The sequence below is a fragment of the Hyperolius riggenbachi genome, chromosome 1, assembly GCF_040937935.1.
Source record: "Hyperolius riggenbachi isolate aHypRig1 chromosome 1, aHypRig1.pri, whole genome shotgun sequence".
Lineage (NCBI taxonomy): Eukaryota > Metazoa > Chordata > Amphibia > Anura > Hyperoliidae > Hyperolius > Hyperolius riggenbachi.
The window spans coordinates 438037861-438182039 of NC_090646.1; the positions used below are offsets into that span (position 1 = coordinate 438037861).

The following is a 144179-nucleotide window of genomic DNA, read 5'->3' on the forward strand; positions in this document are numbered from 1 at the left end:
CAGCAGCCCATACATGGGAACCAGAGGGAGAAGAAAAAAAAAAAAAAAAAACCACTGATCATTAATGTCCCTCCATACACCAGAATGTGGTTAAACAAAGTCCCAATAGAGACTGCTCATCACCTCTTACCTTTGGGTCATCTGTTACATGATTGCCCTATATTTGCTGAACATTTTTCCACTGTACTGTCCTCACTCACCCACAAATTGCTATTTGTGTAATTCTGCAACAGCTTCCACTTTTACACTTTCCCCCTTTTTAAAACACCCATGAGGGAGGTAGGCCCGTCAACAAATACAGGGACAGACTTATCAAGCCAGAGTGCATTGGTACTGCAGTCATGCCTACCCTAAAAGACGATAGCAGCAGCAGCTGGTTATACCTCCTGGGGAGAAGCTCTCCTGCCTAGACAAGACACCGCACTAGAGGGACTCCTTTACAGTGTGTGTGAGGGGGGGGGGGGGCGCAAGCATATCTTAGCATTTATCCCCATAGAATTAATGTGGGGAAAGGGTTTAAATTGGGCCTATGTAAGTTCCCATCAATTGTTATTTGGGAGCAGGGAGAAGCCAAGAGATGACTCTCCCTGCACTAGGCAATCTGTTTGTGGGGGGGGGGGGGGGGGGAAGGCACCAACATCTGACTTGTTAAATTAGGGGTAGAAAACAGTCAATGCCAGGGAGTGTTGAGCTCACGAGTAGTGAGCAATTCGAATCCGTGATTAAAATTAGGCTTGATTGCCTCAGGTGTGGCTGGGTGAGAGGGGGTTACTTACCCATAGGTCTGCAGTCTATACGTTCCAAACGTCTTGCACGCGTCCTACTGGACGTGTTGCAAGACTCACTACACGCACTTCTTCCTTCCAGCTTGAAGGACGCAACACAACACAAAAAAGTCCAATGTCATTGTTGCCGGATGGCAAAGCATGCTTCCTTTACCTTTTGAGGTAAAGTTTAAAATAAACAGTTATTCCATGCAGCCACATTCTACATATACATCTTTTTAATCACTTTCCTCAGCAACATTGCCAAGAGGGAACAAGGTTGTACAAAAATTGATTGCACATGAAGGAATTTATTTTACACTTTTTCCAGGAGAGATACACCAGAAATGTATTAAAAAAATATACAGAAATAACATATCAGGGAGGGTTATATTTCTAAATGGCAGTAACAGTTTACAATGTGTAACAAAAAAAAATGAAGGCATAGCTTTATAAGTGTTAAGTGTTATTCGCATACACATCTGAGATACTGGCACACTATTCCACACAGTCCGCGCTAAAGAAAACTCACAAAAACATTAAACAAAAAAAAAACAAAGAGCCACAAACCATTCATGCCACATTTTCCCTTCAAGAGAAACAAATTTAAGCCTCAGTGGTGAAGGCAAAAATTAATTTCTACAGACTCAACATAAACAGGAATTATTAAAACATTGTTCAAACTGCACACAATGTTGCTGCTGAAACAAAAGTTCTAGCTACTGTGCACAAATTGTCCCACATACGAGCTTGAAGTTAAACAACTCATATAATGCCGAGTGTTGAAAGGAAATTGTCCAGGAATTATATATGCCAATGCATGCATGCTTGTGGCAGAATTCCATATAGGCACTGTGATAAGATGAAAGTCAAGAGATCAAAAGTTAGGGTCACTCAAAAGCACTTAAGAAACAGACACTGCAATTTGAAACAATTCAAAAAAGCAGACTGAAATCAATATTCTCCAAATATTGTGTCTTAAAAAGGTCATGAAAGCCTTTTGGCCCCGAATAATCTACAAAATATATATACACACATGGTGGTACAGTACCAGTGTCATCATACTAAGGGGGCTATGATGCAAAGGTTATTTCTTTCTCAGAGACATAACCTATGGCAGAGAATCACATTTAGATTACATCTAGAAGCCTCACTAGTGACAAGCAATATTTCTGTCACTAGCTAGAACACCTACCGTAGTTAAGTTGTAGTAAATCAGATCCTCTGCTTTTCTATTAGTAATTGCCCTGAAGCAACTCATATTGAAGAAGCACTGGTAAAGGTTTTCCCTTCTTAAAACAGAAGACATTTGCAATTTTCACTTCCAAGTAAAGTAGTAGAACCCATTATAGATCACTTGACAATCAAAATACACCAATCATTCCTTTTTGTACTTTTGGCCCAAGAGGACATCTAGAATTGCTGATTACAGCTATAGCATATACCTCATCTTGGCTGTTAGAACACTGTCAGTTTTGTAGCTAGTGACAAGATGACATGCTTGGGCACTAGCAAAACTGCTGCCTGTCAAAAGGGATGTGGGGAATATGTTCCTTGATACAAGTCAAATCATTAAAGTGAACCTAAACCCTGGCAGCTTTATATAAAAGAAAAAAAAACAAAAAAAAAAATCACTTACCCAGAGCGTCCAAGTCCCCTGCAGTCGTCCTGTGTCCTCCGGTTCCCACTGAGTTAGTTTCGTTTGACCGGTCACATGTATTCTTCTCCACCTTGCCGCCATCAAGCATGTCCTGCACAGGTGTACTACACCTGCACAGGACGTGCTTGACGCCAGCAAGGTCAGCAATACACTTGGCCGAAAACAAAGCCAACCCGCAGTGGGGACCAGAGGACATTCGAGGAGTGGCGAGGGCAAAGGACGGGGGGGGGGGGGGGGGGGGAAGCCCTGGGTGAGTGACTTTTTGACTTCTAGGGTTAAGGTTCACTTTAAAGTAAACCTGAGAGATCAAAATCAAAACATTTTATACTCACCTGTGGCTTCCTCCAGCCTCATGAGCACCAATGCGCCCCTTGCTGTCCTTTAGAGTGCCTCCATTCTGCCGCAATAAGTCCCGGTAATGTGGCTCAGTTGCATCAGTCAGCTCTGCCACGCACGTGCAGAAGAGCCAACTGTCACGACTAAGCCACATTACCGGGACTAATTGCGGTGGAACGAATGCACTCTGGAGGACAGCGAGGGATGCATTGGTGCTCACAATAATGGCTGTGGAGTTGGTACAAAAGTCATCCTACTCAGTTTATGAAACCAACTCCAGGTACCCAAAATGGTTTCAACTTCTTGACTCCGAAGTCTAATACTTAACATGGCTATGGATTTGGTACAAAAATCATCCGACTCCAACTCCTCAGTTTATGAAACCACCAACTCAAACTCCAGGCGCCCAAAATTGCTCAGTCATCGACTGACTCCACAGCCCTGATAACATATTTTCATTTTGAGATCTCAGTTAGACTATAAGCAGGAAACAATATTCCACAGCTCATGCTCAAGTTTTTCCCACTGGGAACTCAAGAAAGACAATACAGTAGACATAAAAAAGGCAAAGGGGGAAAAAAAAAAACCAACAAAAAAAACACACACACACACACACACACACACACACACACACCACCACCTTACATTGACAAGAGCCAATGCAAAGCACATTCAGAGCTGTAGAGCCTTTTTACCACTTTGTGTTTATGATAGCCATTGGCACTTCAGGTATCAATATTTAACATGACATAGGACTTGTAAGTTTGTTTTACTTCCGAACACCAAAATAGCCAAAGTAAGTGAGGAGCACCTTAGCATAAGATGCAGGAAATTTACTTTTACACAAGCACTACAGGATTTTAGGGAGATGGGTTTCTTAAAAACACTGAAAAATACAAAATGGCAGCAATGTAGTTAACATGTTTATTTGGCTACTAAACTGCATAAGCACTTTAAATGACCTACCAGGAATCTTAATACCTCTTGATATGCTAAATCGAGTTTTACCCGACAACGATTCCTCAGAGGAACCATTTTAGGATCTCTCGGGTCAAGCAATTTCTCAAATAGTCTTTCCAATTCTGTCCCAGGATTTTTGCTACTGCTAAGTGTGTCTCAGGATCAGGAAGAGGGAGTGAGAATGTATATATATAAGAGTTTGATCTATAGATCAACATTGGTTTTGTAAGTTTAAAGGCTTGCAGAGAAAAAAAAAAAAAAAGCCAATGCTGTTCCTTGAGGCTAGGTTCACAGTGGGATGTTGCGGAGCTGCATTATAAAGTCTTATAACGCAGCTTAATGCACTGCAATGCTAATACTATAGGACGTTCATAGTGCAACGTTAGTGTTGCATTGTAACATGTAGCACTATGGTAAGGCAAACATTACCAGGTGCAGGAAAGCACACTTTTCATTGCCTGTATGCTTTACTGTACCTACTGTATGCAACGGTAACGAAGCGTTACCACTTTTTTTGCATTGCGATGCTGCATTGTGACTAATATTGCATTACAATGCAACGTCCCACTGTGAATAAGCCCTCAAACTTTTGTCCAAAGAGCGATATGCTTCTTGGGTTCTTAAGGACCGGCATGCATCTAGCAGGACGCAGAATCACTTAGCTGTGCCATTCATGGCTATAGGGAATAGATTGTGTGCTACAGCATGCCGTCTAGAGTCACACCGCAATGCGATTCAGCCGAAATGGCAAGAGTCTCCAACTCTCATATAAGATTTATAGGACCAGAGTGCTGCTGTAACGCTGGTACTGGCACACCGATTAATTTCGCCAGAGACTGAGCAGATGGAAATGTCAAATAAACGTGTATGAAAGCACTTCTACTGAAAATGCTGTAAATTTTTCTCGTTAAAGATAAAGATGACATTAGTAACAATGCAAATCCCATGAACAGGACAAAAAGGGGTGGGGTGGGGTGACGGTAATGGTAACCGTAGAAATCTGCTATAGACAAAAAAAAAAAAAAAAAGTAACAGAGGAATACTACTATGTCAAGCCTTCTTGAATGTTGATATTTTGAACACTCATCCTGCAATGCAACCAAGGCATAACTGCATAGCCTAAACGCATAGTAAGAAAGCAGGACTAAAACAAACCCAAACTACATTCTTTGAAGCATTCACAAAAACCTCATCCAAAGACATGAATACAGGTTTGTAGCAATTATACTATATGGGAAAAGAGGGGGGGGGGGGGGGAAGCAGCTGTATTTTGCTGATAACAGTAGGGACAGAACATGGCATGTAGTTATAAGAGCAGTACAACATTACTGATCTCACAATCTTAGCCGGAGTTGGATTCAATATATCCCACACTCACATTTGTACTGTGGGTGATGCACACTATTAGGTTCAGCTAATCAATATGTGAGATAAGAACTTAAAGTACATGTCAATGTTAAGACCATGATCTTCAATGTCAAAAATAGATGGCCCCAACTGATATACCTACTACACCACATTCCAGAATAGTTATATACTAATGTTTATACTGGTGCTAGATGCCCAAAGATGACTGTAGTCATGTCAGTGCACTTAGAATCTAACAAATGAACCAAAAGAGAAAATAAAAAAAAAATCCCCTGCATATATTTATTGAGTATTCTCATTCACTTATGAGAGATATGGTAAATGTTTGGTAGCCATTGTGAGTTTGGTTAAAGAGTCTGAAGCATAAAAAAAATTGCTCTTTCTACATTGAAGTCCTCTTTAGCATTAATACCAGAGCTGAAAACACTGCATCCCCGCGGCACAACAAAGTTTTAACCCCCCAAAATCCCAGGCCAAAAAATCCACAACTTTCCAGGTTGTGGATTTTGCTGCCCGGGGAGGCAGAGCTTTGTGCTGTAGCTCTGCCTCCAGCTGTGTTAATCTCCATGGATCTCCGCCTCCCCCCCCTCTCAGTAAAAGAAAACAGAGGGGCTGGAGAAGGCAGAGATCCGCAGAGATTGACGTGAGTAGAGGCAGAGCTACTGCCCAAAGCTCTGCCTCTACCCGGAAGGAGCCCAAAATTTTGCCCCAGGGATTTCGGGGTGATTAAGACCTCATTCTGCTGCGGGACTGCAGCATTTCAGCTATGACATTATTGCTGAAGAGAACTGCAAGGTAAAGAGTTTTTTTACGCTTCAGACGGTCTTTAAATAACGTTATTTTTTGTGCATTTTTTTGCAGTTGTAGTAGTGTTCAATGCTACTGGATGTTGGCATCCTTTTTGTGTTATTTTGTCTGTACATACAGGAATGTAGCAAAAATAGTGTTGCCCCATAATTTCTCCAACTAAAGTAAATGTAAGTAGTGTTGTAAGTTTACATTACATACAAAGTTGACTAATGTGATACTCTTAATTTTAAATTACGGTAAATTGTATTATAGGATCAGCTTTTAGGAGTCTCACCCTTTGCAGATTATCTCAATCGGTACTAGGTACTAACACAAAAACTTAACACAAAAAGTTTATATCTGTATAGGAGAGAGATGCCCATCACTAATAAAAGTTCAATATCTTGTAACATAATGTAGAATTGTGGAACCAATATAAACAGTTGTAAGAGTTCAAGAATGTGGTGCAGAAAGTATTCAGTTTGGGGCCAGCTATTTTTTCCATTCATGATCATAGCCTCAAAATGACATGGGCTTTTTAAGTTCTTATTGTACGTCTTTATAAATGACCCAGACTGCGATCATTTCAGAAGTGTAGCACCGAAAGTATTTGTGACTGTTTATAATGGTGCTGCATTTCTTTATAGTGTAGCAGATTCCTAAACTTCATTTAAGATTGGTTACCTCTCAGCTATATTTCTATATTCAGTGATAGAACTGTTTATATTGGAGTATCCATGTCCTACTATCCAGTGGAGCTTTAGATCTGAAACTGATACCCTTGAAAGCTATTCCGATAGCAAAATATTTTAGTACAAATAAGTAACAAGAAATGTAAATCTTCAGTGTGTAGTCCGCCCCAATAAACATGCATCAAAACAGATTAGCGTTGGGGTTTTCAGTACAAACAAGGTAAATAATATGTAATTAAAACATTACTTGTCACAGTCAAATTATACATAATTCATTGAGTTCCATCAATATGTTGGTGCTGAAAGCAATTAAAGGACAACTGAACTGAGGGGTATGCCACAAATATTTCCTTTTAAACAATACCAGTTGCCTGGCAGACCTGCTGGTCTATTTGTCTGTAGTAGTGTCTGAATCACACCAGAAACAAGCATGCCGCTAATCTGAGATCTGGCAAAAATGTCAGAAACACCTGATCTGCTGCATGTGTGTTCGGGGTCTATGGCTAAAAGTATTAGAGGCAGAGGATCAGCAGGACAGCCAGGCAACTGGTATTGCTTAAAAGGAAATAAATATGGCAGCCTCCATATCCCTCCTCCACAGGTGTCCTTTAAAGATCATGTAACAACCCTAACAAAATAATCTCATTTAGTACTCAATTTTAAAATTTGGAAAAAAGGATTACTACAAATGAAAATGTAATATTTGTTTAGAGTTCGACCTGCTGGTTTAATGGAAGAAAGCAGTCTACACAATTACAGCAACATATTCTTCATGGTGGGTGGGGGAGCAGCATGAGACTTGAAAGGATGTGGAATTAATAACCTGAATGATGCCAACACACACACTCAATCCTGCAGTGACTTTGTTAGAAGACCAATCAGAAGAAAAACAAAATGTACAAACAAACAAACAAAAAAAAAAAAAAAAAAAAAAAAAAACAACAACTGAGGTCAACCACTAACATGCACCTGGGTTTGTTTTTAACATACTATCTAAGCATGCAAACTGAATGGTTGTTAATTATATTCTTTATATACACATTTGAAATATTACATGGCAGCCCATTATCACACTGGATACAACGGGGGTAGAAAGTGTAGTGTAGAAAGACAACTGAGTGTTGTGTCCTGTGGAACTTCTGGAGAATATACCTTTATGTAAAATGTACAGAATTTGCTAATTCTGCATGCAGATCTTTATCATGAGCCCTAATGTATCCATAGGAGGTAAATTAAAGCTTCCTCATATTTATATATGGGGAAATATCAGGCACGAACGAGGTGAACCCAAAAAATAACCAAAGTATAAAAAGCACACAAGATAAAAAAAGGGGGTATAAAGCCAGATTTTATCAAGCTACTACACAGTTAAAGAATGACACTACCCCAACAAAAGTACATTAACAAAAGAAAAAAAAAAAAATACACTATAGCCAAATAACTATATGAACTATGTGCCCTGGATTACACTCATGCACATAAGCGTTAAAACCTATGGTTAGGGAGGGGCTCACGGAGCCAGGCTCTGCTTTGAAATACACGCATGACTCTTCAGAGTCAATGAAACTCACTTTAGGGCTCGTTTCCACTATTGCGGTGCGGAATCGCCTGGATTCCACCACTGATGAAATCGCATGCGGATGAGATTCCGCATGCGTTTTTTGCCGCGAATTCGCATAGGTGAGGGTATATGCGATTTTAACCATGTCACTGCCTGTGTGAATTTACATTGGTACCTATGCGAATTCGCATGTGAATTTGCGGCAAAAAACGCATGGGGAAACGCATGCGATTTCCCTATTAAATACATTGTGTGCGATTCGCCTGCATTCCACACGTAGGCGAATTCTGCAGGGTGTTCCGTGCAGATTTTCTCCGCACAATAAAAACGCTCCCTCAGACGCATAAGTGGAAACAGGCCCATTCACTTATATTGTCTATGCGAATCCGCATACGCAAGCGGATTTGCAATAGTGGAAACGAGGCCTCAGAGATCTTCTGGACAGAAGCACTTGCAGATCTGTGCCTTTTAGTCATTATACTAGAAAGCTATTGGTTTATTGTATGCAACAGTAAAAAGTCATACTTGATAAGCCACTCACTGATAAAGACGAGCTTTAAAGCACACCTGAACTACAAAATGTATAAGGTGGCCATACTTGGAGCTTATTTAGTGTTCCCGTATACGGTAGGGCCACTTAGCTTTGCTGGCCTCCCCTTAATGTTAGAGCTATACCCCTGTTCAACGCTGAAGAGTGCATGCTCTATCCACTTGAAGTGCCTTCTTCATGCATGCTCCCTTACTGCTGTGTGCAAAAGCCTCAGTCGGGAGTGTTCTGATTATACGCAATCGCAAAGCATGCCAAGAACGCTCTTGGCCGCTGTGCACAACCAATAGGGAGCGCAATTAAAGACTGCAAGGAGAGAGTGGAAAGAGCATGCTCCCTTGCTGAGACTAGGTTGAGTCAGAGCTTTAGGCTTCTTGCACACCAAGACGTTGTGTTAGGTGCCACGTTAAGGTCGCATAACGTGCACCTAACACAACGTATGGTGCTGCAAGAGCCGACGGTAGAGTGAGCCGCGTTAGGCGGCTCGATTCCTATAATGTCTCCCAGAGTGGCGCTGATTGGCCAGCGGGTCCACGTGATGCGGAGCGAGACACTCCGCATCACGTGGTCCCGCCGGCCAATCAGCTGCCGCCAGTGCAGTGAATATTAAGTAGCCATGTGCGCGGCTACTGTAGCTGGCTCTCCCCGCCTCCTCTCCGCCCCCCCCACTGCGCATGTGCAAACAGTCTAACGCGGCTATAGCCGCTCCAACGCCGTAGCATGCTGCACTTTGCACCGAACGTGGGCTGTTTGCACCGAACAAGTGGGCTGTTCACACAGCCCACGTTGCGTTACATGTAATATGTAACGCAACGTGGGCTGTGTGAACAGCCCACTTGTGTTACATTGCTGTGCGTTGGGGGAGCGTTACAGGCGCACTAACGTGCGCCTGTAACGTCTTGGTGTGTAAGCAGCCTTAAAGTGTAACTGTCGGGCATAAAATAAATTCTTTATTTTTATCTGGTAAACAAGTAATAATGATGCTAACCAGGCCATCCAAAAGTTAATTACTATTACTTTTCTTGTTGATAAATGATCATTCACTAGTTTACCTGACTTATTTGGTACACACAAAGGAAGTTGCAGGGTATGCTGGGCTGTCTTTTTTTTGCTTCTCTACCCTCAGACTTAACTAATGCAGCCCGATTGGCTGAAGCCTCTTTCCCTCTTGTTTTCCCCTTCCACACCTCTGTTCCTCTCGCCAAAATTTTTCATGTGGAGACAATGCACTTTCTATGGTGAAGGGCGGGCAATGCATACAAAAACAGGCAGAGGCGAGTAAGGGAAGACATGACATCAGGATTGGCTTCAAATAGCCACAGTTAAAATGGGAAATGCTAAGAAGGATTCTCTTTTTTACTGTAGAAAAATCACTAAAATCAATGTGGACAATGCAATACATATGTTATGCAAGTAGAGCAAGTATTTATCTGCTTATATAATTGGTGTTTTTTTCTGAGATAGTATGGCTGACAGCTCCTCTAAACAGGACAAAGCTCCAAGACAGTGGGGAGCCTGGCAAAGCTAAGGAGCTCTTCAGTAAATGGTGACTCTAGAGAAGCCTCAGGTATAGCCACCATTAACTTTTACTTAGTTCAAGTACCTTTAAAGAATAAAAACAGAGAAACCTATAGCTGCTGCAAAAAAGGCACATAATGTGGCTAAAAGGACAAGAAAAAACATAAAACCATATTATTTGAGTTTCCAAATGGTAGCAGCTTAGTAGCTGCATGCATTAATTGGGCAAATGCTACATTTTAGAAGTGCACTTGCAAGAAAGGGCAAAAAGCTTAAAGTGGACCCGAGATGAAGTTTTACTCATTGCAGAATTGTGTTCCTTTCCTATTGTTTATAGGGCATTCCTCAAGCTAAATATTTTGTTTTTGTTTTAATACTCTAATGCCCTATAAACTAAACAAGCCTTGCCCACAGCTTTTCAGAGAGCCTTGGCATTTTCAGACAGTAGCAAGGGCTCACGGGAGCTCAGTCTGGGCAGGAGGAGGGAGAGGTATTACTAGCCAGAAATTTCAGAGGCAGAGGGGAGGAGGATTAGGTTTTTTTTCACAGGCAGAGTGCACAAGATGCAGATAAGTTTGCCTCTGTTTAATGTTTACAAACATGGCTGCTGTCATTGTATCACAGGAAGAAATCCTATTCTATTGAAGCAGTTTGCAGCTAGATTTGCTGTGTAAACTTTAGATAAGATATATAGACAAGTTACTTGTTATAGTTTTTCATCTCGGATCCGCTTTGGGCATATCACATTTTCCTTGCACAACTCAAATGCTCGTTATAGGCAGTATCTCATTCATATGAGGGCTGCGAGTTGGTTTTATCAGTACTGTATGCAACTATTTATACATTGTAAGTAAAAAATATTGGCACAATGACATAAGTCTGTTTAGGGCCTGTTTCCACTACACGCAGATTGGATGCAGAAAAACTGACTAATGAATGCCTATGGGAAAATCTGCATCAGAAAAATTGCATTCCGTGGAAACAGGCCCATAGGCATTCATTGGAGTCCGTTTTTCTGCATCAAATCTGCGTGCAGTGGAAATAAGCCCTTAGTGTTTACACCTTTAAGGGGGCCATACACTATGCGACCAATCAACCAATAGACCATCCAATTTGATTATAATAATCGAAATGAAAATTGGTGCTGCCAAGTGCATGCCTGACAGACAAAGCGACCAATGTCGGGACAGAAATTGGCCGCACAGTCAATCGCGCATGTTGGTAAATTTCGGGCAGAGGTTGGTCGGTCGGGTGCACGGCAGTACGGCGGCCGATTTGCAAACGAGCGAGGAGACGACGAAACCCCTGCAATGTATAAATGTATGTAGTGTAGTGCATTTATACATTACCTGTCCGGTGTCAGCCTCCACGCAGTTTCTGCCCATCTTGCCAGGTTCCACATACTCGCCGGTGGCGCATAGCGTCTGACGCTATATGCCGCTAGCGTGTATGCGGCTTACCCGGCGAGATGGACGGAAACCGCGTGGAGGCAGACACCGGACAGGTAATGTATAAATGCACTACACTACATACAATTATACATTTTGTGGGCAGCGGCGAGGGGGGACGCGGCGGCTCAGCCGATTCCCTGATTATTTCATGCTGAAAATCGGACGGGAATCGGCCTGTAGTGTATGGGCAGATTAGATTCGAGACAAATTTGTCTCTTGGTCGAATCTGCCCATAGTCATGCTAATATATGGGCACCTTTAGTGTTCATTTACATAACCCAAACAAATTTCAGTGTTCAGCTTTGAGTGCTTTCAGTTGTGTTGCACAGCCTGCAAAATGTCAAAAAAGGATAACATGTAGCCGTAACCTCAAGGTGGTGGAAAATACTGCAAATAACTTTTTGAAGCAAGACAAAGTCAAACTTGACAGCATCCAACAAGGAAAAGGCTGCATTCGGTGTTGCTCAACCCTTTACAGTGCCAGTTCTGAAAAGTTTGCTTACAGACAGATTGGCATCACTTGCATATAGACAGCTCATCTTTATTGCAGTGAATAGCTATCCAACAAAAGATTAAAGGGAAGGTTCAGGGAGGGTGGGTTAAAAATAAAAATCAAATTCCACTTACCTGGGGCTTCCTCCAGCCCGTGGCAGGCAGGAGGTGCCCTCGCCGCCGCTCCGCAGGCTCCCGGTGGTCTCCGGTGGCGCGCCCGACCTGGCCAGGCCGGGCTCTTCTGCGCTCCAAGGCCCGGAACTTCTGCGTCCCACGCCGGCGCTCTGACGTCATCGGACGTCCTCCGGGCTCTACTGCGCATGCGCAGAACTACTGCGCATGCGCAGTAGAGCACAGAGGACGTCCGATGACGTCAGAGCGCCGGCGTGGGACGCAGAAGTTCCGGGCCTTGGAGCGCAGAAGAGCCCGACCTGGCAGCCGGCCTGGCCAGGTCGGGCGCGCCACCGGAGACCACCGGGAGCCTGCGGAGCGGCGGCGAGGGCACCTCCTGCCTGCCACGGGCTGGAGGAAGCCCCAGGTAAGTGGAATTTGATTTTTATTTTTAACCCACCCTCCCTGAACCTTCCCTTTAAGTCCATGTTGTGAAGCAGCTACAGTCTGTTTTGGGCTGTCTGCCCTTTTTCAAGCCACCCAGAAAACTGACAATTCTTTCTGCCTTTACAACTTGATAGCTATGCCTCTACTCATCTGACTAAACAGCCACCTGAGCAGACACTGGCTTAAATTCAGGTGGATGAATTGTGTGTGGCCACACCCGACAAAGGCTCACAAAAACAGGTCATACACTTATTTAAGTGGTTAACTGGAGGCCTGGCTTCACAGGACAGGTCACCCTCCTTGCCCCGCTTACAAGAGTAGACAGATTCTGCTACAATTCAAAGGCCAAGGTATGATCGGGCAGGAGGAATAGCTACTATTGCAAAGCAACCACCACTGAAAGGCTAGCCTTACAATCCACCTTTAGGCCTGGAACCCACTGAAAACCGCAAACGCAAAACGCAACCGCTAGCGTTTTGTCTGAGCGGTTTGCAAGCGGATTCATGCGCGTTTTTGGTCGTGTTTTGCAACATTGTATTTTTTTCCCCAGCGGGTGCCTAGCGTTTTGCGTTTTTATCCTGATTGGTCCTGTGAATTATTTTTCATTTTGTTACAGTGTGCTGAACCGCAAAACGCTAGCAAAACCGCTCAGTTTAGGTTTTGCTGAGCGTTTCCGCTAGCGGTTCAATACTTTACATTGAAGCGCTAACGCTCCCAAAATGCTGCATGTCCTGCGTTTGCGTTTCTGAGAAACGCAAACGCTCCTGTGGAAGTTGCCCCATCCATTAACATTAGCCCAGCGTTTTGGCAAACTGCTAGCGTATCGCAGTGCTGCCAAAAGCGCTCCTGTGGGTTCCAGCCCTAATAGATGCTTCAAGTTTGACACAGGTTCACTTCAAGCTAATACATAGTCTTTTTTTTTGGGGGGGGGGGGGGGGGGGGAGTGGGGGTGACAACCTGTCATTTAGCAACACAAGAAATGTGAATAAATGCGCTTTAAAGGAAACATTCTGGGATTTCTATTACTTTTTGGGGGTTGAGGGAGGAAGTATTAGAAATCCTGTTAAATTATTTTCTATGCCATAGTGATGAGATGTCATTTTTCCTGTTGACACGACAGAAGGGACTGAATCTCTCTAACAGTTGTATACAATACCATATCTTGACCAATAATTTTTTATAAAACAAACAGAGCATCTTCTACCAAAGTAGTTCAGGAATGTGAGGGAAAGGGGTTTAAAGGTGGGTACACACATCAGATAAAAGTCTTTGGAAAATGAAAGATCACAGACCAATTTTACCCCCTTTCATGTAGTTTGAGAGCCATACTCTACACAGTCTATTCTATTGAGCTGAACTCCCCATCAGATAAAAATCTTTGCAAGATGCTGTACACAAAGATGCTGTACACATGCAACATATCAGTATCTGCAAAAGATCCGTTCCTGCAAATTGCATTCATAGTCTATGATATCTGCAGACCTCATACACACCTTGTTTAACGGACAATTATCTGGAGATCAGATCCAACAGGTTGGATCTTCAGATCGGCAGATAATTAGCTGATCTGCAGATGAATGTCCATTAAACAAGGTGTGTATGATGATCTGCAGATCTCAGACTATGAATGCACTTTGCAGGAATGGATCTTTTGCAGGAAAAGATCTTTTGCAGATACTGATCTGTTGAATGTGTACAGCATCTTTGTGTGCAGCATCTTGCAAAGATTTTTATCTGATGGGGAGTTCAGCTCAATAGAATAGACTGTGTAGAGTATGGCTCTCATACTACATGAAGGGTGGTAAGATTGGTCTGTGATCTTTCATTTTCCAAAGACTTTTATCTGACGTGTGTATGCACCTTTAGTGTTTACATTCCTGCTGGAATCCATCATGCCTTCCAGCCCGTTGCCAGGATCATAGCAGGAAGTGACAAGAAATGGGGAAACTGCTAAAGCCTCAGTAAAAATATTCTAATCCTTACTAATCAGGACACATGTAGCTCATTCTAGCAAATGGTTTTTGCATTCAGAGCTTTTTTGATGGGAAAAATTCACAAATTACAATATTTTGATTGCCAATCTCATCATTCTGTCCCAAAACTAAAATTTTTCCAGAGACTTGCACTGTAATCTCACAATTCACTCTACAATGCAGTTTGTAAGGTTTTTAATCACAATTTTGCACAGTGCACTTTAGAATCATCTCGCATCTCATTTCACTTGTGGCATTCCAGGCAGGTCTCTTTCCAACATGGGAGAAATAGCTTGGATGGGATGAGAGACTTTGCAAAATGGTATTTAGCCATATATGGGGGTGGGAAAATGGTGTGGTACATTTTGAGATTGATCACAATAAAAATACTTCTCTCGGCTGCTCAATTTATTTGAAAAGCATTTTGTCATAGTGGACTGCAAAACAAGTTACAAGCTTTGTTTAGCACTTTATACCATAACCATGTTTTATACACAAAAATGACACTCACAGGAAAGGGCAGCATGGTATATAAAAAAATGGAAAAAAAATTACTTGTTTGGTGGGGAAAGAACATGTGAAGTGTGGTCACTACACAATTTACAGTTAGACAGAAATAACACTGGAAAAATACTTTTAGTACAGTTTCCATAATTCAGGTTTGCCCACAGCCTATGGTAATGTGCTCCAACTGAAATGAAAGAAAATGATGCTAGGTCTGTTTCACGCATTTTCAACGACGTTGACTTGATAAAAGTTAATCTTTAGAACTTCTACTGCCATTGAACATCCCATTTTTGCTATGTCTGAATGTTTTTACAAAGAATGATGAAGAACTTATGAAAAAACAGGCACAAACCAAGACTTCACAGTGCAGCGCTTGCCTGATTCTGTACTGTTCGGTCATAGTGCCTTCAACTGGGATGCTGGAAGCTAAAATAAATGTAGAGTCGACCTACTGCAGGGAAGCTAAATATACCAAACAGTGCCTCGTACATAAGGAATGAGTGATTAAGAAATACAATAACTTTATCATGAACATTCGCATGGCTCTTCCGTTCTACTTTTGTTGCTGAATACCTGTTGCTTTGAGTTTCTGTTTTCACTTTCAAAAATGTTCCCAACCTCAACAGGTCAGTTGCCAAAAGTGGTTATTCCTTTATAAGGAAGAATGAAATGAACGTTATTCACAAAAAAAACTCTCATTTTCTCACTCAACTAAGATTGTGAGTTCGCAGGATTAGAAGCTGTTCTGTAATCAGAAAGCACTTTTGTCTACAAATTTTACACTGGACAGGTCCATCACAACGCCTTGGCAAGGGTCCAGACAAGTCACTTAGGAGGTCTTCACCAAGTCATAGACATAAATATGGAAATCGTCATCAAACTTAATGAAGTAAACTGAGGGTTTGGCTTCAACTTGATGAATTACCATGCCAGTCCTTTTTGAGCCATCTTCTTTGGCATATTCAACTTGTTTCCCCACCAGACTGTCCACCACCTCTCCTGGCTCTCTTTCAGCTGGAGGAGAGTCATCTATAAAAAACACGAAGACAGGAATATTTAAAACACACAAAACAAACACACGGTTAGATAATATTTAGAAACTAGTAGACCTAAGCCTGTTTAAAAATGGGCTCTAGGTCTATCACACCGCCGCACCTTAGCGAGTACACCCGTCCGCCCGCTCTGCCCCGTCCTCTTCCTGTCCCAACGGCTACACATGTGCAGTAGCCAAAACACACGGGACAGGAGGGGTTTTATCATATAGGATTCAAATTATCCACCACCTGCATTCTTTACAAACACCTGGTCCATCTCAGACATAGGCAAATATGGAGACCAGGAGACTGTAGGATTTTTTTTTCACTTTTTTTTATTATTTTTTTTTTAAAGAGCTAGTTTCAGTGACCGCAATAAAACATAAAATCAGTTAAAGCGCCAGTTGTAGTTAAGTCAAAACAAAGTATTTTCATATTGTCTCATTCGGCAGATATACAAACAGCATTGCATTACTTCAGTGGGTGGTGCTATTGACACTATACATACATCCAAAACCACTGGTTTATAGAATATATTGCGGCTTATTTTTGGGGTCTATTTCATCAACAAGGCATGGGCTGTAACAGCTATGTGGCATGTTTTATGTATGTGGCATGTTCTATGTATGTGGCATGTTCTATGGGGGTAGCTAAATTCGAACCAAGTTACTACTACTTTTTGATAAACAGGAATTTGTTTTGTGAGCCAAAAACAAACCCAGTAGCCCTCTACTGAAAGCATAAATATTTCAGTAAACAACTAATTCTGATGCACAGGTTGCTGGTCTGCAAATGAAGGGGGGGGGGGGGGGCAGAGGAATATTTTGACTTTTTAACCACTAGTCACGATCACGGCTGTTTATCTACACCCCGTGGGAGTACTGTTCCCCTTCCAGGTAAATAATTGTCTGTGTTTGAATGGGCAACGTGCACACACCTGCCCACATGGCCAGCAGTTACAGGACAGATCACTGATGTAAGTGTCGTATTTATATAAACAACAAAGATTATTCATTAAAAATAAAACTAAGAACAAAAAACGACGAAATGTAATAACCGGGACAAATTGGCAAATAAAAATGTGTGGGTTTTACCTACAGTCACAAGTTTTATTTAACAAAAAAAAAAAAAAAAAAAATAATGGCTGAAAACTGAGAATAAAATGTTCAGTTTTTTCTTATTCCCGCTAAAATGCATCTAAAATAAAAAAAAAATTTAGCCAAATGAACCACCCGGTAAAAAAAAAAAAAATAAAAAAAAAAATCATTTTGGTGCGATTAGTGATAAAGTTGTTGGGGAACGACTAAAAGGAGCGCTGAAATGTGAGAATTGTTGTGGTCCATAAGGGGACAATGTGAAGTGGTTAATATCTATAAGGTAAAATAACTGGTAGATGCATGGAATCCTTAGGAACTCTGGCCTGGTCTACAGTAGTTCTAGAGGCATGCTTTCTTACAAGGACACATGGAATGATGATTGCTTTGCTCTGGTTTTAAAGGCAATCTTAGAGGAATACTATAGAACTTAACACATTTCTGTCAGTAGCATAAATCAAAATTGCATTAACAGCTAGTGCAAACACAGCATATATCTTTTTGCTGTGCAAGGTTTCTTTTTCTTTTAATTTACCTTTTAAACGGATCCCCTGAAAAGCTGACGGCGATGGCTAATGGGGCAGCTCATTATGTCAGAGGGGATTCCTTTTTACAGTGCGGTAGTGTATTATACTATTTTCAGGTTTCCCCATGCTATTCACTACTATTACTATGTTTCCCCAACACTATTCAGCATGCCAGGCATCTGTCACAGTAGCCTGCTATGAGGAGCGAGAGACAAGCCCTCACACTCCTATTCTGCCCAGCCAATCCCCCCAGAAGGAGACTACCATGTGTCGGGCTGCCGCCTCATTAGTTGTTTGTCATCGCTACGCATCGGAAGCAGGAGCCAAAGGGAAGGAGCAATGATGCACCCTCCTCCAGTTTATATGGTTGCCGTTGCGTAGCGATGACAAAACATCTAATGCGGCGGCAGCCTGAGCCCGCCACACAGAAGTCTCCTTCTGGGGCAGGGGTCTCAAACTCATGGGCCATTTGCGGCCCTCGATACAATATTTTGTGGCCCTCGCCGGCAAAAGCTTCCTTATAGTTTGCTTCAGTGCTCCCAAGTAATCCGCCACATCCCGCCGCTAAACGAGGGCTGCAGAGCCCCCAAATCGCCCGAGGTTTCAGCCTCAGCTCCTCCTGACGTCAATCGCCGCACGGATCACCGCCTCTCCCCGCCCCTCTCTGTGAAGGAAGAGTGAGAGGGGCGGGCAGAGGCGGATATGCGCCGCGATTGTGAAATTCCTTATGCGGCCCAGCCTCATCCTGACTTTGCCTCCTGCGGCCCCCCAGGTAAATTGAGTTTGAGACCCCTGTTCTGGGGGGGGGGGGGGGGGGGGAGCGCGAGAGTGTTTGTCTTGCGCTCCTCATAGCAGGCTACTGTGACAGATGCTTGGCATGCTGAATAGTGATGAGGAAACACAGCAATGAATAGTAATAGTAATGAATAGCATGGGGAAACATGAAAATAGTATAATACACTACCGCACTGTAAAAAGGAATCCCCTCTGACATGAGCTGCCCCATTAGCCGTCGCCGTCAGCTTGTCAGGAGATCCGTTTAAAAGGTAAATTAAAAGAAAAAGAAACATTGCACAGCAAAAAGATATGCTGTTATACAATGGAGGATACAGCGACTGGCACTACGGCGGCACTCAAAATATGTCACAACTTGCAAGCCAAAGAAACATAGATTCCACCAGGTATTGGCACATATGCAGCACAGCGTGCTCAGGAGGCCACACTGCCTCTGAAGACGCTACTGAAGCGAAACGGACGTTAGGCGGGCCGTTCTTACCACCATGCCCCACAACCTTCACTAACCACAACGGGTATGTGCACCTACATGCATTGTACTGCATGAATATTTTTTGAAAACTTTTTTGCATATTGAAAGAGCAGCTGGCAATAAAGCTCTTTTTAAAGCTAGAAGCAGTGCCGGATCTTCATATGTCTATTTGGTGAATGAAAAAGATATGCTGTGTTTGCATAGGCTGCTCATACAATTTTTATTTATGCTACTGACAAATGTGTTAAGTTCGATAGTATTCCTTTACACGTGTGTACGTGTGTACGTGTGTGTGTGTGTGTGTGTGTGTGTGTGTGTGTGTGTGTGTGTGTGTGTTTTAACTTACCTGGGGCTTCCTGTAGCCCCCGGGAGCGATCCCGATACCACGTCTTCCGGAGTCCCTTCAACCAGCAGCAGCAACCCCCGCAGAGCTGGCCAGCTATGCGCCTGCTCGACGCTCTTCCTATAGGAAAAATCGCTAATGCACATGCACAGTAGCAGCTCAGGGCCGCACATGCACAGTAGCCGCTGACCGGCCAGCTTTGCCGCTGCTGCACAGAGGGATTCAGGACGGTGTGGGTGCATGGAATCACTCCAGTGGGCTACAAGACGCCCCAGGTAAGTTGTTTTTCTAACACTTAAGTCACCCTTTAAAGAGAATCTGTACTCTAATATTCTTACACTAAAAAGCATACCATTCTATTCCTTATTTTCTCCTGTGCCCCTCTGTGCTGTTTCTGCCACTCTCTGCTGCAATCCTGGCTTGTAATTAACAGTTTTAGGCAATGTTTACAAACAAACTAACCAGCTTCTAATAGGCTCAGCTAAGCATAGTGTGTGAGTATGCAGGGGGCCTGCAGAGGGTGTGTATCGCTTCTACCAATCACAAGCAGCCCTGCACATTCCACACAATCAAAGCCTTATGGTGGCCATACATGGTACAATTTTTTCATACAATTTTACCACTTCTATGTAGTATAAGGGTAAATTAAGTGAATATACTGAATGGATAATTTAGACAGTTCCCTTATATTACATAGAAATGGTAAGATTGTATGAAAAAATTGTACCATGTATGGCCACCATTAGCCCAACAAACAGGACAGAGGAAAGATACATTGATTTATTACAGAGACAGTGTAATTAGGAAGAGCTGCAGTAAGCCCCAGCACATTAGAACAGGCATAGGAACTCATAGGATAGAAGAACTAAGGCTGAAAAAATTGTTACAGAGTCTCTTTAAGTGGTGCAATGTGAGCTTTGGACTGGCATGGGCTGAAAAGTGATAACATGCAATCAAATTTGTTTTATGTTGTCTCAACCTGTGCTTTCAGTAAGCTAGATCATTGCTCCCCAACCAGTTCCTCAAGGCCCACCAATAGTGCATGTTTTGTGGAAAGCCTCAGAGATAGATAATCAGCTCTGTAGTGACTTGTAAAATAAGTCACCTGTGAATGTTTGATTTTCAAAATATGTACTGTTGGTGGGCCTTGAGGATGGGGAACTTTGGAGCTAGGCATCCTCCTATTTAGTTAATAGGCATCAGGTAATTTCTAAGCCATCTTTAGTCATTGCATTTCCATTTGTAAAATAACGACTTACTAGAGTCTGGCATGATGCGAAGATCTCCTTCCTTGTAGTCATCTAAAAGTTGATACATGTATAAGACAGGGTCCTTTTCATATGTGATATAAAACCAAGTGTTCATGATAGGCGCTCTTGCTAAAACCATCCCCCGCCATTCGTCCTTGGAACCATCTTCTGTTTCAAACATATGTTCCACAGCTTTACCAATCATTGTCTCAGCCAAACTGGCATCACTGATTCGTGATGAAGCTGGTGGAGTAAACCATACAAAAAGAAAAAAAAAATAAGTCAAAAAGTAGTCAAAGCTTGATGAGATGAAATGGAAGGTTCTTTCTATAGTGTGTGCATTATTATTCATCTTGTGCCATAATGCAGGGTTAATTACATTGCCTTTGGGTAACCCACAATACTCACCAACTCTGTCTGGCAGAACTTCAAGTGCAGATACTCTTTCATCCTTATGCAGTTCAAGTCCATAAACACAATCAAACCCATCATACTTTATAAGGTAAAGGGAAGGGTTGACTGGTACTTGATCTAAAACAGTTCCTTTCCATTGAGTAATTGGACCACTGCCCTCTTTCCAACCATGTTGTATTCTGCAGCCAACAATGTTTCGCCTTGGCTGGGATATTGGTTTGCTTGGCCCCATGTTATTGCGGTGTTTCCTGCAGAGAGAGAATAGGGTCTAAATTGCAATACGTGGTAGACATTTCTGACATTGGTGTGTGTGTGACTGCTGCAAGTCACCAGAAATTCCAAACACCAAATAAGGACACAAAAAAAAAAAAAAAAAAAAAAAAAACCTACAAACACCTAGAAAATTCGAATGAATTTTTTTTTTTTTTTTTTTTTTTTTTTTTAAACCAACAAGTACAATTTTATGAAGCATTGAACATCATATCAAATATCAGTACATGCAAATATGATCTTACTACCGTAATCACGGACAATCCTGTTTGCATGTCTGAAAAGTGCAATCACAATGGTTGTTGGGAGACCAAATATTTGAAAATGCCCAATTCTGAAGGTTTACAAGAGATATGGGGGTGGGGGGGGGGGGAATGGGAAGTTGTTTGGATTCTAAAATTTTGTTTAAAATCTAAAATTGATCCCCTATATGATGAAATTTTTTTTTTTTTTTTTAAACTTAGTTATTTTCAAAAATATACAAATGACAAAAATATAGAATTGTCCATTATACAGTAATGGTATCATATGCTGACAAGCCACACAGAGTCTGTAACAATATATCCATGATAACTGGAAAAACATTAGTCCCTTGTGGAGGAATTTAGAATATTACCAGTGGACTGGAGCAATGCAGAGATCGTCAGAAAGTACCAATAAACGGAAATAAAAAAAGGAAAAGAAAAAGAAAACAGGATAGGAAACGTTGAGAGCCATGAAGCCAATTTTGCCGTAGCCAGACCATCTTAGGTAGATAAAAGAAAGATATAGGAGGGGGAGAGACACAAATAGGGATCTCAGGTGTGGGACAGCGTCCAAGCTGTCCAAGGGTCCCAACATTTTTCAAAGGCAGGCATAGTTTCTCTAATGTAAGAGGTCCTCTTCTCCAGGGTATAAATATGTTGGATTTTATTAAGGAGCTTAGACCATGATGAAAATTCTTATGGGAAAACAAATATGGGTAATGCATTCATGTATAGTGAGAAAACTGGTAATAAGGCTGCATACAAACCTGGTGGACACATGGTTGCAATAGTGAATTACCTTGAGAAGGACTTGCCTATTTGTTAGCCATACAGGAAAGCTTCAACGAAATGTTTTAAAGGATAACACTGAGGAAGTTGACAAACATGGCGCTTTATCAAGGTAAGTTATCGTAGTTGTATTAGAATATGGGACATTGAGCAAAGATGCCAAGACATTGCCAGACCCAAGATGACTGAAGACAGGTGAGCAGAGCTGAAATGAATGTGGAAAACAGCCTAGTGAGAATGAACACTGTCCATTCCCATAGGATTGCACAGATATCATGGGCATCCGCAGTGTCTACTGTGTCTAGAAAAATTGTGATGGTCAGGAAAGCAATATCGCAGCAGGCGAGCAATCTTTTGAGCTGTGGCATAGTAACTAGTCTGATATTTCTGAAGAAGAGAAATGTTGAGAACCAGTGAGGCAGAAGGTAAACCAGAAACCAAAATATTAAAAATGACCTACGAGAGGTATTTTTTCTGTGCAAATTTCTTGTTAAGATAATAGTTTGTTTTTGTGTAAGGGAAAAATAAAATAAAAATCAGTGTCTTCATTTGTCAAGACACTTTCTATACTTACTTGTGAGAGGTCCTTTTCTTCATCATATTTGCCGAAACACCTGCATTTGCTGTTAGAAAACACATGTATCAGTACTTCAGATAAATCAAGAAACACAAAAAGAATTAGGCCCTTATGCAATTCACTTAAGTTTTCTCCTGAATGTTTTTTTTTTTCCTATCCTACTATTAAAATGCCTTCAAGGACACCAGTAGGCAAGAAAATATTAAGAACAAGACAATGTTAACAGTACTTTTTCACTTTAAGTGTTTCTGTAAATAAACAAAATATCTGAGAATCCCCTACGAGATGGATTAGTCCAAGATTTGAACTACCTACGGTACTTCCGAATTACCCCGTCAACTGATCTTTACCTCCTGTTTTAAATGATATTTACCCCCTTTGAAAATCTACATATTATTGGAAAGCCAAGAGTCTTGGCTTGCATTATGCCCCATGTCAGTGTGATGCACCATTCCCAAGTTGCGCCTGGCTGCAGAAAGCACTGTGAAGGGCTGCAGGAGGGAGAGAACTCCGGAGCATCCAGCTGCTTGTCTACAATGCGGTAGCTCCAGCCCTTCAAAGTCCTCCCTGCAAGTACCAGAAGGGGGTGGGCTGACAAGCCTGAGGACGAGTCCGGCAATGTTATCAAGAGCCAGAACCAGTCGACCATTAACTTGCCTGGTGGGAGAGAGCAAGAAATGAAAACGATGCTGCTCTCTGCATTTTCATGATAGATCTTTAAAAAAAAATACAGGCTTATGCATACAGTGTACATTTCATATTAAAATTGCCAACAATCTTCCCTTGTTGCTGACAATAGGTTGGACCTCTCAGGTTTTCTTTATTTTCAAAAGCACTAAGGGGCCTGAGCCAACTGAGGCAGTTGTGTCTGCTTTTCAGTTACACATCAATGTTACAGATGCTGAAAAGTGGACAGAGGCAGACAACTGCGTTAGTGGGCTCAGGTCCTAATGATAGTTACTCAGTCCAAATGCCAAAATAGTGCGCAAATGCTGGGCAGCTTCTCTGTACAAATCAGAAAAGTAACAAAGGCGCCAGAAAGAATAAAATACTTTAAAATGTATTCTTACTCCAACAATCTTTGCAAAGATTGATGGAGTAAGAATAAATGGCGTGATTATTATCACTGGGTCCTTATTGGGGAGGCAAATCATCCTATCTCCCCCCCCCCCCCCCCCCCCCATTTAAAAAGTTTTAAGGTATTTTATTCTTTCTAGCGCCTCTGTTACTTTTCTGAGTTTATATCCACTTGTTGGATGGGTGTGATCACCCTTTTTCTGTCTACTGAGAGCGACATCTTAGCCTGAGTGGGGACGGGCCCAATATCCCAGCAAGTGTTATCAGTGGTTGCCCATATTCTGGCAACCCACACTTTTGAGTATAATCATTTTTAAATCTAACAACAACCAACAACACTATTGGGGCTCTCGATTTCTTCTTTGTTCAAATATACTTTCCAGGGAGTGCTTTTGCAAGGAATAGAGGAGATTCTGGGAATCCTCCATAAAGAGTTTGAACAGTCAGATTTTCACTGTCCAATGCAAGCGTCAAAAAAGCCATCAGCTTTGAACTCTGATTCAGTTTAATCAAAGAAAAAACTAGTTTAACTGGTAGGATTTCGAAGGTAAAAAAAAAAAAAAAACACTACTGTACAACAATAGGCCTTCAAAATCAAGACAAGAGAGTTCCGTCTGTTAAAAAGTTATAGCTTTGTTTACTGCAGTAGTAGGGATCACAGAACTAAACAATTATGATACCAGTCCTCTGTCACATGACCTGGGTTCTGAATAGGCCAACCTAAACCCAACTGAGATTGTTTGGGATGCGTTTGACAACAGAAAAAAGGCAAAGTCTCCAAAAAGTGCTCAGCAGCACCCCTGGGAACACTTCCAAAAAACTGTTAGGTAGTCACCTGAAATAGTTTTCTATCACAGAAAATAAATATAAAAATTATATATATATATATATATATATATATATATATATATATATATATATATATATATATATATATATATATATATATATATACAATTTAACATTGTATGCATACATATAACATGTGCCTTTAACCCAGAGTAAAATGCACATTACTTTTTAACCATATCATCCATCAGACAGACATAGGCATGCTCTGCATACTTCAGTATCTGATATGCGGCTTGTGTCCGGAGCTGGGGGGAAATTAGATTGATTTTTAACTTCTACATTGGCTTTTTGGCTCACTTATATAATAAATAAAACATTGCAATAGTGTTTTAAATTTCAATTTGGGGGCTAACAGTTACTCTTTAATGTACCTTGCGTTTTGCGATCGGAATCAAATCGCAGGGTAGTGGAAAAAAGGCCCTTACTGCTGATGTACTGAATCCACCACCATACTGAGTGAAACACCGAGCCAACACAAGCCTCAAACTTCTCAAATCAGCCCCACAGATTGGAGACTTGCCAAATACAAAACTTGCCTTTTCATATGGACTTGCTCTTAACAGTATTAATCATTAATGGTACTCCCAGCACTTAAAGTACACCTGTAGGGAGAATATATAATATATTCTGGCAACCCACACTTGTGAGTATAATATATATCCCTAGGAGTTACTTCAGGAGGGTGAAGTTTCTGGTTCCTAAAGAGGCCTCCCCCACCTCCATCTATACTTTCCAGCACCAAGACCCAAAGAAAATCTGCCGACAAAGACACAGTTGTGGCTTTCCGATCAGATCCGGCGGAAATAGCCCAGCCCGATCAGGTCCGCTCTACTGCACAGGCGCAGACTGCTCATGCCTGCGCAGCAGAGTGAACCAGATCGGGCTCAGCCATTTCTGCCACAGCTCAATGGGAAAGCCACTAGTGCGCACAGCAGTGGTAACAGCGTTTATATTAATTTTTGTCCAGGGGCCCCAGTGGTGGAAGGCATCTGTGAGGGTTGATGGTAGAAGCTTCTCAAGGAACCAGAGACTTCCCCCAGCTGAGGCGAGTACCCCCTAGGGGAAGTTTTTATTCTTACAGGTGTGCTTTAAAGAGAAACTGAGGCGATCTTAAAGGGAACCTTAACTGAACGGGGGGGGGGGGGGGGGGGGTAAAGAGTTTCACTTACCTGGGGCTATTACCAGCCCCCTGCAGCAGTCCTGTGCCCTCGGAGCCACTCTGGAATCCTCAGGTCCCCCGCTGTCACTTAGTTTCGTTTTTGACGACTCACCAGTCAGCCGGCCGCCATGCGTATTATTGGACGCATGCTCTACTGCAATTAGCGCTGTTGCGGACCGCAGCGCGTACAAAAATATGCGTTGCCGCATTCCGCAGTGCTAATTGCAGTAGGGAATGCGTCCAATAATACGCATGGCGGCCCGCCGACTGGTGAGTAGTCAAAAACGAAACTAAGTGACAGCGGGGGACCTGAGGATTCCAGAGCGGCTCTGAGGGCACAGGACTGCTGCAGGGGGCTGGTAATAGCCCCGGGTAATTGAAACCCCCCCCCCCCCCCCCTCCCCGTTCAGTTAAGGTTCCCTTTAAAGCAAAAAAAATATAATACTTACCCAAGAGGCAATACTGTGAAACTCCAGAGGCTACCCACATCCTCCTCCAGACTTCCACTGCTTTGGCCTTATTTGAAGATGACCGCACTCCTCTTCATGAGCAAGGGTGGTCATGCTGCACCACCATAAGCATGGCCAGAACTGCAAAACAGCACCGAGCTGCTTGTGGGGCGCATCTCCAGCTTACTGTGTAAGTGCAGTAAGACTCCGCTCGTGCATGAAGAGGAGCACGGCAACGATAACCTATCAGACAAGCTCTTGTCAGATATCAGAATCCGCTTTATTCACCCAGTACAACCGAACTCCTACTCGGATTTATTTGTGGTACACAACGCATTGGCAGCAGTAAGACGGTAGGAAGGGATTTAAAAGCGTGAGTCAGACCTCGAGGTCACGCATTAGGGCGCAAGTACATGAATGCTCAGGGGTGTCAGGAATTTTACTGAGGAAGGTACTAGAGTTCAACAGGACTGCTTGGGGTAAAAGGTGCTCCTATTTCTGTGGTGGTTTTAGGGCAGGCATGGGCAAACTCGGCCCTCCAGCTGTAACGGAACTACAAGTCCCACAGTGCATTTGCCTTTATGAGTCATGACTGTGGCTGTCAAGACTCCTGCAATGCATTGGGCTCTATTCATAAAACCTTACCGCAAGTTTTCCGCTCAAAACAGCGGATTTTCCCGTCCATTTAGCAAAGTGGGCATTCATAAAAGCTGTTCCCGCATGAAAATCTACAATCCCCCAGCAGAGCGAGAAATTTCCGCCTTCTCCAGTGTTTTTCTAGATTTATCTAGAAAAAAGTAACAAAATGGCCATTCATAAAGATTAGAGGAAGCGGTATGTGGACGGGAAATACCGCTTCCTCTGATTTTGCGGATTACATACAAGTGAATGGGACAGACCTCCCAGAGAGAGCAGTGCACGGAGGGACTCTGCCGGCTGAAGTGTTTCCGCATGCCTTCCGACAGCTTACCGCCAGCTTTCAGCGGGAGATCTCCGCTCTTGCATCGCAGCTTTCAAGATTTTTTTGAATGACCACCCAGAAGTGTAAAATACCGCTGCGGTATTTTACCTCTACGAGTATTTACGCCACAAGTTTTTTATGAATACAGCCCATTGTGGGACTTGTAGTTCCTTAACAGCTGGAGGGCCAAGTTTGCCCATGCCTGTTCTAGGGTGTATGGTTCTGTAGTGATGGCGCAATGGGAGAAGGCTGAAGTAGCTATTTCCATGGAGTTATGCAAAATCTTGAATATGCTACAAATTGGGGGGGGGGGGGGGGGGGGGGAGGTAGTTAGGGTAGGAACACATGGGAAGCCTATGCAGGGTATACATTACTAAATGGGTCTAAACCCTTTTCATATCCATACTTTTAAATTTTCCCTGAAAAGTTAAGGGTTGAGACCTATCTGGTATTGTCCATCATTGAATGACTTTCTGGAAGTATGATTCGCCTTAGGTACACTATAATCCAATATTTGTATTCCAAAACCATGTAACTTTCGCTTCATAAATGTTTCTTCTTACAAAACAATCATATAATACCATTAATGGTGCAGTGTGCCCCTAAAATGCCACCCCCATCAATGAAAGCCTTTGGATGCACATATCACAATGTTTTCTCCACCCGGGCAGGCTGGTTTTGTTGGCTCTCTGGATCTTGGTCACCTCCTCAGCTCGTTTCCCTTTGTACGTACTCCCATAGTACCCATCAGACATTCAGCTCACCAAACCTATGCGTTTTGTCTGCCAGTTAGCCCCGATGAGTCTGATTGGTATCGGTTAATTGGCTGCCTCAGACATTAATCTAGCGTGTGTATGGTCCTTGATACTACACATTTCTTTTCAGTTCAGGTGCGCTTTAAATGTCTTACTTTATGTCAGGCAATACACATTTTCTGACATGTCCCCCCCCCCCCCCAAACAACTATGTAACTCAAATACACAACCCCAGCACTTACAGCTACACATGTATGCAAAGATGACCACATCTGTACTCACACCCCAGGCCATGGTTGAAACGTCCGAACAGTTGTACATACTCATGAGCCGACAAAATGCCACTACAGATGATTTAACATGCCTGCACATTTCATTGGCTTTTTTTTTTTCTTCACAAAAAAAGTTGCCAAGGGTGCACCGTAAAATTCAATAAGACTGTTGGGATGGGACAAACTATACTCTTAAAGGGAACCAGAGAGGAAGGATAGGGAAGAAGCGGCCAATTCTCCGCATTACAGGGGCTATGTGATGCGGATAATTGGGCGCGTCCGCCGGTCGACTGGCGGCAATGACGGGACCCGGTACCGGCGGATCCAGGCAGCGGAGGACGGCGGCGTGGGAGCGATCCGTGCTTATGGGGCTGGAGGAAGCCCCAGGTATGCATAAAACCTTTCCCCCAACGTCTCTGGTTCCCTTTAAGGACTGAGAAACTACATTGTTTTTGTCTAGTCAATTGAAGACATCCGAAGAGCATAATGCTTTTCCAAATCCCGAATGATACAACCCAGCGCTCCTGTATATGTGCTCAGTTCAGATAAACATTTTTGAGGTGTAGCATAACGCTTTTACCTGCATCAGCTCTTGATTGCTGAGCGGGTGCCTTTCCAAATGGAGTCTTCATTCATCTGTGTTTTAAAGGGCAGCAGAGCTGCCAATCTAGGTGAAAAAGTGATCACGCCAAGCTTCTTGTGGTTGTTTCAGTACACATGAAAAAATAATCCCTCTCCTTTCCACCTTTCAGATGAAAAGTTCCACCGACCCAAAGATGCTTTTCTAAAGTCTGTCACCCCTGAAGGATGGAGAAAAGAAAAAAAATTACAAACTTACAACGATCAATTGCATCACATGAATGATACTACAGAATATTTGCTATTGACCAGCTTAGCGGTATGGATGAGCTCAGCTGGATTGCGCTGGATTGCTGACCGCAGCCGCCTAGTTGTGCCTAGCGGGGGGAGGGGGAGCCTCAAAGCCCCCCTCCGCAGCGATATTCCCCCCTCCCTCTCCTTCCCAATATAGGCGGTACAGGACAGCGATCCGTCCTGTACCGCCTCAGATAGGCTTCAGCCTATCAGAGGCCGGGGATCGCCGATCTCCTTGTAAACACCGGGGATTACGTCCCCGGGTGTTTACATTTACCCTGCGAGCCGCGATCGGAGGCTCGCAGGCTGTTCACGTGAACTGACAGGAAACACGTGGAACCAGTGGCTGGTCGTTAAAGAGAACCAGAGATGAAGCACCCTAACATATTTTACCATATACATCAATGGGAACATGACAGTAAACACCTACTCTGCTCTTTATTTCATTGTTCTCTGCTAAATCTGCCTGTTATCAGCTCTGATAAGACTCCCCGACTGAGCATTCAGTCTAGCTTTGCCCTGGAATGTTATAGCCGAGTCAGTCTTCTGTGATGTCTTTTCAAACCCAAGTCTGCCCCTTGTGGCTCTGCTTTCCTTCTATGTATTCTCATAGCAGGAAAGCAGAGCCAGGAGGGGGCAAGGCTTGGGCTTGAAAAGACATCACAGAAGACTGACTCAGCTATAATCATTCGAGGCACAGCTAGACTGAATGCTCAGTCGGGGATTCTTATCAGAGCTGATAACTGGCAGACTGAGCAGTGAAGAATGAAACAAAGAGCAGAGTAGGCATTTACTGTCATGTTCCCATTGATATATGTGGTAAAATACATGAGGGTGCTTAGTCTCTGGTTCTCTTTAACCACTTGCCGACCGCACACTCATAACGTGCGTCGGCAAAGTGGCAGCTGCAGGACTAGCGACGCAGTACTGCGTCGCCAGCTGCAGCCTAATTAATCAGGAAGCAGCCGCTCGTACGAGCGGCTGCTTCCTGTCAAATCACGGCGGGGGGCTCCGTGAATAGCCTGCGGGCCGCCGATGGCGGCTCGCAGGCTAGATGTAAACACAAGCGGAAATAATCCGCTTTGTTTACATTTGTACGGCGCTGCTGCGCAGCAGCGCCGTAAGGCAGATCGGCGATCCCCGGCCAATCAGCGGCCGGGGATCGCCGCCATGTGACAGACCACATCCTGTCACTGGCTGCACAGGACGGATAGCGTCCTGTGCAGCCCAGAACACCAGGGGGAGGCAGCAGGTAGGAGAGGGAGGGGGAATTTCGCCGCGGAGGGGGGCTTTGAGGTGCCCCCCCCCCGCCACCCACAGCAGGCAGGAGAGATCAGACCCCCCCAGCACATCATCCCCATAGGGGGGAAAAAAAGGGGGGCAATCTGATCTCCCTGCCTGCACCCTGATCTGTGCTGGGGGCTGCAGAGCCCACCCAGCACAGATCAATCAAACCAGCGCTGGTCCTTAAGGGGGGGTAAAGGGTGGGTCATCAAGTGGTTAAGATCTTGTACACATGTCCAACTTAAAGAGAAACTCCGACCAAGAACTGAACTTTATCCTAATCAGTAGCTGATACCCACTTTTACATGAGAAATCTATTCCTTTTCACAAACAGACCATCAGTGGGCGCTGTATGGCTGATATGGTGGTGAAAGGTGAAACCCCTCCCACAAAAATTCTGAGCACGTACTCTGCAGTTTCCTGTCTGTGAACCCACGATTTTATTTTATATTTGAAGATTTAGAAAGTAGACTGAATTTTGTTGTCTCTGCTCAGTTGCAGCCTATTAAGGGTCCCTAAAAGAAGATACATGAACTATATTGACTCTCTCCCTCTGCTCTCAGAAATACATAGAAACATGTATTCTGCCAGAAAAACTTTTATGGCTATTAGTTTATCAGTGATGTTTACTAAATTCCTGACAAGGTACTGACAAGACAAAAGCTGTCACTTCCATCCTTAAAAATTAACTATTTCAGGCAGCAAAAAAACAACAAGTAAAACACCCCGGGTATTCATAGGTTTAGCACTGTACATACACGTTTACCTCATGTCACATGTCGCCTCGGGCACACTTTAACATGGAATTATTTAGAATGGCAACATGGAAGCTAGTCATTATATATATGAAAATGTACGCATCTTAACTTGCAATGCACTAGCCAGATTTTACTGCAAAGTTGAAACTACAAAACAGCTCACATTTCATTATAATGAGAAACCTGATACCATATAATCTAAGGCAGCTTGCATATCCAGTAGGGAATAGAGATTGTGGGATTCCTTTCAAACATCACCTGTGACAACTGCTGAGAATAATGCTGGGAATACACGGTTCGTTTTTGCCTTCGTTTAAACCTTCGATTCGTTCGGTAAACGAATCGAGTGTTGAAAACGTATGTGAAAATAGTCATAATCTCATTATAGTTTCGATTAATAGACCCCAAAAACGAACGACTAGTGATCGAACATGTTTGATATTATCTCTCTTTATCCATCTAATCGAGCCATTGGTAGGCTTGATGGCTGTTCAGATCGATTATATATTCGTTTATGCTAGTCCGTCCCTGTAAAAAGGGATTTTCGTTTCGTTTCTTTGCAGCCTTCGATCATTGGGAAAACGAAACAATCAGAATCGAAAAAAAAAACGAAACCGTGGCTGGTGATATTAACCGTATGATCGATTATTTCGGGATCGAAAAGGACAAAAGGCACAATCGAAACGAAGGTTTAAACGAAGGCAAAAACGAACCGTGTATTCCCAGCATAACTCACTTCTCATAGGATGGCTAAACAATAGGCAGCCATTAACGGGTCTGCACATATTCTCAAATACAAAAACAGACCAAGGAAATCCCATATATTGCAAGTGTTCAAGATGCCCACAGCACCCTCTTGCCTTGTTCAATTTTCTCAGCAATTAAAAACCGGTTTTATGCAAGACAGCTTTGATGTAAGTAAACAGGAGCAAGGAAATCTGTGCAGGAGTAAAACTGTCCAGCACACATGGTTTCTTTCAACTCTGGCCTCTCTTTCATAAACACAATGACAAAAATTCAGTGTTGAACAGGCAATTCTGAAGTATAACCACTTTGAATCCCTTGCTACGCTTATCTACTCCCCACAAAACTTTACTTGAAGCTCAGGGAAGTAGATAGGCGTACTTGTGGTAAACAGTGTGCTGTATGCCCAATAAGCTATCTGATTATATATATAGGGTATCATTTTAACCGTGACAAGTGAGAGAATAGATTTTGTGTTGTTTGACAACTGAGGGCTAAGTCATGTGATTGTTTTTACCAGAAAACTGAATGAAAAGAAATAAAACTTGTTTTCATGTACTCGGTGCCCCCAAAGAAATACTTGTAAAAAAAAAAAAAAAAAAAAAAAAGTGACAGCATTGAAAAGAGAATACATAGTTACCCTAGGGACTTAGCTTTTAAAATATGTATGCCATGAGAGTGTATTACTGTTAATCATGAAGATAAGGGCTTTTAATTACTGATAGAGTACAATGAGAAAACAAAAAACACAAACCAGAAACTAATATTATCGCCATACGTTGTACTAGGAACATTATTTAAATGTTGAGATAACCAGGACAAATAAGCAAATACAATGTGTGGGTTTTACCTATGGTAACATTGTTTATTTGAAAACTATAGTGGATGGAAATGGAGAAATTGTGCATTTTAAAGGGAAAATTTTGAAAAAAAAAAAAAAAGTAAAAATGCACAGATAACATAATTACTAAAAGCAAATATCACCCTCACAAAGCATAATTTGTGGAAAAAAAACAAGATATAGATCATTTACATCTGATGAGTAGCAATAACGTTATTGGTGAATGAATGGGAGGAGCGCTGAAATGTGAAAATTGCTCTGGTTTTTAAGCAAAAAACCCTGTGGTGCTAAAGTGGTTAATGTAACAGTGATTTTTTTTTTTTAAGCTTCAAGTATTTGGAGGTAAATTTGTTTTGTTTGTAAGAGCTAAATGCAGTGTAGGTGATGTTCTGCTTAGCTTACAATATTGTGTTGCGCAGTAGAGTTTAGCGATGGTCAATGAGATGTACACAATTCCAAATTGATGCAAATTCTTATGTTAATTTTATGAAAAAGTATGCAGCTTGAAAATGGGGGAGGAAAATAAAAATAATAAAGGCTCCGATTTTCATTTCAAGCTGAACACATTTACATTTCTATAAAATTAGCATAGAAATCTGCATCTCATTGACCATACTCACTGGAAATTTGAAAACTCATGCAAACGTCCACTGACATGGAAATGAGCCGATCAAACAGCACAGAGATACTGTCCCTAAGTGACTCCCTTCTTGCCTGAAGAATATAGTTTGCCCTCAAAACACCATAGTGAAATGGGGGTAGACTTCAGTTTAGTGCGTTTTTCTTCCTTACTTTAAATAGACCAATCGAGGCAAGTCCACTACTACCTCACACTTTTAAGCTGTTTATAGTGCATTTTATTCTCTTAGGTGCGGCTGTTTCTCCTAGTTCAGCATAATCAAGCCCAGCAGTTACTGATCAATTTCTGTTGGGTTATGGAGTTCTGAAACCCACTAGGAGCGCTTTGTGATTTGAAAAGCTCTTTCTAATGTAATGCCATGGGTGAGATCCCAAGTGAGGAATGTGATTTTCTAAAAATCCCCCATAGCATTGCATTAGCAAGAGCTTTTTCAAATCACTGGCGCTTAGAAAAGGCTTATAGTGGGTTTGAACCCTTACTCAGTTTCCAATTAGTGACATATTGCCTGGAGATAGAGATATAGATATATATATAAAAAGTATGAGCCATCTCTTATGTTCAAAAGGTTTATGTACATGCATCTCTTAAGCTGTGCAGGTCCAAGTTTATTTGGCCACCAATTGGAGTGCTCATGATAGTACTGAGGCCAACATTACACATGTGCAATGCTAGAGAAGCCAAGGACTTCCATTGCTGAAGATTGCCAACTGACTCCGCGAGGGTCACACTGTAGTAACTTCCTGTCTGAGTCAGCCACTTACATACCTGATATTTAACTCTTTCAGGCAGAGAAAGAAAAAATGGAACACAGCCTAGTTATTTGTGTGCTTGGCACTGTACATACACATGTCTATCTCATCATGTCACCTCGAGTATCCTTTAAGGCATACATGGGTAGCCACACTTAAGGTGGTGGATGCTTCAGTCTGTGGGAAGATTGCCCATAGACAGTGGTGGATGTTCTAAGGTCTTCTAGCAAGTGCTACGCTACTCTTGCCGGCTTGTTGCAGAAACACAGCCAGATGGAGTTGTATAGCAGTGTCATGGTGGCTCCCCTTGTCTGCAAGCACTACTTTGTTACATGCAGCTAGCACTTTGCTAGCTGCGTGTAACAGCCGATCGCCGCCGCCGCGCCCCCCCCCCCCCCTCCAGACCCCTTTTCGCAGCCTGGCCAATCAGTGCCAGGCAGCGCTGAGGGGTGGATCGGGGCTCCATCTGACGTCATGACATCAGTCCGACCGTCGCCATGGCAATGGGGGTAGCCCATACAGGAAATCCCGTTCAGAACTGGATTTCCTGTTGGGTATTTGTGCCAGAGGGGTGGGAGGGATAGCGAAGGGAGGGGGCATGTAGCTAGCGCTAGGCTAGCCAAAAAAAAAAAAAAAAAAAACCTCCCGCTGCCGTGCGCAGCAAGTAATTAGAACTGCAGGGAGGTTAATAAAATCAATAATGTTAAAACACACCAATAGTGTTGAAGTCAACCACACCAAGCTGTGCTTCATTGGTGCTGTAGGTGGTGAGGGATAGAAAGCACAAAAGGTTTAAAAAAGGTGTGGTTATCTTTACAATGCATACAATAGTTATGCAGAAAAGTGCGAAGGTAGCCATACAGCTAGCGAGTTTGCATTGATTTATTAAGCAAACAACTACAGTGTGGTTACTAATCGATCTGAATGATAGTGTGCCCCCATGCTCTGAATCCATAAATGGATTATTTGTCACTCAAAATCATGTGAACAGTAGCGGATTCCTTTATGATCAACTCCATCCAGCTCAACCAACAAATCAATGCGTTTCACCAAGATACCGGTTAATTGTTGACCACATATACTGGAAAAACTATTCTCTCTCGATTCGATAAAATTGTCTAATAGTTTGGTCAATCAGGCCACCAGGTCACTAGATCTATGGCCATCTTTATGATCAGAGAGGGGATTTATTATCAAGCCTCTAACAAGGTTTTTTTGTTTTGTTTTCTTCTTTCAAACACTATTCCTTTAAAAAGAAATTCAGTCCGAAATGAAAAGAACTTCTGATCAAGCATCTAAAAGGTGGCCACTAACTATAGAATTTCCTGAATGATCGTTTACCAACGATTAGGAAATGATAATTTGGGACCACTAATGGACAAAATTGTTTTATCCAATCCGATAAATAAAATTGATCCGAAATTCTGATCGATTTCATTAATCTGATTGGTTAGGCGATTATTGCCCATTAGTGGTCCCAAACAATTTCTGATCGTTCATACGAAGAATCGTTTGTAAACGATCATTTAGTAAATTGTATCCTTAGCGGCCACCTTTAAATTGAAATGTAGGAATTCTGTAACATGACACTTTCTAAATTAATCAAACCATGGCTCTATCTTTCAAGTGCTGTAAAGTTAAAGGACATGTGAAATGAGAAGGATATGGAGACTGCCATATCTGTTTTTAAACCATGCAAATTGCTTAGCTGTCCTGTTGCAAACACACACAGCAAACCCCTAAATTACAATCTTCCTCGACATCTAGACGAAAACAAAATTGTCCAGGGAGATGTGAACAGGGAATACATACTTCCCCCGAAGCATCAAATTTCATATATAGTTGTTGTAAATATAAACTGTCTGCACCTGAGGACTTTATTTGCCAGAAAGATCTAAAAAAAAAAAAAAAGAATGCAAATATTTTAAGTAGCACTAAAAACCTTACTATAGGGATGCCACTCAATTTGCATGTGAACAATAATGCAATACAAATCAAATCCTCCGCTTTAGCCTTTAACCATTCAACAAGATTGATCTCATCTAGCCAGGACTGTACACTTGTCAATGCAGCCATTACAGTATCATCCATAGGTATTTTCCTCCAGCCAGGTCAATGAAAAAGTAGCAAAGGGAAGTGTGGTGTCAAAACATGGACATTTGGTGGTGGGGAAAAAATTAAATGTACACCATTTTTATTAGATTAAAAAAAAAAAAATTCCTGTTAGGAAGCTAGACGTACCCTCGTGTCAAAGTATTAGATAGACAGATGTGCTCATCTATACTAGATATTTGGTGACCCGCCAGTATAGGTAGCAGGTGGTACGGTCTGAAAGACCCGTCGTTGCCGGATGTAGTGCGTGTGTACGCACCTTTACAGAAAAATCCAACAGAAAATTGTATGGTGTGTACTAGACAAAGTCAGAGTACCTAATCTGCATGCTTGTTCAGGGTGTATGGTTTAAAGCAGAGTTCCCCAACACTATGCGCAAGGCCCACCAATAGTACATGTTTTGCAGAAAACCACAAACATGCACAGGTGGAGTAATTAGTGTCTTAGCAGAGCTGATTAACTACCTCTGGATTTCCACAAAACATGCACTGTTAGTGGGCCTTGAGGACAGGTTTGGGGAACACTGGTGTAAAGTATTAGAGGCAGCGGATCAGCAGACCAGCCAGGCAACAAGCATTGTTTAAAAGGAAATAGGTCAGCCTCTACGTCTCCCACCTAGGGTTCTATTTAAGGGTTAAAGTTTTGAAGTTTAACACCATTAAATACAGGGCTGTGGAGTCGGTACAAAAATCTTCCAACTCCTCAGATTCTGAAACCATAACTGACTCCAACTCCGGGTACCCAAAATTGCTCAGACTCCGACTCCTTAGTCTAATACTTAACAGGGCTGTGGATTTTGTACAAAAATCATGAGACTCCGACTCCTCAGTTTATGAAACCACGACTCCGAGTGCCCAAAATTGCCCCGACTCCACAGCCCTGATTAAATATATGTCCCACTTTAATTTTTTTGCTCAATTATAAGGGCAACCAACCTTTTGGGGGAACAAGCACTGTACAGTTGCTGTTCAGCCAAAGAATTTGTGGCTTAAAAAGCAGAAGGAAGAAAAAAGGAAAAAAAAAAAAATCTCTCTATCACTATCTCTATTATAGCAACCAGGGTAGCAGCAGCCTGCTTCTACATAAGTTGATATTTATATGCCTAAACCAGACCCCATAAACATTCTGCTACTAACCTGATGTTTTGTGTGCACTGAAGCTACCCAATATTACCATAACCCTTGAGATATACACTATGAGCTGTGGTAAAGATCTGCCACATGGCTTGTACCATTTTATGCAGTACATAGCTAATTCAGCCTTGCTCATACAAGTCTCTAATCTGTCACAAGACACAGCTAAATAATGTTATGGTACAGTCATAGTCCGGATTTACCAATACTAGATTTTCACACAAGAACAAAAATCTAGTGTGTTCATAACTAACAGCTTCTCTCACAGCCTTTGGTGCAAAATGCATCTAGCTTGTGTACAGCCCACCCATAACATGTACTAACCCACAATAAATGAGAACCTCATCTATTTCAACAGGAAAACCACGCTGTCTGGTTTACTGCACCTGCGCAGTACACCACGGACAACATGGGCTTGATTGACAGAGGTGCTCATGCAGACGCAGTAAGGACAACCTCGAGGTCAGCCTCTGCACCGGCAGGAACTCCAGGTCGGTGGCTGCGAGCGGAGATGTGGCGTGGGACATTTCGGATGCAAGGGACTGGAGAAAGCACCGTGTAAGTATATCAGGGGGCAGCATTTTACGGCCGACAACTCCTTTAAAAAAAAAAAAAAACCTGTACTGAGAAAACCGGCCCCTACTCACCTCGGGATCCTATCGAGGCTTCCCCCATCCTCCTGCATCCCACGGAGGTCCCGATGTGCCCCTCCAAACGTCGGCGATGTGAATATCTACCTTCCCGGCTCCAGCGCAGGCCTGTACTCTGAAGTAGGCAGAAATAACCGATCTCAGTCGGGTCCGTTCTACTGCGCAGGCGCAAGTCTCCGGCATCTGCACATTAGGATCCTGAGGCTTCCCCCTCCTGAGGCGAGTACCCCCCAGGGGAAGTTTTCCTAGTTACAGTGTCTCTTTAAAGTAACCCCCAAGGGACCAGGAAAAGTAGTTTGCTAGATCAGAAGTTTACTATATCAGAATTGGTCATACACTGTAGACTTATACAGGCGCATTTTGCTGGGACATGAGAACTGAGTTTACTATAACGAGATTCTATGCTATTCTATGCTGTAAGAATAAAAGCCTGATGTGTGGTAGTGTCACTAGTAGGGATGGCCAATGAGATGCAAATACAGAAGAATCCCTTTGTTGACTGGAAAAAGTAGTTTACTATATTAGAAAGTCATAGTCAAGCACATGAAATATACTATAGTACTGCATTTTCATTCAGTCAATTAGGAGTCTTCACAAACCTTTTCAGTGGCAAAAATGCAAATAGTATGTACCAGTTTTATAAACTGGACACATCTGTAACAGTACATGGTGAAAGAGATCACAACTAAGCTACATCTACTGTATTAACCTCCCCGGCGTTCTGGGGAACTATGTCAAAAATTACTGTAATCTGACAGCTGTGAACCTCTTACAGACAAGTATTGGACTACATTTCCCCATGAGGGATTTTGTAGATTTACTTTACAGTACATATATATCTTCCCGACAAGCAATGTGACACTGACAGGCTTAATTGTGGCACACAAGAGGTGCTTGCTGACGTATCAATGCTCGGCTACTTCCACAGGCAGCACGGGTTCGACTGGTTGATTGGCTGCATTTTGGAGAGGTTGCGTGATCGGCTCAAGTGTGAGCAGGAAGTTTTGCTTACCTCGTTGCAGGACACGTGCTGCGATTTGTCCAGCCTGGGATTAGTGTTGCCTAGCTATGCATCCCTAAAGCCGCATCTACACACGTAGATGCGGCGGCGATGTGGCTCATCAATCGAGCCGCTGATACGGCTCGATTGATAAGATCCAACAGGACGGATCTCCCCACCGCCGATTTCCTGCTCGTTCCCCGCGAGGGGACAATGGCAGGGAATAAAGCGGAAGATAAGCGGCACCGGCGGGGACTCGAATCCGGCGGGTGAGCGGGGACGCGGAAGAGGCGATCCGGCGGCTAAAAGCCGCCGGATCGCAGCCTTATCTACCCGTGTAGAGGAGGCTTAATGCCTAGTACACACCATACAATTTACTGTAATGCTGGGAATACACGGTACGTTTGTTCCTGCATAATCGTGCCGCTGATGGCGGCCGATGATAAAATCCGACATACCCAAACACCCGCCGGATCGATACCGCGGGCAGGACAATAAAAGAAAACGAGCAGGAGATAAGAAGCGCCCGCAGGGACGAACGGGAATCGATCCAGGCGCCCGCGAAGACGAGCCGGATTCGAGCCAGCGGCTCGATTATGCGGGAATAAACGTACCGTGTATTCCCAGCATTAGATTTTCTGTAATGCTGGGCATAGACGGTGCGTTTACGGTTCCGATCACCGCGCGGATCTAATCCCTGCTCGATACCAGCGGGTGGACAATAGCGGAAATCGAGCGGAAGATAAGGAAGCGCCCACGGGGACAAGCGGGAATCGATCTGGGGGGGATGCGGCGGGAGACGATCCGGCAGCTAATAGAGCCGCCGGATCTAACTGTCTATGCCCAGCATAAGATTTTCTGTAATTAGATTATTTTCTGTAAAGTACTGGTAGAGACTGGTCATTATCTCTGGTGCATTGTCTTCTGGTTATCTCCTGCTGAGTAGAACAATGCTTAATTGCTAGGCATATATCTATCTAACCATCTAATTTCCAACATGTTGGAAATTATCTGGCAGGTATCATGTCCGATCGCAATTCGATTCGCCATTGCAATGGCAAAGCAAATTGAATCCCGATCGGACATGTCGGATTTAATCGGATCGTAAATGAATCGTATAAAGAATCTTATCGTGTAGATTGGGCTTTATGCTGGAAGATAAGGAGATCCCGCGGGGACGTGCCGGCATCAAGCCGCTGGCTCTATACACGGTGCAAAAACATACCGTAAAATCTTAAGGGGCTGTACACCGATTTTAGCCACCGATCGATCGATTCTATAGAATCGATCAGAAATAGATTCTATCAAATTCCCCATTTGATCGATTTGTGGCCGATTTCAATCGATTTGATCTGACAGGATGGCCTATAGAGTTGCATTGGATCTAATGGTCCAATAATGCATTTAGATCAATTTTCAATAGATTTAATTCTGAAATCTATTGGAAATCTGTTCCTAGTGTGTGGCACACAGATAGATATCTGTCAGATTCGACTTGACAGGCATCGGACAGAAATCTGATGGTCGAATCTGCTGTAAATCTATAAGTGTATGGCCACCTTAACAGAAAATTGTGTGGTGTGTACTAGGCATAAGATATGCTAGTCTTTATAGTTCACCAAATGTGCATCCTTGCTAAAGAGTAACAGCAGCGCTAACTTCCATTGTATGCTATGTATCACATGTGAAATGATCTCTGTTAAGCCTGGCAGGCAAACAAGAAACTCCAGCTACTGGCGAACATGGGTTGGATGGCATAGGTAATCTTTGCAGCCATTCAGGCATCAACTCAGCCGATCATTTGTTTCACACCGATGCCTGTGCCGCCCACTTCACTATATACCCGGAGTAAGCATCATGTACAGAAAAAAAACAAGTTTATAACAGTTTATATATGTATACACATTGAAAATAATCACTTTGCTCCTAAGAAATTCATCATGAACGTTGCATAAACTTACTATTGCAGTGCAACCTTCTGTGTTAAAATGCCCCAAGTCGCAACACATCACCAAATTGGGCCTGAACGTAGCCTAACATGTAACCATTGCCAGCTTCTGTACAATTTCTACATGATGTTCAAGCTCCCTTTGCTTATAAAAAAAAAATAAAAATAAAATAAAAATTGGATATGTTAAATTTGGAGGTGGGAACTACAATAAACTCATACTATACGCTAAATATGCACCCCCTGCAGAGCTGTTGTGAATCCACTGAGAATGTTGTGCATATTGAATGCAGAGGTGTTGTCTATGTCTCTGTGCTTCCTCCAGCCCCTAGCAGCTGATCTAGCCCTTGCCGCTGCTGCCATGTCCCAGGATCGCCTGTGCAGTACACTTCAGACCACGTGGGTGTAATGGACTGCGGCTCTCGTGCAGGCACTAAAGATCCCAATCTGGCGAGGTGATCATCGAGAATGGAAGGAATCCCGGGACACGTTAGCAGCGGCGAAAGACAGATCAGCTGCTAGGGGCTGGAGGAAGCCCCAGGTAAGTAGATGTCATTTTTGCAGTTCGGACATTTCATTTAAAGAGAACCCGAGGTGTGTTTGAAGAATGTTATCTGCATACAGAGGCTGGATCTGCCTATACAGCCCAGCCTCTGTTGCTATCCCAAACCCCCCTAAGGTCCCCCTGCACTCTGCAATCCCTCATAAATCACAGCCTAGCTGTCGACACACAGCGTGTGCCACAGCGGGCTGTGTTTTTCTCTATAGTGTCAGTCTGCTGCTCTCCCCGCCTCCTGCAGAGCTCCGGTCCCTGCCCCCCTCCCTCCCCTCCCCGCTGATTAGAGGGAAGGGAGGGGGGCAGGGACCGGAGCTATGCAGGAGGCGGGGTGAGCAGCTGAGACTGACACTATAGAGAAAAACACAGCCCGCTGTGGCACACGCTGTGTGTCGACAGCTAGGCTGTGATTTATGAGGGATTGCAGAGTGCAGGGGACCTTAGGGGGGTTTGGGATAGCGACAGAGGCTGGGCTGTATAGGCAGATCCAGCCTCTGTATGCAGATAACATTCTTCAAACACACCTCGGGTTCTCTTTAACAGTTACATCCTAAATGTAAACAATCGAGAGAAATCGGTGCACAGGGCCAGCTAATGCAGCATCCTTGGAATGCTCAAAGCCCAGTAATAATCCAGCAACAACAACTTGAGGAAAAAGCGGCTGGGCACTTCCAATTAAAACGCCAATTTATTTAAAAACATTAAAAAAAATCAATCCATAATACAAACCACAGTAGCATAGGAGAGTACAGCATGTAAGGAGGTTGACAGCCGTTTTGTTCTGATGAAGCACTCCTTTTGAGTGGGTGCGAAACAGCTGTTGACCTCCTTACATGCTGTACTCTCTCTCCTATGCTACTGTGGTTTGTACTATGAATTTATTTTTTTAATGTTACATCCCAATTTAATTAAAGTATCTCAGGTATACATAAAACATTAATGCTTAAAGATACACTGAAGCGAAAACAAATTATGATATAATGAAGTGTATATGTAGTACAGCTAAGAAATAAAAACATTAGGAGCAGAGACAAGTCTAATATTGTTTCCAGTACAGGAATAGTTAAGAAACTCCAGTTATCTATGCAAAAGAGCATTGACCTCCACTACTTTCAAAGTCACCGAGAGCTCTGTCTTCTGAAGCTTGATATCTCAACTGTCAGTCACTGCATTTTCTTTTTCTCTCCAGAGGACAGTTCAAAAGTTCATCGGCCTGCCCTGTAAAATCGTCTAGAATGCTGAGTAGTGTGTAAACTGTAAATATTAGAGAATGAGGAGATAGATAAACACACTTTATAAACTGAAAAAAGTGAATATATTCTTTGCTACTCTTTTTTCGCTTTAGTGCCTTTTTAAAAGTTAGGATGTCCCAGCCCATTTTCTGTTTCAGAAGATTCACTGGAACCCCATATTAGCTGGGTTTTGGTGCACAGATCTGCCCCCTTGCAAAAAAATGTCCCTGGTCTTTTCTATATCGGCTCTGCCACCTTTTGCTTTAAGGTGGCAGAGCTACATGCTGGAACAAGTCTGATATGGGGCTCCAGTAAATATTATACAGAAGACATGTTGGGGTATTCATGTTGGCTGTGACAGGCCGGGATGGCTGCCAGGGTAGAGTGTCAGCTTCCTGGCCAAAAGGTTCTTGTTCCCAAAACCAAATGCCATCTTAATATAGCTTTAAAAGTCCTAAGCTTTAGCAGTGATGAAATATTTAAGTTACATATTTTATCATCAAGATTGTTTTATATAAATTAGAGTTGGAGGTATCAAACTGAGGAGTCGGGGCTGATTTTTACCAGACTACTACATGCAGTAGACACTCCTTTACTGGCTATGCAAAGCTTTAGTAAGCACCCTGCCAGTGCATGGGAGCAGCTGACCTGTGTGGATTCATGGTCTTCAGCAACCTGTGTTAGAGACATTGGCTATCATTCATGAACAGGCTGTCGGTAAAGAGAATCAGTGCGGGAAAACACCGCTGTCGGATTTTTAGACTTCTGGGTGGGCATTTATAAAAAAGTATCCATGTGCGGAAGCAGTGCGGAGATTCCCTGAACTAAGCTGGCGGTAGGCTTGCGGAGACACGGAAGCTGCCGAGTTGATACATTTCTCTGTGTTCCGCTCTGCTGCAGCTGCCTGGGAGGTCTGTGTGACTCCATTCACTTACATTGGTATCGCCACATCAGAGGGAGCGGTACTTCCCGACCTCACACCGCTTGCGGTGATCTTTATGAATGAACATTTTGCTACATATGTACCGATAATCACCGCACAAGGCGGTGATTTATCACTCTGCTCGGTAGTGTCATTTTTCCATGCGGAAAGAGGCTTTATGAATGCTGACTTTGCTAAGTGGTCGGTAAAGTCAGCTGTTTTAACCTCCTGAGCGGTATGGACGAGCTCAGCTCGTCCATCACCGCCGGAGGCTGCCGCTCAGGCCCTGCTGGGCCGATTTTCCTCAAATAAAAAGCAGCACACGCAGCCGGCACTTTGCCAGCCGCGTGTGCTGCCTGATCGCCGCCGCTCTGCGGCGATCCGCCGCGAGTAGCGGCGAAAGAGGGTCCCCCCAGCCGCCTGAGCCCTGCGCATCCGGACCAATCAGTTCCGGCGAGCGCTAAGGGTTGGATCGGAGGCGGCTGACGTCAGGACGTCGGCTGACGTCACTCCGCTCGTCGCCATGGCGTCGAGGAAAGCCAAACAAGGAAGGCTGCTCATTGCAGCCTTCCTTGTTACTTATGCTTGCCGGAGGCGATCAGAAGAACGCCTCCGGAGCGCCCTCTAGTGGGCTTTCATGCAGCCGACTTTCAGTTGGCTGCATGAAATTTTTTTTTTTTTTTTTATAAAAAAAATAACTCCCGCAGCCTCCCTGGCGATCTCAATAGAACGCCGGGGAGGTTAAGCATTTCCGCATGCGGAAATGCTTTATGAATGATAGCCATAATGTATAAAGCAAACCTGAAGTCAAGCCACTTTCAAAATTTACAGGTCCTTCTCAAAAAATTAGCATTTTGTGATAAAGTTCATTATTTTCTGTAATGTACTGATAAACATTAGACTTTCATATATTTTAGATTCATTACACACAACTGAAGTAGTTCAAGCCTTTTATTGTTTTAATATTGATGATTTTGGCATACAGCTCATGAAAACCCAAAATTCCTATCTCAAAAAATTAGCATATCATGAAAAGGTTCTCTAAACGAGCTATTAACCTAATCATCTGAATCAACAAATTAACTCTAAACACCTGCAAAAGATTCCTGAGGCTTTTAAAAACTCCCAGCCTGGGTCATTACTCAAAACCGCAATCATGGGTAAGACTGCCGACCTGACTGCTGTCCAGAAGGCCATCATTGATACCCTCAAGCAAGAGGGTACGACACAGAAACATTTCTGAACGAATAGGCTGTTCCCAGAGTGCTGTATCAAGGCACCTCAGTGGGAAGTCTGTGGGAAGAAAAAACAGTGTGGCAGAAAACGCTGCACAACAAGAAGAGGTCACAGGACCCTGAGGAAGATTGTGGAGAAGGACCGATTCCAGACCTTGGGGGACCTGCGGAAGCAGTGGACGGAGTCTGGAGTAGAAACATCCAGAGCCACCTTGTACAGGCGTGTGCAGGAAATGGGCTACAGGTGCCGCATTCCCCAGGTCAAGCCAATTTTGAACCAGAAACAGCGGCAGAAGCGTCTGACCTGGGCTACAGAGACTCAGCACTGGACTGTTGCTCAGTGATCCAAAGTACTTTTTTCGGATGAAAGCAACTTTTGCATGTCATTCAGAAATCAAGGTGCCAGAGTCTGGAGGAAGACTGAGGAGAGGGAAATGCCAAAATGCCTGAAGTCCAGTGTCAAGTACCCTGAGTCAGTGATGGTCTGGGGTGCCATGTCAGCTGCTGGTGCTGGTCCACTGTGTTTTATCAAGGGCAGGATCAATGCAGCTAGCTATCAGGAGATTTTGGAGCACTTCATGCTTCCATCTGCTGAAAAGCTTTATGGAGATGAAGATTTCATTTTTCAGCACGACCTGGCACCTGCTCACAGTGCCAAAACCACTGGTAAATGGTTTACTGACCATGGTATTACTGTGCACAATTGGCCTGCCAACTCTCCTGACCTGAACTCCATAGAGAATTTGTGGGATATTGTGAAGAGAAAGTTGAGACGCAATACCCAACACTCTGGATGAGCTTAAGGCCACTATCGAAGCATCCTGGGCCTCCATAACACCTGAGCAGTGCCACAGGCTGATTGCCTCCATGCCATGCCGCATTGAAGCAGTCATTTCTGCAAAAGGATTCCCGACCAAGTATTGAGTGCATAACTGAACATAATTATTTGAAGGTTGACTTTGTTTTAAAAACACTTTTCTTTTATTGGTCGGATGAAATATGCTAATTTTTTGAGATAGGAATTTTGGGTTTTCATGAGCTGTTTGCCAAAATCATCAATATTAAAACAATAAAAGGCTTGAACTACTTCAGTTGTGTGTAATGAATCTAAAATATATGAAAGTCTAATGTTTATCAATACATTACAGAAAATAATAAACTTTATCCCAATATGCTAATTTTTTTAGAAGGACCTGTATACAGGGCTGTGGAGTTGGAGCCGGAGCAATTTTTGGTACCCGAGTCGGAGATTTCATAAAACTGAAAAAGCCGGAGTTGGATGACTTTTGTACAAAATCCACAGCCTTGGTAAGTATTAGACTAAGGAGTCGGGAGTCATTTTGGGTACCTAGAGTTGGAGCTGGTGGTTTCATAAACTGAGTCTAAAGATTTTTGTACCGACTGCACAGCACTGATAATATATGTAAAAATACGGGTCATATTCTGTCTTGGAGTGAGCTAAGTGCGATCTGCTATTCTGAAGCTTTGCACAGCAGTTTAGAGGATTGTGATGTTGTAAGGTGGGGAGCCAAACATTTAGAAGCATTATGTGCTACTATTTGGTCAAGCACTGTTCTATTTAGCTTACCGAGGATTCTACGATAGTCCTCTAACCCGGTGTTCCCCAACCCTGTCTTCAAGGCCCACCAACATGGCATGTTTTATGGAAATCCAAAGCAGTAATTAATCAGCTCTGCTGAGACACTAATTACCCCACCTGTGCAGGCTTGTGGTTTTCTGAAAGACATGTACTGTTGGTGGGCCTTGAGGACAGGGTTGGGGGAACTCTGCAAACTGACTGGCAGCTTGTGGTTATCACTGATGGACTACCCATGTACTGCAGTTGTGGCTTGCATCAGTGGGTGGATTCTAGATGGTAGATCATTTTCAATTCGTAATATTCAAATCAGCTACCAAGCTGAAGAAGTGTGAGCACCTCTGACCTACACAATCTGTTCATAGTACAGTTTGGGGCAGAATTGGCCCATGTGTAACTGGCAAGATGTAGAAAGTGTTCAGTTAAAGGCCGGTACACACGCTCAACCAAACTGCCCAATTGTCATCTGATTTTGGTCTGTAGGACAACAATCATACCTGTGCACACAACTAGAAGATTGACTGATAACAGGCAGTTTGCCTAATCTGAAGGATCAACTCACTCGGCTGTTGGGCTGATATCATGCAGTTGGTCATGTGTGTAAAAAGTCGTTTGAACGATGCGCTTGTTTTGAATGCAGCCTTCTCATGCAATCTGTGGTTTTGCTTGCGCACGCAATATGTAAACGAGCTGGTGTTCAGTTGGTTGGTGTGGAAAATAACTTGTGTTTGTTTGCCATAGTGCTGGTCGTGCACTTTATTGGACGTATGTACGTAGCGTTAAAGGAACACTGGTTACAACTTTCTCTTTCCAGCCGATTACACAGCTTCAGCTATTCAGAGGAGTTTTAGATTTCAATATGGTTCCATCTACTCTCACAGGGAAAAACAAAGCTATGGGCCAGAAAAAGCTTTAGGCTATGTTCACACTAGGGCGTTGCACATCCTGTAAAAGCAGGATCACATGCAACTGAGGAAAAGTCACATTGTGCATTACATGCTTGTTGTGATGCATGAAGTAGATGAAAAGTACTCTGTATCCACAACGCTAGTGGAAAGGGGCCCTTTTAGTATTAACTAAGTGTAGCACTGCACAACACAACTTATCCATTGTGGTTTTGTTTTTTTTTGTTTTTTTAAACACAGGGAAAGCAATGCCCCACTGTGAACAGTCTAAAGGTGCCAATACAAAGATTTTCAGGTACACTCCCCATAGAGATCAGGTCTATCCCTCGAGCAAAGGATTGGGGACTAGATCCGTACAGATGCGTCACAAGGCTGACATGTTCTGTTGCTATGATGAGGGAGGACAACATGGCGCAATTCCTGTAATGGGGCAATGAGGGGACCAGTGCGCTCAGCCAAGATCAGGGATGAGCAAAAACATGCTCCCGAAAAGCAAGAGCATCCTGCAAGGTAAACTCACTTGGCTTACACCTGAATTCCAGTACACAACTTTGGCATACACTTTCGCATTCAGAGCAGGAATGTCCGGATCTCTCGGCAATGCAATCCACATGCTAGATTCTTAGCAAAGATGGCCTAAGACAGCTACTTCTGCACAGAGCACTTACATGTGTACTAGCCTCAGAGACCGCTAATTGTCAAAAAGCTCCATTGAACAAACCGTCCTGCAGCTGCAGAAAGAGTTGCTCAGTTGTACAATTAAGTTTAAAAACAAGGATAAAATAAAAAAAAAATAGAAAATGGAAATAAAGGTAAGGGCTAATGTTACATTTACATTGTATTAGGATCCTAATTTTCCAGTTTTCTTGCTTTACAACAACTCCCCTGGGCTGAACTGGAACTTTGCACAAGAGTAATCAGATGTGGAAGGTTAATGATTGATGCCGGACAGAATTAGGCCTCTTTTCCACGGACTGTTGATAGGTAGTTAAATGCCTCTTAAAAAACTCTCACTACTGCTTGCTGCTGCCTGATAACTGCTCACTCCAGCCTGGCAACTGCTTGCTGAGCACACAGCTCAACAGTGCGTGGAAAAGAGGCCTAAGTCATTTTCCAACTTTGCAAAGATCCAGTCGAGCCTAGGTAAATCCTGCCTTTTTCAGGGCTAAAAATTGTTCCAAAAGTACCGTATCCATACTCCCTCTTTCAAACAAGATTTGATTACTGCTTCAAACAAAAGCCAGTTTTTTTTCTTTACCATACTGAGCATTTTTAAAGTGTAACTGTCGGGCATAAAATAAAAAATATCAATTCTATATTTTTATCTGGTAAACAAGTAATAAGGATGCTAACCAGACAATCCAAAAGTTAAAATCACTATTACTTTTCTTGTTGATAAATGATCATTTCCCAGTTTGACTCTTATTTGGTACGTTACCGCACAAAGGAAGTTGCAGGGCATGCGGGGTTGTCTCTGCTTCTTTACTTTTCCCTCAGACTTAACTAATGCAGCCTGATTGGCTGAAGAGCCTTTCCCTTCTGTTTTCCCCTGCCACACCTGTTCTTCTCCGATTGGCCAATATCTCTCATGCTGAGACAATGCACATTCTATTTAAGAGCTGGGTGGGAGTGCCTGAAGACTGGGAGGAGGGCAAGCAATGCATAAAAAAATCAGGCAGAGGAGAGTAAGGGAGGAAACATCAGGATTGGCTTCAAGATAAGACAGTAAAAATGGAGAATCCTAAGAAGAATTTTCTCCTTTTTTACTATAGGAAAAAAAATCACTAAAATCAAAACATGGACAGTGCAATACATATGTTATGTAAGTAGAGCAAGTATTTTTTTTCCTGAGATAGTATGGCTGACAGATACTCTTTAAAAGACAACCTGGTTAATAAGCATGTATCACGTGGAGTGACTGACATCAGGTAGGTTCAGTCATTTTAATTAAATTTGCAAGAAGTCTTTTTACTCTTCCAAAGTCAGAAATATTTAAAATGTTTTCAGTGACCTTAATATCATGATGGGGTGGAAAGGCCCTAACAACCTGGACCCTAGTATGGTTGAGGAGAGCTTCTGTGAAAGTTCATAAGGAACTGTTCTCCAATCACAGCATTGTCTACAACTTGAAGCATTGTAACTGGCTGAATAATGTGGGTGGTATTATTACAACCTGAGACCTAGCAGTTTGAATGGGTGCCATGTACCCAATCACTTAGCAGAATTTACCTATGGATTTCCAAGCCAGCTCCAATTAACTTAAATATTACCATAGTCTATCAGATTTTCGTTGATGTCTGATCGTATTCTTGTATTTAGTACTATGTGGCAGATTTATATTTTCAGATCAGTGTTGATCAAGTAGCAATCTCAGATTTAGATATGTATTAGCCAAGAGGGGAAAAAAAAAAAAAAAAAAAATCAGACTTGGTGCAATTCTATCTATACTTAAAACAACTTGTACCATTCTAGCACCTGCATATCTAGTGTTTTCAGACCAGAATACATATATTACTGGGTTGTGTAAACACTTTTCTGTTTGATCAATGTTTGTCAACTCCAATCCCACAACACAAAAAGCAAGTTTTCCAGACTAACTAAACAAACACAGTTTGAAAAAGGCCATAGTCACATTACCTGCAATTCTGCAAAGAATGTAGGCAGCAAGCATCGATGCATATACACCAAAGTTCTAAGCATGAGAGAATCAACATCACATGGGCCTAACTTAATTAGCGTGTATCAAAAATGGTGATACAGTTCAGGGCAGTCAAATGACCACCCTATAAAAGTGAAATACAACTCAGATTAAAAGAAGATGGCAATTACACAAGTTGCAAAAAGTTTTCAATATAGGTCCGAATGGCATTTCAGCCACTTATTCCATTTTGCATAGACAAATTAACAAAGTTTAAAACCATTCAAGTTACAATGCAATACGTTTTTAACAAAAGAGACTGACAAGGTCAAATTCAGATATAGCATCAATACCTTTGCCTACATTCCTCAATAAACAGTTTATTTTCTGTTGGTAGTAAGGGGAAGCTTTTCTTTGTAGAACAGACATTGCTGATTGCAAAGCAATCACCACATACCTGAGCACTAAAACTAAGCCAGTCCACAAGAAAACAACGTTTTCTACAGAAACCTTACTACTTAGCACAGAACATCACAAGTGAGCCGCAAGCATGTCTCCAAATGCTAGAATATAGGCTGTCCCTGGCAGAAGATTCTGGTGCATCACTCCCCTCCCAGAATAGCAGAACATAAACAGAGGAATAACAGTCCCTCTTCACCAGGTACCGAGGCCTGGCTACAGACATAACACCCCAAAGCCTGAGCAGTGACCCTACTACAGGCAGCATGCCCAGTGCAGGGCTCTTACCCTTCCGGCGCCACACTGCACAGAGAGGGGGCCACAGTCCAGGGGGTGGAGGAGGAGGGGGCTGCTTACCACAGGGATAAAAGGCAGCCAGTTAGCAGGCAGGGCGAGTGTCAGCCATATTGTGTGCTGGTCCAGTATTTACAAAGCTGCAGCAGGCAGCAATCCTGTCTCGGAGAAAGAGACGAGAGGGGGAGGGGGCGGAAAGCAGCAGACAAAGGAAGCCAATGCCTGAGACACAGGGAGAAACGCCGCTGCCCGCCCGGTGCTATCCCCGCCTCACTGGTAGCAATACACAGGCATGCATAGGAACAGGCTGCTGCAGCACAACACACACGCCGTGACATCACACCTATTGAATTCCACTACACCACGGAACAATAGAAGCGTGTTACGTCATACTTTAGCAGGCTGTGACGTCACACCATGAAGGGGAACACAAGGGGGCGTCGCAGCTCGCCAGGGGAGAGCGCAGTTCTGCAACAGGAGATAAGAGAGCGCTGCAAACATAACAAAGAGCCGAGGTGCTGGTCTTACCTACAGGCTGGAGGACGTCTGCGTGTGTGTGGCGGCACAGCACGCTTCCCTCCACTTCTCCAATCCACGTACCCCTCCCCCCCAGCTCTCCAGGTAATGGAGCGACCACTTACCCCCCTTTCCCCTCACACTCCGTCACCAGAGCCGCTCCCGCCTTACTCCTGCTACTTCTGCAGCTTAGAGAAGCCTCCAGTCCTCACTCTCCCCTCCTCCCTCTCTCACACGCTGCCAGATTTAGAGCTTGCTGCTATTCAATCACGGTTTGCAAGCTACCACTACACTGCCAGGACCAGGCCTCGCCTTCCTGCCAAATAATGATCCCTCCAGCTCCCTGCCCCTCCTCCCTTCTCTTGGTGCAGAACTTAGCAGCCGCGCAAGCGCACAAGGAACACGGCTCTCCGCCGCGGTAGGAAACAAATACGCATGCGCTCCTAGGCTCGTCTACTCCTTGTCCAGGTTTGGTGGGCACGTTTTCCTAATTTGAGCACCAGACTCTGCTAATTAATTATTAGATAGTGCCCGACGCTAGACTTATTACAAACAGGTTCTCTTTGTTTGTGCTGTGTGTTGATTTAAATCAGGACAAAGTGGCTCCTTTGGAGTTGAATGAAATTGACTTTATATGCATGTTTGCCCTCTAGTAGTGATAATTAATGCAAATATTTCCGAGTTGTTGCAGGATTATGAAGATTTCGTAATGTTATATGTGCAACTTGAAAATGGATCAATTTTCCACCTCCACTCTATTTCATTGAACTTTTTGCCATCTACTTATATTTGCATAATCCGTCAATTTAGACTGTTGTTGCATCTCATTCACTATCCTTCTTTTGTAATATTGTTGTTAGGATGCGCATGTTGATGTCTGAGATTTTACTGGATTTTTTTTTTTTAGAAAATAGCAGTCCTTTCATCCATATAATGGCCTCAATTCACTAAGCGGTACTTATCCGTTAGCTGGGCGCATCCGGCAGGTGGCGCTAATTACTATTCCTCCTCCAGGCCGACATGGATAGTAGGGAAAGATGTAACTCTGGTGGAGTTTTGTCGCCACCTAGAGGATGCGCCCGGCTAACGGATAAGTACCCACTAAGCTTATCTCCTGTCTTTAATAACTCTTCTAGAGTTGTTACCATGGTGATAAGGCATGTAGTATTCAGGAAACATTTTACCTCAGGCAAACCTAAAGTTACCTCTTCTGTCTTTAAGTTAACTCTTCAATCCTTAAAATAACTCCAGAGTTAAAGACAGGCTGTTATTAACTGCATGTGAAAATAACTACAGAGGAGGTAAATTAACTACAGAGGAGGTAAAATAACTACAGAGGAGGTAATTTAAAGAATGAAGAGATAAGATAACTCTTATGTGGAGGTAAGTTTTCGCTTGCCTTATCTCCAGCATGATCTTAGTGAATTGAGGCCATTGCCAAGATTGAAGAGGAGTATTGTTTTGGACCTTGATCGCTTTTTTCCACATGAAGTGGAATTTACCTGGACTGGATGAGACCTTTTACGCTTTGCAGTGGACTAATCCAGTTTATAAGGCTGATGATAAAAGAACACCTCAACTTAATCAAAATTGCCAAATGGGGCTTCTTTAGCTTCCCCATTTTGTTAAATTAGCAAATGATTACCACATGTGTGAAAATCCTAGGTTAGGAGAACACTAGGCAGTGCACAAACTGCTTTTCATGCACTATTTTTCATTATGTCTTTTTTTTTTTGTTGTTGCTTTTTTACGTTTTGCATTTTTGGTGCGTTTCACATTTGCGTTTTGTATTTTCAATAATCAAGTAAAAGACAGCATATTTATATATAAAAAAATACACATGTAAAAACGCATTCCCCTGTGACTCCATTGAAATGCGTGCATTTTTGAAAATTATGCAGTAATTTGTGCAGTTTTAAAATTGCACATATGTGTCTTTACATGTGGCCGGGAAACTTGCATCAGCAGCAAACCATTTATGAGACTAGTAAAGAACCACCAGGTGTACATTTTGACTCAGTTCAGGCACCCTTTAAAGATGGCCAGTGAGATGCAAATAATTTTGAATTGCATGCAGATTTTATGCAGTTTAAAATAGGGTCAGTCTAATTTAACAGGAAGTGCATTTGATTGGGCCAAATCCAAGCTTTAATTTTCATACCAATCAGAATGATTTGCTTCTCATTAACTAGGGGAGATCAATGGGATGCAAATAATTTCAAATTGAGATATTGGGATTATGCAAATGTATGTATCTTGAACATAGACCAATGGAAACCTGCCAAGGTGGTTAATTTTAAAGCTGCATACATTTGCATATAAAGTGCATAATTTTACAACCCAGCTTCTTCTTATCTAAGTAAAGTTATTTCCGATGCCACCCTACGAGCAATTTTCGCGCTACTGACAATGTTCTCCCGTCTTCCATTCCGGTAATCTCTCAATCCTGCCTACAAGAACTTCACCCTAAACAAACATACTGTCATCAAGTTACATTAGTCATGTTAATTAGAATAGATAGGTAATAAAATCTCTTACCCACCCTGTTTTAAAAGAACAGGCAAATGTTTGTGATTCATGGGGGCTGCCATCTTTTTGGTTGAAAGGAGGTGACAAGGAGCAGGAGACACAGTTCCAACTGTCCTGTGTCCTGATAACCCCTCCCAGCTGCATACGCTAGGCTTCAAATGTCAAATTCAAAATGTAAAAAAAAAATTGCACCAAAACAGCAGAACGAGAACAACAAAATCAGAAATCCCATCATGCTTTGCACAGCATCAGGGGGAAAAAGCCCGGGCAGTTTTCTTCTGTGCAGCTAAAAATGAGGCTTGTATAGAGAAACAAAGTTCTGATCCTGTGAAACTGTTAAAGAAACACCAAGCCTTTTCAGTGCTGCTGAGTCGATTTTTAGTCCAGAGGTTCACTTTAATCCTCTCCCTTCCTCTGGAACATCCTCCCTCAACACATCCACCGCTCGCCCACACTTAGGCCTCCTTTCCATGGACTGTTGAGCTGTGTGCTCAGTAAGGAGTTACCAGGCAGAAGTGAGCAGTTATCATGCAGCAACGAGCAGTTACTAGGCAGCAGTTGAGAGAGTTTGAGAGGCATTTCACTGCCTATCAGCGGTCCGTGGAAAGGAGGCCTAATGCTGGGCATACACGGTACGTTTATCCCCGCTAAATTGAGCCGCTGGCTCAATTCCAGCGCGTTCCCGCTAGTCCCCGCGGGTGCCTGGATCGATGCCTGCTCGTCCCCGCGGGCGCTTCTTATCTTCTGCTCGTTTTCTTCTATTGTCCTGCCCGTGGTATCGAGTGGGGAATCGATCCGGGTGATCGGGCACGTCGGATTTTTATCAGCAGCCCCCATCAGCGGCTCAATTCAGCGGGAATAAACGTACTGTGTACTCTCAGCATTAGGCCTCTATTCCACGGACAGTTGAACTGTGTGCTCAGCAAGCAGTTACTAGGCAGCAGTGAGCAGTTATCTGGCAGCAGCAAGCAGTTGTGAGTTTGAGAGACATTTCACTGCCTTCACTTAACTGTCTGTGGAAAAGAGGCCTTAGGGCCTGTTTCCACTACACGCAGATTTGATGCAGAAAAACTGATTCCAATGAATTACTATGGGCCTGTTTCCACTAAACGCGATTATTCTGATGCAGATTTTCCCATAGGCATTCATTGGAGTCAGTTTTTCTGCATCCAATCTGCATCAAATCTGCGTGTAGTGGAAACAGGCCCTTATAGACTCCAATGAATACCTATGGGAAAATCTGCATTAGAAATATCGCGTTTAGTGGAAACAGGCCCATAGGCATTCATTGGAGTCAGTTTTTCTGCATCCAATCTGCGTGTAGTGGAAACAGGCCCTTACCTTTTTTAACTGCAACCTGAAAACTCACCTCTTCAGGCAAGAATGCCTGAACAGCATCTTAGGACACCCTGGCAACTGCCCACCATTTTACCATCTCATACCCAGCTTCCCTACACCAATTGTCCTAACCCTTAACACTTTAGACTGTAAGGCTGGATTCTCAGTGGTCAGTTGCATAACTCACACGTTAAAATAAGTGTGAGCAATGGAGACTGGCCATAGACTTTAATGCAAAGCCTGTATGCAGCAATTTAGAATAAGGCAATCCTATTACTGTGAACAAATCCATAGAAAAGTATGGGCAGTAAGATGACATGCAGAATATTTCTGCAATGCAACTGAGTACTGTGAACTTAGCCTAAGGCAGATTGGCTAGGGCTCTTTTTCCCTTTTGGCTGGGTTCACAGTGGTCAGTTGCATAACGCACATATTAAAATGTGTGTGAACTGCAACGGAGACTGGACTTAGACTTCATCATCAAGTAATGATCTTAATGCATTAATTATCAAATCATTTCCATGATCTTGTATAAATTATAGAGGCGCCCCAGTATACAAGGTTTACACTTTCAAAGGAGAACACCTCTGCCATGTCAAATGTCCTTCCACTCCACAAATGAGATGTGTCACAGCGCCTAACTCAGGCCTCTTTTCCCACGAGCAGTTGATAGGCAGTGCAATGCTTCTCAAACTCTCACAACTGCTCACTGCTGCCTGGTAACTACTTGTTGCTGCCTGGTAACTGCTTGCTGTGCATATACAGTAGCTCTACAGTCCGTGGAAAGGAGGCCTTAAGCTGGATCACCTAGTGCTGTGATACTTATCTCATATTTCCATGATCTTGTTTTGTTATGAGCTCCTTGTATGTCCCATCTTGTATGTTAACCTACTTATCTAATGTGCAGCGGTGCGTAATATGCCTTATAAATACAATAAATAATAATAATGCACAGCAGCAAGTTAGAAAAACACAATCCATTTGTAATGATTGTGGAACTTCCTCCGTGATCAGCGCACAACGCGTGCGCTGACACGGCGGAAATCCTCCACAAGCGTGTAATTGCAGGCTCCCAGCAAAAGGTGCTACGCACCTGTAGAGGGAAATTCCTGTCGGCAGATGGCGCTGGGGAGTGCAGAGGAACCAATCCTCTGTACCTCCACAAATGCCAGACAGGAATTGTACGAAGCGCAGAACGCAATCGCAAGAGAGGCGATTGCGAATGAGAACGAGCAAAGGGACAGGTTGTATGTGTGTGCGCGCCAATCCAGTCGCCACCCCGCGACCGCGCACACACAACAGCAGATATGAAATAGGAACGCAATCGCGAGAGGTGCGATCGCCAGACGTGACACAAGGCAGATCAGAATAGAATACAAGGGTAGCAAAGGCACAGCAAATAATACAATGAGAAGATGCGGAAAATAACAAACGCTAGCTAACCGCGAACACCGCACTCATTCGCAACAGTGCACGCGGTTATGCGCGGTCTCCACGTGATAAGCACAATAGAGACAAGCACGCCTAACTAACCATCGACAGACAAACATGAAACAGAGGACGCGAACGCTTGCTTAACGGTTACCCGAGCCTCCAGCAAGCGGTCGTAGTAGACAAGACAGACACACGAAAACAGGGACAAGCGAGAGATAGGATCCACAGCACTAGCGAAAAGAGACTAGTGCGATCCAGATACAGAGTAGCAGAACAGAAGGATCCACAGCACTAGCGGAAAGTGGCTAGCGCGATCCCAGGAGACAGAACAGAAGGATCCACAGCGCTAGCGAAAAGTGGGTAGCGCGATCCCAGGAGACAGAACAGAAGGATCCACAGCGCTAGCAAAAAGTGGCTAGCGCGATCCAGAGAGGCAGAACAGAAGAGATAGCTGGTAGCAACCGCTGCACCAGCTATGCTCCAAGAACAGAGATCAGAACGACTTCCTATCGACCACCGCTGGGACAGGACAATCGCAACAGATAAACAATCCTAACTGCACTAGGGAAATCTGCCTAGCACAGTTTCCAGGAATTACTCTAAGCTGATCTTCAAACAGAGAGTAAGGCTGACACCCCACCAGGAGTGTTACATAGGACGAAATCCTTATGACCAGCTAAGCATTGTGGGACACACATAGTACTTATAGTACATGCCTCCAATGAATGTGGCCAGGCAATTTGCATGACAACGTATGCAAATTCCTCAGCAAGCACAAGCTGCAAAACTGACAGAAGCTCTTCTTTCCAGAGTCCTGCAGCATGCAAACCTACACAATGGTCAGAAAGCTGCCTGCCTGCACAGGCAGCTGAGCAAATCATCACACCATTACTGTTAACAGGCTCAGAGAATCGTAAAATCAGTGAGTTGACATGAAGAATTATTCTGCAATGCAACTGACCACTGTGACCATTATGTAAAAATCTGTTATTGATTTTGTCATTACATAAGCTGTAATCCACCTTTGTCTTGTACTGTTAACTGTATTGTTTATATTGTATTGTTATACTTTTTATTTTGTTGTACAGCGCCACAGAAGTTGCTGGCACAATATAAATCTATAATTATAATAATCATTGACTATGTTTACTGATAACTATTAGGAGTGACCTGAAAGCTTTAGGTGTTTTTAGTTGTTGTTTGGTATAAGATTTGAAAACCAATTATCTTACAGATTATTTTTTTTAAAACAGCCTTTATTAAAGTGGTATTGTCACCATAAAGATCAAATTTCAACAGAAACTGGTCTGAGTGTATTAAGTGATAAAGATGCTAATCCTGCATTCAAAACTTGCAAAACTTTTTCTGCTGTTATGGTTTGTAGTTATCACATACTTTAGGAGCACTGACCCTTGTGCCAAAGAGTTGAATGCTGGGAGTTATTTTTATCTATAATATATTCCTCTTCCATTTATTTCCCTGCTAGCTGCTTATCAGAAACACCCTCTGATAACTTGTGTTTACAAGCAAGGCTGAGGTGATTCAGTGATTGGATGTGTAAATTAAAAAAAGACAGTGCTGTTGTTAGTATACACCTCAGTGGGAGTGTCTGAAGACTCTGGGAGGAGGGCCGCTAATGAATACACAATGAGCAAGAGAAGGGGGGGGGGGTGGTGACGAGCCAGGGAGGATATGATGTCAGCGTTAGCTTGGCAAGATGGCCACTGCCTAGAATAGGATTATCTGCTTTTCCTTCGTAATATTCACAGGAATCGTTACGTGGATAGCACAATACATCTGTTATGTAAGTAGAAGTAGTACTTATCTACTTATATATGTGTTTTTTTATTTCTAGGTTAGCATGGGTGTCGCTTGTTCTTTAACAATAAAGAAAAAACAACAGGATTGTACAATAAATCCAGAGTTTGGCTTAAAAGCCTTTAACAATGATCATTAAACATTGAACAGCAGCAGTGTGCAGCAAGATAGAAATAATTATAAGGACGAAAGTGACCTAATCTTACTCCAAGGATTTTTAAGACAAAATTTGTCAAATATAAGAGAAGCAGAAATCCCTTTTTTTTTTTTTTACACAGTTCCACAAAGTAACCTATCCCTTATCAATTATATATCTGGTAGCCCAGGAATATCCAACCAACCAGCCCATACCTTTTCAAACTTAAGTGGTACCCCTCTATGTGCATTAATCAACTTTTCCAGTTTTAAATAGGAGTTAACCTGACTTTCACATTTCAGGCGTGGGTGGATCTGGCCTGTTCCAATACATTAAAATACGTTTTCGGACTTGAAATAGTAACCTATGGAGAGATAATTGAGCATGCTCCGTAAACGTGGTAACCTGGAGAAGGCCAAGGACACAAAATTGAAATGTTCTAGGAACTGCTTGAGCAAGAACTTTAATATATCTAGTATACCACGGTGCTTGGGGGTAATATTCGACTCTTCTCTCTCTTTTATTCCTCATCTTAACTCCATAACCAGCTCCTGCCATCTCCAACTCAAAAATATATCTCCCATTCGTCCCTTTCTCACTCAAGACACAACCAAAATGTTAATACATGCTCTTATAATTTCTCGTCTGGACTACTGCAACATACTACTTTGTGGATTACCTTCGAACAAACTGGCCCTGCTCCAGTCGGTACTGAACTCAGTTGCTCGTCTCATTCATCTTTCTTCTCGATCTTCCTCTGCTGACCCTCTCTGTCAAGCTCTTCACTGGCTGCCAATTAACCAGAGGATCCAATTCAAATTCCTAACCCTAACCTACAAAGCTCTCCACAATCTCTCTCCCCGGTACATATCCTCACTAATTTCCAGATACAAACCCAATCGCAATCTCAGATCTGCACACGATCTGTTGTCCTCCTCTAGAATCACCTCCTCACATTCACGCTTACAAGATTTTGCACGCGCTTCACCCTTTCTCTGGAATCCCCTCCCACAACATATTCGTCACTCGCCAACCTTTGTTACTTTTAAACGCTCTCTAAAAACTCATTTGTTCCGACAAGCATATGCGCTACCTTAAGCCACTTCCCTTTGTCCTAAGACCAAATTGCACTCCTACTAGGTATCCTAAAACACACTTCCTTTATATATTTTATCGTATACCACCCCTCCTCTTGTTCCCCCCCCCCCCCCCATTCCCTTTTAGATTGTAAGCTCGCAAGGGCAGGGCTCTCTCCCCGCTTTGTGTCTTGGAAATCATTATACATTTTATTCATCATGTTACTTTTATCACTGTCATTACCACTTCTGTATTTTGTATTCTGTATGCTGTATCATTTTTTTGTATTTTGTCACTAATTATGTACCTTGTATATTAGTGTACACCATTGTCTGTAATATGTACCCCATGTTTGTTTCTTACTTTGTACAGCGCCACGGAATATGTTGGCGCTTTATAAATCAATAATAATAATAATACCATTTCAATATCTATGCAGCTTGGGACAGCGCCAGAGCATGTGTAAAGGTGCGTACGCACGCACTACATCCGGCAACGACGGGTCCGTCAGACCCTTCCGCTGGGTGGACGTTCAGCTGACAGTAGTACGTGTGTACGCGCCGTCGGCGGACTGATAAGGCTGTTTCTGATCGATCCGCTCAGCGGATTTATGCTTAAAGCAGATCATACAGACCCATGCAATCTGTGGAGTGGATGTAAACCCTGATTGTACAGGGCTTTGAATTCCTTATTTACATTTTGTTCTGAAATATTTGTATTTGTCCAATGTACCCAATGTACAGTGCTATGGAAGATATTGGCGCTTTATTACTAAAACGTAATCAGAATAATTTGTACTTGGAATTCCTTTTAGCTCATAAAGGTTCTGGTAGAAGGGAGGGGGGGGGAATGGCGAGATAGAATAATAATATCACCACTGGAGATGCCTGGATAACTCTCGAGATGATTTAGCAAATGATGCCCTCTGAAACACTGACCCAGAACAACAATGCAGTTCAGATGAACCAACTGATTCTACTTCCTGGTCAGCACTGCAATAAGAAAATTAATTTAAAAAATGGTATATCTCCTGGTGGTCCTCATGTGACCTCTCAGTGAAAACAACTGTTTAGGCATTTCAACATATTTTTCATTGTATGACATACAGTACAACTTGAAAACACTTGGTGGGTAGAGGACAGGTATGAAAGACTGCTTAAAACCCTGCAATTCCAATTTTCGAGGAGAGCCACATGGAGTTTAAAGACCGACCAATCTTAAATTAATGCTTTGTAAATTCAGTCCATTGTTGTTCACTGGGAAACTGACACAACTGGTATGACCTTTCAGTGTAGTATTTACTTGAAAGGTCCTTTTCCTCAAATGAGATTTGAATTTGTTGTTGATTGCACAGATCCACCTGTGGGACATATTAAAGGACACCCGAGGAGAAAATAAACTAATGAAATAAACAATTGTATCTCTCTTCCTTCTCCTAAAATTACTTTTTAAGACATTCCACAGTTTTATTTTATATTTAAATCTACTTTTCAGGTTTTTACTGTTTTATTCTTTTTGCTCAATGACACATTTATTAAGGTATGCCAGAGCTAATATCTGAACTATTGACCCTTTTTTATCTCTTTCCTGCTCTCAGACGCCATTTTCTGCTAGGAATACAGACTTTGCATCTATCCACATGGCACCATCCTCTTCTGTTGGGTCATTGAGCTACAATGAGTATTGCTTTGCATTTGTACTTACATCTAATTATCTTGGCCATAGCTATGGTATTGGAAAAGTAAATGGCCATGGGTTAGGGTGTTTTAAAAAATGGATTTACTGGTTGCGACCACCTAGGTACTCTGGACTTTTGGTATCTGTAAATAAAGATGAATATCCTTTTCAACGAAACGGTGCAGCAGTCTGTTTATCTATCGAACAGCAAGAAAGGTGAATCCTAAAGTACCGCACCACACCACCAATATATAAATAATTAATGAGCTTTATTTGAACAAAGTTGTACAAGAATCATAAAAACAATTAAAACAGTAAATCCCAGGTTGACACAATGTAATATAGCCAATGGCTAATAATGTACAGTCACAGCTATATGCATAATAATAATAGCAGCCCAACCCTTCACTCACAACCACGGTAATCCATAAGTAACAACAGAGATGAGAAAGTGACCTGTGCAAAAAAATGTGTAAGGCACCCCTGGAAGGGAATGACCTATACAGAAAGTGCAATGGTGCATCAATAGCAGCAAACAGTATTGCAAAGGACCCCAAGAATGGGGAAGTAAACCACAAAGTGTGATGAAGGATAATGATAGGAGGTGAAGAGGTGTGAGGTCCGCCGGACCAACCAACAAGTGTGCAAAGAAGACTCACCAAAGTTAGGAACTGGAGGAGGAAGGGCTGCGTCAGCCTGGGATGTGTGACTTCGCGATTCGCCGCATCAAGCGGCTTCTACCGGGCAGTCTGTTTATCTAGCATCTCATCTGTTTGAGACCCTGTGATCCCTCCTAGAATTCAGGGTACCTCGGTGGCACCAGTAAGTTCAAGTGGGTTTCTGCATTAACTCGTGAAGTTGAAGTAAAGCTCTTGGAGGTAGAACACTCATATTGTGGAAACATCTAATTTTATCTGTGTAGTGTTGGAAATTAACATCATACGTTTAACTGTCCTAAGAGACATCTAAAACCTCTGTGTCTTGAGAAACAGGAAACATGTCCTTGATGACTTTTTACTTTTATTCAATCGAAGATGAAACACTTTTTAAAAAAAAGGTCTACAAATTGATTGTGGTTTTTGGACAAAAACTCTTTTAGATTCCAGTTCACTTAAAATGTTCATTAATCAAGCCTTTGTCACTTGTAATGCCAATGAATGTGATGCTTCAGTTCAACTTTTCAAGCCCAGATTTGCCAGGAAGAAAACCTCTCCCTTCTTGTATAAACATGCTATTGCAAAACAGTGACGTTGATTTGAAAACTGGGAAAGAAAAAAATTTAGCTTTTTTTTTTTTCAAATCACCGGTTCTTTATAAATGAACAGAAATGACTGCACAATTAAAGAGCTGCCAGTCATTCCAACCCCATGTTTTTTTAGGTGATAATTTGGTGGAATTTTTTCCAAAAATTCTGCATATTTTACCACATTTGTTTTCAACTATAATACAGCAAAAGTAACACACAGTCTTTCCAGAAAATAGTCAAACATTGCTCTTTTATAGAAGTATGTAAAGTGCATTCACTAATTCATGTATATCAAAAAATGTATACTAATAAATATCTCATCGGTATTTTATAACAAGCTCCACACCATTCATAAACATCTGTTAAAGTGACACTGAAGCGAAAAAAAAAAAACCCTGATATAATGAATTGTATGAGCAGTACGGATAATTAATAGAACATTAGTGGCGAAGAAAAGAGTCTCATATTTTTATTTTCAGTTATATAGCTTTTTTTTTATAACGTTGCATTATTCTCTAATAGTTTACAAACTACACTCTGCATTTTAGACTCTGAAACTGAGCAGAGCTAATGGCCCTTTGCACTTCCCTGCAGTAAAATCTTATGAGGTTGTCTTTCACTGTTTCTTTGATGTATAAGTGTTTCAGAAAATAGCACTGCTCTCTGACTAAATTAGTCAGAGAGCTCAGAGAAGCTCTTGTGCATAGGTAACAAGTGAGGTTTCTTAACTCTTCCATGAAATGAAACTCAAATCTTTGCTGATAATGTTCTATTTCTTAGCTGTACTACACATACAATTCATTCAATCATAAGTTTATTTTCACTTCAGATTCCCTTTAAAATAATGATAACCTTACCACCAAGAGGCCCGTTTATAAAATGTTCTCCTCATATCATACGATGTCAGCTATTTATAAGTGCTTTGGACTCTGAGAATTTGTTCTTCTCTTCACGAGCCATATTAAATTTGCCTAAATCTTTGATCATATGGTATGGATTGAAGTCTCTTTCACAGAACATTGCTTTGTTTGTATTGCACTTTCCTTTGCATGTGTATGTGGGTTTTTTGCATTTGCATTTTGTCCTATTCATAGCTAGGATTAGGAAACAAAATGCAATGTGTCAGAAACAAATTCAGCATAGCGCTGTTTAAACACATAGATCTGAATGATTGCAACTTAAGGGCCCATTCACACTTGAGCGTTTTGCCGGCGTTTTCGGCAAAACGCTCAAACGCTAGCGCTTTTAAAAGCGCTAGTGTAATGAAACCCTACGGGCCCGTTCTTGGGCGATGTGCGCTAATCGCCGCAAATCAGCCAAAATCGCGAAACGCAAATGCGTCGCCTGCACCATTTTCAGGCGATTTCCTGGCAATCGCGTTTCAGTGCTATAGAAGCGCTAAACGCGATCGCAGAAACGTCGCCACAGTGTTCAGTGATTTTTCCGCTGAAAAATCACTCACACAAGTGCTTTCAAGTGTGAATGGGCCCTAAGGGAGGGCTCACAATTTCCATTACACATATTTTGCACACAAATTTTCAGACACTATGCACATTTATCTGCGTTTAAAACGCACATGTTTTCCCATAGCAGCTAATGTTTATTAATGAGAAAATGCAAACAGCATGTGAAAATATGCTGTGGGGGGTTTTCTGTGAAAAAACAAACGCAATAGATGTGAACAAGCCCATTGATTTGTCAGAATTCTTGTTTGGTTGTGCAGGAAAAGCTTCCATATGTATTTGTTTCAGTTAGTTATAAGATTAAATGTGCTATGCACATTTTAATGAGGAACTCCAGTGTAAATAATGTAATAAAAAAGTGCTTAATTTTTACAATAATTATGTATAAATAATTTAGTCAATGTTTCCCATTGTAAAATCTTTCTTCAGGTGAATGTCAATGGAAGGAGATGCTGTTTACTTTTTTGGCAGTTGGAAACAATACCCCCTGCCTGGTTAAAGTGAACCTCTAGACAAAATCTACTCAGCAGCACTGAAAAGGCTTGGTGTTAACAGTTTCACCGCATCAGAACTGTGTTTTTCTTACCCAAGCCTCATTTTTAGCTGCACATAAGCTATGCTCCGCCCCATCAAAGAAATCTGCCCAGGCATTTTTCCCCTGATGCTGTGCAAAGCATGAAGGGATTTCTGATGTTGTTGTTCTCATTGCCTAGCACGCACAGCTGGGAGAGGTGATCAGGACACAGGACAGTTGGAACTGTGTCTCATGCTCCTTGTCACCTCCTTTCAACCAAAAAGATGGATGCCCCCATGAAAACACAAACATTTGCTTGTTCTTTTAAGACAGGGTGGGTAATGCTGGATACACACGGTGCGTTCCCGCACTCGATTCCCGTCGATTCGTTTATTTCCAACATGTCTGATTTTCATTTCGATGGATCGTTAGGTTGATTTGGCATACTTTACATGCGAATCGACCTAACGATCCATCGAAATGCAAATCGGACATGTTGGAAATAAACGAATCGAGCTGGAAATCGAGTGCGGGAACGCACCTTGGCTATTCAGCATTAGAGATTACATCACCTATCTATTTTAATTAACATAACTAATGTAACTTAAAGAGACACTGAAGCGAAAAAAAAATATATGATATAATGAATTGGTTGTGTACTATGAATAATTACTAGAAGGTTAGCAGCAAAGAAAATATTCTCATATTTTTATTTTCAGGTATATAGTGTGTTTTCTAACATTGCATCATTCTCTAATATGTGCAGATTACACAACACTCTGCATTCAAAATGATTCTTTCAAAGCAGTCTGTGAACTAATGACCTCTCCTCTGGCAGATAAAAAGAAAACTGTTCACTTACAGTTGAGATAATGAAAGTCAGAAGACAGCCCTCTCCAGGACTTTGAAAGTTGTAGAGATTAATGGCATTTTTGCATAGAGATAACAACTGTAGTTTCTTAACTCTTCCTGTACTGGAAACAATTACACTGATGTATCTGATCTTAATGTTTTATTTCTTAGCTGTGCTACACATACAAATCATTATATCATAATTTTTTTTCCACTTTAGTGTCTCTTTAATGACAGCTTGTTTGTTTTGGCTGAAGTTCATCTTTAAGTAGTTATAAATCTTTGACCTAATTAACAGTACCTCATATAACTTTTCCTGTGTAGCCATCAGGGCCCATATGCAATTCAGCTTTTCTCTTAGTTTTCTCTTAGGTGATACATTATCATTTTCTCTTTAAAGGGACCCTGAGCCGTCCCTGAAATTAAAAGCGTACACTTACCTGGGGCTTCATCCAGCTCATCGTAGGCCACGAGGTCCCCCGGCTTCCTCCTGGCTCCTCTCCTTGTACCTCCGCCGGCCTCCGCTACCGGCGACACCTGGGCTGGCTGTCGGGCCGGCTCTTCCCGGTTAATGACACATGACATTGTCACGGCGGCGGCTTCGCATCATCACGACGGCCGGCGTGACAGGTCTGTGTATGTGGGGGCCAGCGGAGGCAGAAGGAGAGGAGCCAGGAGGACACTGGAGGACCTCGCCGCCTACGGTAAGCTGGAAGAAGCCCCAGGTATGTGTACTCTTTTAATTTCAGGCACTGCTCTGGATCCCTTTAAAATAACTTTTCAGCGTGTAATTGAAAAAAGTACCAAAAGTAGTAGAAAAAGTACTATAAAAATGATTTTGTGCATTCATTTTCTTGCTTGTTGGGGGTTTAAAAGGCATTTTATTGACAAGGTGTAAAAAAAAATCAACTTGAGAAAAGGTGAATTGCATATGAGTCCATGTCTCTGAGAGCCAGTAGTTCAAAGTGGACTTTCACACTTCTAGCAGATAGTGGCTCTTAGGCTGCTTTCACAGTGCGCCGTTAAAGTCGCACGTTAGAAAAAGTAATAACGCAGACTGTATTGCTGTAGAATAGTGACACCACTTAAACAGATAGCAATTGCAGGTTCTTTATGATCCCTCCAATCATCAGACACAATCAACAATGTTAACAAGTTTATTGATGCAAAATACAAAATTATCTTAAAGAAGGCAAAGATTAAGAGTATAATAAAATACAGTATTATAAGCACATCACATCACCTTGTGTTTCTAGGTGTCCGCTCAAGGCTGCAGCTAACTTCTATCCATCCTACGTGAGTGACTCTTTCTCCGCGACGGCTAAGAAGTTCCTCGGGCAGAGCAGGCAGTCAAGTCAATGCTGGATGGCCAGTCCAGCAAGAGTCGAGAGAATTCCAAAGTCCAAAATAAGGACAGAGTTTTTATACCCTTTCTACTCCATAGCAAACCATGGAGCATAGGAAAGCCCCCTTGAGATTCTTACATAACACATAATAGCTGGATACAAACCGGAAGTCATCTCTCGGCCATCCAGCAATTGACAGATTTACAGCCTGCTCGTAAGTGATCCTTCTGTTATCACCACAATTAAGTAATTATACTTGAACATTTTAAACTTATTAGTAAAACAAGGGCAATACGCCCTGAGCTATATTAGCACTCATCCCATATTAGTACTTATAATTCCACTTTGTCCCATATCAAGGCTTATAATTCTACTTTGTGTTAGTGTGACCTTAGAAGGCATATTGGTCATACACACATCTGGTATCCCCTTCTAGTAAACCAGTGTTAAAAGGGGTCTCTACCAAATGAACAGATACAGATGGCAGACGTAAATGATCAGATTCATAGTCCATAGACTACAAAAAAGCTGATGGTCCTGCCATTGCATGAGCACAAAAGATGTGGCACTACATTCCACCCCTTGAATCTTTTCATTTAACGTCGGTAAGACGTCATCTGAATCGCCAGGGATCTGCTCCTGCGTCGACACAGGTGCCTACAGGTTTCTATGCACATGTCCAGACAATTAGGAATACATTGAATGGCACAGCACATGGCAATCAATATAGTGATGATAGTTATTGTAATCCCTATAAATTGTCTTAAGGATCCCCAATCTGGTAGCCATGCAAATAGCCAATCCCACCATCCTTGGTTAATATCTTGTTTAATATTAGTAACTACTTTATTCAAAGCCTGAATATGTGTATTAATATCCTTTGAATGCACATTCCTTCAAAACTTTTACATCCTAAATTATGCTTTAATAATAAGTAATCTATGGTTAACCTATTCTGCAAAGCAGCTTTGCGAGTACCTTGCAAATCTAGCAATAACTCATGCAAAGCTCGAGAAGTTTCATTTAACCCTTTAGCTAAAGCACAGGCTACAGCACTTATTTGTCTATGATTATATTCAGCCAGTCCTGGCACTCCAACCATAGACACTGCTAAGTGTGAGGAAACGCGGAAAAGCCGCCGCAAATGCTCAGAGTGAGGCGGCTGTTTCCGTGTCTAACATGACGGCACAACGCGAAGAAACCGCCGCATGGGCAGAGCGGAGGAGTCCGCGTTGGATGCAGCGGATTGCGCGCATAGCAATATTACTGACATTGTGGTTGGACGCAGGGAAGCCGCCTCTTGCTTGGAGAGCGGGGCGGCAGCCCTGCGCCCGAATCAGCGGATACATTGCAAGACATGTCTGGTGTGGCTGGAACTGCTAGTCCACACAGGTTCAGAAGGACGCGCGCGCGCGCTGAGAGGCAGAGCTTATATGACAGCCAGAGAAGAGTCAGCTGACCAAGCGGGTCAGCTGACATTTTCACCACCTTCCATTGGTCCAGCACTTAGGGGTGGCGCTGGTAAGCGCTATAATATATATATATACTGGATGCTGGTCATTTCTCTGGTGTCTGCCGTTGCGATCACTACGTGGTAGCACTCAGACCTTGTCTGTATCTGTGTTCTAGCATAGTTTCCAAAGGTGTTGATGATCAAAGAACTCACACCTTAGCATTAGGAATATTGGACTGTATTATTTGTTATGACCTTCTGCCTGCCTGACTATTCCTCTCAACTGTGATTCTGTATCTTGCTATCTCTGATATCCTGTTGCCAAACTCTGCTCGTTCCTGGACTCTGTATTTGCCTCCTGATTCTGTACCTTGCTATTCTGATACTCCGTTGCCAAACCCTGCCTGTTTATTGGATTCCGTATCTGTCTCCTGAATCTGTACCTTATCTGTCTGTGTGTTAACGACCTGGCTTGCCGACCTTGAGAACTGGCCTTACTGTTAGAGGCAGTTCCCAGACCTGTTAGTGACACCCTCTCACTGGTGTCACTGACGCTCTGTCCTTCCTACTCTCAGCCTAGCTCCTCCCCTGGGAGAGTCTCTAGGCCATCGGAAGGAACATACTTCTGTGCAGTACTCAAAGTATACGGTTGCATCTAACACTCACTTGTTATCTCAGGTGTCCAGAGGTTAGTAGATATATCTGATTATCGGTGATACTGCAGATCACCAATAATCGGGTATATTCTGTATTCTCGGTGATACTGAAGTTCACCGGTAATCAGACCCTCTCTGTGTTACACCGATCGTTACACTAAGCTAATATATTCCGCCCGTGACAACAGGTTCACCCGTGCATCACACGTTTCATCCAAGTCTATAGATGCCCGTCTATCTCTCCACGGTGCACTTGCAGGAAATAGAGGGTACATCATTATACTCAGACGAGTAAAGGTGCAGGGTCCCCCTGTTATGTTAGCCGGAATATATGTGTAAGAAGTGTTCCCGCAGGAAAACAACCACCCTTGTGGTAACTTCACATGTAGATAATGACTAGGACTAAGAACAGTATAATTACACTTCATAGTATTAGTCACATCTCTACAATGGTCTCGTTTACATAAATTCTTAAGATGTCTAGTTATTTCTCTGGCAGTAGGTTTGTCAATTCTAGCCTGCTTACATTCACCTATTTGTTTTCTATCACAGGTCATTTGAAAACAGGTGTCTGCAGGTGCTATATTATATGTAGTGACTTTAGTCATGTCATAATCTACATACCATTCAGATCTACAAGAATTACAATAGAAATATACATTGCGTACATCACTATTATTTACGGTAGAATCATTGTTGGTGAGTGAAAATGCCTGTTGCAGTACAGAGATAGGTGTTGGTACGGCAACCAGGCAAGTAGATAAGGCATCAGCCGTACTCATAATGTCCGAGAGACAGAAATGAAAAAAGTTCAATATCTTAGTAGCAAAATAAGTCCATGTATTTTCCTCCTGGTTCAGCAGGGTTTCAAATCTCTTGATACGGGATGCGACTGTTACAGCAGGTGCGACCAAACAGATTACCAGCACGGCAATTGAGACAGGTGGTGTATCCTAGAGAAAAGATAACAACGCATTATTCCGTGAAATAACACTTTTCAGTGTAGGCATAACTCCATTTTTCATCCCATTGTAATAGTACACATAAAACATTATTAGGTCCTGCAGCTATTATTTCCCCAGGTAATGGGGGACCTATATCTTGCTGCACCCAAACTTTTGCCCCATCTAGTATGGGAACGTTGGTTGATCCAAATCCTCCCTGCCCACGCACAGTGGTTATTGAAGGGGGTTCACCCCGTTTGGGAGTACATAAAAGGCATGGCACAACTAACAATTGTGCTATTCTGTCTCCCTTCTGAAAGGTAATAGGAGTGGTGCCAGCATGGTGAAGGATTACCTTAATTTCTCCTCGGTAATTGGCATCTATTACCCCACTCAGGACTTCCACTCCCCTTAGGGCTAGAGTACTACGCCCCTTGATTAAGCCCACATGACCACTAGGAATCATAATCCCTAGTCCAGTATTACATACATCAATGGTATTTGGTTCAATGCTTTTACTTTCAATAATAAATAAATCCAATCCCGCTGACTCAGGAGTCATCCTAAGAGGGATCTTTGCCTCGGGATGAATGGCCCAGCACGAGACTGTCTCATGGGCTGTGTTTTTCATAATCTGTAAATTAGGAGTTAACATACGCATCAAGGGCATTTCCTCATTTGTCACGGGTCTATTATTTAACTCCTGTAATGCCAAAGTTAAAACATCTCTCCATCCTTGTAATTTAGGACCTACATGTTTTCTCAATTGATCTTTTAGCAATCCGTTCATTCTTTCAATTAACCCAGAAGCTTGTGGATAGTAAGGTACATGATAAATCCACTCTATGTTATTCTGAGTTGCATATTCTTTAACGGTATGTCCCGTGAAATGACTCCCGTTGTCTGTCTGAATTTGCAATGGCACCCCATAATGTGTGATAATTAAATCCAAAAGTTTTATCACATTTTGCTGCGTAGCTCTCCTGCAAGGGTAAGCCATTAGATACCCTGAGAAGGTATCAACTGCGGTACATATATAGGCACACCCTTTAGACATAGGGAGAGGACCTACATAATCTAGCTGCCAGATTTGCCCAGGCAACTTTCCACGTGCTACTTCCCCCCTTACATGATGAGGCACTACTCTCTCTCTCATGTTTTGACACACTGGACATTGCAAAATCACAGTTTTTATGCAATCAAAAGTTAAAGGAATGTAGTCCAGATATTCCACCGAGACACTGCGCTCCCAGCTTCAAAATGCCTTCATTACAGGATTATAGCTCGGGAAGGGAGACATAAAAAAACATAGCATAATACTGCTTCGATAGCTTGATCCTTCCCACAACACCCAGTGCTGCAAGCAAACAAACTTGTGTATAGACACCACACGGGTATCACAGGTCCTCACCATATAGTGTGGCTGCCAGATCACAGACAGCTAGATAAGCCTTATAGTGCCACCAAACAAACAGGTACTTTCTCCTCCGCAATAAGTGACACTCCTGGATATCCCAACACAGACATACATGGACTCTCACCTATTCCAAATGCTATCCAAATTATAAGACAGCATAAACGCTTTTCATACTCTCATATCACATCAAGAACGTCTTCTCTGCAGATGGATCTTTAATACATCCTTTGCTCTGATTGCCTGATGAACTAAAGAGCCTCATATAGTGTAAAACCGTACTTTAATTTAAAAGTTTTAAAATCAGTGCACTCACATGTTCCGGATAAATACAAGCATAAAACAATGTCCTCCACGCCAGCTCTGCACGCCTGTAGCTCCGCCCTACGCGTTTCGTGCATGCGCACTCATCAGGGGCGTGATGAGTGCGCATGCACGAAACGCGTAGGGCGGAGCTACAGGCGTGCAGAGCTGTCGTGGAGGACATTGTTTTATGCTTGTATTTATCCGGAACATGTGAGTGCACTGATTTTAAAACTTTTAAATTAATGTACGGTTTTACACTATATGAGGCTCTTTAGTTCATCAGGCAATCAGAGCAAAGGATGTATTAAAGATCCATCTGCAGAGAAGACGTTCTTGATGTGATATGAGAGTATGAAAAGCGTTTATGCTGTCTTATAATTTGGATAGCATTTGGAATATGTGAGAGTCCATGTATGTCTGTGTTGGGATATCCAGGAGTGTCACTTATTGCGGAGGAGAAAGTACCTGTTTGTTTGGTGGCACTATAAGGCTTATCTAGCTGTCTGTGATCTGGCAGCCACACTATATGGTGAGGACCTGTGATACCCGTGTGGTGTCTATACACAAGTTTGTTTGCTTGCAGCACTGGGTGTTGTGGGAAGGATCAAGCTATCGAAGCAGTAATATGCTATGTTTTTTTATGTCTCCCTTCCTGAGCTATAATCCTGTAATGAAGGCATTTTGAAGCTGGGAGCGCAGTGTCTCGGTGGAATATCTGGACTACATCTCATGCTTGGTGACTGACGCTGCGATCCAGAGGACTCATTTTGTTAAGTAAAAGGACTTTTTTTGGGACTATTGAGTGAGCGCACTGATACATTGTTGGATTCTGTAAAAGTTAAAGGAATGCCTCTAGCTTGGGCACACCTACTGGTCGCTTTTTCTCCTGGGTGACCGCTCTTTTGGTGTGCCCATTGGGTCAAATGCACCATATCACTTTCCTCCACCACAGTGGTTGTTGAAATTTTTGTTTTTCCATCTGCAATAGAATTGTACAACCGTTCTAATGAATCTGTTTTACAATGTGCATCAACACGGAAAACTGTTATTTTCATTTGCTGGGACCACTGATAAATATCTGCCCACAGCTCTTTTCCCCACACTTCCTTGTCGTGTATCCGAAAATCATGTTTTTTCCACTGAGGCAACCAAGTAGTTAATCCATTTGCCACGGACCATGAATCAGTGAACAAATGAACTGTTCCCATTACTTCATGACGTATAGCCATATATGCAGCAAACAATTCAGCATATTGGCTACTGCGTTCTTTTCCCTCTGTGACTAATCCTTGATTTAGTTTGGGGTTATATGCTGCTGCTTTCCAAACCCTTTCACCTGCACGATAACGGGTTGGCCCATCTGTGAACCAGGCATGTTTTTTGTCTTCTTCTGACAATTCCTGATATCTCACCCCCCATTTTATCGCTGGTACTTCCTCCGGGCTACCCAGCATTTGCTCAGTCCCTTCTCCCTCAACCATTTGAGAAACTTGTTCACGTAATCTGCTTACTTCTTTATCTCCTATTTTAGCTCTGTCCTGAATGTACCATTTCCACTTAATGATACTTGCCTCTTGTGCATGTCCTATCTTGTTAGTTTTAGGTGTACTTAAAGAGACACTGAAGCGGGAATAAGTCTCGCTTCAGAGCTTATATTCGGCAGGGGCATGTGTGCCCCTGCTAAAACGCCGCTAGCTCGCGGCTAAACGGGGGTCCCTTACCTCCCAAATCCCCCCCTGCAAAATTCGCGACCAACTTGGTCATAGATTTTGCTGCTGTTGAGGCAGGGCTAACGGCTGCAGCCCTGCCTCTCAGCGCCGTCTATCAGCGGCACATCGCCGCCTCTCCCCCGCCCCTCTCAGCGAAGGAAGACAGAGAGGGGCGGGGGAGAGGCGGAGATACGCGCTGATAGACGCGCATGGAGGCAGGGCTGCGGCCATTAGCCCTGCCTCACCAGGAAAAGATCCCCGGGACTCCACAAGGGGATTTGGAAGGTAAGGGACCCCCGTTTAGCCGCGGGATAGCGGCGTTTTAGCAGGGGCACACATTTATTCTCGCTTCAGAGTCTCTTTAAAACCCATTGCATAATAGGAATCTCAGGTCTGAGCAGCACAGTATGATTAAGGGTTAACTGCTCTGTCTCTACGAGTGCCTAGTAACAGGCTAGCAGCTGTCTCTCAAAAGGAGTATAATTCTCTGCTGCTGAAGGGAATTTTTTCCCCGAGAATCCTAAAGGGACTCGCCTCCCCCCCTGCTTCTGCCATAAACTCCAGTTAGCATAGGATTCTGTTGCTGTGACTTGTAGTTCTACATCCCCAGGCTGTACAGGCCATAAATCCAACATATGTTGAATTGAATTGCTAACTTTGCTTGATCAAAAGCAACTTGTTGCCGTTCGGTCCATTCAAACTCACGCTTCTTCCTAGTTACATGATAAATGGGCTGCAAAATCTGTCCTAAATGAGGAATATGATTTCTCCAAAATGCGAACAGCCCAATGAATTGTTCAGGTTTTCCCTGAACAATATCAAGAGATCCTGCTGGGAACAGGACAGTCGGGCCATTGGAGTGACGAAATCGATCGGGCGGGAGATTGGACATACCAGGAAGTGAACGGCCGGTGGAGGCGGTGGTGTCTGCAAGCTGAGTGGAGGGGGAGCTGAAGGACCCAATACAAGCAGTGCCTTGCCGGGCAACGGGGAAGAGTCCGTAAAACTCTATGTGTGCAATATCTTTTGAAGCATGTGAGTGCAATTTTATAATTAAAGTTTTAAGTGTTATACGGAGTTACGCTATGCAGGCTATTTCTTTGAGGTACTATGCATGGATAATGTGGAGAATGATGGTGGTCTAAAAGGACAGCATCAAAGTGGCACCAGGATCCTGAAGTACTGAGGCTCCTGGATTTGTGCATGGTTGGCCAGTCTAGCAGTGGCCAATACATCTGGTGAGTCTGTTTACTGTTGGGTGTCCATGGTGATGGTGGCACAAGAGACCAAGAAACTGCATATGAGGATTCCTAAGTGATTTTTATGTGGACTTTTATATGAATTAGGATGTGCGCTTAAACGATTGTGTACAATGAATTTTTTTTTTTAAGCTCTTTTTATTATTTTCAAACAAACAAACTAACAAAACAGGCCATTGACAGTAAAGAGATATGTATCATGTACACTCATGAGGCATATACAGCTTATAAAGAATATTGACAAAACTGCAGGTGAGTAACACACAAACAGAGGCATGTATATACTGTAGTAAAAAGTCACAGAAGACAAGAGGCAGCCAAACATTTTATACAGTAAAAGCATATCTTTATATTATATCCAAGATATGAGGGTTGATATCCAAAAGTTCACTAGTTGAGTCAGAGGAGTCTAACCATCCCTTCCAAACTTTATCAAACTTATTTGGAGACCCCCTAGCAATCCAAGTAAGCTTGTATAAGGGAAGAGCAGTGTTAATAAGACTTTTCCAGACTTTGATAGAGGGCTCAGAGGAGAGCTTCCATTCCAAAGCAATGTTTTTTTTTGCATAGAAAAGTAGAAGTCTAACCAAAACGTGCTGATGTTTATTTACAGGGTGATCCTCAATCAGTCCCAACAAGTAAGACTTATATGACGGTACAAGCTGAATACTTAAGTGATTTAATAAAAAGAGAGTTATTTTATTCCAAAAGGCTTGGATTATTGAGCAGTCCCATGTCATATGACTGAATGTGCCCGGACTAAACCCGCATCTCCAACAAACATCGCTAGTTCCACTTGAAAATTTGGATAATTTAACTGGGGTGATATAGGTTTGATGGAACCAGCGAAGCTGTATTAGCTTGTCACGCGAACATATCACCGTCTTCATATATGTCTCCTCGAGTTCAGACCACTCTCCCTGAGATATTTCCTCCCCCCAATTCTGCCATAACTCTCTGGACCTGCTCAGCCGAGCAGAACATTTGAATGTAGCAAGGTAGGAGTAAAGTTTAGAAATAAGTTTGTCACCATCTTTAGCTAGCAGCCAGCTTTCCACAACTCCAGAAGATAAATTAACCGTGGGTGTTTTAAACTGAGCCATGGCAGCATGTCTTATTTGGAAATATTTAAATTTAGCATACCTAGGAAGATGAAACTTTGACGCTAAATGGGACCAAGTTTTAAATATACCATTATGATATAGCTGGTGAATATACTTAACTCCTTTTTGAACCCAGAACATATTGTCAATGAATAGAAATTCAGGTAGATTTGGGTTGCCCCATATAGGCGAGCTGGGCGAGCATGTATTTGACTTATCTCCTACCATTTTCCTAGTTTTATGGAATACTGTTAAAGAATATGTTATAATCTCAGATTGTTGTGGGGGCGTTATACCACCTCTATATATAACATTGCATAGTGCTTCGTATGACGAAGCAATGTCAGCTTCAGTATCCAGTGATGCATCGTCCCCATCTTCTAACGTACGTAAGCTGGGCCGCTAAGTAGTAAAGTTGGAAATGCGGTAGAGCCAGGCCGCCATTTTTAACAGGCATACGCAATACATCTAGGGAAAGTCTATGGGCTTTACCAGCCCAAAGGAAATCTAGTACAAGGGCATTAATCTTGCGGAATTGTGCAGCAGTGACCCAGCGTGGGGACATTAAAAGAATATATAATATTTTAGGGGCAACAATCATTTTAATAACATTCACTTTACCGAGCAGATCCAGAGGTAATGTAGTCCAGCGTTTTAATTTACCCTCTGCGTTAGCTAACACCGGCATAAGGTTATTAGAAATGTAAGTATCATTGCTTCTAGTGATCACTATTCCGAGATACTTAAAGCTTGTGACTGTTTTTAAAGGAAGGTCATGTGCCATCCTTTCCTGGGGAAAAGGGTCTACTTGAAGCATAACTGATTTAGACCAGTTGACCCTCAGTCCAGAGATTATTCCAAATTCCTCGTAAACCTCCAGCACCCTCCGCAAAGACGATGTCGGATTGTCTAGGTATAATAATACATCATCAGCATATAATGAGATTTTCTCATGCACTCTATTAATGATCCAACCACCGATACCTTGATCTTCACGAATAAAAGTAGCTAGGGGTTCCATTGCTGGAGCAAACAAAAGGGGCAACAGGGGGCACCCTTGACGTGTGCCTCTACTGATTTTAAAAGGTTTTGATAATTGGCCATTTACCCTGACACATGCTATAGGATTAGTGTAGTGAAGTTGAACCCATTTTTTGAAAACTGGACCAAATTTAAATTTGTCTAGCACTGCCCAAAGATATTGCCAAGAGACAGTGTCGAAGGCTTTGTTTGTATCTAACGCTAAAAGAACACGGGTGCCGGCATTGCAGTGCGAGTGCTGGAGGTTCGCAGTCTCCTGAGATTCAATTTAGTTGATCTGGTCGGGATGAAACCCGTCTGATCTTGAAATATGAGTTTTTCAATTACTTGCTTGAGCCGATTTGCAATGACCTTGGCTAGAACCTTGACGTCTGAATTTAATAGAGAGATGGGCCTATATGAATCACATAGCTCTGGGTTTTTGTCTGGTTTCAAGAGAAGCGTAATATGGGCCTCTCTCATGTAGGCAGGCAGAAGTCCAGAGCTAAAGGCACCATCAAAAGTCTTGAGGAGCATGCTTGCAGTTAATTTTCTACTCTTAACATACCATTCAGAGGGTATTCCGTCAGGGCCTGGTGCCTTGTTAGATTTAAGGCCTTTAATAGCATATAACACCGCCTTCAATGAGATTAAAGCGTCAAGTAACAGCTTATCTGTGTCATCAAGAGAGGGAAGCTGACAACTATCAAGAAATTTAGAAGCCAGGGCCAGACCACCTGAAGCAGGCAGGCTATATAGTGCACTGTAAAAGTTTTGGAACTCATTCAGAATTTCTGTTGAGGTAGAGAGAATCTGTCCCGTTGTCGCCAGAATTCTAGGGATAGCTACCGTAGGGGCCTGATTTTTAACAAGATTTGCCAGAATTTTACTAGATTTATTGCCCCATTCAAATAGCTTTTGGTGGCCTATAAATTCCTTACATTTAGCTCTATTAAGTAAACGAAGTTCATGGTTGCGTCTGGCCCTAGACCAGTCCTGATAGTTATCAGTAGTTGGGGATGTTTCAAATTTTTCTTTAGCCAGCATCATGTTAGATTCTGTTGTAGCCAGATAGGCTTCATCATTTTTAATTGTGATACCTTTAATATGGTTAAAGTGGCCGCGGAGAGCAGCTTTTGAGGCGTCCCATACTAGATTCGTAGATGTAGTGCCAGGGTTATAGTCCCAGTATTCAGACATTTGAGACATACAATGCGTGAACACTGTTTCATCCTGGAGCCACAGATGGTTCAGTCTCAGGCCTCTAGTGCCAGTCACAGCTCCAGTAAATGAGCTAACCAAGGGAGAGTGATCCGAAATTCCGTGTAGGAGATACTCTGGACGACTCACTTTGGATAGCAGATCATGAGAACTAAGACACATATCTATGCGTGACATGGATCTCGAGGGGTCAGAGAAACAAGAGAACACAGATTTGTTTGGATAGTTCCAACGCCAGACATCATAAAGATTATGTTTTTGAATCCATTCTTTAAAAGTTACATATCCGAGGTGGTCCCCCGGGTTAGATCTATCCAAACAAGGAGCTAAGATATTATTAAAGTCCCCACATAAAAGTACAGGGGCTGGAGGCATATTATATATATGTGAGAACAAGTTTGACTGATATATGAAAGGGGGAGGTACGTAAACTGATGCAATTGTTAGCGTAGTCCCTTCATACAGGATCTGCAGTATAACAAATCTACCGAGGGGGTCTGAATAAGCAGAGAGAGTTTTAATAGGTGCTGTTTTTGTAATTAAAATAGCAGTACCTCTAGAGTAATTAGAATGCTGTGCAGCATATACATTAGCTATCCAAGGTTTTTTAAGGCTCGCAAGTTTAGCACCAACAAGGTGAGTTTCCTGCAGGCACATAATGTAGGGACCACGCTTCTTTAAATAGTCAAAAACTAGATGCCTTTTTATGGGATGGTTCATACCTCTGACATTCCATGAGATTATTTTAAACTCAGCCATTGTCAATTACATATGTAAAAATAGCGCCCGCATTGTGTACCATAATACTCAATAACACTGTCAATGGAGAAACAACAGAAAAGATCCCCACACCCAACACCCCCCACCCTGCAAGTTGTCCAGAACTACAACCCGCTTTTCCCCTAAACCCCTGCAGCATATGGAAACGTTGACTAGAGAAACAACTCCAGAACCTATCCATTTGCAATACAGTCTCCAGATTATGGCTAACAATAAACCAATTACATGTAACAGTACAGCGTACATAGAGCAAGGTAACATAACCCATTGCTCATTCAATAGCAAAGGTATTCTGCGAGTTGGACACATGCTGATGGAAAGCATTGTACTGTGTCTATATACCTAAAGGCAGGAAAGAGTGAAAACAGAAATATAAATATGTTCCTTATTATAGAGCTCCTTGATTTACAGTCCGTTAATAAAGACAGAATATAAAGACACTTATTGCAGTATTAGCTACCCAGGGCTGAGTGTAGAGGCAGGTAGGTACAAAGTCAGGCAGAGCCCCTGTACTATAGCTTCTATTTAGAGTAAAGGAATACTCAGCATGGCAAACAAATCCAAAAGTCAGAGCCAACTGTCAACATAGCAGAAATTGAAAAAAAGGGAGTTATTTAAGGCCCGAACAGAGATCATGACTGTAAGTAGAGATATGTAAAGTACTGAATGAAATCTTTGCTCCAGTAGCTAATCACGTCGGCGAACAGGCATATTGGCCCTGGGCCTGTCTTTTCCAATAGATTCCAGCCAGTTAAATGCGTCACGTGGAAGCGTAAAAAACATCACTGTATTATCATATACAACGCGTAGTTTTGCAGGGTACATCATACTATATTCCAAGTTTTTCTCCCGAAGCATCTTCTTAACATCCATAAAAGCAAAGCGCTGTTTTTCACATCTACAGAGAAATCTTGATATATATGGATTTCAGCTCCATTATATTAAGTTGGTGTTTTAGCAAGTCTAGTAGCTTTCAGAATATCTGTTTTGTCCCTGTAGTTGAGAAACCTGGCAATTAGGGGTCTCGGCGAGGCTCCCGGCTTAGGCGGGCCCCCTGGTATTCTATGAGCCCTTTCTATAGAGAACAGCCTGGAGGGTCTAAAGCCTGGCATAGATGTAGTGATCCAGTTTTCTAAAAATTCTTCAGGGTCTGATCCTTCAGCTTTTTTTGGGAATCCCACAAAACGAAGGTTATTCCTTCTAGATCTGTTCTCAAGATCAGACAGTTTAAAAGAATGTGCGTCAGAGATTTTGCCTTGCTGGCTAATGTCAGATTGGAGAGGCCTAACCTCGTCCTCAAGATCACTTATGCGCCGCTCAGCAGCGCCAGTACGATCACGTAATTTGTGCAAATCTGCTTTCACAAACGATACTTCAGATTGTATAACATCCAACTTGACTGTAATGGAGGATTTAAGCTCCATAATCGCTTCTAAGAGCTGTAATGTAGACGGCTCACCGTCGGGATTGAGGCCTAGTTCAGTTGCAGCCACCGCCCTCTCCTCCCGATCACTCCCCGCAGCCTTGGCAGACATGGCGTACTCACTGTGAGCTCCATCGGGTGTTTCTGGTAATGTGCGGGTGTCCGTCTCAACCCCATCCAGTGGGAGAGTGTCGTCCATTGGGTCTGTAGTTGAGTCGCCTGAATCAGGGGAGACCGCACCGCCGCCATTTTGGGAGCCGCCATGCGCGTATTGAGCCAGGCGCGCTGAGGCTGAGGAGGAAGCCTTTACGGATCTTGCTGCCATCTCGCCTCACTGATTCTGGGTTACAGCCAGCACTTATCCGCTGCTTTCTGGCCAAAAGTCGCCATCTGGAGTGAACAGGATCAGTCAGGATTTTAAGGTTCTGCGGAGCTCAGGCGCTGCACGTCCTCACAGCTTCATAGCCAGGCCACGCCTCCGTACAATGAATTTTTGAGCCTCTTTCTTACTACGAGGCGGGGCAAAGTCTACGATCTTTTTCTTAGCTTGATCAGTAACTTCTCTGTGCCCTTTACTTCACTGAATTCTCCGAAATTTAACTGTCTGGATGGGACCCTGTATTTTATCAGCATTTATCTCCCACCCAGCTTTTCTGAGTCCTGCGTCGCTGGTCCTGCAGCTGCCACTTTGCCGACGCGCGGTATGAGTGTGCGGTCGGCAAGTGGTTAAGGAGCATATGCCAAAACTGTAGGTACCACCATCTTGAGCTTGTAAAGTCATTCCTTTAAGAATGTCAATCCCCAATATGTACTCAGGGATAGGAACAATCAAAATACTGTATTCACGTAAGGGTAAATGTCCTACCTTTAGCAATACCCTTGTTTGTACAGCAGGGATTTCTTTCCCTCCCAATCCAGTGATTGTAAAGTGCTTTCCTTTAAACAACCTTGGGTTCCCATAAATTAAAGTGGCCTCTGCCCCAGTATCTATTAATGCCCTTACTTGCTGAACATTAGAGTTGTTCCAATATATCTCCAATTTTGTGTAAGGGCGTTCATCTAACATTTGGGAGCTTACTCTTACTGGGGCTCGGCCAATTTCCTATTCATTAGTTCCGCAATTTCTTGGGGTGCTCACTTTAAGTTCTCGGATCTGTTTTTGCAGATCCTCCAGTACCGGGTATAACCGCTGGATTTCTGATTCTGGGAATAAAGGTGGAGGAGCAGAAGGCGTCTTTGGAAGGTCGTTCACAACCTCGGTATTTACTTTACACCCTTCTTTCTTATCTAATCCATGTTTCTTGTACAACTGGTACATCTCCAAAGTGCTCATTCCATCTATCTTTTCTAGAGGAACACCCGCCCTTAAAAATGCTTTAAACATATCTCGGCGGCGCAGAGTGACTGTTTTAGGCTCTCTTAGTGTCCTAGATCTTTCTCTGGAGTCCCTCTTGGTATATTCTACCCCTGGAGCTACGGGTCTCTTTGTTTCCTATTCCCCTAAATCAGTTAATCCTTGAATTGCTTCACACACTTCTCTCAGCCCTCTGCTAGTTAAATTCACTAGCATGGTCATTATAATAGCCTTATATGTGGGCGGAGCAGTCCTAATTAACCTGTTTCGCATGGACATCGTCAATTCCGCCCCATTACTGTATATGCTGCTGGGATACCTAGTTCTACAGCCCTCTGCATACCCATCTGTTTTAATCGTTGTGTGCATTCTTTTAACGTAAACCACTGGTTTTCCTTCCGAGGCCAGTCATCCGCAGTGGGATATTTACGCTGCACCCCTTCAGCAAGCAAATCTAAAGCCGCATCTACATGCGTAGATGCGGCCGCGATGCTCCTTATCAATCGAGCCGCTGATGCGGCTCGATTGATAAGATCCGGCAGGACGGATCTTCGCACCGCCGATTCCCTGCTCGATCCCCGCGAGGGGACAATGGCAGGGAATTGTGCGGGAGATAAGCGGCGCCGGCGGGGACGAGCGGGCACGAGCGGGGAATCGAATGCGGCGCACGCGCGGCGAGCAGGGACGCGGCGGGCACGCGGAAGAGGCGATCCGGCGGCTAATCGAGCCGCCGGATCGCTTCAATGTCCCATGGTGTAGGTGGGGCTTAAAAGGGTGATGTCAGGTCTAATCCCATGGAGATTAGGCTGTGGACCTTCTCTCATCCTTTCCAGGATAGAAGTGTCTCGGGTAATACTAAGAATCCTTGGACAATCATCCTGATCTAACAGGATTTGCTGGGCTCCTGTATCTGCCAGGCGTATCAGCCAGTCACACAGATCCTCCCCAGACTTCTGTCTAAATCTTTCCACAATATCTGAAATCTCCTGTTGGGTATAATCCTCCACTGTCACTGTTACCTGTGGAGGATTTAGTGGACCAGTAGGGTCTTGCATTACACCCTTTCGTCTTTTTATGGGTTTAACTTCGACTTCATCATTATTATATGCTTCCTCCTCATCTGAGGAAAAAACGGCAGAATCCCATGTATTAGCATCCCACTCAGATCCTGCTGTAACCAGAGCTGCTCGTACTTTGCATACACTAACTTTATTTTTCTTCCTAAGATTATTCTGTGCTACTGCAACAACAGCTCTCTCAGCTATGCTCTGATATTTCTACGCTTTCTCTTGCAAAGCTTCTAGCTGACAACTCATCATTGTTTTTTGCGCTGTCACCTCATCCAGCTGATGTTTAATCTGATTTATTTCTTCCCTGGCTTCAGTTAACTGTTGATTTAAAGCGCGCTAGGCTGTTAAAATCACCCACCCTCGCCGGCATATAGCCGGCATTGGATTTCCCTTTACAATTACAGTTTGCCGCAAAGAAAACAGTAATTCCTGTGGGTGTCCTTCCCCCACCTTATCTGTCCAGGGTTCACACAATCCTGTTCCTAATGCCCACTCTTGTGCTATCATCTGATATGGCGACTGCTCCCATCCAGGAATGATAGCTACAAGTCCGTCCCCACCAGGGGATTTCTCAGTCTTTGACTTCTTACCAAACATTGTAGTTGTTTTTTGTGTCTGTTAAACGAGGGATCCTGCCGACTACGCCAAAAATGTATTGCTGTAGAAAAGTGACACCACTTAAACAGATAGCAATTGCAGGTTCTTTATGATCCCTCCAATCATCAGACACAATCAACAAGGTTAACAAGTTTATTGATACAAAATACAAAATTATCTTAAAGAAGGCAAAGATTAAGAGTATAATAAAATACAGTATTATAAACACATCACATCACCTTGTGTTTCTAGGTGTCCGCTCAAGGTTGCAGCTAACTTCTATCCATCCTACGTGAGTGACTCTTTCTCCGCGACGGCTAAGAAGTTCCTCGGGCAGAGCAGGCAGTCAAGTCAATGCTGGATGGCCAGTCCAGCAAGAGTCGAGAGAATTCCAAAGTCCGAAATAGGGACAGAGTTTTTATACCCTTTCTACTCCATAGCAAACCATGGAGCATAGGAAAGCCCCCTTGAGATTCTTAAATAACACATAATAGCTGGATACAAACCAGAAGTCATCTCTCGGCCATCCAGCAATTGACAGATTTACAGCCTGCTCATAAGTGATCCTGCTGTTATCAACACAATTAAGTAATTATACTTGAACATTTTAAACTTATTAGTAAAACAAGGGCAATACGCCCTGAGCTATATTAGCACTCATCCCATATTAGTACTTATAATTCCACTTTGTCCCAGCACGGTGGCGTAGTGGCGTAGTGGTTAGCTCTCTCGCCTTGCAGCACTGGGTCCCTGGTTCGAATCCCAGCCAGGGCACTATCTGCAAAGAGTTTGTATGTTCTCTCCGTGTCTGCGTGGGTTTCCTCCGGGCACTCCGGTTTCCTCCCACATTCCAAAAACATACAGATAAGTTAATTGGCTCCCCCTAAAAAAAATTGGCCCTAGACTACAGTACTTACACTACATAATATAGACATATGGTAAAGGTAGGGATTAGATTGTGAGCTCCTTTGAGGGACAGTTAGTGACAAGATATATATATATATATATATATATATATATATCTATATACTGTACAGCGCTGCGTAATATGTCGGCGCTATATAAATACTAAATAATAATAATAATAATAATATCAAGGCTTATAATTCTACTTTGCATTAGTGTGACCTTAGAAGGCATATTAGTCATATACACATCTGGTATCCCCTTCTAGTAAACAAGTGTTAAATTGGGTCTCTACCAAATGGACAGATACAGATGGCAGACTTAAATGATCAGATTCATAGTCCATAGACTACAAAATGGCTGATGGCCCTGCCATTGCATGAGCACAAAAGATGTGGCACTACACAGACTAATGCACAGCAACACAAATTGTGTGACATTCACAGTGCTCACATTGCATTGTGTGTAACGTGTAGCAATATTTAGAAAGTGCTGCATGCTGTGCGTTATCTGTGTTATTAGCTACGTTGGACTGTTTGCACATGCTCAGTAATGTTTTTTTTTTTTTTTAAATGTGACGCAAGCGCCGTTTTCGTTCCATCAGTATGCAACGAAAACGGCGCACCACGAGACACATAACACAAGTCAATATAACGTCCAACTTCAACACTAACATGCGTTGCGTTAGGGGCACGTTGTGCGACCTTAAGGCTCTTATCTTATGGTTCACTACAACCAGCTGTCTTACCAAAGACAGGTGAGGTGACTGTAATCCTGAAGCTGATATTTTTCCCATATTTCGTTAATAGTTCAGGGGATAGGAAAATGCTAAATAAAAAATCTCTTTTGAGATTCTTAAGGTCAGTCTGACACCCGTTCTGTGAGGACTCCGGACAACTTGACTTTTGAGAACCTGGTGTAACACAGGTATGAAATATCCCTTCCCTAATACTCCTGTAATACCCCTCATGTCTCATATTTGTGGACTTTTACTGAATGCCTGCGTGCAATGTTAATTGGACTCATATGCGCAGAACAATCGTGTTCTGTCAGATTTCTTCTTTTCTGCAAGAGGATTGGAATGGCCCTTCCTTCAGGCAGGGCATAAGTTCATATGTCAACCCCTCCCTTCAGGACAAGGTCTTTAAGGGCTTGAGACACTCAGACCTCATCATCTGTTGTCGAATACCATCCCGACACAGGCAACCACCATTTTGGATTATTCCTCACAAGGACTGTATTGCTGTATTGGCCAAACACGGTATTTAAACTTTCCAGACATTTTACCTATTCTTTAATCTCTTATTCTCTCCAGCCAATTTGTTCAGTTGCCAGATACATTTATTTGTCCAGCAACAATGTATATTTTTTGTTTATAGTTTTATAATAAACTAACGATTGAATCATTCCAGTTTTGGCCTTGATATCTGATTATTCTGATCTATGCTGGAGACTCCATGTCCTCAACATTGAGACACATTACCACTTTGCCTTAATTTTTTTTAATAAATTGTTGATTTGGCTACTTTGTTGCAATTAACCGTTTTTCTCGTAGGAAGCTAGTTCTGAGGTCTCTTTTCACCCCGTTTTCAAACAAAGAGTGGTAGCAACATGAACTTTATTTCCAGCGTGAAATCAATAATTTTATTTTGCCGATTGAACATACAATCAATATTATATCATATAGCAATGCCAGAGGTAGGCGCTCACAGTGCCAGCAAGGTAGCTTAGTTTCACCTACCTAATCTAAAGAGCGATTGAAAAAAACCTTATATATCTAAGTATAATCATCAATTGCATAAATGTACAAATAAATTCCAGATTGCGGGGACAGTGCCCCCAACAAAACACACAGTTCCAGTTCAGGAGTCAAGGATCTACACACATAGCATCACTCGCTCCACGATGTTTTCAGAACATGTATGCTGTCAGCAGCACAATGAGTTCTAGTCCTTAGGTGGCTATGAATCTCCTCTCAGGTACAGAAAGACCGTCACCACACCCCTGTGAGATACACTCACCGGATAAAAGGACCTACTAATAGGTCATAAGAAGCCTTGGGACAGTCACCGGGTCGTCCCTCACCACACTGGCAAGATTTAATCCGAGTCCAGGCAGCTTCAATCTGCTTTAATCTTCCTCAGCCTCAAACCTCAATAAAAAGATTCCACATAGCGTAATACTGTTACTTTAATAAAACCTTTAAAAATCAGTTGCACTTACAATTTCCATGAAGTAAAAACAGCGTAGAGTTTTTTCATGCGGGCTCTCCCCCGCTATGTTGGCCGGCTGGCACAGGTATCCCCCTGCTCTGGTGGGCTTCCGACCGCCGCCCGCTCAGTCAGTTCCGTCCTCCCAGCTGCGAGACCCCGCCGTGCCACGTGTATAATCGTGCTGTCTCTTCCGCGTTAGGCCCCGCCTTACATGTTTCGTCACTACGTGACTCATCAGAAGCTAGGGCCCAACGCTTCAGACAGCCTTTTAAACGCCCGCCCCTCACGGCGACGCTACGCCGCTCTGCCACCGTAATGGCTCTAATATGCTGCTCACCATATTTCTCCTAAACTACACGCCCCTTAAGCAACTAGCCTCTACACATTATACAATCCAATGCCTGCAATTTACATAGACCAGCATATTAGCACCCGGCCAGTCAGCCTTACATGTCAGCAGCACAGAGGAATATAAGGAAAGGTCAAAAAGATTAACAGAAATGTTAGATAAAAATGAGAAAGAGATTAAGACAGAAAAACAAAAGAAATTTCAAAGGGATGCAGATGCCACTAGGAAGAAAGAGGCCTATAAATGGCAAATAAAAAAGAAAGAGGAGAAAAAAGCACTGGAAATGAGGGAGAAATTGGAGAATAAAACTGAACAGGTGAGTATTGAGATCAGAAATAGTCAAGGTATACAGGAGAACAATAATGGACCCATTAATCATGCACTGGGGAATAACGCACATCTAGAGGTCACAGGAATGTATAGAGGGGGGTGGGGTGCACAACGAGGGGTGTACAATGATAATACGTGGCAGAATGGGGGCCATATGAGAGGGGGAAGGGGAGGGAGGTATGAACAACATTATAATGTGCCCATATCAAATAGATATGATCCTATCAGACAACAAAGACAGATGGAACCTTTTTTAGAAAGGGACCCGAGATATGGGGAGAGAGAATGGAGGAGGGAGGAGATAGCTCAGAACCCATACCGGGGGTACCCAGGAAAAAGGGGGCAAGACGAGGCACAAGGGGGGGGGGGCAGAGGGGGAACAAAAAGGATGAGAAACTTATAGGTGAAGGTATATATAATCTGAGTGGCACAGATTTGAATCAGGAGGAGTTGGGGATGTTGGATAAAGGTTTAAAGTTTGCACCTAAGCAGGGGTTAGATAAATTTGCTACCTATATTGATATTAATAAATTTGTGAGAAAATTGCATTTTAAAAAGTTTTTTTGCGGGTAAACAGGGGAGGGTGGGTCACCAAATGAGTAACAAATAATTTAAACATACGAATCTAAGGTCCAAATCAACTTTTAATCCTCAGGATGGGTCATATAATGCTATTGAGGTGTTCAAAAAAATGGTGGTTAATGATTTGAATAAAATACCAGAGATGAGGAGGGGGAAGGAAAAGACCATTGCTAGGAATATGTTGGAAAAGAAGGGGTTGGTGGTGCGCCCGGCGGATAAGGGTGGGGGTGTGGTGGTCCTCACTAAGGAACAGTATAAGAAAGAACTTAATAGGTTGGTGGCAGATAGGGAGGCGTACACTCCACTGAGAGGGGATCCGACAGGTGAGTATATGAAGGAGCTAAGGAAAATTATGAAGGAAGGTCTAGATAAAGGCTTAATCACGGATGAGGAATTTAAATACATAGTGCCAGATACCCCTAGAATTCCTATTATATACCAAGTACCAAAAATACATAAGGACAGAACCAATCCCCCAGGCAGGCCCATAGTTAGCGGTATAGGCTCTGTAACACACAGATTAGGCCAATATATTGATGAATACTTGCAACCATTGGTGGAAAAATTACCTTATGTATTAAAGGACACCAAACACATGCTACAGAAGCTAGAAGGCCAAAAAATGGGGGAGGTGGACCTTATGGTGACAGCAGATGTCGCCTCATTGTACACAAATATTAGACATGATCTGGGTATAGAGGCAGTGAGATATTATATGAACAAAGATGGAACACTTAAGGAAGAACAGAGGGAATATATTCTAAGGCTTTTGAGGTTCGCACTGGAAAGAAATTATTTTTGGTATGGAGGGAGCTTCTATAGGCAACATAAGGGTTGTGCCATGGGGGCAAGTTATGCCCCGAGTCTGGCAAATTTGTTCATGGGAAAGTGGGAGGAGTCCATGATGGGGGAAAATGTCCATCTTAAGTTATATAGTAGATTTATAGATGACCTGTTTTTTGTCTGGGGGGGGTGGAAGGGAAAATTTGGAGATATTTTTGGAATCTTTGAACAACAATAGCCTTGGAATAGCCCTCACAGCAGAGATAGGGGAAAATAATATACATTTTTTGGATCTAGAAATTATGATAAGAGAAGAGCAGGTTCAAACAAAAAGCTTCTTCAAAGAAACGGACAGAAATGGATATATTTCTGTGCTCAGCTGTCCCTAGTTGGATTAAGGCGATACCAAGGGGTCAATTTTTAAGAATGAGAAGGAATTGTACTAACATTGGGGATTATGACCAGCAGGCAGAAATCCTCAGAGAAAGGTTTAGAGAGAAAGGTTATGACCCTGGGTTTTTGGAGGGGGAAATAAAGAATGTCAGGGATAGGGAAAGAAAAGATCTTTTGGAGAATAAAGATGTAGGAGAAACGAAAGGTGAGTATGAATTGGCCTTTATTACAGGGTACAGTACGCAGTACAGAAGGATACAAAGAATAATAGAAAGGCATTGGGGAATTTTGGGTACAGATTATATACTGGGGGGCCTAATCCCATATAGACCAAAATTCATATATAGGAGAGCCCAGAACTTGAAACAGATAGTAGCACCAAGCTGTGTGGAACCACAGAAAAAGGAGAGGATGCAGGGCTGGCAGAGCCCAGGCTTCTTTCCATGCAGGACATGTAAAAGTTGCAGAGAAAGTAAGGGGGTAAAAACTACAAAGGTGACCTCACACAGTAATTGTAAGGAATTCCCCATTAGGAAATTCATTACATGCAATGATAGATATGTTGTATATCTTGCATGGTGTAAGTGCGGGTGGCAATATATAGGGAGGACCACCAGAACCCTCAAGGAACGCATGGGAGAACATGTGCAGAATATAAAAAAGGGCTATTTGAATCACAGTCTGTCTGCACACTTTGCCCATGAACACGGGTGTGACCCAAGAGACTTGTCTTTCTGTGCTATAGATAAAATGACCCCGGATTGGAGGGGGTGTAATAGGGTAAAGCAGGTATCACAGGCAGAGACGAGATGGATCTATAGCATGGGCACCCTGAGACCTGAGGGGTTAAATATTGACATTGATCTGGTTTGCTTCTTGGGGGATTAGGCGCTGGGTGCCCATGCAACAGATCCCCAGGAACAGGTTTAATAATATCTAATGTTATTGGATGCACTGGTAGGAGGAGCCATAGGGTTCAAAAATTAGAAGCTAAAGCCTGACCTTTTTAGTAGTACGTTATGGTGTGGTATGCATTGTGAATATATAGACTCATACTATGTTTTTTTAGTGGTTTGTAAGGGGGTGGGGCATGCCCGCTGTTTGCCCAGACCCACTGTATTCATGGGGGGATGGGAAATTTATAGATCAACTGGGATTAAAAGGGGGGGGGAGGGGATAGGGGGAACCATATCCCATTAGGCCTATTTAATTAGGGGTTGGGCATAGGTGGCCATGCCCGCACCACACTTGCATAATATGCCAATGCTTTATAAACAAATGTTTTATTATTTTTTTATATTGTTTTTGTATTGTTTTTTTAATCTTCGTTTTATGGTATTAAAACTCAGCCTGGAGCTGTTAGTATGGGGTAGGGAATAGTGTATATATGTACAACAAGAAGGAATTATAATCAGATAATATACATGTAAGGCTGACTGGCCGGGTGCTAATATGCTGGTCTATGTAAATTGCAGGCATTGGATTGTATAATGTGTAGAGGCTAGTTGCTTAAGGGGCGTGTAGTTTAGGAGAAATATGGTGAGCAGCATATTAGAGCCATTACGGTGGCAGAGCGGCGTAGCGTCGCCGTGAGGGGCGGGCGTTTAAAAGGCTGTCTGAAGCGTTGGGCCCTAGCTTCTGATGAGTCACGTAGTGACGAAACATGTAAGGCGGGGCCTAACGCGGAAGAGACAGCACGATTATACACGTGGCACGGCGGGGTCTCGCAGCTGGGAGGACGGAACTGACTGAGCGGGCGGCGGTCGGAAGCCCACCAGAGCAGGGGGATACCTGTGCCAGCCGGCCAACATAGCGGGGGAGAGCCCGCATGAAAAAACTCTACGCTGTTTTTACTTCATGGAAATTGTAAGTGCAACTGATTTTTAAAGGTTTTATTAAAGTAACAGTATTACGCTATGTGGAATCTTTTTATTGAGGTTTGAGGCTGAGGAAGATTAAAGCAGATTGAAGCTGCCTGGACTCGGATTAAATCTTGCCAGTGTGGTGAGGGACGACCCGGTGACTGTCCCAAGGCTTCTTATGACCTATTAGTAGGTCCTTTTATCCGGTGAGTGTATCTCACAGGGGTGTGGTGACGGTCTTTCTGTACCTGAGAGGAGATTCATAGCCACCTAAGGACTAGAACTCATTGTGCTGCTGACAGCATACATGTTTTGAAAACATACGTGGAGCGAGTGATGCTATGTGTGTAGATCCTTGACTCCTGAACTGGAACTGTGTGTTTTGTTGGGGGCACTGTCCCCGCAATCTGGAATTTATTTGTACATTTATGCAATTGATGATTATACTTAGATATATAAGGTTTTTTTCAATCGCTCTTTAGATTAGGTAGGTGAAACTAAGCTACCTTGCTGGCACTGTGAGCGCCTACCTCTGGCATTGCTATAGTTTATTTTGATATCCAGAGGGGCGACCCAGTGCACAATACTTGTGGTCAGCGCGAAGTGTGTTTTCTTCCAATATTATATCATGTATGGGCACACCAACCTTAAATCTTTATTGTGCTCACAGTGGATTTGCCTCCAGAAGTCTCTAGTGGAGGAGATTGTATGGCAACAGTGGCAAAATACAACGGCATTAATGGGTGATTTGTCACAAAAAATATTTAGATAACTGGTCAGTATACATGTTGTTTTATTATTCTACAAGTATAGCTATAGTTACTATTATTAAATTATTGTATGCTGTAAGTTACAGGTCTAAGTGCTTTGCTGGGTCAAAATGGCCGATGGTATTTAAAAAAAGGACAAGCACATTCTAGACTAATTAACGTTATGTAGACATAATATTAGAAGCTCATCATGAAAGATAGATAGAATGAAGATTGTTTAATATTTAAAAGTTCTAAAGTCTGGGGCAATAAAATTGATCAAGCAGGTGAGACGCAGACAAGATGTCTACTAGCGTCAAAGTGCTAATTAATGGTTGTCAAATCAATCAGCACCGTTTCCCCCCGAAAATAAGACAGTGTCTTGTATTAATTTTTACTCCAAAAGAAATGCAAATTCCCACAGGATACGTTACATAAGGAATAGGTAAATAAAATACATGTCAGGCATTCAAAATAAAACAATTATTAATGCAAAGGAAATTTCAGCCAATCAGGACCAGAGAATGAGGGAAATTCCAAAATTAGGCAGCCATATTGGTAGGAGTGGATATAAAAATAGCTGGTTTGAGAGCTATTCAGACACCAGCCTGCAAATCTAAGAAGACACACACACACAAGCTGAAGTTCTTCTGAAGTCTTACCTTCCCACAAGTGGCATTAGATGCTGAAGAGATGGGTAGTATCAGGGGTCTAGTCCTGGGAAAAGAAGTGAGTGGACTCACTGGAGAACCTCTGCAAAAATGGGCGTGGTCAAGCACACCGTGGGCGTGGTCATGGGTGGGGCCAAATATACATGACCTTAGCAATGATGTAAAAGGTCTGCCAAGGAAGTTTGAGCTCTGCCGTAGTGTATCCCTCAAAAATTGATGTAATCTGACAGCATTTCACCAAAAAGACACATAATCTGGTAGAAGTTCCTCCAAAATACAGATAATATGGAAGTGGTTCCCCCAAAATAGACAATGTGGCAGCAGCAGTTCCACCAACATACACGTAATTTGGAAGCAGTTCCCCAAAATACGCGAAACCTGGCAGCGGATCACCCAAAATACACGTAACACCCAAAAGACATATAATCTGGCAGTAGTGGTCCCCCAAACATACACAATCTGGCAGCAGTTCTCTAAAATACACGTAATCTGGCAGCAGCCGTTCCCCTAACATACACATAATCTGGCAGCTGTTCCCCGAAATACATAACAGCGGTTCCACAAAAATGCAGATAATCTGACAGCAGTTCCCCCAAAATAGGTACCCCCAGGTAGCCAGGTCTATAGGTGTCCCCAGTATAAGTAGCCATGAGTATAGTAGTCCCCAGTATATGTAGCCAGAGGTATAGTTGCCTAGTATATGTAGCCAGGGGTATATGTGCCCAGTATATGTAGCCAGTGGGATATGCCCCCAGTATATGTAGGCAGGGGTATATGTCCCCAGTATATGTAGGCAGGGGTATATGTCCCCAGTATATGTAGGCAGGGGTATATGTGCCCAGGTAGCCAGGGGTATATGTCCCCAGTATATGTAGGTAGGGGTATATGTGCCCAGTATATGTAGCCAGGGGTATATATGCCCAGTATATGTAGGCAGGGGTATATGTCCCCAGTATATGTAGGCAGGGGTATATGTCCCCAGTATATGTAGGCAGGTGTATATGTCCCCAGTATATGTAGGCAGGGGTATATGTCCCCAGTATATGTAGCCAGGGGTATATGTGCCCAGGTAGCCAGGGGTGTATATGCCCAGTATATGTAGGCAGGGGTATATGTCCCCAGTATATGTAGGCAGGTGTATATGTCCCCATTATATGTAGGCAGGGGTATATGTCCCCAGTATATGTAGCCAGGGGTATATGTGCCCAGGTAGCCAGGGGTATATATGCCCAGTATATGTAGGCAGGGGTATATGTCCCCAGTATATGTAGGCAGGGGTATATGTCCCCAGCATATGTAGGCAGGTGTATATGTCCCCAGTATATGTAGCCAGGGGTATGTCCCCAGTATATGTAGGCAGGGGTATATGTCCCCAGTATATGTAGGCAGGGGTATATGTCCCCAGTATATGTAGGCAGGGGTATATGTGCCCAGGTAGCCAGGGGTATATGTCCCCAGTATATGTAGGTAGGGGTATATGTGCCCAGTATATGTAGCCAGGGGTATATATGCCCAGTATATGTAGGCAGGGGTATATGTCCCCAGTATATGTAGGCAGGTGTATATGTCCCCAGTATATGTAGCCAGGGGTATGTCCACAGTATATGTAGCCAGGGGTATGTCCACAGTATATGTAGCCAGGGGTATGTCCCCAGTATATGTAGGCAGGGGTATATGTGCCCAGGTAGCCAGGTGTGCCCCCACCCGGAGGGAGCAGAGCAGGGAAGGCGAGCTATGGGGACAGTGGGGATGGGCGGACATCTCCCCCCCCCCCCCCCATCCCTCTCCTTTGTGCTCCCCTTCCTGCCTCTCCCCTCCGGCGTTTTTAAGTGTCGGGCCCGGCGACGAAAGTGGGCGGAGACTTACCGCATTCCAGTCGCATGGGACGCTCCGCTCTGTGTGCGGCTAGAAGACCAGACTAGCCGCACACAGAGCGGAGCGTTCCATGCCACTGGAACGTGGAAAGTCTCCGCCCACTTTCGCCGCCAGGCCCGACACTTAAAAACACCGGAGGGGAGAGGCAGGAAGGGGGGCACAAAGGTGAGGGATGGGGGGGGGAGATGTCCGCCCATCCCCGCTGTCCCTATAGCTCGCCTTCCCTGCTCTGCCCCCCTCCACACAAGCCAGGGTGAACGGCGTTCACTTTGAAGAAAAAGTGGGTGGACACCGTTCACCCGCGTCCACGCAGGACTCGACCCCTGGGTAGTATGCTTAATATTATGGTAATTTCAGCATTAAATTTTGTTAAGATGTTAGGAAGCAGGTCAGTTAGATGTTATTTTATGTCCTTTTTCAAGAAGATTGCTATGAGTTTGACACAGCTACTAATACAGCTGAGACTATTTTGACCCTATTTTTTATAATACAATTGGTATAATTATTTTTTCAATGTACTGAGAAGTTTCATGTTTGCTTGACTATAAAGGCCTCATCAGATGGAGTATTGTTAGAACTGTTCATATTTTTGTATATATGCTGTATGAATGATAGACAAATACAATTTTTATATCAAATCAAATACTGAGTGCTCTGATTCAATCACAGTATAATCACTGTAATGCTAGGTACAGAACATAACATTTTCTGGCAGATTTACCTACCAGATTGATTATTTCCAACATGTCCAATCTGAATTTCAGTCGATTTTTCGATCATTTTTCCGATCAATTTTCATTCACCTCTATGAAAATCGATCGGAAAAATAATCAGATAATCAAAGAATTGATCAAAACTCAGATTGGACATGTTGGAAATAATCACGCTGGGAGGTAAATCTGCCAGAAAATTGTATGGTGTGTACCTAGCATTATAGAGGGTTTAGACCCCACTATGCCAGATTTATAATAGCAAGGCTTTAAAGGCTGGTTCCTTTACTGAGTTAGCGATCATGCAATGGCACGCACCATTTTTGACAGACTTATATTAGTTGTGGTACTTGTGCGCTCCCCTTCAAAAGCAGCTTTCACACTTATCCCTGTGATTTCTGGCTGTGTTTTGCAATTTTTTGCCTCTTTTGTTTGTTCACATTTGTAAATGTCTCCATGCATACCAATGAATAAGATTTACATGAGAATGTATCTAATTAACCACAAAATCAGCCTTGATTTTTGCATGCTAAATGCAACTTTTTTGCATTTCCATTGATATGCGAATCGCAGAGACCTACACAGCAGTAAACTGTTGGTAAGGCTGTGTACTATACAGGTTTGTCAACTCAGCAGCAGAGTCTGCTGCCACTAATAAGACTATTACAAGGCCTTTCTGCTTGATGTGTGAGCTAAAAATGCTCATTTTAAAGATGTATTCTAAAACAGTGTTTCTCAACATTATTACTGTATGTACCCCGGCCCTTTAATAATAACATGGATATACGCAGGCAATTAAGTCCATAGCAGATGGATATAGGCAATGTCTTATTACTATCCTCCCTACATATTTTGAATGCAATTATTTTTTACCATCATGTTTGCCATTAGGTGATGATTCTTATATATTATATTTTATTGTTTATTATTTATTGCTCTATACTTATTTCAACGATATTCTATCAACAGAGTGTATGTATTAAGCGTTGTACATTTATTGATTTTAGATATTCTTATTGGCCTGAGGAAGCAGGCTTAGACCTGTAAAACGTGTTGCATGTGCAAAAATAAAATTCGCTTTGTTCCTATGAGAATGTCCTTATTGAGGTAAGCCACCTCATTTATCATTTTTGCGGTTATGTGTAACTCCATTTTATAAACCTCTGTGCGCTTCTTTACCCTCATTGTGCTTTTAATAATGAGTAAGTTGGCCAGGTTGTAACGATTGCGGAATCGTTTTCGTGGTCAGCGCACGAGATGCGCACTGACACAGTGAAAACCTTCCACAAGCGTATAATTGGGTGAACCCAGGCTAGGTGCAATGCACCAGTAGAGGGCAATTCCCACCGGCAGATGGCGCTGTGGAGTGCAGACGAGTACAATCGCTGCACGGCCACAGATGCCAGATGGGGATTGTACAGATCAAGACAATGCGGGGCTGAACAGCCCATAAAGAGAAAGAGCACAGGGACAGGACGAATGTGTGTTCACCAATCTAGTCGCGATCCTGCGACGGTGAACACACATCAGCAGAAACAAAAGTAGGAACGCGATCGCGAGGAAGGCGATCGCCAGAAGTGACACAAGACAGACTAGAACAGAACACAAGAGGAGCAAAGGCACAGCAAATAATACAATGAGAATGATAAAGAAAATAACAAACGCTAACTAAACGCTAACGCTAACTAAACGCGAACACCGCACTCATTCGCAACAGCGAACGCGTTTATCGCGCGGTCTCCGCGTGTTAAGCACAACAGAGACAAGCACGCCTAACTAACCACCTACAGACAAACACGAAACAAAGAACGTGAACGCTTGCTTAACGGTTACCTCACCGAGCCTACAGCAAGCGCCCGTATCGGACAAGACAGACAAACGAGAAACAAGAACTAGGCAGAAAGGATCCGCCGCTCTTCCGCCAGAGCAAGTGTGATCCAAGCAGGAACACAGATCAGAAAGATCCACAGCCGCTAACACTAGCGGCTAGTGTGATCTAAACTCAGGAACAAGAAAACAGATCAGAAGGATCCACAGCCCTAGCGCTAGAGGCTAGTGCGATCCAGGAAGACAGAACAGAAGGATCCACAGCACTAACGCAAGGCGAGTGCGATCCAGGCAAGACAGATCAGAAGGGGCTACCAGTAACAACCGCTGTTCCGGTTAGCACCCAGACACACAGAACGATTTCCTGTCGACCACCGCTGGGACAGGACAATCGCAACAGACAAACAAACAGATATGCAATCCTAACTGCACTAGGGAAACTGCCTAGTGCAGTCCCATGAATTACTCTAAGCTAACTTTAACAAGAAGTAGCATGGCTGACACTCTAGGAGTGTTTACTACAAACCCTGAAGGAATGACCAGCGAAGTACTGTGGAATCACATGGTATTTATAGAGCAAGCCTACAAAGGATGTGGCTAGGCAATTTGCATGACAAACGTATGCAAATTCCTCAGCAGCAGCAAGCTGCAAAACTGACAAAAGGTCTCTTTTCCAGAGACCTGCAGAATGCAGACATGCCCTAATGTGAGCATAAATGCTTTTCAAATAGACAGACAGAAGCCTTTAACTACTAGCCGACCACGTCACGCGGATGGGCTTGGCTGCGGCGGCAGCCCCAGGACCGCCTAACGCCGATCGGCGTAACATCCTGGGGCTCTGTTTTCCTGCAGATCGTGTGCATGGTGCGTGCGCATCTCCTGCTTCTTCAGTCTCCGAGCAGCAACCGGAGACTTTTAGACGGCGTAATCGCTGTCTAATTACACGTACAGCGCTGCGATCTACGTGTGACATAGCTGTCCCCTCCTGAGGCACAGAGGTGATCGGTTGTCATGACAAGCAAACATTGTGGGGGGGGAGGGCGATCAGACCCCACCAACAGAGAGCTCTGTTGGTGGGGAGTAAAGGCGGGGGGGAATCACTTGTGTGCTGTGCCAAGTGGCCCTGCAGCTTGGCCTTAAAACTGCAGTGGCCAATTTAACCACTTCCCGACCGCCCACTACACAGGGGCGGCGGGGAAGTGGAGCCCTGCAGGACGGCCTCACCCACAGAGGCGGCGGTCCATTTAAGGGCATGGGCGGAGCGATCGCGTCATCCGTGACGCGATCCTCCGCCGGCGCCTGTCACCGCTCGCTCGCCGCAACATCCCGCCGGCTATACGGAAGCGCCGGCGGGATGTTAACCCCGCGATCGCCGCATACAAAGTGTATAATACACTTTGTAATGTTTACAAAGTGTATTATACAGGCTGCCTCCTGCCCTGGTGGTCCCAGTGTCCGAGGGACCACCAGGGCAGCCTGCAGCCACCCTAGTCTGCACCCAAACACACTGATTTCTCCCCCCCCTGCCCCAGATCGCCCACAGCACCCATCAGACCCCCCCCTGCCCACCCCCCAGACCCCTGTTTGCACCCAATCACCCCCCTAATCACCCATCAATCACTCCCTGTCACTATCTGTCAACGCTATTTTTTTTTTATCCCCCCCCCTGCTCCCTGCCCCCTCCTGATCACCCCCCACCCCTCAGATTCTCCCCAGACCCCCCCCCCCCAGACCACCCCCCCCTGTTTACTGTATGCATCTATCCCCCTGATCACCTGTCAATCACCTGTCAATCACCTGTCAATCACCCATCAATCACCCGTCAATCACCCCCTGTCACTGCCACCCATCAATCAGCCCCTAACCTGCCCCTTGCGGGCAATCTGATCACCCCCCCACACCAATAGATCGCCCACAGATCCGACATCAGATCACCTCCCAAATCCATTGTTTACATCTATTCTCTCCTCTAAACACCCACTAATTACCCATCAATCACCCATCAATCACCCCCTATCACCACTTGTCACTTTTACCTATCAGATCAGACCCTAATCTGCCCCTTGCGGGCACCCAATCACCCGCCCACACGCTCAGATTGCCCTCTGACCCCCCCTTATCAATTCACCAGTGCATTAATTACATCTGTTCTTCCCTGTAATAACCCACTGATCACCTGTCAATCACCTGCCAATCACCTATCACCCATCAATCACCCCCTGTCACCCCCTGTCACTGCCACCCATCAATCAGCCCCTAACCTGCCCCTTGCGGGCAATCTGATCACCCACCCACACCATTAGATCGCCCGCAAACCCGCCGTCAGATTACCTCCCAAATGTATCGTTTACATCTGTTATCTTCTCTAAACACCCACTAATTACCCATCAATCACCCCCTATCACCACCTGTCACTGTTACCTATCAGATCAGACCCTAATCTGCCCCTTGCGGGCACCCAATCACCCGCCCACACGCTCAGATTGCCCTCAGACCCCCCCCCCCTTATCAATTCGCCAGTGCATTAATTACATCTGTCCTTCCCTGTAATAACCCACTGATCACCTGTCAATCACCTGCCAATCACCTATCACCCATCAATCACCCCCTGTCACTGCCACCCAACAATCAGCCCCTAACCTGCCCCTTGCGGGCAATCTGATCACCCACCCACACCAATAGATCGCCCGCAGATCCGACATCAGATCACCACCCAAGCGCAGTGTTTCCATCTATTCTCTACCCTAAACACCCACTAATTACCCATCAATCACCCCCTGTCACTGCTACCTATCAGATTAGACCCCTATCTGCCCCTAGGGCACTCAATCACCCGCCCACACCCTCAGAATGCCCTCAGACCCCAGCCCTGATCACCTCGCCAGTGCATTGCTTGCATCCATTCCCCCCTCTAATCACACCTTGAGACACCCATCAATCACCTCCTGTCACCCCCTAGCACACCTACCCATCAGATCAGGCCCCAATTTGCCCCGTGTGGGCTCCTGATCACTCGGCCAAACCCTCAGACCCCCTTCCGATCACCTCCCCAGTGCATGGATTGCATCTATTTTCCCCTCTAACCACCCCCTGAGACACCCATCAATCACCTCCTGTCACCCCCCTAGCACTCCTATCCATCAGATCAGGCCCAATACAACCTGTCATCTAAAAGGCCACCCTGCTTATGACCGGTTCCACAAAATTCGCCCCCTCATAGACCACCTGTCATCAAAATTTGCAGATGCTTATACCCCTGAACAGTCATTTTGAGACATTTGGTTTCCAGACTACTCACGGTTTTGGGCCTGTAAAATGCCAGGGCGGTATAGGAACCCCACAAGTGACCCCATTTTAGAAAAAAAAGACACCCCAAGGTATTATGTTAGGTGTATGACGAGTTCATAGAAGATTTAATTTTTTGTCAAAAGTTAGCGGAAATTAATTTTTATTGTTTTTTTTTCACAAAGTGTCATTTTTCACTAACTTGTGACAAAAAATAAAATCTTCTATGAACTCGCCATACACCTAACGGAATACCTTGGGGTGTCTTCTTTCTAAAATGGGGTCACTTGTGGGGTTCCTATACTGCCCTGGCATTTTAGGGGCCCTAAACCGCGAGGAGTAGTCTAGAAAACAAATGCTTCAAAATGACCTGTGAATAGGACGTTGGGCCCCTTAGCGCACCTAGGCTGCAAAAAAGTGTCACACATGTGGTACCGCCGTACTCAGGAAAAGTAGTATAATGTGTTTTGGGGTGTATTTTTACACATACCCATGCTGGGTGGGAGAAATTTCTATGTAAATGGACAATTGTGTGTAAAAAAATCAAACAATTGTCATTTACAGAGATATTTCTCCCACTTAGCATGGGTATGTGTAAAAATACACCCCAAAACGCATTATACTACTTCTCCTGAGTACAGCGGTACCACATGTGTGGCACTTTTTTACACCCTAAGTACGCTAAGGGGCCCAAAGTCCAATGAGTACCTTTAGGATTTCACAGGTCATTTTGCGACATTTGGTTTCAAGACTACTCCTCACGGTTTAGGGCCCCTAAAATGCCAGGGCAGTATAGGAACCCCACAAATGACCCCATTCTAGAAAGAAGACACCCAAAGGTATTCCGTACGGAGTATGGTGAGTTCATAGAAGATTTTATTTTTTGTCACAAGTTAGCGGAAAATGACACTTTGTGAAAAAAAACTATTAAAATCAATTTCCGCTAACTTGTGACAAAAAAATAAAAACTTCTATGAACTCACCATACTCCTAACGGAATACCTTGGGGTGTCTTCTTTCTAAAATGGGGTCATTAGTGGGGTTCCTATACTGCCCTGGCATTTTAGGGGCCCTAAACCGTGAGGAGTAGTCTTGAAACAAAAATGACCTGTGAAATCCTAAAGGTACTCATTGGACTTTGGGCCCCTTAGTGCAGTTAGGGTGCAAAAAAGTGCCACACATGTGGTATCGCCGTACTCGGGAGAAGTAGTACAATGTGTTTTGGGGTGTATTTTTACACATACCCATGCTGGGTGGGAGAAATACCTCTGTAAATGACAATCTTTTGATTTTTTTACACACAATTGTCCATTTACAGAGGTATTTCTCCCACCCAGCATGGGTATGTGTAAAAATACACCCCAAAACACATTGTACTACTTCTCCCGAGTATGGCGATACCACATGTGTGGCACTTTTTTGCACCCTAACTGCGCTAAAGGGCCCAAAGTCCAATGAGTACCTTTAGGATTTCACAGGTCATTTTGAGAAATTTCGTTTCAAGACTACTCCTCACGGTTTAGGGCCCCTAAAATGCCAGGGCAGTATAGGAACCCCACAAATGACCCCATTTTAGAAAGAAGACACCCCAAGGTATTCCGTTAGGAGTATGGTGAGTTCATAGAAGATTTTATTTTTTGTCAAAAGTTAGCGGAAATTGATTTTAATTGTGTTTTTTCACAAAGTGTCATTTTCCGCTAACTTGTGACAAAAAATAAAATCTTCTATGAACTCGCCATACTACTAACGGAATACCTTGGGGTGTCTTCTTTCTAAAATGGGGTCATTTGTGGGGTTCCTATACTGCCCTGGCATTTTAGGGGCCCTAAACCGTGAGGAGTAGTCTTGAAACGAAATTTCTCAAAATGACCTGTGAAATCTTAAAGGTACTCATTGGACTTTGGGCCCTTTAGCGCAGTTAGGGTGCAAAAAAGTGCCACACATGTGGTATCGCCGTACTCAGGAGAAGTAGTATAATGTGTTTTGTGGTGTATTTTTACACATACCCATGCTGAGTGGGAGAAATATCTCTGTAAATGGACAATTGTGTGTAAAAAAAATTAACAAATTGTCATTTACAGAGATATTTCTCCCACCCAGCATGGGTATGTGTAAAAATACACCCCAAAACACATTATACTACTTCTCCTGAGTACGGCAATACCACATGTGTGGCACTTTTTTGCAGCCTAACTGCGCTAAGGGGTCCAAAGTCCAATGAGCACCTTTAGGCTTTACAGGGGTGCTTACAATTTAGCACCCCCCAAAATGTCAGGACAGTAAACACACCCCACAAATGATCCCATTTTGGAAAGTAGACCCTTCAAGGTATTCAGAGAGGGGCATGGTGAGTCCGTGGCAGATTTCATTTTTTTTTGTCGCAAGTTAGAAGAAATGGAAACTTTTTTTTTTTTTTTTTTTTCCTCACAAAGTGTCATTTTCCGCTTACTTGTGACAAAAAATAATATCTTCTATGAACTCACTATGCCTCTCAGTGAATACTTTGGGATGTCTTCTTTCCAAAATGGGGTCATTTGGGGGGTATTTATACTATCCTGGAATTCTAGCCCCTCATGAAACATGACAGGGGGTCAGAAAAGTCAGAGATGCTTGAAAATGGGAAAATTCACTTTTGGCACCATAGTTTGTAAACGCTATAACTTTTACCCAAACCAATAAATATACACTGAATGGGTTTTTTTTTATCAAAAACATGTTTGTCCACATTTTTCGCGCTGCATGTATACAGAAATTTTACTTTATTTGAAAAATGTCAGCACAGAAAGTTAAAAAAATCATTTTTTTGCCAAAATTCATGTCTTTTTTGATGAATATAATAAAAAGTAAAAATCGCAGGAGCAATCAAATAGCATCAAAAGAAAGCTTTATTAGTGACAAGAAAAGGAGCCAAAATTCATTTAGGTGGTAGGTTGTATGAGCGAGCAATAAACCGTGAAAGCTGCAGTGGTCTGAATGGAAAAAAAGTGGCCGGTCCTTAAGGGGTAGAAAGCCCTAGGTCCTCAAGTGGTTAATGAAAAATGGCCTGGTCTTTTGGGGGGGTTTAACACTGTGGTCCTCAAGTGGTTAAATAAACAGCACCACTCAATGGATAAGTAAAATATAACAACTATATTCAATCGCTATACATAATTCACAAATCAATTGTTATTCAATATTAAAATACACAGGGGTCAGCAGCACACAAGAGTCTGTTATATGCAAAGAGTGCAAGCAACTAGAAGAGGTGTCCTCCTCCGTAATCAAAGTAAGGGCCGTTTTCCACTACCCTGCGCAGGGGCGTACCTAGAAAGCCCCCGGGGCCCCCCCGCAAAAAAAAATTCCGGGCCCTCCCCCCCTCCAGGGCCCGCTCGGGGAATTTTTGGGGGCAGGAGGGGTCGCAGCATAAGAGGAGAGCTGTGGCCGCAGATCGGTGGGGAGGGGGGAAATTCCCCCCCCCTCCCTCACCTCGGGCTCTCCTCTCAGCGCTCCCCTCCTGCAAGCATTCATTGGTGGTGCTCGTGGCAGCAGCAGCGGCGGCGGCAGGCAAGCTCAGCACATACCTCCTTCTGGCCGGAGGTCTCCGATCACTACACTACACTACACAGGAAGTTCCATAAAGCACTTAGTGATCGGAGACCGGCCAGAAGGAGGTATGTGCTCAGCTTGCCTGCCGCCGCCGCGGCTGCCACGAGCACCACCAATGATTGCTTGCAGGAGGGGAGCACTGAGAGGAGAGCCCGAGGTAAGGGAGGGGGGGAATTTCCCCCCTCCCCACCGATCTGCGGCCACAGCTCTCCTCTTATGCTGCGACCCCTCCTGCCCCCCAAAAAGTCCACGAGCGGGCCCTAGGGGGCCCCAGGCCCCCTCCGCGACGGCAGGGGTCACATCCCCTATTGTTACGCCAGTGACCCTGCGATTTGCGATTTGATTCTGATCGCAAATCGCAAAGTACATTAAACTAATGGAAACTGCAGCAGCAATTTCCATTAGTGTGATCCGATTGCGATGCGATTTTGGTCAAAACACGATCGTCGTCCTGCCGCGTTTTGGATGCGATTGAGATTTACTATACTGAGTATAGTAGCTCAATCGCAATTGCAATCGCATGGTGGAAATTGAAACGCAATTGTGATCGCGATCGCATTTCATAGTGGAAAAGAGCCCTAAGAAAACAAGGGAGTTGCAGCACACCAGCTCCTTAATTAGAGCAAAAAATTCTATATGAAGAGCAACAGTTTCAGAACAATCTCTGTCCTATTTCAAGCTAGCATCAACATGATACATCAAAACATATACTGTATGCACATGCAGAAGGAAATTACATCACAAAATGTACATACATTTGCATATTTAGGCTAAAAGAGAACACAACCCATGACCTATAGAAAAGGAAGAAAACATTATCACATCATCCTGCAGCTTTCCTTTGCATAAAGGTGGGACTGAAAAAGTCCATATTTTGCACTGTCTCTTTAACCACTTGCCGACCGCACGCTTATACCGTGCGTCGGCAAAAAAGTGGCAGCTGCAGGACCAGCGACGCAGCTGCAGGCTGATTAATCAGGAAGCAGCCGCTCGCGCGAGCGGCTGCTTCCTGTCAAATCACGGCGGGGGGCTCCGTGAATAATCGGCGGCCCGCAGGCTAAATGTAAACACAAGCGGAAATAATCCGCTTTGTTTACATTGTACGGCGCTGCTGCGCAGCAGCGCCGTAAGGCAGATCGGCGATCCCCGGCCAATCAGCGGCCGGGGATCGCCGCCATGTGACAGGGGACGTTCTGTCACAGGCTGCACAGGACGGATAGCGTCCTGTGCAGCCCCGATCACCGGGGGGACAGGTAGGAGAGGGAGGGGGGTGAATGTCACTGCGGAGGGGGGCTTTGAGGTGCCCCCCCCCGCCAGCCACACGCAGGCAGGAGAGATCGGACCCCCCCCAGCACATCATCCCCCTAGTGGGGAAAAAAGGGGGGTGATCTGATCTCTCTGCCTGCACCCTGATCTGTGCTGGGGGCTGTAGAGCCCACCCAGCACAGATCACATAATACAATGCTGGTCCTTAAGGGGGGGTAAAGGGTGGGTCCTCAAGTGGTTAACCTTGCATAATAAATAGAAAATCCATACAGCATCTGAAATTAAAGAAACAAATGTAATTCAAAATCATGATTTAAACCATTGGGGGAGAGTGTATCTAATTTATTGATCCAATTCACCTCTTTACGCTTCAAAGCTAAATTGCGTTCACCCCTTCTCTGTAATTTTGGCATATGATCGATGACCATGAATTTAGGATCATCACAGCTATGTCCAGGGGTGCCTCTAGCCTTTTTGTCACTCCAGGCAAGAAAGCCTGCGGCGCCCCCCCCCCCCCCCTACCCCCTTATGACACACCTTCCACTTAATATCATAGGATGTTAAACTAAGTATGGTAGAGATTAGATTGTGAGCTCCTCTGAGGACAGTCAGTAACATGACTATGTACTCTGTAATGTGCTGCAGAAGATGTCAGTGCTATATAAATACATTATAATAATATGGTAGGACATTACACTATGGCTATGGTAGGATTAGAGTGTGAGCTCCTCTGAGGACAGTCAGTGACATGACTATGTACTCTGTAATGTGCTGCAGAAGATGTCAGTGCTATATAAATACATAATAATATTATGGTGGGACATTAGGCTATGACTATGGTAGGATTAGATTGTGATATTTTTATTAAAAAATAATCAAAGAAAAATGCATTAGCATACACATAAATAGTAATAAAAGTATGCACATCAAAAAGAAATATTACACAAGGATATTTTCCTTAGAGATATCAATCACATCAAAATATATATGGCCCATAGGAAAAAAAAAGATTGTCAAGGAGATACACATACATACTCAATCATACTAAAACAGGACTAAACCCACCACAACAGCAGCAAAAAAAAAAACAAAAAAAAAAACACACAACAGCACCTACATTACAACAATCACGCAAATAAAAGCACCAACATAAAGTTACACACACCGCTCATACAGTCAACTATGGAACTTTTACGTCCATAAATTAGAATACAGAGGACTAAAGACAAACAAGGAAACAAGACTAAATAAAAAAAAAGACCACATGACAGTGCAAAAAAAAACAAATAAAATGAAAAAATAATAAAACCTCAACCAAAAACATATACGAGGAAACACAAAGGGATAACTCCTTTGTGTTTGCGGCCTATCTTCAAAAAATTAAACAAAAAAAGTCAAAAAACTACAGTGGAGTAGTAAGAGACAGAAAAGACCCATCACCAAGAGAGACTTCGCTAGGTCAAGGAGGCCTGATGTTCTGCCACGCCAGAACCCAAGCCCCTCTTCCCAGCTTACGCCTCTCCAAGTACCGAATTTGCCCGACCTCACCGAGTATGTTGCTCACCACCACCTGGACAGGCAAGATTTTTTGTCTAATAGCTAAATCACACCGTGCTAACCAAGTGTAGCGCCTAACCACTAAACTGACTATATATAAAGTGCACAAATCATAACCCTGGCGTTGGTTGAAAGCTCCATATGCCCACTCAGCATAACTAAGATGCTCCAGAAATGGGATATTGAGGGCCCCACCCACCTGTTTATACACCTCTATATTGAAAGGACACGACAACAGGAAGTGGTCCATGCTCTCCTCAACACTGCACCCCTGTCGAGGACAAACACGCTCAACCACACTCCTGCATCTCATGTTCCCCCCAACATAAAGTTTGCCCTGGAAAGTAAGCCAGGCGATGTCCCACAATTTGTTCGGAATTCGCGACGAGTTAAGCACTCGTAATCCCTCCTCTAAGATTGTGCCTGGGCAATCTCTCAGGGCCAGTGTGTCATGACAATAAGAATCTATCACCCGGACCAAGAGGGCTTTCCTCTCGGCCGATCTGATATCTTCCACCGTCAATCCCCACTGCAATAATTTCTTCATACAAGGCATAACGTAGGCCGGAAGGTAGCCATGGCGTGCTCTCAAATTTTTCACTGGGCCTCCGCTCTTCCAACTCGTAAGGAAAGGCTCACACCAGGTCTGAAAAATACTAACCCAACTAGGCGGGCTCTCTGCAAGCATATTACCAACGTTGTACTTAATGAAAATCAGAGAGAAAAAAACAATCGGGTTGACCATCCCTAGGCCACCCTCCCGCCTAGTTTTGAAAGTAATGTTCCTGCGTACATGGTTGAGCTTGTTCCCCCAGAGCATCTGGAAGAACAAGCCGTTGATCCTGGTATACAGGGATGCTGGCAAAATTGCAACGTAGCTGACATATAACATGATTGGAACCAGATAGGTTTTGATCAAGTCAACCCTTTCTCTAAGAGTTAAACTCCAACTCTTCCAACGCACTACTTTTGCGCTGACATCCTCTAGTTTGCTTTCCCAATTTCGTAGGCCATAATCGCCTGGGCCGAATCTGATGCCAAGGATTTTTATTTCGGGTTGAGGCACAGGGAAGGAACCTGGAAGTTCAAAGGATTCTCCATCCTTTCCCATCCAGAAAGTTTCACTTTTATCTGAATTGATCTTTGAACCTGATGCCAATGAGTACTCAGTGATCTCTTCGGCAACCACCAACGCCTCCTCTGCCCCTGAGATCACTACAGTAACATCGTCAGCATATGCCAACACCTTCAGAGGCGAGACACCAGGGACACCCTCCGGAACTCCACCAAGCGTGCCGCCATCTAGCCTCCTCACGAAGGGGTCAATGGCAAACACATATAGCAGAGAACTCAGAGGGCAACCCTGGCGGACCCCAGAACTCACCTCAAAAGGCTGGCCGACCCATCCATTGATGAGCATGAAACTTTCAGCCCCTTTGTATAATGTCTGTAGCCAATTAACAAAACCTCCCGGCAAACCATAAACGCAAAGCAGACGCCACAGATACTTGTGATTGACTCGATCAAAAGCCTTTGACTGATCCAAAGTCAGCAAGTACTTTCCCCAACCTTCAGCCCTGCACCGTTCCAGGACTTCCCGGACAGCCAATAGTGCTGAGAGTGTGCTCCTACCTGAAACAGAACAGTGCTGATGGCAGGAAAGCATATTCGTTACCTGGGACAGACGCCAGAACAAAACTTTTGCCAGGATCTTCCTGTCGATGTTGAGAAGGCTGATGGGACGCCAATTCTCAATCATCTCAGGATCGCGACCTTTTGACAAGAGAATAACCGCAGATTGTCTCATGGAGGGCGGTAACTGGCCCTCAGCAAGACAGTCGTTAAAAACACCAGCCAATTGAGGAGCCAAGATGGGTGTGAAAGCCTTGTAGAATTCAGCCGTCAACCCATCCGGACCCGGGGTCTTTTTCGGTGCGAGACCACCAATGGCCTTCGCGACTTCTTCTACAGTAATTTCTCCTGTCAAATTTGAAGCAGAAACATTCACATTTCCCAAACCCGGTGTAGAAGCCAAGAAATCCTCCATCCTCGTTTGGTCAAGTGGCTTCTCTCCAAGCAGATCAGCGTAAAACTCTCTAGCGATGGACAAGATCCCTGACCTGGACTTTGCCAGGGACCCCGATCCATCTCTGAGACCGTTGACCGTTTTAAGCGCTGAACTCTGTTTGTAACTCTGGTAAGGGTCAGGCGAGTGGTATTTTCCATGATCCCTCTCCAGAATCAAAGAAGCCAGCCGGTCGTACTGCTGCTGCTTGAGGCGAAGTTTGACCTCAGAGATCTCCCCCGGATCTCCGCCCTCAGAAACGAGAACGTTTAACCTCTTCCTTAGTTGTTGGTAAGCAATGTTTTTTTCAATACTTCTACTTAATGCTAGACCCTTGAAAAATTTAATCACACGCTTTTTGACTAGTTCCCACCACTCAGACCTACTGTTAAAACAGTCCAGGATGGAAACCTGTGCATGAAAAAATTCCTCAAAAGATTGTCTTACTTTCCTTTCCAGCAGCAGGGACGAATTCATCCTCCAAATACCTCTACCTCTGGGAGGAGCATCTGCAGTATTCAAGCACACCGATAGGATAAGGTGATCCGAGAATTCCACTGCCAACAGCCCTGGGGCTGAAGTAGTGAGACCCTCAGAAACAAAAAACCTATCTATTCTACTTCTATGACTACCTCTAGTAAACGTGAAACCCGTGAGATCCGGTGAATGTCGAATGTGTACATCCACCAGATCAGCCTCACTAACCAGTCTAACTAAATACCTACTATCAATGTCTACCCGGTCCCTGGTACTTGACCTGTCCCTAGCCCTAGTAACGGTGTTGAAATCACCACCAAGGATAACTGGGTAGGCACAAAAAAGGAAAGGCCTGATCTGTGTGAAAAGGCGTTTTCTCTCCCCTCTGGACTGAGGGTGGGCATAGATGTTGATAAGCCTGAGGTCTTGCCCCCTCACACAGACGTCTAAGACCAAACACCTACCCAACTCTACTTCAATTACCCGCCGGCATGTTACCATATCAGTTCTAAAAAGAACTGCCACACCACTGCCAGGCTCTCCCCCAAGAGACCAAAAACTCAGACCAGCCCTTCAGTCCCTCTCAGCCAGCCAGAGGTCAGCCGTAGAGGTGAGTCTAGTCTCCTGCAGGAAAAAAATATCAGCATCAAAGCTGGCCAGAATTGAAAAAGCCAATTTTCGAGCTCTGGGATTTTTAATGCTGGCAACATTGATTGTTGCCAACATGAGTGGTGGGGGAGCAGCCATCAGGATAATTGAAGTTTCCCTTTGTGTTTCCTAGACAAAGGACAAGAAAGAGAAATAAAAACACAACATCTATACAACAAAGAACATCAGACAGTATCTCCTTGATCAGGTGGTGGCCCACCCACTTCCATGGCCTCTTCTTCTGAAGAAAGGTTTTCACCTTGGTCAAGAGGTAAGGCCTCAAACCTATTAGACAATTTGATGTCAGATCTTTTACGAGTAGCTTCAGCTCTCGCTAAATCTCTTAATTCGGCAACTGTTTTGCCCTTCTTTTTAACTTTTTTTAGTCTGTCCTCTGGATAGTCTGGATCATCCCGGGCACGAGGATCTTCTGCCCGAGAGTCACAAGACACCCCAGACGACGGATGAAAAAGAAAATCAGATTTAGGTTTGGGTTGAGGAGTAGGTTGGGATGAGGAAAGGGATCTTGGAAGGGAGTGGGAACGGGTGTGAGGATGGGATGGGGTAAGGTTTGTGGTTTCTCCAGAAGAGGTAGAAGGCACAGGCTGCCTACAGCCTCTGCCCCTCGAACCCCTCTGAGTTTTGGGCTGTTGCCCAGTGGAAGAAGAGCCCATGGCACCTCCTGCTGCATCCCTAACGTGATACCCTTTCACGGGTCCAGCCTTCGCTGTGGCCGTGCCGACCTGAATGTCAGAGGAAATAGACACAGGAGGACTAGGTAGGACTGACTTGGAAGGGAACACATTGGAAGCTGACAAAACAGAAACATCAGGAATAGCTTGGGCAGACTCACACCTTTCCTCTTCCATTGAGGCCAGCACGGCTTTTTTTAACTCCGAGGGCATCTGCCACCAGGAATTCGGACACTCTGTATATGGGTGGCCCATCTCAAAACAAAAATTACATTTAATAGCCTTACATTCTTTAGCAGAGTGTCCAAATTCCTGGCACAAATTGCACCTCGGGTTAGGACAGCTACTGGCGAAATGGCCCCTCCTACCACAACGGTTGCAAGTCCTGGGCTGACCGGGGTAAAATACAGTGATTCGATCTCTCCCTATCAAAGATGACCGGGGAATATGGGCGACCACCCCATCCTTAGTACGTAATTTGATGGTCACCTCATATTCCCCCCACCATATCCCCATGTCATCCAGGACTCGCTGTGGAGGGGCCATGACGTCAGAGAAGTGCTGGACCCATGCCAGAATATCACGTACAGGGATACTTTCATTCATGGTCACAACATGGGCTTTTTTGATTAAAGACTGTCTGGATAATGGGATTACTGTAAACCCATGCCATTTATTATTTATTGTATCTTTGAGTCTTTCCTCCATAAAAGAATCTAGCCCATGTTGTGACATGAAACTTATGTCATAATAAGCAGGAGAATCCCCTGGAGCTAAAATGGCAAATAAATCAACTGGCTTAAACCCCATGTCTAGAAGAAAAGATACAAAAACTTTTTTATTGGGAACTACCCCTTCACTATCCCATTTAAGACGTACTACATTCCTTCTTCCTGGCATGCCGGTTTCTAATTGCATCTCCAGGGGAGCTGGAACTCTTCTTCCACTGGGCACACTTCTGGCAGCCTTAGCATAGGACAAAGGTTTTGTCTTTTGAGTTTGATTATCCGGAAGAACAAGAGCTGCCAGACCCGAGGGTGGCCCGAGGGGCGGGAAATCTCCACCCCTGATTACACCCACCAAATCCGGCACCTCCAGTGCAACAGACTCTACAGGTTTCTGCATATTTGCACTTGCTTCAGCTTTTTCTATATCTTGCAGAACTTGAAGGCGCTTTGGAATGTGATTTTTACAAGCTTCTTTAACTGTCTCAGGGGCATGTCTACCTAATCCTATTATTGACTCTGCAAAGATTTGCTTCCCCGATTGGTCGTGCCAGAGAATCCTGTCACCTGTAATAATAAATCTCTGGCCACTTGCCCTAAAATCAGCTTGTAAACCAATATCCGGATCACCCGCACCTACTGTATGGATCTTCTCAAATTTACCCCCGCATTCTAGCGTATGGATCATAACTTCATCTGAGTGACCGTCTAAGATAATAAACCTTTTCTTTTCAATTCTATAAATCATATCAAATGAGCAAAATTCTGTGATAATATCTTCTAAGATTACCTCAGGTGGTTCCACAAAATCTTCTTCTAACACATCCTCATCCCCTAACATTTCTCTACGGCAAGCTATTCTCTTTTCCCTGCGCTCTAAAAAAGGGTTTTTTTCAAACATTTTGTGTAATGTCGTAATTCTGTTTAAAGAGCCTTTTTTATATCGGTCTTCATTTGGAATCACTTGTTTACTCATGGAAATATCACTGTTTATGATATTCACACTTCCTTCATTACCTACAGAGTCAATTACCACACTTTCAGTATCAGATAACACCATATCATTTTTAACAGACTTATTGTGACCTTTGTGTTTTTTCTTCTCAGACTTTTCTTCTGCTGAAGAAGAAAGGACACTTTTTGTACTTTCACCTGCTCCACCAGTAGGGGGAGCTTCTTCCACTAATCTGGCTCTCTTCCCTTTAACAATTACTTCATAAGTAATGGAAGTATCACTATTAAGATTCACATTCTTATCATCGACATTATTTTTTCACATATTAACATTATTCCCAATAGGGAGCGCTGGGCAATCACCATAAGGCTCAGAAACATCCAGGCTACCATTGTCTATGCCCATAGATTCAACCACCTTCAAACTTATGGCAACATTTTCATCTCTTAAATTAATCAAACTTTCTTTAGGAGATATCTCCTCCTGCTGGCTAGACAAGCTTTTATTATCACAATTGGAAATGTCACTTTCCGTTCGTCCACCAGGCAAACCCTGCTGTGCAGAAACAGAACCACACATAGCCCCGCCCACCACATTTGCATGCTCAGTAAGCTTTTTCTCACCATTAGGGAGTAGGCTTAGAGTTTCCTTCTCATGCATGTTAACGTCCTCAGTCAGAAGTTCACCTGTGACCACTTCCTGTTGGCAGTTTTTGACTTCCAGTTCACTGGAGGAGCCTTCTTCTCGGCTTCCTTCGCCTCTCCCAGCACCATTTTGATGGGGAAACACATTGGGCACAAGCTCTACTCCAGCAACCGGCTCCACAAGCACAGGGACATCCTCCGTAGGCATGATTTGCGCTCCAACTTGCACAAACGCAGCAGACTCCTCTAGACCACCAGGGCAAGTTTTTATAAGACAGGGATCCTCCTCTCTGCGTCCTCCAGCACTGTCAGCGCCATCTTGGAGCTCCCCATCTGCAGCCATCTCTGCCTTTGCAAGGTAAGCTTCTTCTTCACTTTGCTCACTTTCTTCTACAACTCCTTCATTGTCGCTCCTTACACCTTCACCATCGGCACCTAAGTCCCCAGAGGCACCTTGTGGATTGGCACCCCCAGTTCCTCCAGCACCAACGGCAGATGCCCGGGCAAGACTCTCACACTCCATGGCTTTTCTCTGGGCAATCCTCATGGATGTCCTCCTGATCACCCCACTGGCACCCTCCACACCCACACCAGAGCTCCCAGGGGCACTTTGATTTGTAGCACCACCGGTCACCCCAGCATGAGTGACAGATGCCTGGGTGGGGGTCTCACTCACAAACATCACCTCGTCAGTCATTAGGTCTTCCTCCATAGCATGGGTAACCCGTCTCATGCTTTGCACAGAGTCTTCCTCTCCATTTTCCTCCTCCACCTCGCTGTCCAGGCCCTCCACTGGCACGAAGGGCTTGAAATTTCTCTGGCATCGCAGTCTCTCCGCGAACTGGCCACCATTCTCTTCCAGCTGCTTTAGGTATGACTTTTGCACACTGTATTTATTCCTTATCTCCACCAGCCTCTTATCTGCTTGCACCAAACCGTTGTTCCACGACACACCGTATTTGTGCTTGATTTCAATAAAGCTTAACTTTAGCCTTGTGAGTTCTGTGTTGCAGATATTCACAGCCGTTATCCACTCCACAACATCATCCGCGACAGCTCTGCCAGTCACGTTTCCCCCCTCCAGGTAAGCTAGGCTAGGGGGGGTATGAGCCGGCTGCTCCATTACCGGAGCAGCCGGCTAGCACAGGGAAGGACCCTGCAAGGCCTAGGCCTTAGACAGGGGCCTCAAGTCCAATGCTGCCCAGGAGTCAAGCTCTGAAATCGGACTGAGCAATCAAGCTGAAGAGCCTCCTCTGGAACTCCAGGAACTCCCTCACACACAACCTCACACCTATGGTAGGATTAGATTGTGAGCTCCTCTGAGGACAGTCTGTGACATGACTATGTACTCTGTAATGTGCTGCAGAAGATGTCAGTGCTATATAAATACATTATAATAATATGGTAGGACATTACACTATGGCTATGGTAGGATTAGAGTGTGAGCTCCTCTGAGGACAGTCAGTGACATGACTATGTACTCTGTAATGTGCTGCAGAAGATGTCAGTGCTATATAAATACATTATAATAATATGGTAGGACATTACACTATGGCTATGGTAGGATTAGAGTGTGAGCTCCTCTGAGGACAGTCAGTGACATGACTATGTACTCTGTAATGTGCTGCAGAAGATGTCAGTGCTATATAAATACATTATAATAATATGGTAGGACATTACACTATGGCTATGGTAGGATTAGAGTGTGAGCTCCTCTGAGGACAGTCAGTGACATGACTATGTACTCTGTAATGTGCTGCAGAAGATGTCAGTGCTATATAAATACATAATAATAATATGGTGGGACATTAGACTATGACTATGGTAGGATTAGATTGTGAGCTCCTCTGAGGACAGTCTGTGACATGACTATGTACTCTGTAAAGTGCTGCAGGAGATGTCAGTGCTATATAAATACATAATAATAATATGGTGGGACATTACACTGTGACTATGGTAGGATTAGATTGTGAGCTCCTCTGAGGACAGTCAGTGGCATGACTATGTACTCTGTAATGTGCTGCAGAAGATGTCAGTGCTATATAAATACATAATAATAATATGGTAGGACATTACACTGTGACTATGGTAGGATTAGATTGTGAGCTCCTCTGAGGACAGTCTGTGACATGACTATGTACTCTGTAATGTGCTGCAGAAGATGTCACTGCTATATAAATACATAATAATAATATGGTAGGACATTACACTAGGACTATGGTAGGGATTAGAGTGTGAGCTTCTCTGAGGACAGTCAGTGACATGACTCTCTGAGGACAGTCAGTGACATGACTATGTACTCTGTAATGTGCTGCAGAAGATGTCAGTGCTATATAAATACATAATAATAAGGTAGGACATTAGACTATGGTAGGATTAGATTGTGCGCTCCTCTGAGGACAGTCAGTGACATGAATATATACTTAAAATCTGTACTGAAAATGAAAGCATTGTATATAAAATAACACATCATAATCTTAATACGGGTCAACAATTACTATCTTATGAGAGAAGAAAGTGAGAGAGAAGGAAGGGAAAGACAGCAGTCTGTGAGAGAAGGCAGGTAGGGATAGTTTAGAGATAGCAGATGCAGAAAAGTGGAAGTGTCACATAAGAGAGGATGGAGGAAAAGGAGAGTGGGGAGAAGTAAGGTAGATAGAGGAATGTAGGAGGGACAGATACTGAAGAATGTGTGAGAGTTCCAGGAGAATGAATAGTGTGAGAGAGATGTGTCTCACCATAGGCTGTCCAGTTCAGCAGGGCAGGGGTTAAAGCACTGGGAAGGAGGAGGGAGAGTGAGAAGAGCATATGAGAAGCAAAGAAGGACAATACAGGGCAGCCAGACACAGGAACTTCCAGCAGCAGGTCAGCTTGCTAATATAAAAATAGTATGTACCTGTACATGGAAATGTCTGCTTCTGTCACTATGTGCTGTCCTTATCATTTAGCCTGGCCCTGGACAGTACTATAACTGGCTGTTGTGCACCACTGAGAGATCAATCTAATCAGCTGCATATATGCTGATTAGAATCTGTAATCATGCAGCCTCAGCCTGGTGTAGTATTGCTGCAGTAACAGGAGCAGAGTGCCATGTTCCGGATAAGCTCACTCACTAATTACAGCCAGGGAGCCTCCTCAGCTTGGGTGGATCAGAGCAGGCACTGCTTTGAGGTTGTCCAGGGAAGGGTTGCAGGGGGGACCCGGGTGTGGGGATAGAGAAGAGACATATGCAGAGTAGCACACTTGTTGGATGACAATACCCCATTCATTCTCCTCCTGCAGCCGCCCCCTCTCCTCCCTCTCTCTATAATGGGAGGTCAGTCTGAGTCTCACTGTTTCTCCCTTTACAGTGGGCAGATGGCAGTGCTCAGCTCAGCTCACCTCTGTCACACACTGTTAAATCGTGCAGGGCAGACAAGGGGGTGAATTGCACTATCAAGCACCCTGGAGTCTCTGTAAAGTCACACACGCTGGCTGAACAGGCGGGAGGCGGAGTTAGAGGCGGGCCGCACAACGTACTACACAATATGTGCGGCAACTGTTATAGAGGGGGCCGGGCAGGCAGCTCAGCTAGCTAGACTAGAGGAGGCGGAGCGGAGGAGTAAGAACAGCAGTGTGCTGCTTGCTTCTATTGGCTGGGCGGCATCGGGGGAGTGAATAGAGGCGGACCAGTGGAGGCTGGATAGCACGTGGTGCGTTTTCCGTGCAAGTAAAGTAAATAATGCACGGAGAAAATAGTAGCGGTGGTCGCCGCGGTCCCCCACGATTGCGCTTATCCCATTCACAGCGCTCCAGGCAATCGCCTATAATGGCCTGGTGATAGAGGCGGCCCTGGCTATGTCCCACCTCTTTACAGTGTCGAGCGATGGGCAGATCCCATTGCTCTGATCTAACTGTAGATCTATGCTGAAATATTCTATTCCTAACTTTTTGGGTGGCTTCACCAACATACTGAAGACCACAGGGACAGCAAATTATATGACAATGACAATTTGTTTGGCAGGTCAAAGAATGACGTATCCCACACTCTTTTGTTCATGCGGAATTCTGGAATATGACAATTTTAGAATATGTGTACATTCAGAACATGAAAAACATGTGAAACAACCTCTATGTTGTGGAATAGAAACTGTAATTGTATTGGAGACTGGTGTCTTAACATCAACCCTCACTATCCTGTTTCCTATGGTAGGATTTCTCAATGTGAGGGTATGCATTGCTAAGCAATGCCAATGATTTTTTTAGGATAGCAAAGAACCTTTGTGAAAAAAATTGATATTGGCTCACGAATGTTAGACGTTTAGTAGGAGACCACGATGTGGTCACCCTATCCCTATATTTCTCTACAAGTTCTTTGGGGTATCCCCATTCAAAAAACTTTTGACACATGTCACTTTTCCTCTACTCAGCCAACTCCTCAGGGCCAACAGTACAATCGACCCTGTCAAGTTGGCTGCGAACAATAGAACCCAATACCTTGGGGTGGTAGTAGCTGTCGAACCTGAGAAGTTTGTTACAGTCTGTGGGCTTCGTATACATATCAGACCACAAAGTATTATTAGTGAAATGAATGGTGGTGTCCAAAAAAGAAACCTCTGTTGGGTGATGCTGAATCATGGTTACTGTTAAGAGAATCATGGAAGGCCATGGGAGAACCAATGCTGCCCAGCCAAACCGTAAATACGTCATCAATGTAGCACCGCCACGCAGTGCAATGCGTGGTGAACACCACATTGGGAAATACTGAAGAAACCTTCAGTTTGTTCATAAATGCTCCTGCGAAAAACAGAGCAACATTGGATCCCATTGCTGTCCCCTTCTGCTGTAAATAAAAACAGTCCTGGAAACAAAAATAATTATTTTCAAGCACAAATTCAAACGGTTCTTCAAAAGCGACTAATTGACGGTCATCATACATTTCATTGTGTGTGTGGAGGGAGGGGCTATTGGCCAGGGGGGACCCACAGGAGGGAAGGAAGGACACAGAAGCATGTGGTGAAATCACTAACATGCCTCTGTGTCCAAAACATTAAACAGTTTCTGCTTCAGGTACAAACTACTTAACGACCGCTACACGCCAAATGGTGTGGACGTGGCGGCAGCCCCAGGATCGCCTAATGCCAATCATTGTGCAGTCCTGGGGGGTATTTTGCAGGAGATTGTGCGCGCATCTCCGCTTGAATGACAGCTTTGCTCCGCCATCAGCCTCCCAGCGGCGATCGCCACTAGGAGACTGTTAGACGGCACCGTCTATTTACTTGGTACATCGCTGCAATCTATGGCAGCGCTGTACTGGGGACAGCCGTGTCACACAGCTGTCCCTCTGGGCAACGGAAGTAATCCACTTTTATAGGCTGAAGCCTATTACAAGCGATCGTGCTGATTGGCTGTCGGGGGGAAAGAGGGTGGGTTAAATAAATAATAAATAAAATAGGCATATTTATAATAAAATGAAACACATAAATATTTGTAAAAAAAAAAAACATGCTGGCAGGGATCATATCCCCCCCCCCTTTTCTGCCCACCAACAGAGCTCTCTATTGGTGGGCAGAAAAGGGGGGGGATCACATGTGTGCTGAGTTGTATGGCCCTGCAGCAATCCCTTAAAGCTGCAATGGCCTTAATTTAAATAATAGCCTGGTCATTGGGGGGAGGGGAGGGTGGAGGTTAAGCCCGTGGTCCTTAAATGGTTAAAGGCTGCTGTCTGTTCTCTTTGTTTGCCATTATTCATCATCCTGTGTACATTCCATTAGTCAATGGGTACAGACATTTGATTCAATTGATAAATGAACCAAATTTCTCTGCCCAAGTTGAAGAGAGGGAGAAAAGCAAGGACTTGCAAAGGAAGGATGATGCAGAACAAAAAGTGTTGCCTCACCTGGCAAGTGATACACTCCTCCTCACTCATTTAGATGTAAGTGTTTGTAAGTGTTGTTTTAAAGAGGGGCTGTCAGCCATACTATCTTAGAAACAAAACACATATATAAGTAGATAAATACTTGCTCTCCTTACATAACACATGTATAGTACTGTCCACGTTTTGATTTTAGTGATTTTTTTACAGTAAAAAAAAGAGATAATCCTTCTTAGCATTTCCCATTTTAAGTGTAGCCAATCCTGATGTAATTTCCTCCCTTACTGTCCTCTGCCTGATTTGCCCGCCCTTCACTATAGAAAGTGCATTGTCTCAGCATGAGAAATATTGGCCAATCAGAGAGTAACAAAGGTGTGGGAGGGGAAAACAGGAGGGAAAGCGGCTTCAGCCAATCAGGCTTCATTAGTTAAGTCTGAGAGGAAGTGGAGAAGCAAAAGAAGACAACCCAGCATGCCCTGCAGCTTCCTTTTTGTGTACCAAATTGTGTGTGTACCAAATAAGAGTCAGGTAAACTGGGGAATGATCATTTATCAACAAGAAAAGTAACAGTGATTTTAACTTTTGGATTGCCTGGTTAGCATCCTTATTACTTGTTTACCAGATAAAAATAAAGAATTGATTTTTGATTTTATGCCCAACAGTTACACTTTAAGTGAGCTAAAGACATTTGTTCTCAGATGGTTCCCATTTCATCTTTCCTACCAGATGATGAATTTTGCCAGTCCTGATCTAACTTAATAATAATAACTTCCAGCATCTGTGCAGCTCTCCATATCTGTTTCCCATGCCATTTGCCAACCTACCTGCTATACCGGAACTCTGTCATCCTTTGCTAGCCCTGGTGCTGCAATCCCATTTAGCAGTCCCCAGCAGGCTTGCCCAGTTTAGCCACTTTAGGTGACACAGAGGGTCTGACTGGCAACTGCAACAGCGTGCTCTCGTCATGGGCACCACCAGGGCCGGATTTACCATGAGGCACTGTAGGCTAGAGATGGCCAGAACGGTTCGGCGGCGAACGGTTCCCGGCGAACTTCTGTGGTTCGCGATCGCGGAGAACCGCAAACTTTTCCGAAAGTTCGGTTCGCCCCCATAATGCACCATTAGGGTCAACTTTAACCCTCTACATCACAGTTAGCAGGCACTTTGTAGCTAATCAGGCTACACTCCCTCCTGGAGCCACTCCCCCCCTTATAAAAGGCAGGCACTGCCGGCCATTATACTCACTCGTGTGCCTGCAGTAAATAGAGAAGGGTCAGCTGCTGTAGACTCTCTCATAGGGAAAGATTAATTAGGCTCTTGTAGGCTTGTTAGCTTGCTCCTTGCTGATTCTTATTGCTAAAATAGCACCCCACAACAGCTCTTTTGAGAGCTAATCTTGTTCTTGTGATCTATTTTTTTTTCTGTGTGTCCCACAGACACTTGTGTTGCATAGACAGCCTTGATAATTCATACTGTGTGTGTGACAGGTGCACATTGTAATACCCATTACTGCATATACATACCTACCTGTTGATCACAGTGCACCCACCTACCTACGTGAGTTGAGCGCACGTAGTGTTACTGTGCCTGTCCGCTACCTGTCTGTGTGTGACAGGTGCACATTGTAATATCCATTACTGCATATACATACCTACCTGTTGATCACAGTGCACCCACCTACCTACGTGAGTTGAGCGCACGTAGTGTTACTGTGCCTGTCCGCTACCTGTCTGTGTGTGACAGGTGCACATTGTAATATCCAGTACTGCATATACCTACCTACCTACCTGTTGTTCACTGTGCACCCACTCACGTAAGCGCACGCAGTGTCACTGTTCCTGTCCGGTACCTGGCGTCTTTCATGCTGTCTAGCCTGTTGAGGGACCCCCGTATAAAAAAACTCAAGGGGAATGAGCTGTACTGGGTGGCCACGCTACTAGACCCTCGGTATAAGCACAAAGTGGCGGACTTGTTACCAACTCACCAGAAGGCAGAAAGAATGCAGCACATGCAGAACAAGCTGTCAACTATGCTTTACAATGGGTTTAAGGGTGATGTCACAGCACAACGCAAAAAAGGTACCACTGCCAGTAATCCTCCTCCCATGTCCACGCAGGCAAGGACAGGACACTCCAGCAATCTCATGGTGATGTCGGACGTTCGGACATTCTTTAGTCCAACGCCTCGACTTAGCGCTTCCAGATCCACCCTCCACCAACGCCTTTCACTTGAATGGGTGGCAGACTTGCCCTCCATAACAGATTCTCATTAAAGTATTTAAAGTTGATTCATCTCATATACAGCAGGGCCTCGAAAGTCCTCCTGTATTGTTATTTTTGGTCACTACCTCGGGATGTGCATGCCATGCCTGCTGCCTTCCTTGGATGTGTGTGTTAGCAGTTCCTGCTCCTTTGCCCACAGCGTGCCTGCTGCCTTCCTTGGATGTGTGGTGGTGGTAGCCGTTTCTTAGGCTCCCACTCCGGACCGGAATCGAACCAGGATTCCCCGGCCATTACCCGTGGTCACTCGCAATGGCAGACTTGCCCTCCATAATAGATTCTTATTACAGGCAGTGAACAGCCAGAAGAAAAAGTAATTTAAAAAAATAGATGTAAGCTTTAACTATGTTAGAGAAAGAACCATTGAAAGTTGATAAGGCAGTCAGACATTACCTAATATCACTGAGGAAGAGCAATCTGGCCATAGTGCGCACCAGTCCAGCACGGCCGTCACTACACAAATAGCTGTTTGCGGTGCGTTACACAGTAAGTTTGGTGTGTCAGTGTGAAGCAGTACTCTAATTACACTCCCTGATTGATATATACACATACAAGATGTTTTAAAGCACTTTAGGCCTGCAATTTAGCATTCAATGTAATTTCTGCCCTTAAAATGCTGCTTTGCGTCCAATCCAGATTTTTTCCTGGGACTTTTGGCATGTATCCCACTCCGCCATACCCCCCTCCAGGTGTTAGACCCCTTGAAACATCTTTTCCATCACTTTTGTGGCCAGCATAAGTGTTTCTAGCTTTCCAAGTTTGCCTCCCCATTGAAGTCTATTGCAGTTCGCAGAAGTTTGCGAACCGAAAATCGGAGGTTCGGGCCATCTCTACTGCAGGCATGTGCCTACAGGAGCCTGATGATGGAAAGGCAGCTCACTCTCCTCCCTCCCACCTTACGTATGCAGAGTCCAGGGTGGAGTGTAAATGAGAGGCTGCTCACCCGGGTCTCAGTATTCCACTGACCACATCTCCCTTCAGTCGGGGGCACCTCTAGCTACATAACACTGAGGTTAGCTCTGGCTACCTAATACTGAGGGGCACCTGTACCTACCTACTTGTACCAACCTATGATGGGCAAGGGAAGTGAGGGAGAAGTGACAGCTGGGCCAGCCAGGACACTTGTAGTGCAGTTTGGGGTTTGTAGGTTCATGGAGGGTGAAGTCTAGGGTGCCAGGACATTTGTGCCTATAGGCTCCTGTAATGTAAATACGGGCCTGGGCACCACTGACACTGTGGCTTATATTTTTAATAGGTTTGAGCAATTTTAAACATCTGACAAGCTCCATACTGATTGTGGGTAGAGATAGTCATTGGAATACTAATTGTTTGGAGGTATACAAATTCTATGTTGCTGGGAATAGGGCCAATCCAAGTCAGCAGGAAGCTCATTTGTCTGGCCCAGTTCAAACTAAATACTGTTTGCATCACATCTACATGTAATTTGCATCACAATGTTATCATGCTTATTTTAAAATCTGTAGGTCTTTAACAAAACCCTCTGATGATTGGTCAAAGGATTGTACAATAAGCAATTGTGTTTAAAGGATAAACAAATAAAGAGTCACCCTAAAACAAATGTAGCCAGACAAAGACTGAGTCATAAAAACAGGGATTGCAAACACTCTGGTAGTCAGTCTAGAGATAGACACACTGAGATACAGATTGGTAACATATACGGTAACTGAACTGCACAGGTCCAGCTTTGGAACAGATTACATAGCTCCAGTTGTAAAAGCTTCACATTGATGGCTTTCTGGACTTTTTTGACACTGTGCAGCTTCGTTCTACTGGGCATATGTGGATCTTATGCAAGCATGCCCAGTACAGATGCGCCTGTCCATGGCTGGAAGAAACCTGTTTAACTTTGCTGAGATTATTATTGGTGGTGCTTAAGGAGAATCCAGGAAGCCTCTCTACAGGCTTCCCATTGCCGAGGTAACCTTTTTTATGAAACTTTTTTATTTTATTTCAGGTGTACTGTAAACTGAAGTGAGAAGAATATGGAGGCTGCCATATTTATTTCCTTTTAACCACTTAAGCTCTCAGTGGTTTTCACTTTATGCATCCGAGCAATGTTCACCTCCCATTAATTCGCCTATAACTTTATCACTACTTATCACAATGAACTGATCTATATCTTGTTTTTTCCGCCACCAATTAGGCTTTCTTTGGGGGGTACATTTTGCTAAGAGCTACCTTACTGTAAATGCATTTTGACAGTAAGAATAAGAAAAAAACTGAAACAATTCATTATTTCTCAGTTTTCGGCCATTATAGCTTTAAAATAATACATGCCTCCATAATTAAAACCCACGTATTGTAATTGCCCATTTGTCACGGTTATTTCACCGTTTAAATTATGTCCCTATCACAATGTATGGTGACAATATTTTATTTGGAAATAAAAGAGCATTTTTCCCGTTTTGCATCTATCACTATTTACAAGCTTATAAAAAAAATATAGAAATATTTCATCTTTACATAGATATTTAAAAAGTTTTTGACCCTTAGGTAAATATTTATGTGAAGCAAATAGGCAGAAGAAAACCGGCACTGCAGGAAGCTGTGTTTAATCTTGACATTCATGCAAACAGAGATGTGCACATCAGCAACAAGCAGGGCTGTCTTGCATATGAAAGGCATACAGTGAGATGTGGGGTACCTGGAGGTGCGGTGGGTGCTGGGTGGTCAAGCCTGACGGCCGTTTCGCGCACGTCTGCGCATCTACGGAGGCTGCAAGGCGGAAGGGATAGGTGTCCGGCATTTGTAGCCGAAAGCAAAGGGCGGAAGTACGCCGCCCCTCTCTCCCCGCCTCTACGTACACCTTCTCCCATAGCCAGGACGCTAGGACGCGTAACGCGTCATAAGCGCCTGACGTCATGGCGGCTGAGGACGCTGAAACTATTGTACAGCGTAACGTAGCTTACGCATGCGCGCCTATGACACTCGTTGGGCTGGAATTGCACCATCTTGTGTCAGTAAATGAGAAGGCATCCACAGCCAAACATCAGGTAAAGAATAGTGGTGAAAAGTGAAAGCACATAAAATAGTGATGATTGAGACGGTATAAAAGAAAGTGGACAGAGGCACAGAAGTGACATATAGATAAAGAATTACCTGAGTGGTCAACTGTAAGATGCTGTCTCAGCAGCAAAGCATATGTGCATTAATACAGTAACAGCGCAGATGGAGTTACAATAAAGGGGGGGGGAAGTGGAGAAGTTGTGACATATTAAAATCAATAGAGGATCGGTTATCCTGCAGAAGAATCCCCATTAGGATGTCACCAATAGGTGGGGCTGACTGACAGGGTAGTCGATCCTACAAGGGAGGCATAGGAAACCAGGAGGGACTGAGTGGACATATAGCTGCTATATAGTGATAATAAAAAGAGCGAACTGTTCTAGAGGGAACATGGAAAAAACCAAAATTTTAACACATATTGTCATATGTTATTTAAAAGGTAGAAAGGTTAGGGGTCCAGGAAGCAGGAAAGATCGGTGTAGTCATTTAGCCCCAAGGGGCCCATCGCGTTAGTCCTTAAAATCAACAGGACCTCTTCACGTTTTAATTTCCTTTCGCGATCTCCGCCCCTGGCAAGAGGTGGAACCTGGAGTATGCCGGCAAAGGTAAGTTTGTCTGGATCTCCTCTGTGCTCATTCCTCATGTGTTCTACTACTCTAGGGGATCCTTTTCCGGAACATATAGAGTTGTAATGCTCTCTGAACCTCTCGCCCAATGTTCTGGTGGTCTCACCAATATAAAACCTACCGCAGGGGCACCACAGAGCATATACGACAAATTTGGTTTTACAAGTGATGAATGCCTGTACATTCCGTCGTAAGGGCCCAATTTGTAATCTAGGGCCTGTGGCCATTTGTTTACATGATTTGCATCGACCACATTTGTGGTTGCCCTGGGGTTGGCTCCTACATAGCCAGTCACTTCCATCTGAGGGGTGAAATTCACTCCTACTAATTAGGGACCCGATAGTTGGTGATCTTCTAAATGAGAATAGGGGACCCTCCTCTACCAGTGATTTCAAACTAGCGTCTTTCATCAAAATATCCCAATGTCTCATTACTGAATTTTTAATAGCTTCTGACATTGTGCTGAATTCAAAGGAGAAGGGGGTTCTTTTATCCCTGATCTTCCTAGTGTCTTTTCTTTGGAGGAGTGTCTGCCTACTTTGGGAGCAAGCTCTCTTGAATGCCTCCTGAATTGAGTGTTCCTCATAGCCTCTAGCGGCTAGCCGGCATCCCAAGTCCTCCGCCTGGCGGCGGAACTCTGTATCACTGGCGTTATTTCGGCGAAGCCTGAGGAACCTTCTTTACCTGATGTTTGGCTGTGGATGCCTTCTCATTTACTGACACAAGATGGTGCAATTCCAGCCCAACGAGTGTCATAGGCGCGCATGCGTAAGCTACGTTACGCTGTACAATAGTTTCAGCGTCCTCAGCCGCCATGACGTCAGGCGCTTATGACGCGTTACACGTCCTAGCGTCCTGGCTATGGGAGAAGGTGTACGTAGAGGCGGGGAGAGAGGGGCGGCGTACTTCCGCCCTTTGCTTTCGGCTACAAATGCCGGACACCTATCCCTTCCGCCTTGCAGCCTCCGTAGATGCGCAGACGTGCGCGAAACGGCCGTCAGGCTTGACCACCCAGCACCCACCGCACCTCCAGGTACCCCACATCTCACTGTATGCCTTTCATATGCAAGACAGCCCTGCTTGTTGCTGATGTGCACATCTCTGTTTGCATGAATGTCAAGATTAAACACAGCTTCCTGCAGTGCCGGTTTTCTTCTGCCTATTTGCTTCATGTGCTAATACGCTTGTCTATATACCTGAGCACGCCTAGCTGCCCGATTGGGGATACCTGCATGTACGCTACCCTAGCTCACTTGCCGCACCATAGTGCCAACCTGCTTTCCTCCTCCATTTGCGTAAATATTTATGTGTTTTGTTTTTTTAAATTGTGATGTTTTTGTTTTTTTTATTAAACATTTTATGTGGGTATTTTTGGGAGGGGGGGAAGGAAATAGTGTTTTATTTAGGGAAAAAATTGTGTAGTGTAATTTTTTTTTTTACTTTTAGATGTAGTTTTACTCTTTGGCCACAAGATGGCAACCTCGAGTTTGTTTACATGACGTCACTCTAAGCGTACAATGTACGCTTAGAAGGACATAGCTTCAGAAAAAGCGTAGCTTCCGAGAGAAGCTGTCGCTTTTTCAGTGGGGGAGAGGAATCAGTGATCGGGCACCATAGCCCGATACATTGATTCCTGGGCTACCGAATCCGCGGCCGGGAGCGCGCGGGGCGCGCCTGTCCTCCTTGACGTTTTTATACGTCAAAGAGGGAAAAGTGGTTAAACAATACCCGTTGCCTGGCATCCCTGCTGATCTATTTGTCTGCATCATACCAGTAACAAGCATGCAGCTAATCTTGTCAGATCTGACAATAATGTCAGAAACACCTGATCTGCTGCATGCTTGTTCAGGGTCGGGATGGCTAAAGGTATTAGAGCCAGGCAACTGGTATTGCTTAAAAGGAAATAAATATGACAGCCTTCATATCCCTTTCACTTCAGTTCCTTTAAAGGGACTCCGAGCAGTGCAGAAACTATGGAAAGATGCATATCATTTTAAAGCTCTCTTTCTCCTCTTTCCAATGATATATAAACCACCGCCCTACGAATTTTAGTTTTCGCTATTTTCGTGATCAAATTTGCCGCGGCCGCAACTTCGATCACAAAAATAGAGAAAACTAAAAGGCGTAGGGCAACGGGTGTCGTCGGGAAAAAGTAGAGTGAGAGCTTTAAAATGATATCCATCTTTCCATAGTTATATTGTATTACACAGGGCGACATTTTCTCAAAGTCAGCAGCTCCATTTAGCAGAATGGAGCTTCTGACTTTAGGAAAAAGTCGCCCTGTGTAATACAAGGTAACTATGGGAAGATGGATATCATTTTAAAGCTCTCTTCCTCCTCTTTCTGACGACCCCTAAATCGTCTCACTTAGCAAAAACTAAAAGGCTTAGGGCGGTGGTTTATATATCATTGGAAAGAGGAGAAAGAGAGCTTTAAAATGATATGCATCTTTCCATAGTTTCTGCACTGCTCGGAGTCCCTTTAATTAAACTTCAGGTTAACTTTAAGTAACAGTGAAACAGAACCCTTATGATATTGTAAGGTATTATAAGGAATCTAAAAGCTCCCCTACAAAAAAAAAAGCTATTCTAAATATACATTTTCTTTCTTAAAACAGAAGGCATTTGCAGTTATTTAGCTTGCATAAGGCTAAATCATTGCTCATACCATCAGTTTTAAAGAGGAGTGGTCAGCCATACTACTCCTAAAAAAAACCACATATAAGTAGATAAATACTTTCTCTACTTACATAACATATGTATTGCACTGTCCACGTTTTGATTTTAGTGATTCTTATATAGGAGAAATTCCTTCTTAAAATTCTCCATTTTAACTATATCTATCTTGAAGCCAATGCTGATCTAATTTCCTCCCTTACTCTCCTCTGCCTGATTGTGTATGCATTGCCCACCCAGCCACTCCAGCTTCAGTCAACCAGGCTGCATTAGTTTAGTCTGAGGGGAAATAAAGAAGCAAAAAAAGACAACCCAGCATGCCCTGAAACTTCCTTTGTGCGGCAATGTACCAAATAAGAGGAAGGTAAACTGGGGAGTGATCATTTATCAGCAAGAAAAGTAATAGTGATTTTTAAGTTTTGGATTGCCTGGTTAGCATCCTTATTATTTGTTTACCAGATAAAAACAATAAAAATAAAGAATTGATTTTTGATTTTATGTCCGACAGTTACACTTTAAGAAGGAAAATCCGTTATTATAGAAATAGGGAGCATAATGAAAAGCTGCTATAAATAGTGGTTTAGCTTTAAGTTTATGCAGCTTGGAAATGGACCACTCGATTAGCAAAACAATTGCATTATCTCTGAATGATGTACTTTTCATAGACTTTCCATAGAGGAGCAATGTGAAACCAAAGCAGAATAAGAAAAAACCCAAAGCAAGTGCCCTTTCATGTATACAAGCAGAAATGCACTAATGAGACAGAGGAAATAAAGGTGGCCATTAACTATAAAATTATTGTAAACCGAGCGGTGGCTTATGGTCACAAAGTAGGCTGATCAATTTTTCATACATTTTATTCAAACAGCACAATAGATAACACGTTTCATGGCTGTAGGCCACTTTCTCAGGTAGAATAAAGCTCCTTTAAAAGATAAAAGGCTATGCTCAAACACCTATTGAACACATCTATTATTACTTGTTAAAGTGAACCCAATGTGAAAATAAGCTGATGAGATACATACTTTAATTCATCCTCCTACTTCTAAAAATGACCTTTTTTTTTAGATATCCCATGGTTTTATTTTATATTTAAGTATTTACAAGGCAGACTGAATGTTTTATTATCACTGCACAATGGCAGCTTATCAAGTGTCCCAGAGGTAAAATGCATGAACTATTTTTTTGTATCTCTTTTCTATCTCTCCCCGCCCTCTTCTATGGCTGTAATTTGCTTATTAGTGAGGTTTACTATATTACCGACAAGACAGAAGTTGTCACTTGCATACCTGAAAATGAACTCTTTCAGGCAGAAAAATAAACAAAGAAAAACAGCCTGGGTATTAATATGTTTTGCACTGTGTATTCATGTTTGTCTCATGTCACATGTCACCTCGGTGCACTTTAAAGGACATGAATATCATAATAAACGTACCATTACTTGTTGACCTCTTTTCACCTCAAATGCATTTCAGTGGGTTATCTTCATCCTACTTTTCCTGCCTAGTTTGTCAGTGAAAATTGTCTCCCTTTTTTTTTATAAATACAGTGGCTTGCAAAAGTATTCGTCCCCCTTAAAGTTTTCCACATTTTGTCATATTACTGCCACAAACATGAATCAATTTTATTGGAATTCCACATGAAAGACCAATACAAAGTGGTGTACATGTGAGAAGTGGAATGAAAATCATACATGATTCCAAACATTTTTTACAAATCAATAACTGCATAGTGGAGTGTGCGTAATTATTCAGCCCCCTGAGTCAATACTTTGTAGAACCACCTTTTGCTGCAATTACAGCTGCCAGTCTTTTAGGGCATGTCTCTACCAGCTTTGCACATCTAGAGACTGAAATCCTTGCCCATTCTTCCTTGCGAAACAGCTCCAGCTCAGTCAGATTAGATGGACAGCGTTTGTGAACAGCAGTTTTCAGATCTTGCCACAGATACTCGATTGGATTTAGATCTGGACTTTGACTGGGCCATTCTAACACATGGATATGTTTTGTTTTAAACCATTCCATTGTTGCCCTGGCTTTATGTTTAGGGTTGTTCTCCTGCTGGAAGGTGAACCTCCGCCCCAGTCTCAAGTCTTTTGCAGACTCCAAGAGGTTTTCTTCCAAGATTTCCCTGTATTTGGCTCCATCCATCTTCCCATCAACTCTGACCAGCTTCCCTGTCCCTGCTTAAGAGAAGCACCCCCAGAGCATGATGCTGCCACCACCATATTTGACAGTGGGGATGGTGTGTTCAGAGTGATGTGCAGTGTTAGTTTTCCGCCACACATAGCGTTTTGCATTTTGGCCAAAAAGTTCCATTTTGGTCTCATCTGAGCAGAGCACCTTCTTCCACATGTTTGCTGTGTCCCCCACATGGCTTGTGGCAAACTGCAAATGGGACAACTTATGCTTTTCTGTTAACAATGGCTTTCTTCTTGCCACTCTTCCATAAAGGCCAACTTTGTACAGTGCACGACTAATAGTTGTCCTATGGACAGATTTCCCCACCTGAGCTGTAGATCTCTGCAGCTCGTCTAGAGTCACCATGGGCCTCTTGACTGCATTTCTGATCAGCACTCTCCTTGTTCGGCCTGTGAGTTTAGGTGGACGGCCTTGTCTTGGTAGGTTTACAGTTGTGCCATACTCCTTCCATTTCTGAATGATCGATTGAACAGTGATCCGTGGGATGTTCAAGGCTTTGGAAATCGTTTTGTAGCCCAAGCCTGCTTTAAACTTCTCAATAACTTTATCCCTGACCTGTCTGGGGTGTTCGTTGGACTTCATGGTGTTGTTGCTCCCAATATTCTCTTTGACAACCTCTGAGGCTGTCACAGAGCAGCTGTATTTGTAGTGACATTAGATTACACACATGTGCACTCTATTTAGTCATTAGCACTGATCAGGCAATGTCTATGGGCAACTGACTGCACTCAGACCAAAGGGGGCTGAATAATTATGCACTCCCCACTTTGCAGTTATTGATTTGTAAAAAATGTTTGGAATCATGTATGATTTTCGTTCCACTTCTCACGTGTACACCACTTAGTATTGGTCTTTCACGTGGAATTCCAATAAAATTGATTCATGTTTGTGGCAGTAATGTGACAAAATGTGGAAAACTTCAAGAGGGCCGAATACTTTTGCAAGCCACTGTAAATATAGGGAAAAGTTTTTGGAAAGTGGTCCGGCATGTCTTCTTGCTTTATATCCAGGTCATTGCAGAGGGTGCATCTGAATTTGCAATGGAGATCGAGCCTAGAGCAAGGCTGGTGGGGGTACCAAGAAGACACTGCAGGCAGGACACTAAGGCCACGTTTCCACTAGTGCAGTGCAATTCCGTTGTGGAAAATGTGTAATCGGATTGCGAAAATGCACACGTTTTTGCGTATTTTTGTAAGTATGCGATTTTAACCATCAGTGCCTGTGTGCTTTTAAATTCATTTTATGCAAAAACGTACGCAAACTTGCATGGAGAATTTGCATGGCGAAAAACTCATGCGATTTTCCTATTAATTACATTAGATACAAATCGCACACTATGCTTGTGATGTGCGAATTCTGATGGCTCTGCTGTGCAGATTTTTTCTGCACAGCCCAGCACGCAGATTTTTTTGCTAGTGGAAACAGGCCCATTGACTTGTATTGGATATGCTAATCTGCATGAAGGAAAATGCATGCAAATTTGCGCTAGTGGGCCCCTAAGGGAACAGAAGAAACCTGAAAGGCAGCAGCAGATGTAAAGAGAGGCCTGGTGATCTGGAATAAAGAAGAGTCAGCTATAACAATCTGTGACTTGAACAGTCTGCTGCATGTTGGGTAGGTGGAATAAGCAGGTAGGTGGAATGCATACAGGGATTACCGGGAAGAAGGTAGAAGATGTTCTATGGAGCACTCTGCACTACACACTACTGATTAGTGGAAACCAGCGGCTGCAGATAGGCTGGAAGGCAGGAATTTTTACTGTGCACACCCTGCACTTTATAAATCAGAAGGAAAACCAGTGGCTTTAGGGAAAGGGGGCCACACTGGGAGGAGCCAATATGTTGGGGAGAGAGAGAGACCGTAACATTTACATTTGTTTATATTGAAATCAACCATGTTTACCAGTTCTTAAATCCATTCATGTTTGAGTATATACAGTAAATCTTCTTCAGTGTAATAAATAGGCTCCTAAAACCCCTTTAATTTATTGTGGAATTTGAAAATTTATTAAAAAGGTATTAATTAACAGAGTTTTGTGGGTACTTAAAACACAAACACTTGTAATGATACTTGTCTGGAATGATAAATTCTTTATCATTTCACATAGCATTTCCCTATACAAACGTCTTTACTTCTGTGCTGATCTGTGTGTTCTGCTGTATGAAGATAGGAGGAAGGAAGAGTTAGCTGCCAGCACCTGCAAGTGTACATGACAACTGCAACTGGGCGTTGTTTTCCAGCATGCCCAATCACTAACAAGCTCTTGGTTGAGGTCGAGGGACACCTATACATACTTTGGAAAGGCATCCACAAAATCTCAATTATTTCTGTGACTTAAGTTGCAATTGTTTGTGGACCTTTAGCAATACAGACATGGGACCTCTGAAGGAACTTATAGTTAGGATAGTAGGATTTGGGCATTTACAATAGGTGCAGCAGCATTACAATGTCCTGTCAAAAGATTCTATTCATGATACAGTAATCAAGAAAGTGCTTAAAACTTTAAGCTATTTTTTTAATGATCTGTCTGCCAGTTTGGCTTTTGGCACCATTGTATTTACCCATAAAATGGAGGATACTATTCAAGATCGGCCTACTGACATTTAAATCACTACAAAATCTGGGCCCTGAATACATGAAAGAAATGTTACAGCTGCGTAGCAATCCCTGCAATCTCAGATCCACAGATTCTAATAATCTAGTCATACCCAGAGTCCACCGGGAGACTATTGGTCCCAAAGCCTTCTGTCATGCCACTCCTACATTATGGAACTCCTTACCACAGCAGATCAGGACAACTCCATCTCTGGATGTGTTTAAAGAGAACCCGAGGTGGGATTTAATTATGTTACTGGGGCACAGAGGCTGGTTGTGCACACTAAGACTAGCCTCCATTGCCCCATGGTGTGCCTCCAGGACCCCCCTGCGCGCCGCTATACCCCCCGCAGTGCTGGCGACATGCAGCGTGTCGCCAGCACAATGTTTACCTATGCGCTGTCTGTCAGCGCCACTCCCCTGCCTCCTCAGCATCTGCGCTACCCGCCCATGTCCCTTCCCTCCCGCTGATAGGAGGGAAGTGACGGGGGCGGGTAGCGCCGATGCGGAGGAGGCGGGGGAGCGGCGCTGACAAACAGCGCATAGGTAAACATTGTGCTGGCGTGTCGCCAGCACTGCGGGGGGTATAGCGGCGCGCAGGGGGGTCCTGGAGGCACACCATGGGGCAACGGAGGCTGGTCTTAGTGTGCACAACCAGCCTCTGTGCCCCAGTAACATAATTAAATCCCACCTCGGGTTCTCCTTAAATCCAGACTGAAAACCCACCTGCTCAGTTTGGCATTTGCAGAAATATAATTTTTGTTGAGTTAATACTTCATCCTACTACCAATTTCTGAATCTGAGAGAGCATAAGCGCTTTGAGTCCTATGGGAGTACAGTACTATAGAAATGTTATTGTTGATATTATTGTTATTATGTACCCCATTGTGTTGACCAGAACCCCCAGTCATGAGAAACATCATCTCAACTACTCCTTCCTTGATGCTTTAAATTAACTATAAATACTTTTTCAGATTAATTTATATATGGTTTATTACTTTTGTAATCTCAAAACTTAATACAATAAATTTACTATGACAAGTTTTACCCCCCTAAGCCCAACTAAAAATATCTTCTGTGGTGTGTGTACCATGTGTTAAGAACCTAGGTGTTATGCTGGGCATACACTGCAGTTTGGGCAGCCTTATCAATCAAGCCTGATGGCTCGATTGATAATATCCGACAGGTCTGATGACCTGCCGGATAGATTCCCTGCTCGATCCCCGCTGGCGGACAATAGCGGGGAATCGAGCGGCTGATAAGGAGCGCCGGCGGAATTGAGCGGGAATCGATTCGCGCGGACGAGCAGGGATGCGGTGAGGGTCGATCCGGTGGCTAATCGGCCGCCGGATCGACCCGTGTATGCCCAGCATTAGGGGATGTATTTTTTTTTTTGGACTGGAGCACTTTGGTAAATGAACAAACAATTACATCTGGCATACAAAAACATCTCAGTGGTGTATTATAAGGTTAAATGTACAATATATAAGTGAAAGATCAACAGCATAACTTAAAAATTGCAATATTGTATTGTTCAAATTGTTATAAACATAAAGCAGATTAAATATTTATATTAGAAAAAAACTAATATCAAGAAAACAAAGGTAAAAATCTCCCTCTGCCATTGAACCATAACATTAAAATATATCCTAATTCTAAAATGTAGTGCTAAAGATTGAATAAAAATCTAATAACCACTAAAGATGTAAGATGTTTCATACTGTGCTTCTTGCAAACAAAAGTTGCACAACTGTGACTTTAAAAGAGTTTTGTCTCAAAATGCTGAAGATTAAAACTTGAAGGTCAGACATGCTGAGAAGTAAAGTTGGCAGACTGCCTTACTGCTTATTTCAAACAGCAGAACAAAGTGGATCAGCACATACAGTAGTAAAATACAATGCTGCATGAGAGTACGTAAAAAGCATTATACTCAGTAGTTTGATAGTATCTTTAGGGGAAAACAATATAATTTTGTTTTCTATTATTTATTTTCCATCGATTTTTATAGGAGAGATTAGACTTTTAGTCATGTTTTAAATAAAAATCATTACCGTATTTCGCGCCGTATAAGACGCTCCGGAATATAAGACGCACCTAGGTTTAGAGGGCAAAAACCAGGGGAAAAAAAATATACATACTAAACCTGATGCGTCCATGTTCCAGGAGCGTCTTGTACATGTTCTAGCCCAAATGGTGTCCTCGTGTCTCCCCATGTGTCCTGATGTGTGCTCCTGTGTTCCCCCATGTGTTCTCCTGTGTCACCCATGTTTGCCCCATATGTCCAATATGTCTCCCCATGTGCCTAGTGTGCCTCCCCATGTGCCCAGTGGGCCTCCCCATGTGCCCAGTGGGCCTCCCCATGTCCCCAGTGTGCCTCCCCATGTCCCCAGTGTGCCTCCCCATGTCCCCAGTGTGCCTCCCCATGCCCCCAGTGTGCCTCCATGTCCCCAGTGTGCCTCCATGTCCCCAGTGTGCCTCCATGTCCCCAGTGTGCCGCCTCCATGTACCCAGTGTGCCGCCTCCATGTACCCAGTGTGCCTCCCCATGTACCCAGTGTGCCTCCATGTCCCCAGTGTGCCTCCATGTCCCCAGTGTGCCTCCATGTCCCCAGTGTGCCTCCATGTCCCCAGTGTGCCTCCATGTGCCCATTGTGCCTCCATGTCCCCAGTGTGCCTCCATGTCCCCATTATGCCTCCATGTCCCCATTGTGCCTCCATGTCCCCAGTGTGCCTCCATGTCCCCAGTGTGCCTCCATGTCCCAAGTGTGCCTCCATGTCCCAAGTGTGCCTCCATGTCCCCAGTGTGCCTCCCATACATTCCCCCTATCTCCTTCACGTGTCCCCTTCTGCCCGGCATGTTTTCTCTCCCACCCCTTGCGTCTCCTGGTCCCCGTGCTGCAGTGCATAGATAGCCGCAACTTACCTAGTCAATGCTCCCGCGGCGATGTCCGACCTCTGCGCTCTCCCCCGCTAGCCTCCTCTCCCTCCCCCTCGTCTCTCCTGCCCCCCCCCCCCCCCTGTGCTGTAATGTATGGCGGCAGCTTACCTTCCAAGCGCCCGCGGTGAATGCAGACATTGGTCTCCAACGCTACTTCTCGCTCTTGTGTCCGGCTTGTACTGACGTCATCAGTACAAGCCGGACACAAGAGCGAGAAGTAGCGTGGAGACCGATGTCAGCATTCACCGCGGGCGCTTGGAAGGTAAGCTGCCGCCATACATTACAGCACAGGGGGGGCCAGGAGAGACGAGGGGGAGGGAAAGGAGGCTAGCGGGGGGGAGCGCAGAGGTCGGACATCGCCGCGGGAGCATTGACTAGGTAAGTTGCGGCCATGTACTGCAGCACGGGGACCAGGAGACGCAAGGGGGAAGTGGACACAAAGGCAGGGAATCCCCAACATGGCGGCGGGTCGGCGGTTCATAGCGGCGGGCGTTCGGAAGTTGGGGATTCCCTGCCTTTGCCGTATAAGACGCAGGGACTTTTTCTCCCCATTTTGGGGGAAGAAAAAGTGCGTCTTATACGGCGGAAAATACGGTATTTTAGTTTTGGATAGTGTGATAGTGTGCGTTAGAAACTTTTAGGAGATTGTATTGCCATGTGTACCCTATAAGATTTCCAGGTATCTCAGAAGGAAAACTAAGAAGGCAGTAAAAATAGCCTCAGATTCCACCTCTTCCTCACTCTAATTTCTCATTCTCTGCTTGGTGAGAAGTCATCACTTCTTATCTGCACAGAAAACTGAACATTTAGTACTTACCCACTTATTACTTTCTTTTCTTTGCTTGGGACCAAAGCATGGCCTGCAACACATGGATTAATTCCCTGCCTCTAAATTACCATAGGACAGCCCACTACCTAATAAAATGGTTGAGAGAGAGACCACCTGCAATCTTATGTTTAATGTAATTCCACTTAGTATAAGAAGCATGGGAGTTGTGTGCTTCCAAGCTTTGATGCCAGGAAAAGGAAATTACCAGCAGGTGAGTATTACATTTTCTGTTTTTCTGGCACACACACAGTGGCAATACATGGGAAATAACAAGAATGCACCAAGGGAGGGAATGTAGAACAAATATGAATTTTACTTCCGTTTAGAGATTTGGCATACAGAATTGGAAATCCCATTTTTTAGAATAGCAGGGTCTATCAAATAATGCTTAAAGGGAACCTTAACTGCCGTGGAAAAATAAATTCACTTACCTGGGGGCTTTCCCAAGCCTCCTGCAGCCGTCCTGTGCCCGCGCCGGTCCTTCGGTGCCCTCCGGTCTCCCTCCGCCGCTAAGTTTCGTTTTCGGACGACTGCCAGTCGTCCTCGGGCCTCTTCCGCATTCCTCGTCGTAAACTGCAGTAAAGCGCGTCCGCATGACGCGTTTGGCGTCATGCACATGACGCGTTTGGCGTCATGCGGACGCGCTTTACTGCAGTTTACGACGAGGAATGCGGAAGAGGCCCGAGGACGACTGGCAGTCGTCCAAAAACGAAACTTAGCGGCGGAGGGAGACCGGAGGGCACCGAAGGACCGGCGCGGGCACAGGACGGCTGCAGGAGGCTTGGGAAAGCCCCCAGGTAAGTGAATTTATTTTTCCACGGCAGTTAAGGTTCCCTTTAAAGAGAACCTGAACTGAAAATAAATAGTCAAAATAACCATACACAGGTCATACCTACCTCCTGTGTAGTCTACTCCTCAATCTCTTTCTCCTCTCCTGCGTCCCATTTGTCCCCTGTGATCAATGGAATTCTCTGTCCTCCATTTTGAAAATGGCCATTTCCCCATGACAGCTTCCTAGACAACACACTGTTAAACTGTAATATCACCCACTTGAGCCATAGGGAAACATGGACATTACCTTGCACATTCAGTTGTAACTGACAGCTGCTGATATATAACCGACAGCAACTGGTATATTTCAGTTCTGACAAAATATTGTCAGAACTGGAAGGGATCACTGTAAGAAGAAAATGGTGAGCTTCTGAGAGGAAATGACGGTGAGGTTAGTATGTAATATTCATTTGCAGCTACGTCATGTGTTTATTTTAAATATTTTACTCGCTACAGGTTCCCTTTAACAAAGGTATTGGCTGATGCTCAAACTGCAACTTTTGCAAATAGAGTCCATAGAAAATTGAGATGTGACTGGCCAAGAGGTTGCCATTCATCTTGTAGAGTGAGCGCACAGACTCTAAAGTAACTCCATGTTGCTTACTTTGTAAGCCTGGCAAGTAGCCAATACTATCCAACTAAAAATAGATCTGTTTGAAGCTGGAAGTCCTCTCCAAGGACCACCGATGTTTACAGATAGTTTTTTAGGTGTCCTAAAGGAAGCAGTTTTCTCAATATAAGTGTTTAATGATGAAGCAATGTCCTCCAAGGCATGAATAATTTTCCTATTCTCCTCTGTAAAGGCTGGTAGGAATATCTCATGATTAATGTGGAATGATGATTCCACTTTTGGGACATATGAAATGTCCAGACAAAGAACCAGCCCTCTCTTGGTAGAATATAAGAGATGGGGGTTGATTCATCAAGCTTCGCTGCTGAAGCAGCGTAGCTTGATGACAGGAGCACAAGCTCAGCACACGCTATGCTGCGTTAGTGCTGCTAGTGTGCGCTGATAACTTATGCTCGCTCCTTCTGGTTTGGTATAATTCAGTGCCTCAGGTTCTGAGGCGTTTTTTGCTAATAAAAGTTTTAAAAGATTACAATATTTTGCATATCCTTAGTATTTATTTTTTCCTACCTGGATGCCTCTTTTTCTGTGGTTTACCAGTGGAATTTAGGTGGGTAAATCCTCAAAAAGGTTTCTGGTTTTCAGCAGGGCCTGCAGAGGATTTAGCATTGGTGATGTTGTTAAATGCTGACTTGAAGCCATGCCAGTTTCTGTTAATTTTGGAGAAGGGGTGACAATTACTCTCATTCTCTTAGACCTTGGGGTACTGCCTTAAAGTTGCCAGGGTGGTTGCTTCTGTGTCTCCTACCTAGGGGAATAACCCCCAATTTTCCCCCGTTACCTTTGAGATTGCTGAGTCCACCTTGGTACCAAATTGCACAAGTTACTCTTAGATGCTTGGTCTGCCACCAGAGGGATCTTTTGGTTATGACCGAATGTATCATAGCTCTGGAGCTGCTTCTGATGATATAGATCCCTGCTTTCCTTACAAAATCTCCTGCCAGCTTCATATCTTTCATAGCTGCAAGCACCTGATCAGTATCTGCTCCATCCTGGATAGCCTATTGAATATGTTCTGCTCACTGATAGATTGCCTTCTCGATCAAGGTCAAGGCAGTGCCTGGTGTACAAGATGCTGCGCTCACCAAATAACATTTTTGTAATTCTTTGGCAGTTTTCCTATCCAGACTATCCTTGAAAGTGTTCTAGAAAATGAACTTCAGAACCTCGTAGAGGATACAGTTTTGAGAACCTGTTAAAAGAAGATTTATTTTCATTTTTTTCCATTCCGTATCAAGCACTGCTCTTATTTATTTTATTAAGGGAAAGGAAATAAAATTATTTATTTAAATGAGGATAAGGCCCCATTCACACTCAGAACCTAAAAACGTGATCGCAATGATTTTTCACTGCTATTTTTCACAATTTTGCTGCAATAGCATTCTGCGATTCACAATTTTCAATCACAATGCAATCGCCTAGAAAATGCAGCCTGCAGTGTGTTTGTGATCAGTAGAAATTGCAATTGCCACAATGTGAGTAATAAGTTAGGATTACATGTGCTCCTGCACTTTGCTGATTGCAGGTGATCAGCAAAGTACAAAACGACACTGGAAAACGTCTGAGTGTGAACGGGGCCTAATACTTTTTGAGTTCAGGCAGAGAAGTATCTTCCCACTGTATAGCCTCTCTAATGACCTCCACAAAGGTGGGTATAATGGAGAAATCAAAACTCACTGGTATATTCTCTCCTGAGGGGAAGATCGTATCCGGGGACCGGGCAAGGACCTCAGGAGGAGTAGAGACCCCTGTGGGAGAATTTGTTTGCAGACTTTGAACCGATTCCTGAACCACTCAATGAATCATACTTACCGTATATAATATAAACCAATATGAATATAACCCTAGATACTAATTTTATCCTTAAAAAACAAGAAAAATTGTTTGTATAAACTTAGGGTACAAACCAAGGCTGCTACTTTAAGCATATCAAATTTCAATCAATACAAATGCTAGTACAATTAAAATGACTTAAAGAGATCCACGTGGTGTTAACTTATTGTGTTCAGGGACAGATTTCTACTTTTTATTGCCCTAGGCCAACTATCAAGGGAGCACAGGATGGGGGCGAGGGGAGAGGAAAAAGACAGGGAGCACAGGATGGGGGAGGGTTGAGAGGAAAAGACAGGGAACACAGGTTGGGGAAAGTGGAGAGGAAAAGACAGGGAGCACAGGATGGGGGAGAGGGGAGAGAAAAAGACAGGGAGCACAGGATGGGGGAAAGAGAAATGGAAAAGACAGGGAGCACAGGGTGGTAGAGAGTGGAGAGGAAAGAACTGGGAGGACTGGATGGGGAATAGGGGAGAGGAAAAGACAGGGAACACAGGATGGGGGAGAGGGGAGAGGAACAGACAGGGAGAAAAGGATAGGAGAAAGTGGAGAGGAGAGGACTAGGAGCACAGGATGGGGAGAGGAAACGACAGGGAGTGCAGGATGGAGAGAGTAAAAGACAGGGATCACAGGATGGGGAGAGGGAAGAGGAAAAGACAGGGAGCACAGGATGGGGAGAGGTGAGAGGAAGAGACAGGGAGCACAGGATGGTAGAGAGTGGAGAGGAAATGACAGGAAGCACAGGATGGGAAGAGGAAAAGACAAGGAGCGCAGGATGAGGGGAGGAAAAGACAGGGGTGCACAGGATGGGGGAGAGGAAAAGACAGGGAGCACAGGAGAGGGGAGAGGAAAAGACAGGGAGCACAGGGTGGGGGAGAGGGGAGATGAAAATAGAGCTGGGAAGAGCGAACAAGATGGGGAAAAGGGGATAGGAAAGAAGAGGGAAGTATAACTCAAGGTGGGAGAGCAAAAGAGAGTGTGATGTGGAGAAAAGTGGAAAAAAAGAGGTAGAGAAAAAGAGACATTTCTCTTGTCATTGGAGAGTGGAGACACTGAGATCAGGCAATGAAGCAGGCAGGCTGAGACAAGACCATTCCAGAGCAATGAGCAAGCTTATCTTGCTAAAAATGGGCTTAGCTTATCTGACGGAAATCAGTTTATTGTTCACTTACTTGTCCCGATTCAGCTTGGGGGACTGTGAGCTGAGCTACAGCCAAGCTAACATGTGTAAGTTGCCTGGTAGCTGGCTTGTGGCTCCTGGGCATGATCGCTGCCTTCCTGCTGCTCCTAGTGCCCTACCGGGATGTTTCATTATCCCCCACCAGCCACTCCACATAGTGCGTGATGAGTCACTTAATAGACCTGCTGTCCTGCCTGTCTGCGGCCGGCCAATGCTATCTGGTCGCTAGCTGCCTCAGTGCTTCCTGCACTCAGTGCAGAATTTGCTGGAGGTGAAGGAGACAGGAGAGTGCAGCTGGCGACCAGGCAGCAATGCGGCATGATGAATGATAATGCGGTCACGCCTTTTCACTGTCTGCACACAATACTGGCTTACCGCTCCTCAGACACTTTTAACAAGGATGATTTATCCTGCACCCTAAGACATGGCTTTTGGGGCCTTGCCTGAAATCCGACCTTGATCGTGTTGAGTGTGTATCTTCCCCTCTTCTTGCAAACGTGTACTGTGGCAGTGTGTACCCCTTTGTTACCCCCTCCCCCACCGCTCTGCAAACATGAATTCATTGTTTACTCCTTTTCCCTTACTCCCCCTGCCCCCCACACACACACTGCAAACACTGACTGTGGTATTTTTTACCTTCCCTACTCCATTGCTAAAGCTGGCCACTAACGGTCCAATTTCTAGCGAAAAATCGTTCGAGCGATCAGAAATTCTGATCGGACGAAAAATCGTTCACTACACCATCAACTAACCAATCATTGCTTCCTATCTATCACGACCACCAAGAAAATCCAAATTTTCGTTCGATTAAAATTCATTCGGGCGACATTTTTTTCACTCGTTCATAATCGATTGTGTCCACCAATGGAGATTATTTACAACCAATCCGATCAGAATTTCTGATCGCTCGAACGATTTTTCGGCTTCATACTGTTCACACATGAATCACAGGGAAACAGACATCTTTCATTAATCACCAGTATTTATTGTAAAATACAGTATAAATAACAGTTTACTTACCCTCCCCCCTCAACAGCAATATGGCCTCGATCCATAAAAGTGCTGTCGGTAAGGTAAACTCGAACGGGGAAACACCGCTGTCGGTATTTCAGCCTTCAGGGTGGTAATTCATAAAAATGTTTCTAGTTGTGATAGGCGTGCGGAGATATTCCGCTGTAGGCTAGCGTTAGGCTGTCGGGAGACATGCGGAAACAGGGGAAGCAGGCGGAGTCCCTCCGTGCGGTGTTCTCTCTGCAGCTGCTTGGGAGGTCTGTCCCATTCACTGCAATGTATTCCGCATGCTTCTCGCCACATCAGAGGTAGCGGTAATCCCCGTCTGCATACCGCTTCCTCTAACCTTTATGAATTGACATTTGTTACTTTTGTTATGATAATCACCGCACAAGGCGTTGATTTATCACTCTGCTGGCGAATGTCGGCTTTTCATGCAGAAAAAACCTTTATGAATACAGATTTTGCTGTGTGGTCGGTAAAGTGAGCCGTTTTCAGCATTTCCACATGCGTGTGTGTGCATAGTGTGGCTAGTGTGATTTCCCCATATCACCCTCACAGTGCACACTCAAAATACTGCTTTACCAGCTGTATACCTGAGTATTAACCGATATGTTGTTTTGGAGAGCATTTTGGCTGCAAAAAAATCTCTATTTATACTCGATTATATACGGTAATACTTTTTGATTGTCCAAGTCTTTTGTCTTGGGAAATTTTATCCCTGCAAGACTGACAAAATTGTCCTTTCTGGCAGTGCTGGTTTGCTACAGACCCAGCACTGATCTCTAAAAGGCTTAGGCCTGGTTCACACGGTTGCTTGTGGAGCTGTAAACGCGTTGTTTTTGGTGACCAGCAAAAGCGGCATTTGAAAGTGATCAGGCGCCGTCCCATTCTTCTGAATGGTTGAGCTTTTTATCAGCAATTGCTTGCTTTCGTGAAAGTTTTGCAGTCCATGCAGTTGTTACATCTCAACTCAGACGCTACATGACACGTCTCAAAGTCAGTTTCTGTTGGTGGCGTTGTGTTTGAATGCCAGCAAACAGCATTAAAATCTTCAAAGGACCTCCAAACATCAGAAAAGTATTTTTTTTCGAGAGGGGAGTGAACAGGAAGAACGAAGTCAGGAACCATGGGAGGGCAAGTGCATACATTTTGGGAAGGTACATTAAAACCAATATTCAGAATAAATAAAAGACACAGACACACCCTTTCCTTGGATAAAAATTAGGCCGCGGGCGGTTTATTGGTGAAATTAAAAGCTTATAAAATGTAAACTTTAATAACGATACAACAAATAATTAAACTAAATAATCAAACTGCAGAATTTTTATTGAATAGCTTTTCAATAAGCACAACAACAAAGCCCACCCACATTAGTGGGTGACTTTTACCCAACAGCCGGGCGTAGCCCGGCCCCACCCCACCCGCAGCCTAACTCAATTGTGGACTGCAGTCCATTATTAAAGATGTCCACACCTATGTCTGAACGGTTGACCCAGTCCCGTCTATACAACCCAACAATGCCATCCTCTAAGTCAACATGGCGAAAGGAGAAGCCTTGATCCTCCTAGAGAAAACTCATCCCATCGGCATAACACGACCTGCAAAGGCTAGTAAGCCTAAGGGCCCGTTTCCACTAGTGCGGTGCGAATCGCTGGGATTCCACCGCTGACAAAATCGCATGCGGATGCGATTCCGCATGCGATTTTTGCCGCGATTTCGCATGCGATTTCGCATAGGCAGGCTATCAGCGATTTTAACCATGTCACTGCCTGGCTCAATGTACATTAGTTTTAGTGCAAAAAACGCATGTGCGATTTCCCCTATTAAATACATTGCCTGCGAATCGCCTGCATTCCACACGCAGGCGAATTCTGCAGGCCCTACCGTGCAGAAAAATCCTGCACAGAAAAACGCACCAAAAAACTGACAAGTGGAAACAGTCTCATCCACTTGTATTAGTTATGCGAATCCGCATGCAGACAACGCATGCGGATTCGCTCTAGTGGAAACGGGCCCTAACAGGGACTGAATCTCACCAACCGTAGCTTTTACTTTACTCAATAATTTATTCAAAGAATGTTTCAACTTAGCAATTTTTTCACTTGGCAGTTGAAATTCCATCGCCAAAGAATCGATCTCGATACCCAAAAAGGTCAGTGATGTGCAAGGGGCAACCGTCTTCTCCGGTGCTAAAGGAAACCCAAAATGTTCCATTAGACGAACAAAAGATTTTAATATAGTTGCACACTCAGGTGTATCAGGCATGCCCACAAATAAGAAGTCATCCAAATAGTGACCTACCATACCTACTTGACAAATAGATCAGGTAGCCCACTCCAGAAAAGATGCAAATGTTTCAAAATAAAAACCTGACAAAATGCAACCCATCGGTAAAGCCTTGTCAAAATAATAACTTCCGCCGAATTGGAAACCCAACAAGTTGAATCGCCCTGGGTTAACTGGCAATAGACGAAACACCGCTTTTATATCCGACTTTGCCATAAGTCCGCATAGTCTGATCATCTGCAACGCTTGGTCAAACGTTAAATACTTAACCGAATATAAATCTGCGTTAATTGAGTCATTCAGAGAACCTCCCCTGGGGAAAGAGAGGTGATGAATTAATCTATACTCATTCGGTTCTCTCTTAGGAACCACCCCCAGGGTTGATAATCTAAAATTCTCAAAAGGAGGCACCGGAAAAGGGCCCTCTACCCTGCCTGCAACGACTTCCTTTAAAATCTTTTGCCACGCCACCTCTGGTAGCAAGATGACAGATCTCAAATTATCAACCCAAGTGCAATCCAAACCTTCAAACGGAGGGATATAGAACCCGTTTACAAAGCCATCAATTAGTAAGTCCCTGATCTCCACCTTTGGTAGAAGGTCTAGCCATGGTTGCATGTTTGCCAGCTTAACCGGCGTCCGTGCCTTTAAGAAAAATCTCCCTGGTGGAAAACTGGACTTGAGAGCTCGCTTTTTTAAAACAACGCGACGCTGAGTGTGAGCCTGAACAAAAGGAGCACTCATGCTTGTATCGACAATTCTACATGAATTTGCAGGTTGACTCATTGAATGCAATACAAATACCTTTCTTGAATGGCACGGACGCCGGAGAAGTACTTGCCTGTGTACTTGACTGAACTCTCTGGGCAACATTAAAGGGACTCCGAGCAGTGCAGAAACTA

At 43.7% G+C, this 144179-nt stretch overlaps 1 protein-coding gene across 4 annotated transcripts; it reads right to left on the minus strand.

Moving 5' to 3' along the window:
• Positions 1-15059: 15059 nt before the first annotated feature.
• SPIN1 (spindlin 1) lies at positions 15060-51958 on the minus strand. Of its 4 annotated transcripts, none has more exons than XM_068271447.1 (6): positions 51723-51958; positions 29092-29311; positions 22984-23032; positions 21100-21353; positions 20701-20934; positions 15060-16205 (listed from the first exon to the last, which is right to left on the minus strand). In XM_068271447.1, exons 2-6 carry the CDS (start codon positions 29141-29143, stop codon positions 16006-16008), a joined length of 789 nt encoding a protein of 262 aa, XP_068127548.1. In that variant the 5' UTR covers positions 29144-29311; positions 51723-51958; the 3' UTR covers positions 15060-16005. The 4 variants fall into 4 exon arrangements, with proteins under 4 accessions (XP_068127548.1, XP_068127546.1, XP_068127547.1 ...); XM_068271445.1 differs by lacking the exon at positions 51723-51958 and adding an exon at positions 51610-51710; XM_068271446.1 differs by lacking the exon at positions 51723-51958 and adding an exon at positions 51145-51227.
• Positions 51959-144179: the final 92221 nt, after the last annotated feature.

Excerpts from the sequence above, each read along its gene's own strand:
- SPIN1 (XM_068271447.1), bottom strand. The coding sequence starts at position 29,143 with ATGAAGACTCCATTTGGAAAGGCACCCGCTCAGCAATCAAGAGCTGAT. Across the intron at positions 23,033-29,091 it reads GCAATCAAGAGCTGATGCAG|CAAATGCAGGTGTTTCGGCA; the intron begins GTAAAAGCGTTA and ends GTTTTCTAACAG. Across the intron at positions 21,354-22,983 it reads AAGAAAAGGACCTCTCACAA|GAAACACCGCAATAACATGG; the intron begins GTAAGTATAGAA and ends CTCTCTCTGCAG.